The following is a 144,179-nucleotide window of genomic DNA, read 5'->3' on the forward strand; positions in this document are numbered from 1 at the left end:
TTTTGATTCTGAGCAGAAGATTTATTTATTGATAACATTGTGGTCTTTTCTAATGCCTCTCCCTCTTCATACTTAGGATTTTGACAAATAACCCCCTGCAACTTCTTGGTACATTTCTAAAGTATATTTTATACAGTATCTTGTGCTACTAACAAGCAAATATTTAGTGGGGGTAAAACACTTTCCAGCCAGACACTGAAACAAGAAAGCTTACTTGCATAAGTGCATTATGGCACTTTTTTTAACCATGTTTTCCCAAGACAGATATGGTTGACTGTAGCCAACAAATTAGTTTTTTTTCCAGCTTATCCCACAGACTATCCTGTGCCAGTATCCAAATGAATTAATCAAAAAGTAGCAAAAGCGTAGGACAAGTCCAAAAATGTTTTATTGCGGAGGTGGATAACACACACTACATGTTTCATGCTAGACCCTTTATCAAGTCTTGATAAAGAGCCTACCCTTAATATAATATTATATTTAGAATATTTTGCATGCAGCGATTTATATAAACAAGTGCATTGTGTGGCTCATCTTTGTTCAGCACAGCCCTATGAATACACACTAAGGGGCAGATTTATAAAAGGTCGAGGTGAATTTTAGAATTCGAAAAATTCGAATTTCAAGCTACTTTTGAAATTCGACTTCAAACATTTGCCATCTACAACCTGCCAAATTGCTGTTTTACCTATGGGGGACTTCCTAGAACCTATTTGGAGTTAATTGGTGGACTTTGAAAAATCTAAGTTTGTTTTGGGAAAAACTATGATTCTAATTCGGCCGAATATGGACCTATTCGATTAAAAACTGACCTATTCGGCCAAAAAGAAACTTTGACTTTATTTCGGTTGGTCTTTTTGAATTCAAATTTCGAAGTTTTTCAAATTTGAAATTCTACCCTTGATAAATATGCCCCTTAGTAGAGAAGTGTTCCTGTACAGTGGAATACATAAAGAAAAGCCACTTCATGGGTAGTTATATTGTTACTTTTGTTCATGGGCACCAAATGAGCAATTAGTCCTTGTGATGAAATCATTCCTATTTAAATATATATTGCTCATTCCTCTTCTGCCTGCACTCCCCAATTGTCACCCCCGCTGGGGGTAGGAGACTGGTGAGGGAAAATGTCAGGACAATCCGAAAATCAAATGAAACTTCGATTTGTACAACTTTATCTTTGTGTCTATGGCCATCTTTATCCTGCACTGGAAAAAAAGTGTGTGTTATTTTTCAGAAGCCTTTAATATATTTAACAGTGGCGGAACTACTGGGGGAGCAGGGGGTGCTAGCAGGCCAGAGCCCGCACCCCCTCAGGGCCCCCCTGGCAGCCCGTGCGCCACTGACAAATGCGGGCAGTACGGAGGGGGCGGAGCCCGGCTGCGGGTCACGCACCAGGGCCAGCCCACCTCCAGTTACGCTACTGATATTTAATATAACTCTATTATGTAGCCATGGCATTTCCTGTAGGGCTCACATTTGCATAGCAGATGACATGTTGAATATACATAACAAAGCTAGAATGGTGGCAAATTGAGATTAGACTACCACCAAGGACCGCAACCAAAAACCCCCCAAAATATACATGTTTATACTGACATTCCAGAAATGACAATTTAATCAAATGGATATAATGTAATGGGCATTTGTAAAGAACATTTACCTGTCGTTAAATGGCAGCATAAAGGGAAGCATTATAAAAAAGGGGAGCACTATAATGGTAATTTACTTCCCCCAGGGGTGCAGGAGTGCTGAGGGGCGCAAGAGCATAATCTTTGGTGCTCACTTATAGAGCACATGCATTTCAATTGTTGTTGGTTCCTGCACTGAGCTCTGGATTTTTAAAAAAAATTGGTTTAAATCCCAAAAAAGTTTCAGATAAAACTAAACTGTAAATCCTGAATATAAGGTAATACTAAACGTACCCCCTTCTATATTCTAGGATAATGATCCACAACCAGTGTGTCACTCTCACAAGTAACATTTTACTCTTCAATCCCTTGGATGCCCAGTGGCCACAAAGCAGGTGCTTATTTTTGAATTCCAGGCTTGTAGGCAAGTTTTGATTGCATAAAAAACAGATTTATTGTCAAAATAGCAATTCCTGTAGCCTGCTAGTCCACATAGAGACTACCAAATAGTCAATCCCAGCCCTTATGTGGCAACCCATGCTTGTGTTGCTCCCCGACTCTCTTTAAGATCAAACATGGGTATAAAAGGTTGGGGACCTCTGTTCTGGGAGGATTTTGTTCCAGGGCATCACATTATCCTTCATGAAACTTAGTGACTAATTAGTCATTTCCTATTAAACACTAGTAGGATTTTAAAGTGCACTGTGCACCAAAATCCCTAGAATAACACATTTTATCCCTGTGCATATTTTTTGAAAAATGTAAATGCTTAAGTAAACATCACTGTTCGGTGCTCATTGTTCGCTGTTTGCAGAAAATTGATTTTAAAGTGGCAATAAATTCCTTTTCCTCCCTAAATTGTTTAAATATTATTAGAGGCAATGTCATTCTTCTCGAAATATACAATGTGTTTGTTTTCAACAAGACAAATATTAAAATAGCTGAACTGACTCTTCTATACCTCTGGGGCTTGGCTTAGTGTCACATTTTAATTTGCATGTCTGTCCAGCAAACAGTATGATCCTGTACTTGCTTACTTTTCCATGATGTCAGGCTTCAGCTGAAGAGTTAGCTTTCTAAAAGAATTTTTACCATTTTGCATTTAGATGTTTTTCATACCAAACAAATTGATTTGATTAGTACTATTCATGCTGTACATTACTGTAATTCCCACATCCACTTAAATGACATTCTAAATTATTTTTCTCCATGGAAGATTGCTAGAGGCTAAGGCTACTTTTCGCACCTCACTGTAGTCAAAGTTAAAGTGGCCCATAAGATTTATTTGATCATGATTGTCACTGCCATTCCTGCTGCAGTTTTTTCTTAATAAAAGCACCAGCCAAGAGGAAAAAAGCAATTCACTGCATTCATTTTTTTTAATATACCTTACCTTTTCCTTTAACTGATAAAGGACCAAAGATCAGTATAGCAGACTATCCATAGTTGATACAAACGTGTCATTTAGAAATGTGTCAGTTGATTTACTTCCATAGAAATTGGGAGAATACAATTATCCTGGATACTTTGAAATCCCCAGGTCTCGGATAATGGATCTTTCTGTTATTTGGATCTTCATCCATTGTCTACTAGAAAATCTTTAAATTAACCCAATAATCTGGTTTTGCCTCCAGTAAGGATTAATAATATCTTAGTTTGGATCAATAATGCATCTCGTCTGCTTGTCTCCTAGATAATATGGTTCAAAAAGCACTATACGACAAGTCAACATGTACTCTGTGCTTCAAAGATGCTTCAAAGAGAAAATGGTAAGAACTTACTGAAATATCGGGCACAGAGAATAGTTATTTTTGTAAATTAGTCGATGGTTCTAAGCAGCGTATCACAGTGTTCGCTATTGGGTCCACATAACTTTAATCTATTGATTAATGATGTAGAGGAGGGTATTAAAAGTAATATATCTGTTGTGTTCACTGGTGACACTAAACTATGTAGAACCATTGAACCATTCCAGCATAGAACGCTCGATTAACTTTCATTGCACTGCAGTGAGGTGCTGTTAAAGTTTGGTGCGTCTGCTGAGCTCTAACACTTCATCGAACAGATCCTTCATAGAGAATGATCCAGGAGTATTTGTGTAGTAACTGTAGCAAGCAATGTCGGCAGTAAGGGTTTGTCCATTATTAATAGGGATATAGATGTACTGGAAGAGAGGTTCATTCTTCCCCTTTACAAAGCACTGGTAAGGCCACATGTAAAATGTGCAGTTAGCTTCTAAATATTGCACTTGGTTAGTCTTGCTGTCTGTCCATCTTTTGTCCATCTATTTGTCTTTCTGCCAGTCTATTTATAGCACATATTTGTGTAGATCAAGTGAAACTTTTCTTTGTTCAGATAATGGAAAATGTATTACTTGCAGGACGGATAATAGTGCTCAGTTCTCTCATTACAAAAGCCCCCTTTATCCTCTGTTTCTGGAGTTAAAGAAGTGACTGACCCTGTTCAACTAGATGATCTGGATTCTGCAAGACAATCCTTGTGCACAGTGAAAAGTAGGTAGTGCTTATAACTGTCACTGCCATTGTGCTTTATACATTGTGCTAAGATTTCAGGCGGTTAACGAAAAGCCGGTATTGACCGTACAACACTTCATGTGTATTATGTATAATATACATAATTCTCGAGAATAATGTAAAATGTGTATAATGCGTGTTCTGAGGATTTCTGGACCAAACCTAATTTTTTTTTACATAGCATCTCCCTTTTCTGAGCTGAGGTTGACATTAAAGGGTTTAAATTGCACATGGAGTAAGTTGTCATGACTCAGTCTGGTAGATTAAGGAAGATTTTGGGCTATGGGATATTAACATTTTTATTGCTTACTGCTTATCTCTTTCCATTTACTTTAGTGGGGTGGCAGGAAAAAACAAACAAACTGGCCTAATGGATATGAGGCATAATACAGACCCCCAACCCCCTTGCAACACTCTGTGGCACACACACACATTAAGTACAGAGCCAGCCACTCGAAGTCTAGTGTACAAAAAATGCGATGACTTCAGCAGATCGAGCACATAGTGTTTGGCTGTGGATGTGCAGGAAGAGATCTCCCTGCCTTTGAATTGCTGGGGATTTCTCTGCACAGCCTGAGAATGACTAGTGCAGTGATCCCCAACCAGTAGCTCGCGAGCAACATGTTGCTCCCCAACCCCTTGGATGTTGCTCCCAGTGGCTTCAAAGCAGGTGCTTATATTTGAATTCCTGGTTTGGGGCAAGTTATGTGTAACGACCACGTTGTCAGAAACCTTGTTCGGTGACTGTACCTTGCAGATGCAGGGGAGGTAAGAGAGGGTTGGACCAGGTGTACTACCAAACAGAGTCTCCTGTAGCTGCCAGTCGACATAGGGGCTACCTATAGCCAATCACATCCCTTATTTGGCACCTCCCAGAAACATTTTCCATGCTTGTGTTGCTCCCCAACTCTTTATACAATTGAATGTGGCTCACGGGTGAAAAAGGTTGGGGACCCCTGGACTAGTGCATCTAGCACTGCAGCAGATTTTAGGGATACTGTCGTGGGAAAAAAAAAAATTCAAAATGAATCAGTTAATAGTGCTACTCCAGCAGAATTCTGCACTGAAATCCATTTCTCAAAAGAGAAAACAGATTTTTTTATATTCAATTTTGAAATCTGACATGGGGCTAGACATATTGTCAATTTCCCAGCTGCCCCAAGTCATGTGACTTGTGCTCTGATAAACTTCAATCACTCTTTACTGCTGTACTGCAAGTTGGAGTGATATCACCCCCTCCCTCCCCCCCCCCCCCCAGCAGCCAAACAAAAGAACAATGGGAAGGTAACCAGATAGCAGCTCCCTAACACAAGATAACAGCTGCCTGGTAGATCTAAGAACAACACTCAATAGTAAAAACCCATGTCCCACGAGACACATTCAGTTACATTGAGAAGGAAAAACAGCAGCCTGCCAGAAAGCATTTCTCTCCTAAAGTGCAGGCACAAGTCACATGACCAGGGGCAGCTGGGAAATTGACAAAATGTCTAGCCCCATGTCAGATTTCAAAATTGAATATAAAAAAATCTGTTTGCTCTTTTGAGAAATGGATTTCAGTGCAGAATTCTGATGGAGTATCACTATTAACTGATGAGGTTTTGAAAAAAACATGTTTTCCCATGACAGTATCCCTTTAAGCAAAGTCAAGAATGTGACAGCTGGAAAGAGACAGAAGGAAACATGTGTACAGGTAAAGAGGCACAAGGAACCTGATGGCATCACTGACTACTCTTTATAAGGATATAGATTACAGGCTATTCATTGCTGTGTGTATTATATGCAGTAATACATAAGAGCCATGGATATCCTGTGAATTATTTCCTTAAGGTGCTTAGTGATGTCATCAGTTATAATCGGAGCATAGTGATGTTATTTCTCTCACATGACTCACTGAAAATGTTGTATTGATCAATAAAGTACCCTCAGTTGAAAAATATGAGGATATTAGAAGTAACCTCGGAGTTCCATGACATGTATAAATACACTTGGCCTTCAGCATATATGGTCATGGAACTTCTTACAGTATGTATATTATAATTTACATATTGTCCCAGGAAAGTACTTAATATATTGGTGATAACCCAGGGTGGTAACTGCAGGAGGTGGCCCTCAGGTGTATTTAAAAAAAAAAGGTGTAAAAACCCTCCAGCCTGCTGCTAAATTTAATCAGAAGTGACCAACAATAGAGTCATTTTGGAGGTCTGTGACCTGCATAAAAGTGCATGGCCTTCTATATGATGACAGACCTTCTCAGTGGATTGTGATATCTTTATATCAGCAGGGGGGTATATTATTTATTATATAATACACAAAAGCCATGAATATCTTGTAAATTATATCCTTTATATAGTGAATAAAGTTCCCCCTCTTGTAAAATATAAGGATATTATAAGTTAGCGAGGAGTTTCACGACCATATAAAAATACAAGGCCGAAGGCCGAGTGTTTTTATACAGGTCATGGAACTCCAAGGTGACTTCTAATATCCTCATATTTTGCAACAGGGGGTACTTTATTTATTATAATACACACGTTTTAGTGAGTCATGTGACAGAAATTACATTTTATAACTGATGACATCAGAACTCAGCGTTTATAAGGATATAATTTACAAGATATTCATGGCTTTTGTGTATTATATCCTTATAAACGGTGACTAGTGATGTCATCAGTTATGAACGGAGAGTAGTGATGGCATTTCTGTCATATTACTCACTGAAACTTGTGAATTATAATAAATAAAGTACCCCCTCTTGTAAATTATAAGGATATTAAAAGTTAACTCAGAGTTCCATGTCCTGTATAAAAACACTCAGCCTTCGGCCTTGTGTTTTTGTATGGTCACAAAACTCCTTGGTAACATAATATCCTTATAATTTACAAGAGGGGTACTTTATTCACTATATATTTTTTTGAGATTCTGTGAATTGATTAACATTGCTTAGCCAACTTTATTTCTTTTGCTTGACTAATATGGGAGTTCTAGCACTGTATATAGGACAGCGTCATTACTAAAACAAATAGACGATTTTCTTCCCAGCCCACTCTTGATATTCAGGTTTCTTGTTTAAGAGCCCACTTACTATGGTTGCGTCAGAGTTCACTTGTCACACAGTCACATAATACAATAGACCAGCATTTTTATGACTGTGTGTCGTGGCTCAGTTTATTCTGTGTACTCATACCTTTACTGCTGAGTAGCCTGCACACACTATTTTGATAGACTTCTGTGGAGAAGGAGGAAATATTAAGAATAAAGTAAAGAAAAAAACAGAACATAAAGAAATAAAATAAAGTGAAACAATTTCATGTTCGTTCTTTAATGAGTTAAATTAGAATAAAATGTGCACTCCTGATCTGAGATTTTGTGTATGTGATGTTACCTAAGTCACCTGAATGTTTGGTTTCATCTTTTATGGATGACTTATTCTAAAATACCAGTTCATTACATGGAAAGTTAACTGTCTAGCTTAGACAAATGCAGTTAAACAAACATGTCCATTTTAGTTTTTCTTAACAACTATGAAGAATTTCTGGTTCTTCTAGGTCTGCGGACCCAAGGAATACTTGTCAGGTCAAGTGTGCTGTGTAGAGGCTGAATGGATATCATTTCCTCTTTATTACATTGATCTTCTGCCCTACTGTGAAGTCGTTACTATTCTACTTGTTGTTTTAGGTTATCAAAACAGAATACTGATCATCTATTAAAGAGAGACGTAATTAAGGGTTAGGGCTATTCCACACGGGGAGATAGCCACGCGTTTGCGGTCGCGGCGACAAAGCGCCGCGCCAGTCGCCGCGACCGGCGCAGGCGACAGTTTTGTATGGGCGCCTATGTAAAAACGCCTGTGCTAACCACACGAGGCGATGCGCTTTTCAACAGTCGCCTGAAAAAGCCTGGTGAGAAAGGTCCCAGAGGGGACCGAAACGTCACGTTGGCTGTACTGCACATGAATAACCACATAAAAAACTTTTCACAGAAATCCCTGGAGTTGCTGGTCATTTGAAGCTTATATATATATATATATATATATATTATATATATATATATATATATATATATATATATATATATATATATATATTGAGAATGAATGGCTGCCCTGCCAATGATTCACATTCTGGATATCAGGTTTCTGGATAAGAGACCTCATCCCTGTACAAAAGCAAAGTGGAAGTTTGAGAAAGAACAACAAGTTTTCTAAGTACCATGATAACCAAAAGAATCATTTTTATCCCTAGGAATAATTTTTGGCGTAAATGAGGAAGGCATATTGGTGGCCAGTCAGTGTGGGAGCAACAAGTTACAGCGTTCTGATGAGAAGACGTAAGGCTTGGCTGCTCATGGAAGGTGCAAGATCTTGTGTATATGTGTGTATATCTATGGCACCTTCATATGATTGATTTGGTTAATTAATCTCATTAAAGGTGATTGGCCAAACAAAAAGCTGACCTGGCCAATACCTTGATTAGGTGTGTGTAGGGTTGCCACCTTTTCTGGAAAGAAATACTGACCTTCCTATATTCTTGCTGTTTTTTCCTATTAATAACATCGACATCAAGCATAATTTTTATCGGGCAAACCGGTAAAATACCGGCCAGGTGGCAACCCTAGGTGTGTGCCAGGTCATGGCACAGACCTCATTGTTTCTATACCTGCTTGCCCTGTTGTTGCCGCCTTGTCTTTAACATTAAATGCAATTCTTTGAAGGTATTTCCTTTAGTATAAAAAGTACAGGTATCGGATCCGTTATCCAGAAACATGTTATCCAGAAAGCTCCAAATTACGGAAAGGCCATCTATCATAGACTCCATTTTATCCAAATAGTAGATAGGCTGTACTTGATCGCAACTAAGATACAATTAATCCTTAATGGAGGCAAAACCAGCTTATTGGGTTTATTTAATGTTTACATGATTTTGTAGTAGACTTATGGTAGGAAGATCCAAATTACAGAAAGATCTGTTATCTGGAAAGCCCCAGGTCCCGAACATTCTGGATAACAGCTCCCATACCTACAGTGTAAATATGTATTTTTGTACTTGGTAATCAAGGTTAAGAAAAGTCACTTCTTAATCAGGTGGTAATCAGAAAAGATTTTTTTTTTTAAGATTTTTGAATGTTCTGAATGTGATTAGAACCTTCTGTAGTAGTAGACACAGGACTAGTGCACTGTGTGCTGAACATTCAGACTGCAGATGAAGCACTGGGAAGTCTAGTATGTGCCTTATGGGTCATAGAATCACTTTAATATACAATACCCAGAATCACTTTAATATGCATTACAGGGTTCTCTTGTCCTCCAAATGCCAATCAGACTGGTCCTTGGATCAGCATTGTTATCTGCATATTAACATAAAAAGCTTTGTATTCCACCACTGTGTAGTATGTGGGAATAGAAGTGCTTCAGAGAGGGAATTCCTCAACTTCACAATTTTCACTAATAAAATATATATATATAACAAAAACCCTTTCCGCACATTAACATTCCTTTGGTCATTGGAAACGTCTGTGGGTGAGAAAAGCCATCCATATACAGGCCAATTTTTGGTTCTATTTTATTTATTATAATACACAAGTTTCAGTGAGTCATGTGACAGAAATGACATCATTAAGCTCCGATTATAACCGATGACATCACTTAGCACCATTTCTGAGAATATAATTTACAAGACATTTATGGCTCTTGTGTGTTTATATATATATATATATATATATATATATATATATATATATATATATATATATATATATATATATATATATATACACACACACACACCAAGGTGAGTTGACAGCACTTCAAGGAAGTTTTGAGGCAAAGGTTTCAGCAAACAAAATGTAGGTTTATTGGTTCCAAAAAACCTACATTTTGTTTGCTGAAACCATTGGCTCAAAACTTCCTTGAAGTGCTGTCAACTCACCTTGTTATCTATTTATATTCGGACTGGCACCCAGGTTCTATTTATATACATATATATATATATCTATAGTGCACAAGTAAGATGGCTATATATATAAACCGCCTGTTTTAATCTTTTAAAATCTCATCAGTGCAAGATATTGGAACATGGCGTCAGAATGGGTAGGACTTTTGGAGTAGCGAAGGCTTTACACTGCATGTTTTGAAAGTGAAGGGCTTTTTGGCTCCTTTTAGCCCGTCTCACCCTAACCAGACTAGGTTCTCTGCTTATCAGTCTGTTGGTAATACATGATTTCCAGCATGATCACAACACTGTTAGCAGTGTGAGCTACACTGAAATCTAAACTACATACATTTATGTTAAAAATGTAATAACATTCACAATAAGGATTTACAAAGGAACAACAAGGGGCCCATTTACTTAGTTTGAGTGAAGGAATAGAATAAAAAAAACTTCGAATTTCTAAATTTTTTTTGGCTACTCCGACCATCGAATTGGCTACTTCGACCTTCGACTACGACTTCAACTTTGAATCGAACGATTCAAACTAAAAATCGCTCGACCATTCGATAGTCGAAGTACTGTCTCTTTAAAAAAAACTTCGACCCCCTACTTCACCACCTAAAACCTACCGAGGTGCCATGTTAGACTATGGGGAAGGTCCCCATAGGCTTTCTATCAATTTTTAGGTCGAAGAAAAATCGTTCGATCGCTGGATTAAAATCCTTCGAATAGAATGATTCGAAGGATTTAATCGTTCTATCCAACTATTTGCGCTAAATCCTTCGACTTCGATATTTGAAGTCGAAGGATTTACATTCGGCAGTCGAATATTGAGGGTTAACCCTCAATATTCGACCCTATGTAAATCTGCCCCTAAATCTTAATATTCATCTAGTGATAATATTATTTATAGTTTTATCACTAATTATATCCTATCTAAAGAAATCTAGAAGAATTACGTGTTGACTGTAGCCTTTTGCCAGTATATGGCTATAGAAATACACATTTGCTCAAAATTTATAAGGTTACATGATCCCATAAACCGTTTAATGTGCCGCTTCACCTCAGTTGCAACAAGAAACCATTTCACTTCTCCTGACATCGAGCCCCTGTGAAGATGGGGTATATATCTTTATAATACACAAAAGCCATGAATATCTTGTAAATTATATCCTTATAAACGGTGAGTTCTGATGTCATCAGTTATAAACGGTGAGTTCTGATGTCATTTCTGTCACATGACTCACTGAAACTTGTGTATTATAATAAATAAAGTACCCCCAGTTGCAAAATATGAGGATATTAGAAGTTACCTCGGAGTTCCATGACCTGTATAAAAACACTCGGCCTTCGGCCTCGTGTTTTTATATGGTCATGAAACTCCTCGGTAACTTATAATATCCTTATATTTTACAAAAGGGGGTACTTTATTCACTATATAAATGTGTAAACACTGGTTTATATAGATACAAATATCAAGTGTATGTGGGTAAAACTAAATTTATTTATGGGCCAGGTCCATACTACATTATATTCACTTTGGAAATATGGGGAGAATGTTGTAACAAGTACAAAGTTTCCTTAAGGTCTAATAAACTGTAGCAACCAGCATAGTATTTACTGGACTACTGTACTTATATTAATGAATGCAAACACCTTCCTGACTGCTATTTATTGGTAGACTTGGATAAAACTTTCCATTTGTTATTATATTACCCCCATATAAACTACTATCATGTTCCTTCAACAGCTACTGAATGACAGAAACTTAAAGGGGAACTATTGCGAAAATGAAAATTGGATATGTTTCCAACAATCAATTAAAAAATCTGCATTGTTTCTGAAATAATCAAGTTTATCTTCACTATTCCCAGGGCCGGATTTGACACGCGGATGCCCCTAGGCCGCACGGTCCTAGCACCCACCCGCACCACCTCCCCCCGAGCGGTCCTAGTGCCCGCACACACTACCAGCACTGGGGAGCTGCGTGTCTCCAGTGCTCCCAAGAAAGCGCCCGGAGTGGCATGCAGCCCTTAATGCTTTGCCGCCCTAGGCCTGGGCCTTTGTGGCCTCGCCACAAATCCAGGCCTGACTATTCCTCTCTCAGCATCTGTTTCTCTTCATTCTGTCTTCATGCAGCAATTGGGTGTCAGATGAAATATCCAATATATCTTATAGGGGGCTTCCTTTCCTAGCAGATGTATTAGAGCTCACTCAAATAACTGATTCCAGTACAGATATGGGACCTGTTATCCAGAATGGTCGGGACCTGGGGTGTTCTGGATAATGGATCTTTCCATAATTTGGATCTCATCACCTTAAGTCTACTAGAAAATCATGTAAACATGAAATAAACCCAATAAGCTGGTTTTGCTTCCAATAAGGATTAATTATATCGTAGCTGGAAGTACAAGGGAGTGTTTTATTATTACAGAGAAAAGGGAAATCATTTTTAAAAATGTGGATTCTTTGGATAAAATGGAGTCTATGGGAGACAACCTTTCTGTAATTCGGAGCTTTCTGGAAAATGGGTTTCTGGATAGCCGGTCCCATGTCTGTACAAACAAAATTTAACAATAACATGTAGAGAGACAGGATTTCTGGCGATTTTAATAGAGTGAGTTCTAATACATCTTCTAGACAAAAGGAGTCCCCCTAAAAGATAAATTGGATCATTCATCTGACACCCAACTCCTGAATGAAGACAGAATGAAGAGAAACAGATGCTGAGAGAGGAATAGTGAAGATAAACTTGATTATTTCAGAAACAGTACAGAATATTTAACTGATTCTATTTAGAAAGTTTTTTATTTCAATATGATTATTAAATGCTATTCAATATGATTATTATGCTATTAAATTTTCATTTGCTGAATTCCCCTTTAAAAAAACCCATATACTGTACACAGATATTTACACAAATTCTAATTCTACCTTGTTACAACACCTTACAAACACTGATAGATGGAGCTGTGTTCTTTATATGCCCTTTTGCCCACTTTTTCTTTAATCAGCTGTTGCAATGACTCATCTAATATCTATTTGATATTGCCCTCTATATTACACAGACTGCTTCCTCAAATGTGTATATGTGAATTTGCAGTGCAGCTAAAACCTGGCGCTAAGATGTTGTAAAGGACCTTCTAAGCCTGAGACATTATGACCCGCATAGAGCTTGTCCACTTGGGAGGTCTTAATTGCTGCAGTTTTTGTGCGGAATAAGAATAGCTGTCGGGGCTGCAGCTTTATAGGGCAAGTTTTCACCTGTGAATAAGGGCATGGTAATCCCTCACCAAGGCTCATGCCTTCCTAATCTTTACAGCCCGTCACATTATAAATATAAATGTGTAATAGGCAGAGATATGGCACACAGAAATGAAATATAATATTGGCTTATCAGGAGCAGACAGAGGCTGTAATAGCAATGTGATGTGCCCCTTACCTATACATAATGACTGGATCATAAAAAGGTTATAAAGTGGGAGAGGACCTTGCCTCCTGATTGTTATCTGCTAGTTATGTGCCACTTAGAACATCATGTACAGGACTGTTTGCTCAGCACACATGACTTTCTCTTTATCTCTATAGCGTTATGAGGTGAGCAACGTACTAGGAATGAAGGTGGGACCATTGAGCTGCTATGTCCAATGTGTAAGCAGCCAACTGAGCCGATCTGTGGAGCTGGAGCAAATCTCTCTGTGGTAAGCAAACTGAATGGAGTCTCAGCTGTATAAACAGCCTGGACTTTGTCATATAGTTATTAGTTAACCATGCTGAATATGGACTGACTAAGGCATGCAGGCTTGGCCAGAACTATAATGGAGTTAGACTTTAGACCTACAAGGGCCCAGCATGGCTGCTTACATGTGCCGCCACTCTCACTAGGGGTGTCCACATCGGCTTTGATTCCCATTTCATTTTTTTTAAAGGAAAACTATACCCCCAAAATGAATTCTTAAAGGAACAGTGTCTTTTATAAAAAATTTGTTTGCCCTTAACGAAAAAACAAACACTAACACACATTTCACTTTACATTCGCAAAGACTTCATTAAGAAATATCTTACCGATACTCCTCTTCTGAAAAGGCGACATGGCGACGATCCATCGGTGTGGCGCTCGATTTCTCCTCCCTGGCTATCTCCTATAGAAGGCAAGGAGGAGAAATCGAGCGCCGGCCGCAAGCGGAGTATCGGTAAGATATTTCTTAATAAAGTCTTTGCGTATGTAAAGTTAAATGTGTGTTGGTGGGTTTTTTTTCGTTAAGGGCAAACAAATTTTTTATAAAAAAAATGTCATGTTACTGTTCCTTTAAAGTGATACTAACACTAAAAAATTATTTTTCAAAATAATAATGTACATTAAAAACTACCTATTGCCCTAAGTAAATATTGCCCTTTTACATCTCTTGCCTTGAACCCCCTTTTCATGATGGTCTGTGTGCTGCGTCATGGATCACTTGACCAGAAATACCACAACTCTAACTGTAACAGGATGAAGTGTGGAAGCAAAAGACAGAATTCTGTCTGTTAATTGGCTCATGTGACCTAGCCTGTATGGTTTGTTTGTGTGCACCGTGAGTCCTAGGATCCCAGGGGGTGGCCCTTATTTATGATTACCCAATGGCACATACTACTAAAAAGTATATTGTTATGAAAATGGTTTATTTACATGAAACAGCTGTTTTATGCAATATATTTTTGATAGCGACCTACATTGTTCAGGGGGGGGGGGGTATAGTTTTCCTTTAATGTCTCTAAATAAAAAAAATGATATGTTTAATGCCTCCCTGGTATCTATATTGTACTGCATGGAGACACAGGGACTGAAGGGCTGAGAGACAGTGAAGCCTTTCAAAAATGACACTGCCATTTTTCTAAGGGAATGTGTGACTTACTATAAAGAATGCCATTCCAAGGAAATGCATATATATTAGGACCAATGAAAATCTGTCATATATTCCAATTCTTAAATTTTCGTCTGGTTTTCATTTTTTAATAGATCTTGCCTTCTACCTCTTTACTGCTTTCAAATGGGGGTCACTCACTGCAGGAGCCAAAAAATATGTATTATTATATTGAGCCCCTCTCCTAGTTATCTTCCAGTTGATATTTTAAACCACTGCCCGGTTGCTAAGATGAATTGGATCCTAGCAACTAGATAACCACTGAAGTTCCCAACTGGATAGCTGCTGCAAAAAAGCAAAATGATTCCACTCTCATAAAAAATTAAGACCAATTGCAAATTGTCTTTAAATATCAGTCTACACCAGGGGTGTCCAAAAAGTAGATTGGGATCTACCAGTAGACCTTTAGCTGGAGAATCAGTAGATCGCAAGACACTGTCAACAAACAGCTTGATTAAATTACCCTCCTATTTCATGTTTTTCATTAAGATCTTTTTTATGTTAAGATTACATAACAATAATTTGTTTCTTAAAAATAGCAATATACATTTTTTCATAAATGAATATGTAAGTAATATTTTCCATGGAACAGAATGATAACACAGCTTTTATGGATGTAGATCATAATGGGACAACATCACTAAGTAGACATCACTAAGTAGTATGGGCACTCCTGGTCTACACCATATTGAATGTTAAATTGTGTTGCTAGTTGCACTGGTTTCTGTGCTGCCATGTAGTAATTCTCTGTATTAATTACTAATCAGCCTTCTATTGTGACATTTATATTCTATGTGTACTGTATATTTTGAGTCTGTCCCTAAGCTCAGTAAGTGACAGCAGCACAGAGCATGTGCAGTGAATCAGCAGAAAAGAAGATGGGGAGCTACTGGGGCATCTTTGGAGACACAGATCTTCCCTGCTAAGGGCTGTAGTTGCCTTGGGCTGGTACAGAAACCCAAAACATAATGTACAACATTTCTAGCTACTTCTTTCGTTTTAGTTCTCCTTTAAGACTGAAAAGGAGAAAAAGCACGGGATACACAACAGATCACAAATAAGCTCTGTTGTATACAATAGGATTCTTCAGCTTCAACTTTTCCGTTATCTACTGTGTATCATGTGCTTGAATGGCTGCCCCCATGGCTACACAGCAGCTTATTTATATGAACTATAGTTGTGTTTCTGAAGGAAACACATCAGTTTTACCAGTGCAGGGCAACAGTACATTATATTATCATTCCTTTAAAACATGTTTGGTGTTACTGTTCCTTTAAAGACATTTGTATCACAGATGCTGAACCCGGGAGAGTCCAGTAAGTATGTGAGCATATTGTTTGGTCCATAGTGCACTCCCAAGGCGATATAATGAATGAATACTGTGCTTCCCCCACCCCCCAGAACCCTCTCAAACACTACTGCAAACAAATGAAGGAAAACAGCAGAAATTGCTTTTGTTTTGTTTTTTTATTATTCATATTAAAAATGCTGTAAAAATTATCATGTAAAAAAATTGAGCATGCTCATTTCTCTGTCCCTATTATCTACAATACAAAGGCTCGTCTCTGGGAAATCATTATACAAATGTACCATAGCTGCATCAGAAAAGAATACAGAAAAACTACATTACAAAAATAATTTAAGGAAGTTGGGGGGGGGGGTAAAGGGGAAATGTTTTAGCTTTGTTTATACTTGAGTGGAGAGGAAATACATTTCTATCTCTGTTGTAAATGTTCAGCTGCCCTTGGTAACTAGAAATATAGAAACTGCAGGTCTGCCCAGATCCACATTGGCACTGCCCTTGCTGATACAGTATGTGCAGCACTGCCAATACCTCTGGGCTAGTAGTTATACTGTCGGCTGCTGTAAGGGGCTAATGACACCTAGTCAAGCAATGGCAATGAACAAGTTAGCTCAGCTGATAACAGGCACAAGAAATGCAAAAGCCCCTTATGTAATAACAGGCACTAAGTTTGCCCAGGAGCAGTATCTTATAGCAACCAATCAGCAGGCAGCATTTACTTATCAGCTGTTTAAAAGCAAGCATCTTATTGGTTGCCATGGTTTACTGCTCCTGAGAAAACTTAGTGCCTACATAAGTGGGTAAATGTGATCAGCTTGTAGTCCCTCAGCCATTTGCCATGAGCATTGTGGGAGTTGCAGTTAGACGTGGCTGAGGAACCACAAGCTGGCAGCCTTATTGCACTACTGTTCCCACTCAATAGTGTCTTATTGCTATGGTGTGAAGCTCTGCAGCTTTGAGTTAGCCCTTACTATTGAAGCAGAGATGAATGAAACAGTAAGGGAGTATGGCTGCAGCTTGGCATACATCCAACAGGTTAATAGGATTACAAATGTGGCATCAATGAACCCTTATCCTGAGTGACTGATGCAAGCCCAGTTGTGAACACTTCATAATCCAGTACTAGCACTCTGGCTGCTGAACTACAACACCCTATGTGCACCAGCAGGGCCCAGAGCCGATGCTCAGAAGCCACAGGGCCACAGCTTGGCCTCCCTAATTCAACCGCTTGAGTGGCAGAGCAGGGGGGTGCAACTAACACTGGTCAATGCAGGCCACTGGCAGGTGAGAGGTGCACTTACATGTATTCATTATACACAGGGTGGGAAACATGCCCATGGGGCAGAAACTCCTCCTGACACCTGCCATGGGCAACATGCAGATTGAACAAGCTCTGGCACTGAAGGGGTTAAACTGGTGCCCACTTCTCTCCCTTTTCTCGCAGGGGCACTACCCACTGGCAATACCTGCAAATCTCTTCTTATTGCACTAAATATTTATATATATATATTTATATTAAAGATGTGATAAGTCTTTGGCTCAGTCTGTAAGGGGGGGCAGAGCAAGTGTCTCAGAGTTGTGGGGTCGGGCCCCTCTCGCTGTGAGAGATGCTGGTTGTGGGGTCGCGCCCCTCTAGCTGTGTGAGAGATGCTGCAGCAAAGTGTCACTTGCAGCCCTCCAGCTCCATCTGATGCCGATCTTCATGCCAAGCGTTGGACTGGAGCAGAGGCTGGAGGGCCGCAGGAGGGCCATGTCTGGAATGAGGTATAGGAGGTTATAAAGTCCAGGGTCGGGGGGTCGGGTTACCGGCAGTCGATGCCCGTCAGGCTGGGCAGGAAGGGGCCGGTGGCAGCGGGGGGCAGCTGCTTGAAGAAGTGCCTGAGGCTGCTCAAGTCCCTGGTGAGAAGTTCTATCTTTTTGTGCAGTTTCTCATTCTCGGAGGAGAGCTCGAGCAGCCTCTGTTGCATGTCAACGTTGCGCCTCTTGGCTTTGTCGCGGCTCTTCCTCACGGCGATGTTGTTGCGCTCCCGGCGCTGCCGGTACTCGGGGCTGTAGCGATCAGTGCACTTCTTGCCCGACCTGTCTTTGCCGCACGAGCCGGAGGAAGCGGCCGGGGAAGGACAGGCGGAGGTGCTGGGCTCCGGGGAGGTGGGAGGGGTGGGCTGCAGGCTCATGCTGGTCTGGGCACACGCTGCGATTTGGTTGGGTAGAGATGAGGACATGTCGCTGTCGCTCCACTCCGGCTCTTGCTTCAGCTGCACTTTGGCCGAGCCAGGAGGACAGTGAGGTGCCGCCAGCAGCCCGCTCATCAGGTAGTCTCCCTCCTGCCGCTCCCCCACCGCTTTGCTGGAGTTGAAGAGGTCGGCGAAGAGCTCGTCGTTGCACAGCTCCAGGTTGGGCACGGAGGCCATGGAGTCGATGTACGAGCTGAAGTCTATGGCGCTCTCGTCATCATACATGGCAGGGGCAGCGCTTAGTTCCACCAGGGTCCCGCCTGTGCCCACAGCAGCCTCGGGCTCCTCGCACATGCCTCTCGGCTTGTACGGGGCGGGGGAGCCGCTCAGCCGCTGCTCGTAGAAGTTGGTGGGCTCCATGTACCAGGCTGCATAGGGGGACAGACAGCGCGCCTCCAGGCTCATGGACAGCGAACTCATTGACTGCCTCTAAAGTGACTGTTGCTCTTCTAGCGCTGATGCGGGTCTGCTGCCTGTCAGGCGCTATCACTTGTTTCTTTCTGAGCTGTCACTGACTTAAAGTCCAGCGCCTGCTCTACTCCAATATATACCGTATCTCCCGCCCTCGCTGGCGTCACGGATGGGCGGGGCTTGGAATCCGTATCAGATACAGGTTAACCCTCTCCGCAGGAAGCGCTGCCAGCGGATTAGTTACCTGATGCTGGGGCTTCTCTGCCTCTTAGTAGACATTGCCACCAGTACAGCCGGGAAATGGCGGGGGCTCTGGTGCCAGAAAAGCTAGGGGGAGGGGGGAAAATAGTCCCTTTGCGCTTTATATCGAGTCCGGGGGCAGCGGGACAAATGGAAGTTGCCCAGGAGGGATGATATAGTCGGTGCAGCCAGGAGATGCCGGGCCGTGTCACTTTCTCTCTCACACACTGGCCAATAATCTGCACTGTACAGGGTTGTCAGGTCTAATTTTCAAAACCAGCCAAAAGGTCAGATACAAAACCAGCCCAAAACTAGCCAAGAGACACTTCAAAAGTAGAACAAAAATAGCACAATATCCTCACCGAAAAAAAGTCTAAAAATTAAATTAATATATGTGAAAATACGCTTTTTTCAAATTTTCACAGATTCGCATATTTTTCCATGAAGCAAAATGGGACAGATTCGCCCGTCACCAGGAGTATAACTACAGAGGGGGGCCCAGGAGGTATAGGGGCCCCATAAGGCCCTAATTCATATACATTTTTCATAAATATTGGTAAAACTGGTCAACCTTTAGACATTTTTGTGGCCGACAGATTTTTGCTCCAAAATTGTCTGAAGTTGAGGAAAGTCACTGGAAAATGTAAGAATGACGGGAGCCCAAAATCTGGTAATTTCAGACTACACAAGTCAGGCCCATTGCATCAATCTGGCTGGAAAACCACCAACCTGGCAACCCTGGTGCTGTTGCTGTGGAGCCTTACTTGTTGCTATGTGATTGCTATTCTAACCAATCAGAAGTCATATGAAAACACAGTACATTTAGTTTTCACAGTTCATCATACGTAAATGTTGTGTGTATCAGTGGGTATCCCTGAACCCCAATTCCAAGGCAGCCTCCATATAGTGCCTTTATTAGAGCAGGGCTTGATCAGACCTGGACTGGCAAACTGTGGGTTGTGGCAAATGCCAGAGGGGCTGCTATAAGATGTCACAGTCACTCACTAGTGGGTAGGGGGGACTGATTGGGCTGCCCAATTCTCTTCTGTCAATTCTCCAATATCCTAGCCAATCACCGAGCCTCGTTTCTTAGCCCAAGTGCATGAATGAGTTGCGCCAAGGCATAACAATTATCAAAGTGTGAGATCGGAGCTCATCCCGGAAACACTCGGTTTCTATTCATTCCTGTGGCATTTTTGTAGAAGTATATTTATCAAATGCTGAACTGTAACTGTCACCTGTTGATAAATACACTACTAATAATCCCACAGAAAGGAATAGAAAGTGGGTGAGTGCCCCAAGTCTGATTGCTGGCGGCTGATATACAGAGTTATGATCCAGTGACAAGGACACACATTGACCTTTCCCATGTGACTTGATCAGACTACAGGCACCTGACAGGCACACACACATTTTTCCACCCTGTCACTCACCTGAAAGAACCCAGTGACCTTTGCACAGGAGGGAAGGGCCGTGGCCTCACTAGTCACTAGCACATCCGGCTACAAGCAGTCACATTAGAGCTCACATACAAGGAAATGTCTCCATAAAGTGTCTGAGGGGTAATTGAGCAGAGAGAGAGCTGTAAGCAGATTTGCTTAGCAGGGAGCAGAGCCCTTCCAGCCTGTTTGGTGCCAGAATAATGGGAAGCCCAGGCTCCACTTCTCTCCCTGAGCTTCATAGTGTCTCCTAGTTAACTGTCTCTGTTTCTTTCTGCAGCATCAGTTCAAAGCGAGCCATTCCTCTCCTGTCTCTGCCTGTGAGACACCCATGGAAGTGCAGACACAGTTATGCTTTTGATGTCTGACACTAATCACCGGGCAAATTGCTGTTTTGTCATTGTCTCCAATAGTGATCAGATACTCCTGGATTCTGCTCCATTGATTCAGCTCCTCTGAACAGAATCCTCTGCAAACTGAATCCATTCCTATGTACATGCACTTGCCTCATGACTACTTACTGTATCGCTGCTATTTACTGCACATGTGCATCATCAAATGTAGTCCTGGAAAATGTCCTCTACAGAGCGACAGGCACCAGTCATTACTGATTGCAAGGCCCGTGGCCTATACAAACCCTGTGCCTCCAGCCCCATCAGTACATATCACACAGGGCCACATACTGTATATGAACACTGATAATGAGCAACAATGCCTAATGGGCTAATATGGTCATTTACTTGCATATTCTTGTTTGCCCTTTAGTAATGGTGGCATCTGTGTGGCATTTTTGAATTCTTTGCTTTTCATTAGCTGAACCTAATGAAAGAACCAAGTGCACAAAAGATGCCAATGTTGGTCTTGTGCTGCCATTCATTAAAGGTACTTGTGTCCAGACATGCTGTTCTGTATATTTGTGCCCATATTGGTCTAGTAGAAATCCCTCTCCTCCACATGGTGATAGTCCCAGGCTTGCCACAGTATATTGTGCCAGTAAATGCCCCTTAAAGGGGTGGTTCACCTTCAGGTTAATTTTAGCATGTTATAGAATGGATAATTCTAGGCAACGTTTCAATTGGTCCTCATTATTGATTTGTCATAGTTTATGAATTATTTGCCTTCTTCTCCTGACTCTTTCCAGCTTTCAAAAGGGGGTCACTGACCCTGTCTAAAAAAAATGCTCTGTAAAGCTACAAATGTATTGTTATTGCTACTTTTTATGACTCATCTTTCTGTTCTGACCCTCCCCTATTAACATTCCATATTCTCAATCAAATCTACATGGTTGCTAGGATATTCTGGACCCTAGCAACCAGATTGTTGACACTGCAAACTAGAGAACTGCTGAATAAAAACAAAAAAAACTCAAAAACTCAGAATATAACTCTCTACATCATACTAAAAGTTAACTCAAAGGTGAACAACCCCTTTAAAGTCTTCATGTAAGGATGCTCAGTGAGTCATTTTGCCTGTAGGCCATTAACTGCTGTGAAGTCACTAACACTTATTATCTTTGGCACCTTTGCATATACACTTTAAAGAAAACAGTAACACCAAAAAATGAAATAGTTTTAAAGTAATGAAAATATCATGTCTTGTTGCCCGGCACTGGTAAAACTGCTGTGTTTGCTTCAGAAACACCACCATGGTTCATATAAACAAGCTGCTGTGTAGCAATGGCGGAAATTGAAAAAAGGCTATATGGCACAGGTTAAATAGTGGATAACAGATAACAATATTATTGGGTCACTTTGTATGGTACATGTATTGTACAGGCACCTTATTGTGTTCTATCTAAATACAGTGTTACATGCCCCCTGTATTGGGAGATTACAGGAATTGAAGGGAATCAGATGGCACTCCCGCATGCAAAATGTGCTAAATAATAATAAATGATAATGCAACACACACTGTACAGCTCATATAACTCATATGGTGTTATTTATATCTCCCATACTGAGCACATGATGCACTTTGTATCCTTTAGATCATAAATCAGAAAGGGATGTAAATACCCCCCATTATATTAAGTAACTAATGGCTGACAAGGGCAGGCAGCCTTTAGTCTGTACCAATGTTCCCTCTAAGGGCAAGGGCACACAGGCAGATTTGGGGAGATTTAGTTGCCTGGCGACTAATCGCCTCTTCTGCGGGGCAACAATCTCCTCGAACTGCCTTGCTCCTGTTAAATGAAAAATCGCCTGCGACAATGCACTTCGGTGCTTCGATTTCCGAAGTCACTCGAAGTTTCCTCGTAAGGCAACTTCGGAAATCGAAGTGCTGCGAGTGCCATTGCGCTGGCGTTTTCTCATTATAGCAGGCGGAAGGCAGTTTGGGTAGATTGTCACCCAGAAGAAGAGACGATTAGTCGCCAGGTGACTAAATCTCCCTGAATCTGCCCGTGTGCCCCTGCCCTAAGGTGTGAACTCATGCGGGCGCACACAAAGTATGAGGTCAGTGCACACAACAAATTGTGGCGTGCACAAAGAATTTTGTCTAAAAACACAACATTTTGTATTAAGTCTGCCCTGAGCACAGAGTTTTTATATAAAAAAACTGTGCACATAGGTTAAAAATGTGCGCACAAAAGAATTTCTTTAGCACACAAAGCCGAGAAGGAATTAGAGGGAACATTGGTCTGTGGCAATGGCATGCTGTGGGCACATATTGTAAGATGCTGCATTGTGACTGAGACAAAATAATTCATACAAACAGACTATATTGCCAGAAATGAACATACAAATGGTGGCAAATCCCCTTATCTACTATAGATCCCCCCAGGGCCAAACCTACATAACACAATCAAAGAAATTCATTATACTGAGGGTCTGGGCCTGTCTCCTATTATCTTCCCAAATGTTCTTCATTTTAGGATCCAGCCTTCAAAAGATGGGGCATGTTTCACATTTGGGAAAGTCCGAGACGCCTTCCCATATGTCCCAGGAATGAATGGAAAGACCTTTTGGAAGACCCCATTTGCTATTCAGAGGTACAATATGTACAGCAGTTTATCTGTGTAAATTCCCAGAAAGTGGTATTTGGTTAATGGCTGGTGCCCAGGACAGGGAAATTCCCTGCTCTTAGAATTGCTTGACTCCTGCCTGTCACATTCCTCAGCATGAGAAGCAACAGCCTCAAGGTGCCACCGTGTGGCCAGGAAGCAAAGGTGCAGGAATGAGACTTCCCTACATGAGCTCACAGGAAAACTATGAAAATGCCATGAAAACAAAAATCTCACCAAAATAACCTGCAGCCTTCCAGAAAATGAGAGAGTCGACACTTCCCGAATACTGGATTCTACACCAGAAGCACAAGCATTTCAGAGCTCTGTCTCTCCTTATTTAGTCATAAGTGAATGGTAAAAATAGAACCCGGAACCAGTGAGAAAGGCAAAAGGAAGGAGTCGTTTCCCAATGCATCTATTTATAAAGGCAATAAATGGACAGATGTTATTATCCTCATAGCCTCATACTTGTAACATAACAGCACCCTGACACTTACACAACTTCATTAACCAATTATGTTCTGTTGCCTGTATAGGCCAAGAAGCCTCTCCTCATCATAAATTTTTTTTATATAACAATAGCTAGTGAAAACCATTACAAAATAGCAGATAGGGGCAGATTTAGGAAAGTCTTAGGCTAAAAAGGGACACTGAAGCGACTCCATGTTTGTTCCTTGTGAGGCAGATAATTTGATTCCAAGTGCACATATAACCCCCCTGAATACTGGACTCCTGCTAACAAATCACTAACAGCAAAGGGTGAACGGAGGGAGCTGCACACTGGCAATCTAAGTATCTACCTCACAGGGGCCAAATGTGTAGTAGCTTCAGTTTCCCAGTTTAGCTTAAGCCACAATATAAGTATGTTATACAATTTCTCTTGGAAGATTTGAATGTTCCCCCCATGGAGCTGGTGTCCCAACTGTGTAGTTCTAAGGGGTCTCAAACCCAGAATAATTTATTGGGTGTCCAGCCTACAGACTCTTTTCAGGGGAGAAATACAGGGTGGTTTTCTAGGGACAATTAGAAGCCTCACTGACAACCTAATGGAATTGATCAAAAATTATAAAAAAAAAATATAAAAAAATTACAAAATGTGTTTTTTAATGAAACCATGTACCCAGGTTGTTCATAGCAATCTGCATGATGTAAATCTAATGCATAAGAGTTTTGCTACTGTGTTTATACAATTCATGGTAGGGATTCACTGAACCCTGAATCCAATGTGTTTTAGCAGGATTTAGCCAAATCCAATTGCCTGGTCAACTGGAATCCAAACCCTTAAAACTATGTGACATTTGGTCACACGAAATTGCAAAACCAATTTTTTTATTTCTCTCTGCTACATTACTGAACTCATTACTGAATGTGTTTTTTAATGAAACCATGTACCCAGGTTATTCATAGCAATCTGCATGATGTAAATCTAATGCATAAGAGTTTTGCTACTGTGTTTATACAATTCATGGTAGGGATTCACTGAACCCTGAATCCAATGTGTTTTAGCAGGATTTAGCCAAATCCAATTGCCTGGTCAACTGGAATCCAAACCTTTAAAACTATGTGACATTTGGTCATACGAAATTGCAAAACCAATTTTTTTATTTCTCTCTGCTACATTACTGAACTCAGGGCTAACACTTTTATTCACAGGCTGCATACTGCCTCCTTGTGGCTAAGTGAAGCAACCACTGTGTATATTTTTATTTTTATACAGTGCACGTTCTATACGCAACACTGTACAACAGCACAACCAACTAATAAAACAAGCAGGGCTCAATTCAATAATAAATGCAAATAAAGGCAACATACAGTTATGTTAAAGACTCAAGGCTGAATGTCCCTGTCCCATAGAGCTTACAGTCTAATTGGGAGGGCAACTTTCAGAGACTGTACACTACACTATGAGGGGCCTATTTATCAAGCCTCAAATTTTTCTGGTTGAGTTTTTAACAGGAATATAATCTAAATGTTTAGAGGTTTATCATGCTCTGAAGTTGCTAAAAATCTGAATCTGAAAATACTCCAGCTAAAACCTGTCAAAATCATGTAGAAGTGGACCCACACCCAACCTGTTCTCGCTAAGGTTTCCACCTGGCAAGTAATTTACTGGCCGGTAAAAATTATGCTTAAAGCAGTCTTACAAGGTGCTGTGTGCACCCCAGGTTAGGGGTTATCTACTAAAGTCCGATTTTTTCTGGTTGGACTTTTAAAGGGGAGAAAAATCCTTGCATTTTTATGATTTATTAAACTGTGATGGTGTTAAAAGTCCAAATAATAAAAAAGTACTCCATCTCAAACCTGCCTCTCTGCCAAAAGCAAATTAAGTTAGAAACTTTGTTTCTTTTTCTGGCTGTTCAGTGCAGAGAAAAGAGGGACTTTCCAGTACAAATGAGGGACCTCAGGTTGAGCTGTCAAAAGAGGGACTGTCCCTCTGAAAAAGAGAAAGTTGGAAGGCATGCCCTAATGCATAGACAATTTTAATAAATATTGGTAAAACAGGAAGGACCTCTAAGCATTTTGGTGGCCAGCTGATTTTTGCCCGAAATTTGCCTGAAATTGAGGAAAGTCACCGGAAAATGCTCAAACATGACTGGAGACTGGGGTACAGAGCCCAAAATCTGTTAACTCCCTAGTCTCGACTTCTACACAAGTCAATCCTCATTGCATTCTGGGTATTGTAATCTTACATTAAACTTGGCAGTTGGCAAATTGTTAAATAAAAACTACATTACCCCACATGCATTGGGATGTGCAGGCTTGGCACATTAGGGCAAAAAAAACAAACTTTGGCTGGTTTCCAAGGTACAAACCAGCCAAAGGCCCAAACATTTGCCCAAATAAGTACATTGCATTGTTTGTACTTTCAAAACCATCCTGGGCTTTAAATTAGTGGCCCAATTTGGCTGGAAACCCTCCAACCCTGAGTTACCACTAAAAAGATAAACAAGAAAATCTATTCAACCAATGAAAATGCAGTTCCGCACAAATCACGTGGAAAGTAAAGCAAATCGGCGGCCTCTGCTGGTGTAAGAACAAAGTGATTATGGGAGTTGTAGTTTTTATATTTCTAAAATGAAGTCCCTTATTTATCACTCCGTTTTTTCCATTTAAGAAGAGAGGGGACAAGGTCTCGCTCATATCAGGAGGAAGTAGAAAGAAGTTAGTCTTTGAAAAACATTTAGGACATAATTACAGCCCTGGTCGTATTCAAGGATTGAGCTTGGACTTTACCATATAACAGGCGCCTCTTGTTAGCGTTTTAAAATTATAGATTAGAGCAAATCATAGAAACTGCACGTTTATCGAGGCGTTACATAACAAGCTGGATGCTCAATAAGCACGCCCCCTGTAAACCCAGTGTCTATGGCACAGACCACGTTGAAGATATTAAAAAAAACCCCGCGAAATAAGTCACGTGATCCAAGGATTGGCGCGAATTTTTCAGAGCGGAATCCGTAGCGGCAGTAATTGTCCTTCTCTGCCCCCACTACTGTCCAGACTTCTCAACTTCAAGTGGATATAAGTGGCCAGTCGCGAGTGTACCAGCAGGTGAGTAGCATTGCAGCAATTAATACGTTTATAAAAGTGGCTACGTGTAGCAGCAATTTCCTATGAGAATTTATATAGAAGGTTGCTGATCTCATCACGGGCCTGCCGGTCTCTGTGCATTGAAATAACGTTAGATTTAAGAGCAGGGTCCTATGAGCTCATTTCTATTCTTTATATTCGATGACGCCGTTTCGTTATATTATAGTAAATCTCCTATTTGTATTTTAATGTCAAGTAATGTGTGATTTATTGGTGTTCTATAAATACATGATGAAATGCCTTTTTAAAACGATATATATTGTTTTGGGAGCTCAACATAAATTTTGTGACAACTTAAGGGATTGTTTGCCTTTAAATTAACTCTTAGCATGCTGTAGCGAGTGAGACAATTTCCAATTGGTTAGCATTTTTATAGTTTTGAGTCATTTTAGCTTTTTATTCAGCAGTTCTCCAGTTTGCAGTTTTAGCAAGCAATCTGGTTGCTAGGGTCCAAATTGCCCTAGCAACCATGCAGTGATTTGAATAAGAGACTGGAGGTTTCAAGTAACAATAACCATACATTTGTAGACCTAAACAGCATTTATTTCTTTTAGATGAGGTCAGTGACTCTTATTTAAAAAAACTTGATAGTGAGAAGGCAAATAATTCAAAAACTATAAAAGAAAAAGTGAAGTTGGTGGAAAAGTTGCCTACAATTAGCGATTCTGTAACAAACTTACTACTAACTTAAAGGGGTTATTAACCTTCCAAGCACTTTTTTCAGTTAATTTGTTTTTAGATTGTTCACCATGAACAAAGACTTTTTTTCAGTTGCATTCCATCTTATTTTTTTTACAGTTTCCCAAAACTGAAGTTTATGTTCCTGTGTCTAGTGTTTCAGTCTGACAGCTCAGTGGATCCAGGAGAATCTGAACTGTTACAATTTGCTGCATTTAGTTGATACAATTTGCTGCATTTAGTTGATACAATTCATTTATACATTTCTCAGCAGAGTCTGTAGAATATTGGAAACTATTGTATCAATTCTAACAGATGCTTTTAATGAAACTCGGGGATTCTGTTCAGCATGGGCAAATATAACAAATGTATCAACTAAATTTAGAACAGTCGGCAACCCCCCTCCTCCCAGACAGGACTGGGATTCAAAATAGGCCCTGGGATTCCAAGTAAAAAGAGGCCCAACCAGCCCATTTAATAGTCACTTTCTATGACATCTTACAGCAGCCCATCTGGCATTTGCCAGAACCCACAGATTGCCAGTCCGGGCCTACTCCCAGAGCTGCACCTTGCACTGAATCTGGTACATTCTTCCACCTTTAGGTGTCAGTAGTTATAAAAGTAGATAATCCACGTTTGCACCTAGAAGTGCTACAGATGGATGTCCACTGACTATGGCATTAAGTTAATGAGGTACCACTAGGAGGCCTGTTTATCATACTGTGTAGAAAAAGTGGAGAAAAACCTCATTGGTAATATTGCCCATAGTAACCAATCAGCCATGAGATTTCAACAGTCAACTACAAGTTAGAAAACTAAAGTAAAAAACTGATTAATTAAAACATTAGATACAAATTTGGGCTGTGTATGATTTCCCACGAGTGATTGCTGTTAACTCGTGGGAAGGAAACGTGTTTTGTCACCCAAAGTAGCCAAGATTTAGGGTAGAAACAAATAAATACATTTTAATAAATAAGGCACAATATTTAGGACCTTATTTATCAAAGTCTGAATTTTTCTTTTTATTATAACCAAAAAAGTACGGCCAAGCTAGAATCCATGATTGGACCTTTATTTATTAATTAAAAATCACAATTTAATTGGATTCGGGCAAACATGAGAAAATTGAGCGAACATTCAAATCTTACAATTCTGTCCGAGTTTGTTCCCGACTCGCTCAATTTTTTCAGGCTTGTCCCCGAGAAGTCTTAATTTTTCTGAGTTTTGCCTGAAAAGTCAGAAATAGTCTGGTTTCACTTGATCGTATATAAGTCATTCATTGTTAGGCATAACATAAGAAAAGAACATGTTTACAACATGCATAATTGACGGTGACACAGGACATAGCACTTAAAGCTAAGTTCATATGAGCAAGACTCAAGAGCCGGGAGAAATACACTCTGTAGTACTCAGTTATCTGAACTTTATGGTATGGTAGCAATAGACTACTTAAAGGAAAGGCAGTATAATTCCTTTATTAACAAATTGAATTAAACTGATTATAGGCCTGTCTGCACATATGTAGTAGGCGTGTCATTTGAAGGTTTGTCAAGAGATAGTATAATGCCTTTTATTATGTTGTTGGCTATCACTCAGTATCCCTTTAATAAGGATAAATTAAGTCTTATGTAATTGCTGTCAATTAAGCAATATATTTGGTCTTAGATTTTGTGAAAGATTTTGATTCAGTTCCACACTTGCTTTCTTTCTAAACAAAGGTCTTCTTCATATATTTTTATTGAGCTGCACCTTTCAAAGTTTTGTTAACTTTTAGTATGATGTAGAGAGGGATAATCTGAGACAATTTGCAATTGGTTTTCATTTTTTATTATTTGTGGTTTTCTATTTATTTAGCTTTTTATTCAGCAGCTCTCCAGTTTGCAGTTTCAGCCATTTGGTTTCTTGGGTCCAAATTAGCCTAGCAACCATGCACTGATTTAAATAAGAGACTGGAATAGGAGAGGATCTAAATAGAAAGATGAGTAATAAAATGTGTAACCTTACAGAGCATTTATTTTTTAGATGGGGTCAGTGACCCCCATTTGAAAGCTGGAAAGAGCCAGAAGAACAAGACAAATCATTCATAAACTATAAAAAATAAATAATGAAGACCAAATGAAAAGTTTCTTAGAATTAGCCATTCTATAAAATACTAAAAGTGAACTTAAATGTTAACCACATTGTGGGTTAGTTAGTATGACACAATTCTGATGACAAACTTTCATCAATCCTTCCTTTTGGTAGGAGCCAATATGCGAAATATTTGTCATTGGAGTGATGCATGTTCTGCATTGTCTATCTATACTTGCTGTATTATTTTGTTCTATGAGCATGTTATATTTTTCTTTGTTACATAGAATGTCATCTCCAACATCCACACCAAGCCGTAGGAAGAGTAAACGTGGGCGAGGCAGTAACCCTCCAACTCGTAAGTGACTTATTGACCTATCTTTGCCTGATAGTAAAACTTGTGCACATTCAGCAACAAACCATTTGTCCCACATTATAAAGAGGGTTGAATGGGTTGTCCTACTTTCCATTATATCTGTTAAAGAAGACTATGCTTACCTGCAGCTTCACTGCTGTTCCTTTTAAGATTCCCTTAGTGAAGCTTCTGGGAATAAGGAGAAACATCTCCTTGTAATTCTTTAGCATAGCATGAATTGTATTGACTTTCTTTAGAATAGCATGAATTGTATTGACTCTCAATATGGTTCATGCTATGCAAAGGAGAAAGGAATAGACAGAGAATGAGCAGGAATGTTTATGGTCCCTCTTCTTGTTACATACCGTGGATCTCTGCAAGAATCACTGGAGGTGGGTAGTGAGGAGAGAATTTGTCCCACTCTGCCAGAAAATATGCGAAACTCAATAGGGAGGGTTTTTTCCTTTTTGATATCTTCAGCACACTATACATTTGAGTTGTAGGGACCCATAGTTTTAATATGTCCCTATGGCTTTAAATCCCTACATTTCCTTATCTCCCTAGTTGCTGGGCCGATACCCAAATATGTAGTTATCTAATTTACATATTTCTATAATTGGCTTACAGGCCTTATGACCGCCTTTTGCCATACTGTAACAGTGCCTGGTCAGGGGTCGATCTTTCTTTTTGGCTTCTGGCTGCTGACCCAGCTGGATCTGTTCCAGGGAGCCTGAGTAAACCAAGGCCCAATAAAGCCATTCTGCCCTAAAGGGACCAGTACCTCTAGTCAGGGAGCAGGGACCCTGTGAATGAGCCGAGTTAGAGACAGGTTAATTTCTTTAATATAACTCTAGGAGAAAAAGATAGAGAGGATAAATAACATGAACAGCCTGTGCTCTTCTAGATTTTAGCAGGGAGTAGCTCACCCCTAGGCTCTGAGTTTACCTATAGTGAAGAGACTGCAGTAGACTTTTAGATTTATTCTCCCTGATTATTCAACTGGACCACGCTTGGTTTTTTCATCCTAGAGGTGTATCTTAACTACCCTGACTACATCCACATGGTTCCACATTGTGCTGTCGTCATAACTTCCACTTAGCGAAGGTCCTGCCTGTCATGTTAGAGTCCAGTGTAGCCCATGCTCTATTACTATTGCTGGACATTGACCCTTTTGGCTTAAAATAGCCCATGGGTGGTAGTCTATGGGTGGTTTTTCGCAATACAACAAGCTCCAACTAAGAAGATTTTGATTAAAGTAGCACATTTTTGGCAATAGGAACTCGTTGATGAAAGGTTTACAAAAAAGTGGACATCAGTCTCAGCTGCATTCACAGACTGCCTTATGACAGGAGCAGGGGAAAGGAACTGATCCGATAAACTTTGGTGATATTATTCTTAGCAGGCTCACTCATTCTATTACTTATATTGTCTTTTGGGATTTGGAGTCCCGTTTGTGTTGCGCATACAGTTATAGTACGCAAGGTGTAAGCTCTGATTTCAACTGTATGTATACATGTCTCTATGTAATGCTACAATTCTAAATAGAAAACAAAAGCTGGCTCTCGCACACCCAAAGTAAGATGCGATGTCTGGTGCTCAATGGTAGAGTTCAATGAGCAACGTTTCGGGGTCACGCCCCTATGTCAAGCCTTGATTTGCTGGCGGATATTACATCGCTAGGCAAAAGATAGTGTTAACACCTGCTCTACAGTTTCCTCCATTACACACACTGCGCATGTTCGCAAAAGGCATTTATTCGCAAGCATTAAAAGGAAGTCATTGAGGTCTTTAATCAATCAAAAAGGATGCAGACAAGGTCGCTAACATTTTTAGCTCTAATGAAATTAATTTCCATTAGTGTTTTATTTGCCCTTGGGCTGTATTTGTGTGAAAAATTAAAATACATCCTGCAAATTTCCAGCTATTTCTGTGGCTTTTTCTGTGTTGTTAAATGTATGCCCAATGTTATGCAGCTCGTGGAGAGGAAGTGCAGTCTCCTCCGTCACAGAAAAGACGGACAGAAGATTCCACATCAATTGGTGAGCTTCTGCCCATGCCAACCTCACCTTCAGGAGACATTCAGAGTCCCTTGTTTTCTAGCCCTGCACCATCAAGGCATTCAGGTATGCTGAATATATTTCCTTAATTACCAAAGGCTTTAAATGCCCTGCTTTCTATTAAAGATGTCCATATAATAAAAAAAGTGGTTTACTACTATTGGATGTGCCCAAATAACATTAAAGGGTATTTACTAATGATGATCACTTAGACTGTGGATTAAAAAACCCTGCACTATTCCAGAAGAGTGTGTGTGTGTGTGTGTGTGTGTGTGTGTGTGTGTGTGTGTGTGTGTGTGTGTGTGTGTGTGTGTGTGTGTGTGTGTGTGTGTGTGTGTGTGTGTGTGTGTGTGTGTGTGTGTGTGTGTGTGTGTGTGTGTGTATATATATATATAAATATATATAAATTTTTTTTTTTTATTTTCTTTTTTTAAATGCATCTAGTTTTCCTATGCTGCTTTGTTGGCAGTTAATGGTTGTCTACCAAGGCACCTTTTACATACAATAGACTGGGTGCTACTGCTCTCAATAAAAAGTACCGCCTCCAAAAGTCAACACATTTCTAGCATTATAATATTTCTTGATTGTATGGCTAAGGTAGCTCCCTGTTTCACTAGACTCTTTGGACAAGATTTAATTGGGTGCTCTGATGAGCAGTAACCTTGGTTAAGATGTTTAAAAAAAGCGTGAGCCCATTTAAGATAACATACATTCTAACTTTATTTTCCATAACTATTTTGTTTACAGCCCATCAAAGTGAGCTTGATCTAAGCTCTCCTCTGACTTATGGCACCCCTAGCTCAAGGGTTGAGAGTACCCCAAGAAGTGGTATCAGAGGGACTCCTGCTCGTCAGAGACCTGACCTGGGATCAGCACGCAAAGTTAAGCAGGTGGATTTACATTCAGACCAGGTAAGTATCCTAAGCACCATGACAGGATGTTTACAAAATGAGTATTCTTTCAACTATATTATTATTATTTCAATAATAATAATAATAATAATTATGCTTTTCAAGCCTGCTGCAGAGGAGCTAGTTACGAGTGAGCAATCTTTGGGACAGAAGTTGGTGATCTGGGGAACTGATGTCAATGTTGCCATATGCAAAGAAAAGTTTCAGGTAAATATATCTGCTTGACCAGTCATAACACTTGTTCTTTTTTTTTTAAAATACTGGATAAGTATGTTGTATTTTGAGTTTTATGAGCGTTAAGTCTAATTCAATGGCATCATTTTAATTGCACTTTCTAACCTGTTCTGTACCTCTTCCCATTATGTAGCGTTTTGTTCAGCGATTCATTGATCCTTTGGCCAAAGAAGAGGAAAATGTAGGGCTGGATCTGAATGAGCCTATCTATATGCAACGACTTGAAGAGGTATGTGTTTCTAAAAGGAGGTGATTTTTTTTTTTTTTTCTATGAAACCTAAGCAATCTAAAGAATATTTTATTTCTGTCCATTTAGATAAATGTGGTAGGCGAGCCATTTCTAAACATTGACTGTGACCATCTCAGAAGCTTTGACCAGGATCTTTACAGACAACTAGTGTGCTACCCACAGGTAACCTACTGTAATTATTACTTTGTTCCTGAAAGAAGAGTATGTTCTAGTAGACATGATATCCAGCCTGCTATAAAGTTGCAATTTGTAAAAATTCAGGAGAAACCTTTTAATTCATGTGTGTTTATTTTCACTTAGGAAGTTATACCAACATTTGATATGGCTGCTAATGAGATCTTCTTTGAGCGGTACCCTGACTCCATTTTGGAGCACCAGATTCAAGTTCGACCCTATAATGCATTGAAAACAAGAAATATGAGAAGCCTAAATCCTGAAGGTAAGTTTAATAGACTCAATGTTATAGTTATGTTTAGTGTTTTTTTTTTTTTAATTGTCTGGCAACTGGATTTAGGAAATTGAACATAAAACACAGTCAAAACTCAAAACCAGACAAAAATTTACACTGCAGCTTCCTGTTAAAGGAAAACTATACCCCCCAAAATGAACACTTAAGCAACAGATAGTTCATATCATATTAAGTGGCATATTAAAGAATCTCACCAAACTGGAATATATATATTTAGGTAAATATTGCCCTTTTACATCTCTTGCCTTGAGCCACCATTTCGTGATGGTCTCTGTGCTGCCTCAGAGATCACCTGACCAGAAATAGTTCAACTCTAACTGTAACAGGAAGAAGTGTGGAAGCAAAAGACACAACTCTGTCTGTTAATTGGCTCATGTGACCTAACATGTATAGTTTGTTGGTATGTTTGTGAGTACAGTGAATCCTACAATCCCAGGGGGCGGCCCTTATTTTTTAAAATGGCAATTTTCTATTTATGATTACCCAATGGCACATACTACTAGAAAAGTATATTATAATGAAAATGGTTTATTTACATGAAGAAGGATTTCATGTTTTATGCAATATCTTTTTATAGAGACCTACATTGTTTGGGGGGTATAGTTTTCCTTTAAGTGAGTGAGAAACAAATAACAGAATCCTTGACTGGGCAACCTTTTTTTTTTTAAACATTTTTCCTTGTCCGTCTAACTACTTGCACAAATCTATTCTACAGTTAAGCTATTGTTTATTTTTTCAGATATTGATCAACTTATCACAATTAGTGGCATGGTTATCAGAACTTCTCAAATCATCCCTGAGATGCAGGAATCATTTTTTAAATGTCAAGTGTGTGCCTTCACTACTCGGGTGGAGATTGATCGTGGGCGCATTGCAGAGCCATCTGTCTGCAAACACTGCAACACCACACACAGCATGGCTCTTATTCACAATCGCTCTATGTTTTCAGACAAGCAAATGGTGAGTTTTATGTCTCAACATTTGCTAACCACATATTATATAAAGATGGCATTTGTGTCTTGCATATCCCAGTATGGATAAGAATTTTAAGTCTTCTTATTTGATTTATGACTCTGAAGTGTCTCTAGTTCTCTAGTGCCATAGTTCTCTATTTTGAGTGATGCTAAGTAACTGCTTATGAAGTAGATTCTCATGAAATACTCCTCCTAGATTAAACTGCAAGAGTCTCCAGAAGATATGCCTGCTGGTCAGACACCTCATACAACCATTCTCTATGCTCATAATGACTTGGTAGATAAGGTACAGCCTGGTGATAGAGTGAATGTCACAGGTAAGTTCATGTGCACAGTTTTAATTAAAAAAAACAAAAAAGTCCTACCACAGAACATTTTCTCACATTTTTTTTTAACAATTTTTTGTAAGAAAAGTTAAAAATCTATAGTTTTAATAGTGAATGTTATCCGTTCTTTACAGAATATTTAAAGTAGACATTTTTTGTCTACTCTTATTTTAGTTTCAAAAATATTTATTACCCCAAATAAGTGGCAACTCTAATGCCACTGTAGGTAATTTCTCTGCCAACAGATACTGCCAAATCTGTCCCGTGTGTTTAGTCGCTGATAGAATTGGTATCTGCCTGTCACTGCACACAGCTAGGAGACGGGCAGATGCAGTTACTAGCCTAAATCTCTTAACTGGGTCTTTCCTTAAAAACATAATGAAAGGAAATACTTTCCATGTACAATAATGTTATTCATTTTAAGTTATTTTAACAATCAATTTAAAGTTATTTTTAACAATTATTTATAATTTCACTGAACTAAATTTTTTTACTAGCTATGCCCTGCAGTTTTGCTTCTGACTTGGGAAGCAGTGTAGCAGCTGGTTATCTGACCTTGAGAAGAAGTGACTTCAGCTAATATTTTTTCAAGTCTGCACTAGTGATGAGTGAAATTTTTAACAAAGTGTCACTGCGAAAAATGCCGCCCATAGACTTTGTTGTGCATCAAAATAACTTGTTGCTCATAGACTTCAATGCACTTCAGCGAATTTTCGCTGTTTGAATTTTCAGTGAAGCGAAACGGGTCAGATTCTCCCATCCCTAATCAGCACTAGAGAAAGGGACAGACAAACAGATGCCTTTTTAAATCCATTTTAACTTGTATAGCACGTGTATTGCTTGTAATGATTTCATTTTCATTTGTTATGCAAAAAAGTTTTTGTGTGGAGATCCCATTTTAATTGCACCACCCACCTCTTCCATTCTTTTGGGGCCCATTTCCAAGCCATGTAGATCTAAATCTCTCTGATCTGTAAATTGCTTATAGGGTAAAATAGCATAATTTTTTTCACTTGCCCAGGCGCAGACAAATTGAACGGATTTTGCATGCGTAGAGGCTGATTTATCTGCAGACTGCGAATCCACCCAAACTGCCTAGAGAAAGATACTGACTAGAAAACCGTTTGTTGCACACAACTTTTTAATTGCAGGAGGAATACCCAGTTTAACTTCAGTGTTTCATTTCTCCAGGTATTTATAGAGCTGTCCCAATTCGAGTTAACCCTAGAGTTCGAAATGTAAAGTCGGTTTACAAAACTCACATTGATGTAATTCATTACCGAAAAACGGATTCAAAGCGGTTGCATGGTATTGATGAGGACACTGAACAGAAGATGTTCACTGAAGAAAGGGTTGCAGTGTTAAAGGAACTGGCAGCAAAGCCAGACATCTACGAGAGGCTTGCTGCAGCTCTTGCACCAAGTATATATGAGCATGAAGATATAAAAAAGGTATAGCTTCTGTTTTCTGGTTGGGATATCATGACATACAGCATACAATCTGCTTTCATTTAAAGGGGGGGGGGTTATGTTAAAATAAGATTTATTATTTTTAAATATTTGAAATTATGAATTCCTAATTACCTTCTTAAGACACAGATGTGGGAAGTGTATGCTGTATTTAGTGTAAAGGTATAGGGATGTGGGTGGCAGCATCTGTGGTTTTAGGGGCTTCAGCATGACTTGATATACCAGGGGTTTGTATGTAGAAACCCTCAAGTCCATGTGTGAGAATCCTTGTATAATTGGTAACTAGGAGTAAGAAACCTTGAATAATAAGTAAGATTTCACCTACTTAATTACATGAATACAAATTTGTTTTTAGGGAATTTTACTTCAGTTGTTTGGTGGGACACGGAAGGACTTTAGCCATACTGGAAGAGGCAAATTCCGTGCTGAAGTAAACATACTTTTGTGTGGTGATCCAGGAACCAGTAAATCTCAGCTTCTCCAATACGTATATAATCTGGTACCTAGAGGCCAGTACACCTCTGGAAAGGGATCCAGCGCAGTTGGATTAACCGCATATGTGATGAAGGACCCAGAAACGAGGCAGTTGGTACTGCAGACTGGCGCCTTGGTTCTTAGTGACAATGGCATTTGCTGCATTGATGAATTTGACAAAATGAACGAGAGCACTAGATCTGTCCTACATGAAGTAATGGAACAGCAAACCCTCTCCATTGCAAAGGTAATGCTTTACAAACATGCCAATCTTTCTGAAATTTATAACAATAGGATTCTGGAATTAAAAACCTATTATTCTTACATCCAACTCTCTTACCACAGATTTTAAGTTTTGAGCCAAGTGCAATTGTTTGGGGACACGAATGACTGCAGTATTCCGTAAATTACTACTGTAAACGGAGTATGATTATAAGACCGGGCTTGTGGTGTTTTAAGCAATAGTGTTGCATTGGCTTTAAAATCTACACTTGCATTTTGTAAATGTGCTATTGGTTTTCTTGGCAGTGCTGTGAAAACAATGGCTGGGTGATAGCAGTAGAGACTGTATTCAGTACATAGTATCCTAAAGGTGGAGCTGTGGAACAAAACCAGACTTTAATTTCCTAGAATATCTAAGAACAATTTAGTCTGCTACTTTCCCATATTATATCTGTACTAATTTTACAGTATGCATTTAACGTTAATGGTTTCTTGCAGGCTGGAATAATCTGTCAACTAAATGCACGTACCTCCGTTTTGGCTGCTGCAAACCCAGTGGAGTCACAATGGAACCCCAAGAAAACCACTATAGAAAATATACAGCTTCCACATACACTCTTATCAAGGTGTGTTTTATTCTGAAGCGTGTCTTAACAGAAATTGTTTTATGCCTACCAACACTTTTTTTCAGTTCTTTTTGGATAAATCCACAAGAAATATATTTTTCACTTTCTGTTTTTGACCATTTTGCCGATTTTCTTTTTTTTTAGGCAAGTTTTATTGAATAAAAAGTGTCAGCACATACAATTGTCATTTTGTCTTTACAATACTTTATTGCAATGTCAGGTTCTGTATTTTATACATAGTATGAACACAATTGTTGCAATTTACAGTAATTTATTCACTAAACAGCTCCAACCATTGTCCCAAAAAAATTTTTAAACTTTTTATTAGATCCTCTAGATTTATATATTAAATGTTTCCAATGTGCATAGGTGAACAACTTCAGACAACCATTGTGCATGTGTGGGTGGCATTGACTCTTTTCACTTTCTAGTTATTCAGTTCTTCCCAAGAAATAAACATTCCTTGGCTAGCATATTTTGATACTGAGTGTATTGTTCTTTGAACCTTGTTTACAGCAAACACATATTTTGCTGATATTTAAAGTGACATTTTAATTTTTTATCTAAAGCAGCTCTAGGAAGGGGGTCACCAACTCTTCAAACTGTTCTAGGTGGTATATTAGCTGATAAATCTATTTTGGCCCTGCTGAGCCAAATCTCAGATTCATTAAAAGCAGCTATTATTGATACATCAATTTGAAAACTGTAAAAAAGTTAATAACCCCTTTTATCCACTGTTATATCTATATTATTTAACGTGTATGTAATATTAATTTGATGCTTCTTTTAGGTTTGATCTAATATTTTTGATGCTGGATCCACAAGATGAAACATATGACCGCCGCTTAGCCCACCACCTTGTGGCTTTGTACTACCAGAGTGAGGAGCAATTGAAAGAAGAGCACTTAGACATGGCAGCATTAAAGGATTATATTGCATATGCTCGCACCTACGTGAATCCAAGACTTGGTGAAGAAGCAAGCCAGGCTCTAATAGAGGTATGATTGACTTGTAAGAATGTACTCACACTATCTGCAGACAGACTTTAGCAAGTGCAGTGTACCAATCTAGTATAAAAACTAAATAAAGAGGAGATGAAACAAATGCTGTTAATATAGCCAGTTATTAAAGGGAAGATAGCCTTTACGCATTTTTAAATCAACCTCATCATATAGGCCAGGCATGTCCAAAGTGCGGCCCAAGGGCCAATTGCGGCCCTTTATCAAATTGACACTGGCCCTCAGCCTCCATCATGAAATTAATAATAATGCGGCCCGCCAGCATAGTTCGATCAGGAATCACATAGATGTAGCAGAAATATTTGGGCACATTAGTGAAATGATCTGCCACTTGGTCTATACTGCTGCCTGTGTGCTGAAGGTGTTAGCAATAGACACGTACTGGCAAGTAGTGACGCGCCACTCTCGCATACGACTTTACTGTACTGGCACGTAACTGCTTCTATTTCACCTTCAGTGCTAAAGTAGTATGCGAGAGCGGCGCGTCACTACGTTCCAGTACGTGTCTATTACTAACACCTTCAGCACACAGGCAGCAGTATAGACCAAGTGGCAGATCATTTCACTAATGTGCCCAAATATTACGGCTACGCGATTCCTTGTTTAAATGAGTTAAATGGTGTTAATGGTTCAAAGAATGGTCAATGGTCAGCCCCCAAACATTTTCACTTCACCAAATCTGGCCCTCGTTGCAAAAAGCCCCTGATATAGGCTATGAGAAAAAACATGTATCATACATGATTTAAATTTGGACTAAAAATCATTGTTGCCTTTAAACATAACTCCCCCATGGATCCTTACTGGTTTGTGTTGAAAATGAGTGGGCATATTCTAATAGTTCAACCCGGAAATTGTTGATCAAAATTGCATGTGATACCAGAGTATCTTTTAATGATTCGCCTAACAGTGCATGAACAAATCTTTAAAGGGGTTGTTCACCTTCCAAACACTTTTTTCCAATTCAGTTGTTTTTAGATTGTTCCCCAGAAAAATATTTTTTTGAATAACTTTCCATTATTTATTTTTTGCAGTTTTTCTAAAATCTACGTTTAAAGTTGGATATTCCGGTCACTGGTGTTTGAGTCTGGCAGCTCAGTAATTCTGGTGCAGACGATACACTGTTACAATTTTCCAACATTGAGTTGATACATTTCTCAGCAGCATCTCTGGAGTATTAGCAACTATTGTATCAATTCTGCTGCTGAATGAAACCCAGCGATTCTACTCAGCAGGGACAAAGATAAAAAATGTATCAACTAAATGTATACATTTATAACAGTTTACAGGTTTGGCGACCCCCCCTCCCCAGGCCTGCTTCAGAAGGTGAAAAAAAGACACTTGACACTTCAATATTAGAAAAACGGTCACACATAGAAAATAGAAAGTCATTGGGAAAAAGTCATTATTTCTGGTGATCTATCTGACAACAACTAGTTGTTTGAAGGTGAACCACCCCTTTAAGTAAGCTTCAAGGGGGTGCGTCTCCCTGCCTCCACCCACCAAGGAGCAAATTATTTTTATAGCATTTTTAATTGGTTTTTGTTCCCCTCTTTCAATTTTGTAGGCCTATGTAGACATGAGGAAAATCGGCAGTGGTCGTGGAATGGTTTCTGCCTATCCCAGACAACTCGAGTCTCTAATACGCTTATCAGAAGCGCATGCAAAAGTACGCTTTTCTAGCAAGGTGGAAACAATTGATGTTGAAGAGGCAAAACGTCTTCATCGTGAGGCTTTGAAACAGTCTGCCACTGATCCCAGAACTGGCATTGTTGATATATCTATTCTCACAACAGGTATATTTAATGGAAAAAAACATTTGTACCTTCCTCACAATGTATTAAGCTTGTGTACATTTATTGTAAAGATGACTGTAGCAACCTTCAGATACAGTAGCCCTGTAACAGTAATGAGGTGGGCTTTGGAAAGATCCCTTAGTACCCTGTCTTTAAGCTAAGTAAGCACTCCTCCAGAGGCCTTGCATTGGTTTGTTATCCTTGTTCTGTTTATGGTAAATTTAGGATTTCAGGAAAAAACTGTTTTATCAGCAGTGAGACTGGTCAAAACACATACTTTTACCCATCAAATCAGCTTACTTAGTGCTCACTTCAGGCTAACTTTTATTTTGCATTGCACTCAACTGCATAGTACATGGATTCTGTAGTTCTGTATTTGCCAGTTGATCTCAACTATAACTCTAAAAGTACATGCTAGGTTGCCATTTACTTTTTATTTTGCCTTGCCATATGGTTGTTTAGAGGCCATTTCAAACTACAGCAATGGTTCCCAAGCTGTGGATCTGCCGCTTGGTTGTTCCAAAGCCGTGCTTGAAGGTCATGTAGGGTGATATTTGTTGATGGTGCCTATTTGTTTTAAAGGAACAGTTCAGTGTAAAAATAAAAACTTGGTAAGGCTGTGCAAAATAAAAAATGTTTCTAATATAGTAAGCCAGAAATGTCGTATAAAGGCTGGAGTGACTGGATGTCGAACAGAACACTACTACCTGCTTTTCAGCTCTCTAACTCTTGAGTTAGTCAGCGACTTTAAGGGGGGGGGGGTCACATGGGACATAACTGTTTAGTGAGTTTGCAATTGATCCTTAGCATTCAGCTCAGATTCAAAACCAAACCGTTATGACCCATGTGACCCTCCCTCCAGTCACTGATTGGTTACTGCCTGATAACTAATCAGTGGAAACCAAGAGAGCTGAAAAGCAGGAAGTAGTGTTTTATTATGTTACACATCCAGCCACTCCAGTCTTTATACATTACATTTTTGGCTAACTATTAGAAACATTTTTTTATTTTGCACAGCCTATCTATATACCCAGTTTTTATATAGATTCCTTTAAGGATGTCACTGGTGCTCAAACCACACTTTGGGTGTGATTTTATGAATGTTTGAATTAAAAAAATGTTTTATTTTTTGCACAAAAACTCCAAAATTCTAAATATTTTATTCAAAAATGTTGGTATGTATTAAGTACAAAAAAATTTTTATGTAAAACTTCAGCATCTAAACACTTTCGAGTTCACTTAGACGTCAATGGAAGTTGTCCTAGGCAAAATGCAAGCCATTTTTTTAATCGAGATTTTCAAGTTTTTCTGAGCCTGTAAACTCAAATAGTTTTTTGAGCTTGTAAGCTCACAAATTCAGTGTTAACAAGTTTTTTTGTATACAATTGTATGCATACAATGGATTTTTTTTTTATAATCAAATTTTTTTTAATAAATATGCAAACATTTGAGGTTTTTTTATTTTTCATTTTTTTTTTTTTTTTTACAATTGTTAGTATGCGAAGTAGAAAAAAACCTCTAAAACCTCAAATTCTATTTTTAATCAATATAAATAAATAAACCCACAAGTATTTAAAGTTGTGTTAGTGCATAAGTAGACCATAAAATATATAGATTAAATAGAAGCTTGTCTTTGCTTTCCTTGTCCTTTTAAAGTAGGGTATTTTAAAGGCAATCCCCTGTAAAATAAAACCTCCTCAATTGCCTAAAAATGTTTAAATTCCAAACGACAATTTGCTTTTGTGAACAATGAATACATTATAATGTAAAATAAATTGTGCAAGTGTTTGGGCATGCAGTGTGTCTCTCATGTATTGGCCTTTTTAGCTAGGTCTTTGCAACTTAAAAGTTTTGTTTTCATCCTGGCAATTAGGAATGAGTGCAACTGCTCGAAAACGTAAAGAAGAATTGGCCCAGGTTTTAAAGAAGCTTATCCAGTCCAAGGGCAAAACTCCAGCTTTCAAATACCAGCAGCTTTTTGAGGATCTACGTGGGCAGTCTGATGCAGTAAGTGTGTTTTGATTTTTAAAGACCCTAGTTTTTAGATTAGTGTGAATAAATGTCTGTGCATATCTCCCTTGGCTTTGAATTTGCTTTGTGCCGATAGATACACTGGAGGTTACTTTGGCATACTGTGGTGCTTTATTGCCTTTATATGAACTAATTTAATTTGTTTATTTCAGGCCATTACAAAAGACATGTTTGATGAAGCTTTGCATGCACTTGCAGATGAAGACTACTTAACAGTGACTGGAAAGACTGTAAGGTTGCTGTAAAAAGATACTGTATCTTCTGCATACATCTGTATAGTATCAACTTATGAAAGCGGCTTTAATTGTAGTGTTTACATTTTGTAACGTCTTATTTTTTGCTTTCTGGTAAATGTTTTATTGAAACTTAAAGTGCTTTGCCTCAAGTGCTCCTATGTAACTGTTTTAGGCTACTATGCAGAGTGCGAAGGGAAAATATTCTGTATGATGGACAGAAAAAAAAAACATTCCAGCAAATATGTGTAATTATGGTAATTTCACCAAAATAATCTGATGTACATTAAACTATCAGGCTACAACAGTGTTGACTATTGCATCTGTCACATAAAAAATAAATTGGTTCATAACTATGTTTTCAGCCTTTAGTAAAAGGAAATAAACATGGAAAGGTTCTATTACAATTCTTAGGCAAGTGGAAAACTCCACTGGCATAAACACAGAGAAAATGCATTATTGTGACTTAGGCCACTGGTGTAAACATGAAGAAAATGTCTGTCGACATCAGCCTGTCAGTGCACACAGGGTGGATTTCAGCATGAAAATACATTTCTATTTTTGGAATCAGATTGTGTTTTTCTACCTTTTGGACACCCCTGCTCTTCATCATACTAAAATTAATTTTATAGGTGAACAACCAATTTAATGAAAACAGAGGCCCCCCTATATGGAGCTTTTTCTCACTACTTCTGTAAAGTGCAGTAAAGCAGCAGGGTTTCTTCTCAGAGGAAACTGCTGCAAAGGCGTTCTAAGTGGTACTGTTTGAGAAGTGTGGTTTCTGCAGGGGTGTTGGAATTCTTATCTGCTGTAGACCATAAAAATGACAATATTTGCAAAAAGGCACCAACCTGTTTGGGAGACCCCTGACAGTCATATATAGATTATTTTATGTTGGGAAATGTTAGTAGAAAAACTTTTCATAATTTAAATTTGGGGGACTGTTCTTTCTGGGGATTACTTTCTGTTAGGGGTGCTATGACACTGGATGCATAGCATTCCAAAGTGTTCGCCAAAATAATGATGTATAGTTTTTCTAGGTGAACTAAAAGCGCACAAAATGTTCAAAACGTTTTAGTGGGAACATGGGAAAAATGGAAGGGTTAAATATAGCATTATCTTTCCGTGCTTTCCATATATTGGAAATGGATTTGGGTACCATCTTAATCATTTTAAGCTCACACCAAATGCTAAAGCAGCACTCTACGATTAAAAGTATAAAAAAAGCAATCTTTATTTCCATATTTAATTTACAAGTAACAGCGTCTGAGGTCTAACGCGTTTTGTGTTTGCACACTTCCTCAGATCTTAATCATTTTGTACTACTGTGACAACAGGCTTGTACATCTAAAGACCTCATTAACCAGGGAGATGGTCCTGCTTTTGCTTCTGTACAAGCCTACACTTAATATAAGTAACTTAATACATAACCGTCGGATTTGCTCCATATAGTCATATGAGCATTAGTAAGGTTGGGCACCTACACTGGGTGATCAGACCTGGACTGGAGCTGGTGTTTAAGTTCATCCTGCTGCTGTGTAACTGGTTTGAGGTAAGGGCTCTTACAGAGAAGCTTTTTTATTTTTCCAAAACACATTCTATTCTTATAAAGCAGGCTGTACTCACAGGGACAGATGTAAACACCGAATGCAGGTGAAACACAACATGATGCATTTCAACACTTACATGTACCTGTGTGATTAGGTGCCATTACGGAAGAGTCTGCTGCATTTTGTTCTGCACTCCCTGTGGCTGAGCGGATTAAATCTCAACACAAGGGAGTGCAGTGCAAAACACCATGTGCAGGCCCAGTAGATTTTCCGCTATAGGGTAAACAATCCAAATCCGTACAGGCCTTGCATTTTGCACAGAGGCATTATTGCACTAAATATAAAAATAAAATAAAAGGGAAGAAGGAGTTTTGACACTTCAGTTTCCTCAAGTATTACTGCTATTTGAACCAATAATTCAACTCAGTGCAATGCTACCCCTCGCCTTCCGTCTTCAGTTAAAAGTACAGCAGTTGGTCATGTTACTGCAAGGATGTGGGTATGGTTTTTGCATCACTAGGTCTCCCCTCTGCCCATTCTTCATCTTACCTCTAAGATTCACGAATGGCTGGTATATAACGGTCTAGCATTTTCTTACTCTTCCGTTTAGGCACTATTTAGTCAGCACAAAAGGATCATGGTGTTAGCACAGAGTGCAAAGGGAACACTGGACTGGATGGGAGGTATATCAGTTTAATGATATATCATTTCAGTTAGTAATAGCATGCTAAGGCATAGATGCACTAGTTGCTATAGTACTGTGGCTGCAAGCTAAAGTGAAATAGCCCAAATTATCTCTTTATGGCTGAATGCAAATTTGCACTGCTATGGGAAACTTGCTGGAGCTGCCATACCACCAAACACTGTCTATGCAAATAAAAGGGGAAGTCAACCTGTTTCTTAAAACAGTGCAGTATGGGGCCCCCAAATAGCCCGCAGGTCACCTGAACCCCATGGTGGAGAGCCCTGCTAACCCAACAGCATGATGCCCCAATGAAAAAACACTGCCCTTGTATGTAAAGTAACTCCAATGATCTGCCCAGGAAACGCCTCATCTTCCCAAAAGAATGCCCCCAAAATCTGCCCAATCTCCATCCTCTAACTGCAAGCCCCGCCCATACACAGCCCACTAAGTGTACCTTGGCAGCTTTTGAGGCAAGCTTGTATTGCAATTGGGACTTTGCTGGAACTGCCATACACCCAAGCAAAGTCTTTGAAAAATGGAAAGACTGGGAAAATCAACCCAATCAAGCTGCCCCCTCCGATATCTGCCTGAGCCTTGCACCCACCATGCAAACCCCACCTACATACAGGCGACCAATACGGCACCTTGGCAGCTTTTATGGCCCTGCATTTATTGCTATTGGAACTTTACTGGAGCTGCCGTGCCACCTAATGCCATCTGTGAAGAATAAAAAGGGAAAATCAACCTGTTGCTTAAAACAAAGCAATATGGGAACCTCCTGAATTTTAGCACACGGACCACCTTGATTCCATGGTGGACAGTCCTACTGACCAACTGTGTGATGCCCCAATAAAAGAACATTGCCCTTGTATGCAAAGTAACTCCAATGATCCACCCAGAAAAAAACCCTCATCTTCCCAAAATCCAATTGATCCTCTCCCTCACCCTGCAAGCCCTGCCCGTAAACAGCCTACCAATATAGCATCTTGGCAACTTTGACGGCATTGCATTTATCGCATGTTCGCTGGAGCCGCCATACAACCAAATACAGTCTGTGCAAACAAAAAGGAAATATGAATACTGGCAAGAGTGCTGGCTTCAGAGTGCCCTCAGGGGAAATCCGGCCCTGCTTAACTTGCATCAAAATGTTGTGCTGATGTACCACAAAACTTTTTTTCCTCTATGAATGTAATTAATTGTGAAATAAAGAGGATTAAAATACTAACCAGATGTATATTTTGCCATGGTTCTTCCTGTAAATGGTCAATTCCAATTAGTCTGCCCCTTATACAGTCCTGCACCAATCACTTATTGTTTTATGTTGTGTATGTGACCAGGGCCGCCATCAGGGGGGCACAGGGGGTACTGCTGTACCGGGCCTGAAGGAGGGCCCTGCTGTGCTTCACTTTTCGAAATAGCCGGGCCCCCTTGACGGCGCCGTAGCCGTGCCCCTCTCCTGAAGTCCCGAACAGCCGAAATGCCGAAGTGACGAACAGCTGAAGTCCTGAAGCCGCGAAAAGACCAGAAGTCACGAAAACAGACGAAATTTAAGTCCTGAAGCGGCGAAAAGACCCGAAATCACTAACGGAGCCTGAAGCCACAAGTTCAATTCTACTAAACACTAATGTGTGTTTTTTTTAATCCCCTGGCCACCAATGTATTATTTTAATAATCTATAGTCCCCTGCCACCAATGTTTTTTTTTTAAATATTCTCTGGGGCCCCAATTTTTTTTTAACTTGTAAGGGGGTCCTGGCACCAATGTTTTTTTTTTTAAAAAAAACTTTTATGGGGGGCCCTGGCGCCACAGTTTTTTTTAACTTGTAAGGGGACCCTGACCATCAATAGCTTTTTATAAATTCTGTGTGTGGGGGGGGGGTTGTTACTTTTTTTAACGCTGATGTCTTTGTGAACTTTTAACTGTGGCGTGGAGTGGGCTAGATCTGGGGTGGGGCTTGGGGTGGGCAGGCCCATTTCTAATGGCAGCCCTGTATGTGACTGACAGAGAGGCCTAACACATGCCCTCTATAATGTAATCCTTAACTGCAATGCTTAACTCTTGTTTTTAACACAGTAAATGTTGTATCTAAAATCAAAATGCACTCCTGTGCTTATGTCCTTTCAGTACTTGCAGAAAAAGTTACTTTAACACATATTCCTGATTTTACATAATTTTTTCCTGGTCCCCTCAAAAAATGTAAAATGGGGGTTCTACTGTAATTGTCCTAGACCAGTGGCTCTTCCTAGGCAGCGCCGATTCTTACCTAAGGGCCCCCTGAGGCGCCTCCTGCAATGCCGCCCCCCCCTTGCCGACTTACCTGCGATCTCTCGCATTAGTAAAGCTGAAATTCCGTTTTAAAAAACGGAAATTTGGCTCTTAAAGGTACCAGGAGCAGCTTTTTGCCGCCCCTGGAAATCTCTCCGGCGTTGCCTCATTGGCGGTGAGCCCCTGTTCCTAGGTTTTGTTGGAGTTGGCACAGACCCCAGCAACCAGGTAACAATTTTTCATATTTTATTTAAGGTAAATTGACCTGATAGGGTTGCCACTAGGGTTGCCACCGTTTTTGGAGAAAAAATACCGGCCTTCCTATATATTTATCTTTTTGTTTCCGCTATTACTAACATTGGGATCAACTATCATTTTTACCGGGCAGGTTGGTAAAATACCGGCCAGGTGGCGACCCTACTTGGCTACGCTAGTAAAATACCGGCAGGGTGGCCACCCTAGTTGCCACCTTTACACAGGGCCAGATTTACATAGCGGGCAACCACAATAATAAAACCGTAGCCTGACAGAACAAGAGTTTTTGGCTGCCAGGGTCATTGTTTGAAAGTCAGAAGAATTCAAAAACTAAAACAAATAGCTAATGGAAATTAACTTGAAGGTAAACCACCTCCTTAATGTCAATTTCAATTTGTGGATATGTTTTCCAAAAGTTATTAAGAACTTCAAATGCTGAGTAATAAATATGAATTTACATGCAACACAAAATAGACTGGAGAATGCGGGCATCGATCCCGCTACCTCTCGCATGCTAAGCGAGCGCTCTACCATTTGAGCTAATTCCCCTTGTGAAACTACGATCCCTTCCAATAAAATGTGTGACAGCACGTAGACAACAGCCAATCATCAAGTTCGATTGAATGGGAGGCGGAAGTGACGCGCGGCGGGTTTGAGGTTGGTGGCTGTTCTGCCTTTGTACGCGCTGACGTCTAGTGGTGCGTGGGCTCCGGTTCTGGGCGGCGGAGAAGATGGCGGTGTGCGCAGGTCTGTGTGTGCTGGGCCGGGAAGCTATAAAGTCCGACGGTGCTGGTTTGTGAGCGGACTGAGATTAAAGTTGTACTAGAGGCGCATCCCCGCCATGTGCTTTTAGGGTTAACATGACAAAAGAGAACTCTGTCTTTAGCGGGTTCTCATTGCGTTCGCTGCCTCGGGTTTCCCCAGGTTGTGCGAATGGGACTTGGTTAGGCCGGGCTTGTCTTCCTTCACGTGCGCTATTGCTGGCAGCGTCCCTACTTGGGGGGCAGGGCGAGCTCAAGTGCCGGGTATCTGACTTATCTCTGTGTGATGTGCTGCACTTTCCCCGCGTTATTGCGCTATTAGTGATGTAACTGGGTTCAAGCCCAGTGCCAGTTGTTTATTAAAGGAGAAGGAAACCCCCTGGGTGCAAAACCCCTCCCCAGTGTCCCTCCCCCTCCCCCCTGGCCAACATGTCCCCCTGGGCAAAAGCCCCCAACTTGTTACTCACCCCTCTGCGTAGGTCCTGTCCACGGAGTTCACAGTCGCCATCTTCTCCCACGTGCGTCTTCTTCCTGCTTTGACCGGCGTTTTGGCGCATGCGCAGTAGGAGCATTTCGCCGGTAAGGATCTACTGCACATGCGCCAAAAGTCACAAAGTTTTCCGATTTCACTTGCACATGCGCAGTAGATCTGTACCGGTAAATGTTCCTACTGCGCATGCGCCAGTCAAAGCAGGAAGAAGACGCGCGTGGGAGAAGATGGCGACTGTGAACTCCGTGGATAGGACCTGCGCAGAGGGGTGAGTAACAAGTTGGGGGCATTTGCCCAGGGGGACAGGTAGGCCAGGGGGGAGGAGGGAGGGGTTTTGCGCCCAGGGGTTTTCCTTCTCCTTTAAGTAATATTATGTCCTATAGTTTAGTATTTTGCCTCATGCACTCTGGCATTGTATTCCTGATTTCCCTGTGTACTACCTATTACCTTGTCTGAAGGATGTGTCACAGAGTAACCCACTATACTGCTCCCCACCCTGTATGTTGTCTCTCCCTCTCACCCTGTTATGTGCCTTCTGCACCCCTCCCCCACCCCCAAAATAACCTGCTTCAGTGTCACTTAAAGCATCTCCTGATCATCTGCCCCCTCTGAATGCGACAATGGTTTGTGCAGACCAACCATTAAAGGGCATGTAAATGCAAAAAAATAAAATCCCATTTTTACTTTCTTTATTGAAAAAGAAACCAATATACTTTAATTAAAAAATGTGTACCGTTTTTATAAGAAACCTGACTGTATGCAGTGAAATTCTCCCTTCATTAACTGCTGTGTATAGGAATTGTCAGACGGTTCCTAACTGCTGAGCAGGGAAACAATCATACTTATGAACAGCAGGGGGAGCCCCCGCCTTACTTCCCAGCCATGCAGAACTCAAGCAGCTTTGTTTATAATAATCCCTAAGCAGCCCAGACCACACTGAGCATGTGCACAGTCTTGGTCTTGCAAATATGTTTAACAAAGTGACACGATGGTGACCCCCTGTAGCCAACTTTGAAAGCATAAATTATTTTTTTGATTAGGCTTATGGTGCAGTAAGTTCATGTTTATATTTAGTATACAAAATACAGCATTTCTAGCCTTATTCTATTTTAGACTTTACATGTCCTTTAAACAGTGGGCTGTAAATGTTCCTGCTTCTCTGTCCTCTGTATCACTCATCAGTCCCTCAGGCCATCTCTTACCCTGGTGCTTTTTACTACACTTCTTGTCTCTGCAGGATCCTGCCCTCCTGTTGCTATGCAGCATACATGTATGTTTTTTCCCTGCATCTTTGTTTTCCAAATTTAGCTTTGCTCTGCATCTTTCTTACCTTTAGGCTTGTGACACACAGGCAGATTCGGGGAGATTTAGTCGCCTGGCGACTAATCGCCTCTTCTTCTGGGCGACAATCTCCCCGAACTGCCTTCGCATGTCTTCTCATCCGCTGTAATGAAAGTTGCCTGCGCTAAAGCACACGCGGCGCTTCGTTTTCCGAATTTTCCCTGTGAGGCGACTTTAGAAAACGGAGCGCTGCGTGTGTTTTAGCGCAGGCAACTTTAAATTAAATAAGATGGGAAGACATGCGAAGGCAGTTCGGGGAGATTGTCTCCCAGAAGAAGAGGCAATTAAATCTCCCCGAATCTACTCATGTGTGTCAAGCCTAATTGTCAGCAACATCCAGCCCACCTATTTATTTTATTTATCTGGCAGCATTTGATCTTGCCAAAGATGCAGGGTTCTACAGCTGCTGCAATTTGAATGTGCTAAGCTTTGAACCTAAATTCTGTATGTTTTCCTCCCTCTGCTACTGCTGGCTGCCAAAGTTCCTAGTCTGGCAGTCACAATCCCAACTCTCTTTGCTTTCACTTTTGGTTTTATTATGTGTGAATAGTGCTTTACTTAGCATGGTTTCATTTGTGTACATGAGGGGTACCTGTCATATTTTAGTTAATTTAGAATATATCCATAAACAGCATTGTGTGTGTATATATATATATATATCTTTATAGATTGATTTCATCATAGAGAACACAGAGCACTCATGGGACTTAATTTATGTGCAAAACTATAAGGGTCAGGGCACACGCTCAGATTCAGGGAGATTAGTCGCCCGGCGACAAATCTCCTCTTCTTCTGGGTCGTTAAACTCCCCAAACTGCCTCCCACTGGCTAGAATGTAAATCGCCTGTGGGCAAAACTTTTAATAGCGTTTTGGTCCTGCACAGAAGACCTTTATTTATCAAGATATCACAAACAATTTCCCAAAGTTTGATTGGTTTGGGAAACTGTTTGTGATGTCTTGATAAATAAAGGTCCTCTGTGCAGCACCAAAACATTGACTTGCACCATCCTGGCAGGATGGCACTCAGAGCTCTCTCTCTCGCTCGCTCTCTCTCTCCCTCTCTCTCTCTCTCTCTCCCTCTCTCTCTCAATCTCTCCCTCTCCTACTCATAGTTCTATAGTTGCCAGATCTAAGGTGGGTAGACCTCTTGAGCAGGTGCCTGGAGCATATCCATGAACATCCCTGTCTAGCCCTGGGACTGGCTCATGCCAAGTTAGTTCATGAGCATGCAATCATTTTTGAACAGTCTAGGTTGTGGACGCATGGTTTAGAAGATAAACTGAGCTTGTTAAAATTCTAAATATACTTGCAGTTATTAGTGGGGAGTTTCAGAAAGCCGTCTACATGAGATATTTTATGATCTATTACAGTAATCTTTGGTAGAAAGCATTTTATTTGCATCAGGTGTAGTACTTTCAGGTGTGACTTGCTGATGCTTACAATTCTGAATTGTAGCTTAAAGCAATAGTTTGTACGGATTCTTCCCTTATTTGTGATAAGCTGTATTCTAATTTTAAATGTGAAACCTGTATTTGATAAATAAATATTTAATATGACATTTTAAAATATATTCAGAAGCAGTTTCTTTATTGTTTACGCTTCTCGCTTCTAATAACCTACATATTATTGCACTCTAACAGGTATTAAGGTGCCTCGTAACTTCCGATTATTGGAAGAGCTTGAAGAAGGGCAGAAAGGTGTGGGTGACGGCACAGTCAGCTGGGGCCTTGAAGATGATGAAGATATGACACTCACTCGGTGGACAGGAATGATAATTGGACCCCCTAGGGTGCGTTCTGTAATCTTGGTGTCTTGTACCAGGCAATCTTGTTTGCAACTATTTCTGGATAAAATCTATGAACATAAAATGTTTGTGTTGGAGCCTCTAGATGAAAATATACACTAGCTTAATAGCATTGACAATATATCAAAACTTAGGTTCCAAAACTTTAAATGCTGTTCAAATTTAGGGCTATGTCAAATGTGCTGTTTTCATATCAGGTTATTAGGAAGGCCCCACAAAGCATTAAAACACAGAAGAAGCATTGGTATAGAAAACGCTTGTTGTACCAGAACAAATAATCTGACGAAGGGGCACGCCGCCGAAACGTAACGTTGTAATTAACACGCAGGGCTTTACCCGCATGCATTGAGCTCTGAGTGCCGGTTTTCTTTTGTTAAACTTACTCCATTAAGGGTTGCCGATCCCTTGCAACTGTGCACCAGGCCAGCTTGTGCTTGAGAGGCCAGGGTGTGCTGGTGGGTTTTGGAACCAGAACAAATAATCACACACACACTTATTTACTTTTTTGGTTACAAAATCCGTTCGTGCGCAGTTACGAAAAAATTGCCTAGCATTTCCTTTATGAATGCCTGAGCAGGCCCCTTAGTGTAACAGCCGTTAGAGGAAGTTCATCTTAACTTTTTGTATGTTATAGAATGGCCATTTCTTAGCAACTTTTCAATTCATAATTTTTTGTCTTTATTTTCAATTATTTGCCTTCTGCTTCTGAGTTTTTCCAGCTTTCAAGTGGGGGTTACTGACTCCATTTAAAATAAATACTCTAAGGCTACACATTTATTGTTATTGCTGTTTTTTATTTCTAGTATTAATAAACAGGTGCTTTCCTGTTATTATCCTGGTCTCTTATTCAAATCAGTACATGGTTACTAGAGTAATTTGGACCCTAGTAAGGAGATTGCTGAAATAGCAGACTACAGAGCTGCTTAATAAAAAAAAGCCAAATAACTCAACAACTGCAAATAATAAAAAATGAAAATCAATTGCAAATTGTCTCAGAATATCACTCTCTAACATCATATTAAAAGTTAACTCAAAGGTTAAAAACCTTTTAAAATTAACTTTTAATATGGTAGAATTTAATATGTGTAGAATGATAGTTTGAGACAATTTGTAATTATTCTTTATTTTTTATTCTTGTGGTTTCTTTAATTATTTAGCTTTTTGTTCAGCACCTCAACAATTTGGAATTTAAGCAGCTGATTTCAATGAAAGACTTTAATATGAATGTGAGGAATAAGAGAGGGCCTGAATAGAAAGACAATAAACAATAACAGTGATATTGTAGCCACATAGAGCTGTAGTTGATTGGCTGCTGAGGTCAGTGACCCTAGTTTTAAAGCTGGAAAGAGTTAAAAGAATGAAAGAATTTAAAACTACAAAAATGAAGACTAATTGAAAAGTTACAAAGAATTGGTGTCCATAACATACTAAAAGTTGACTTGAAGGTGAACCACCCCTTTAAGGTGTTTTCTTCAAATATTTGCTCAGTGATGGCTGGAGTCTTGCCACACACTCCTGTTTCCATTCACTATTGAAAAGGCTGTGGTCTCAGACTTAGCTACAAAAAGTTACTTTGTACATCACATTATTAATGCAGACACTTAAAGGAGAAGGAAAGGTATTTAACTTGGGGTGCCAAAAGTTAGGCACCCCCAAGTGATCACATGTGCTTACTTGAAACCGATGCATGGTTCATGGATTCTTCCAGTGAGCACCACGGAGGGATCGTTTTCCTACAAAATAGCCAAATTTTTAGGTAAAGTTCGGCTTTTCACGCTACTGCGCATGGACAGCCACGAGAAGAAAGAAGACACAGGAAGAGGATCACTCCGTGGTGGTCGCTGGAGAAAACCCCGGGCTGGTAAGTATATGCGATCACTTGGGGTTGCCTAACTTTCCTTCTCCTTTAAGGAATGCAAATAAGTGGTTAAATAAAGCATATAATGACAACAATATATAATTACAAAGTCATTAAAACATAATTTTGTACATACCAAACACAGTATTCCAAAAAAACAGCAGCACTCAGGCTTGCAGGACAGATACATTTGTGGGAGAATACACCAACATTTTGAACACTAAGCCCTTTGTCAAGGGTGTGGTCTCGGAATTAAAGGAACAGTAACATCAAAAAATGAAAGTGTTGCCCTGCACTGGTAAAACTGCTGTGATTGCTTCAAAAACACTACTATTGTTAATATAAATAAGCTGCTGTATAGCCATTCAAAGGAGAAAAGGCTCAGGTTACACAGCAGATGTAGAACATAATTGTGTTATTTGTTAACCACTATTTAACCTGTGCCATATAGGCTTTTTTTCAATTTCCTCCATTGCTGCACAGCAGCTTGTTTTTATTAACTATAGTAGTGTTTCTTGAGTAAACAGATCAGTTTTGCCAGTGCAGGGCAACAGTACATTATATTTTCATTACTTTAAAACATTTACATTTTTTGGTGTTACTGTTCTTTTAACCATGGAACTTGGAGCTGACATATGCCGTTGATTTGCAGAGCGGCAGCTAGGTTAAATCAGTCCTAGTAAAGTTTGTTATACATATTGAAAGAAAGCTCAAAATCTTGAAATTCCCAGTTACAGTGAGAGTGAATATTGAAATACTCCCAGTTTGTTTACGTTAATACATTTAATATTTTGGTGCCCTCCACTGAAATTAAATTTACATGTGCTGTAACAGATAAAATCCTTTTGCATTATAATCATGAGTAAACAGTATACATGTTTACAGCAAACACAAAAAATATTTGTGCAATATTTACATAATGGATTTTAATTTTCTGTTGTAATATTTTTTGGTTTTCAGACAAATTATGAAAATAGAATTTACAGCTTAAGATTAGAATGTGGACCTAAATATCCAGAAGCCCCACCGACAGTTAGGTTTGTAACAAAGATGAATATGAACGGAATAAATAATTCCAATGGCACGGTAAGCTGGGTTCTCATTGGTTATTTTTTTAACATTTGTGTTTTTGTCTCACACATATATCTTTATAAGCATCTAGCATTTGAGTGTTTTTTTTACTGGAACATCAATCAACAGTTAAAAATTTTGGTTAATATTTAAATAAGCTGAACAGGATGCATGTCTGCAGAGGGTGGGGAATGTGTGGAGAGAACTGTTTTATGTGCTACTAGCTTTCTAGTATATGGCTGTTCAGTTACTAAGGCCAAGTTTTTTTTACTTTTCTGTCTCTTTTTCTTCCTACTTACTGCCCCACTAGAGTTAAAGGAACAGTGTAAAAATAAAAACTGAATCGATAGGCTGTGCAAAATAAAAAATAATGTTTCTAATATAGTTAGTTAGCTAAAAATTTAATGTATAAAGGCTAGAGTGACTGGATGTGTAGCATAACAGAACAGAATACAACTTTTCGGCTCTTAAAGGGGTTGTTCGCCTTCAAAACTTTTTTCAGTTCAGATAGTTCACCAGAAATAAATACTTTTTCCGATTACTTTACACTTTCTATATGTGACCGTTTTTCTAATATTTAAGTGTAAGTCTAATCTTTCATCTTTCTAAAGCAGCTCTGTAAGGGGGGTCGTCGACCCTGTAAACTGTTCTAAATTGATACATTTAGTTGATACATTTCTTATCGTTGTCCCTGCTGAACAGAATCCCTGAGTTTCTTTAGAGGCAGCTCTTAGAATTGATATAATAGTTGCTAATACTCCAGAGATGCTGCTGAGAAATGTATCAACTAAATGTTGCAAAATTAGAACAGTTTAGCATCTGCACCTGAATTACTGAGCTGCCAGACTCAAGGTACATTCAACTTAGATTTTGGAAAAACTGTAAAAAATGGCGAGTAATTGAAAAAGTCTTTATTTCTAGAGAACAATCTGAAAACAACTGAAATGAAAAATGTGTATGGAGGTTAGTCAGCGACTTGAAGGGGGCCCACATGGGACATAACTGTTGAGTGAGTTTGCAATTGATCCTCAGCATGCAGCTCAGATTCAAAAGCAAACTGTTATGACCCATGTAGCCCCCCTTCAAGTCACCGATTGGCTACTGCCTGGTAACCAATCAGTGTAAACCAAGAGAGCTGCAAAGCAGGAAGTAGTTTTCTGTTCTGTTAAGTTAGACATCCAGTCACTCCAGCCTTTATATATTACATTTTTGGCTAGCTAACTATATTAGAAACATTTTTTTATTTTGCACAGCCTATCTATTTACCCAGTTTTTATTTTTACACTGAACAATTCATTTAAGGGATACCAGGTGGGTTGAAGTAGCTCTTGATGTAAGTGGATTTCTGCATATGGGACTTTGGCCTAGGTTAAGCACACAATTGCTACTACAGGATGCATTGCTATCTCTATGATCCTGAAAGTGACTCAAAACCCATCAGTTAATAGTGCTACTCCAGCAGACTTCTGCACTGAAATCCAATTCTCAAAAGATTTTTTTTTAAGAATTTTAAATTCAATTTTGAAATCTGACATGGGGCTAGCTGCCCCAGGCATGTGACTTGTGCCTGCACTTTAGGATTGAACTACTTTCTGACAGGCTGTTATTTCTCCTAGTTAATGTAACTGAATCAGTCTTAGTGGGACTTGGCTTTTACTATTGAGTGTTGTTTTTAGATCTACCAGGGAGCTGTTATCTTGTGTTAGGGAGCTGCTATCTGGTTACCTTGCTATTGTTCTTTTGTAAGGCTGCTAGTGGAGGGAGGGGTGATATCACTCCAACTTGCAGTACAGCAGTAAAGAGTGAGTAAAGTTTATCAGAGCACAAGTCACGTTACTTGGGGTAGCTGGGAAATGGACAATATGTCTAGCCCTATGTTAGATTTCAAAATTGCTCTTCAGTGCAGAATTCTTCTGGAGCAGCACTATTAACTGATGCATTTTGAAAAAAAACATGTTTTCCCATGACAGAATCCCTTTAAGTATTTTTGGTACAATAAATGTCTGTATTGTATTGTAAGGTTATATATGATATGATTACTGATGCATTTGTCTCCTGTTCTAAATTTTGTGCTACTAATCCAATATTTACTTGTTCCTTTTGTTCTTCCTCCATGTAGGTGGATTATCGAAGCATACCTGTTTTAGCTAAGTGGCAAAACTCCTTTAGCATTAAAGTCTTGCTTCAAGAACTTAGACGCCTCATGATGTCCAAAGAAAATATGAAGCTTCCACAGCCACCAGAAGGACAAACCTACAACAATTAATTCATATGGAATGATTTCTGTACTTCCCCTGTTGCCCCCACCACATATTATGGATGGGCCTGCAATGTCAGTTGTTGCATGCCTTTCCACCTGAGAGGGATGACCCTTTTGGCCCTAGCAAACCTATTCTGGGCACAATTTGCACATGATTCATATGCCTGAATGTGTCTCACAGTTTTAAAGACTCCCAGTTATGGATATTGTATGCAACACAAGTAGATGATTTATTCTCATGTTGCAGCCTTTACCCCTTTCATTCAAGAATATGTTTAAATTTTATTTGGGGTTAAAGGTTGTTTTAAAAACAAAAAAACAAACAAAAGGAATTTATTTCTTCCATTATAATGTTAATTGCAGATCACAGCACTGATTGTTGAAATAATCACATCTCGGTTGTTTCTAAAGAGCAGCAGTTCATGTTCTGGTATTAACTGAAAGCAACCTGTTCTTGTGTATATGTCTATATAAATATATACACACAAGTAAATAATCTCTGTGCTGCAGCAGAGCCCCAGATAATATCTGAAAGTGGTAATGTTAGTTTCCTTTTACTTTTTTTTTCTGCCCTTTTAACCCTTTAGCTTTATCCCTTTGCCACGTCTATTGCCTTTTAGTTGACTCTGAATGTTTCACTGACCAAAGATGATGCAATGATGTCAGTCGTGCAGCGTCTACAAAAAATACAGTTTCTCATTTAGGATATTGTGGCTCTTTCAGGCTGCCTTCCCTTAAATTAGTCTTTCACTTGCAGTTTGGGAGGTGTATCTTTTATTTTAATATCAAATTCCTATTTTCTATTTATTTTTTAACTGGTACTCTTATTTGTGTTTGTAGGTTTTTGCTTTGCAGAACATGAAATCTATTAAAACTTAAGAGGCAGAATTCACCCAACCGAATTGCTTGGAGTCAGCGTGGTTTATTACAGCCATTCCAGAGTGAATTTGTGATTGAAGGTTTCAGTTTCATTATTAGGACTTATTTTAGTGAGCTGAAGTTTAGATTATTCTTTAAGGCATTTTCTTTTTAAATGATTGTTAGATACATTGTCTTGTTCCCATCCAGATGAACCTAACATGAACTGCTCCTCTCTCATTGCATTTAAGGAGTAATAATTTGTCACAAAAAAATCACAATGGAACTGTTAAAAAAAAAAAAAAGGTTCAAAGCAGTGTAGGACCTCGCACACCCTGCAAAATGAAAGAGACGCCTGGTGCACAAGGGTAGAGGCTCGGCCACCTCACAATAAGGTACAACACGAAAAAATCCGATGGCACACAGGACTGCAGGAAATCTTCCAAATTTTATTTCAAAGCGGAGTGCAAATGCAACGTTTCGGGGGAATAAAACCCCTTTGTCAAGCATGATTGACAAAAGGGTTTTATTCCCTGAAACGTTACATATGCATATTTTTTAAATAAAATTTGGAAGATTTCCTGCAGTCCTGTGTGCCATCGGATTTTTTCGTTTTGTACTGTTAAAAAAAAGCCTCGAGTTGCCTCAGACTATCATAGAGCCTCACAAGGTAAAGCATAAAGTGAAGTTGTTCGGTTATCTGTTTATTAAGCTCTAAACTCATATTTTGATAAATCTTCCCCTTATTGTGTGTTTCACTCACTAATCAAAGATCTGCAAATGTAACAGAATCTGCACACAGATGCTAGCTGGTGAAACGGAAATGCTTACATCCACAAATTTAGTGGATTCTAATTGCAGTTTTTGTTTCACCAAGAGGCACAGCAGTTAGTTTTATTTATGAAATGGGGTTTTGATTTCTGTAAAGCAGCTCCTGTTTGTTACATGTAACGAGCAGCAAACCTTTGTTTACAGTTTTTGTTCCAATAAATGACATTCAAGTTTCAGTGCCACAGAAGTATAACAAGAGGAAACGATTATATGAATAATGTGATTCTGAGACTGCAGCTAGTCTTACAATGTAAATAAAATGTGGAAAGCATTCGATTAGGCTGTTGTGTTTTTGTTGAACTGATGACATTTATTTAAAATTTCTGAATAGCAACTTTGCGTTCAATAAATCACTGAACACTTGTTCAGTTGTCAACAAGCAACAAAATGATACTTTCAGTTATTTAAAAAGCATCTGTTGTGGAACGACAATGGTGAACTGAAGAGATAATATAAAGACCAGTGTAACATTTTTTTTTACGTATTGTAAAATGTATGTTTCTTTAACCGCCTTTACTATGTTACTGACACATTATTCTCATGCTGCAAACCTATGCATTTTTTGTCTTTCTCTTTTGTTATAACCAGGATATTGCAAGATATTAGCGGGGTCAATTAAAAAGTAACAGTGGATTTATTTTCAACAAACTACTAAGGGGCAGATTTATAAAAGTTCGAATTTTGAAGTTATGTGAAATTTTTTCAATAAATTCAAATGTACTCGAATGGGAGGTAATTTATGAAAAAAACTCCAACATTGAATCGAATTTTGAAAAAAAAAAACTTGAACGTCAGAAAGGTAATTAACACCTTCAAATGAATTCACGGACCTCTGCCATTGACTTCTACATGAACTCGGCAGGTTTTAGGTGGAGAATAGTCGGATTTTAACGGTTTCCAGGATCAAGGTGTGATAAATCTCTCATTTGAATTCGAGTTGGTGGTTTTAAATTCGAATTTTTGACTTTTGACCAAAAAAAAAAAAAAAACAAATGGAAAATTTGAATTTACCATTTGAACCTTAGTAAATCTGCCCCTAAGTCTTCTTATGGTTTGCGCAAAGAGCAGGCTAGCAAACATGCCAGAATTGTTATTTTCACTTTTTTGAATGAAGGTTCTGACCATTTGCAGCTTCATCTCCAAAATTGGAGCACTTTAAAAACATTGTAATGACCGCCAACCCACGACCCTTTAGCAGGCTCTTGGTATAAATCCCCCAGAAGCTCCCTATATTTTTTGCTGATTCAAAGCTTACCCAAACTTAGGGGCTGTCTTACAATTGGTGTATACTGTATGTATATAATATGAATTTCATATTACAAAGCCGTTAATTGAGAATAAAAAAAAGTGCATGCTTCATCAGAACTAATTAAAAATCACCCCTTTACTATTGTCTTTAATTTTAGCCTTATTTGCAGATAAGGTGTAGGTGAGCTCTCTAAACTTATTTTGTTAAAGGGATTCTGTCATGATTTTTATGGTGTAGATTTTATTTCTAAATTACACTGTTTACACTGCATATAATTAACTCTAACCTATAAAATGTCATTCCTGAACCAGCAAGTGTATTTTTTTAAATTTATAATATTGCTGTGTAGGCAGCCATCTCAGGTCATTTTGCCTGGTCATGTGCTTTCAGAAAGAGCCAGCACTTTAGGATGGAACTGCTTTCTGGCAGGCTGTTGTTTTTTCTACTCAATGTAACTGAATGTGCCATTTTACCCAGGCATGAGTGAGCTGCAAATAAATCCAGAGTGGGTGCAGGGACATATTTAGAAATGTATTCTACATACTGCACATATGTCATTTCTATCCAAGACAGAAAGTCTGACCATACTAAATATTAGCCTCTATAGTAGCTTTTAGCACTGTGACTGTTAGCATAAAACAATTCAGGTGGAGTGAATGTTGTGCAAGTACACAACTGCACTGGTCTATAAACTTAGTTCTCAAGGAGTCCAGATTTAGAGAAGATAGATCCCTGGCAATGTAGGGAGACGGGGAAGGCAACCAAAAACAAAAGTATTTTCTGCTACAAACCCGCTTATCAAATCCGCTTATTTGCTTTGTGGGAAAAAAAAAATCAGATTTTCACGATTTTTCACATTTTTTTATCGGATTTTTCACGATTGTTTTGGATTTTTTTTCGGATTTTTCCCGGAAAACTTCGGGGTATTGCACAAAACCCAGAGCACATCATTGGGACTTCTCCAATTGACTTAAATGCAACCTCGACAGGTCTGAGATGCCAGATTTTGTGATTCAAACTTCCATCCACGGGGTTTAATAAACTCCAAAAAAAATCGTGAGTCAGATTTTATATCAAATATTTTCGTGATTTTTGTATTCAGAGTTTAGTAAATAACCTCCTTAGTCTAAGGCCACATCTGTTTACATATATTATGTAAAGTACATTTTCTGACCAGAAAGTCCTTTCTGAGTTTCAATCACTTTGGATGCAGAGTATAGCGATATGGTCCATTGTACAAAATAGGGATGCACCGAATCCACTATTTTGGATTCGGCTGAACCCCCGAATCCTTTGTTATAGATTCGGGCAAATACCGAACCAAATCCGAAGTGCAGTTGGCGAGTTTTTCTCTGGTTTAAATAGGGTTATTTGGGCATATTTTGCTGAGCCAGGTAGATGTGTCCCCCTTAAATAATAATGTAATTCTTTATACAGTGTTCACATATTCTACAGGGTTTTACGGAGATACACAATCCACAACAAACCATGTCCCAGTACGTCTAAGATCCCTATCACATTCTTACACTATGGTCAATTTTATCAGGATCCATTGAAAGACAAACTGTTGCAATAATAGAAAAAAACCATTAAACTCTAGTGGTTGCATAATAATTATTTTTCATACAGCTTTTTAGACATAAACTGTATTACCTATAGAATTATCAAAGTAACCCATAAACAGAATTGCAATAATTTCACATTTACAGTGTGCAGTACCGCAGCATTGCACCTCAGGTACAGGTTAAATAGCTAGCGGTATGTGCAGCTGTTATCACTAAAATATTTGGCTACAATGAATATGAATATATTTGTGCATACAATACATAAGGTGCTATAGACATGGCACTAGCAGTTGCTACTTGTATCTACCATGTGAAGTCTTTGAGTAAGGAGTGGCACATATTTGGTCCAGCTATGGCTGTATTCATGTCTCTTACTAGCATGCCATTCATTAATGCAGCAGGGCACTCTACTCACCACTTAAGGTAGTTATTAAGAAGACGATTCCTTTGTGCAGTAGAGTTGAGCTCTGTATCTTGGTACACCCTTTGCAAGTGCAGAGTGACCAGCACATTAAACCTGGTGCAAGTACCATAGATACTCGAGTATAAGCCGAGGTACCTAATTTTACCTAGGGAAACTGTATTGACTCGAGTATAAGCCTATACTATATACTTGATATATAAGTGAAACAGAAAGTTATCAAAGATCGGTGCGCTCACGATTGAAAAAGTTAATTGCCGGTATCTAAATAAAAGATATATAAAGTAGCGTGCTTCTTTCCAGGGGTTAATGAAACATCGGATCTACTTACAAAATAGATCCTTGAATGTCGGCTTATCAAAGCAGTTGGTATCTAATGGTGCAGGCGAGAACCAGTTTTCTTAAATGTCTGAAAAGAAGCTATAATAGTGTAATATTGCTGGAGCTCTATATCAGAGCTCAATGCAGGATAAGGAACACCAAGATGGAGGCCGGGGGATTTCTCTTTTGCTTAACGGGACCGGCACGGAGGTGAGAGAATCCGGTCACTTGCCTGTGAAACACGCTGAAGTGGAGACGCCGCTGCCTTGTCCCTGTCGAGACGGAGAAGCAGCATTTCCAGGAGGACAATTCACGAGCTCCGGCAATATTACACTATTAGAGCTTTTTTTCCAGACATTTAAGAAAACAGAACAAAAGAATCCTATTGAGTTTATTTAATGTTTAAAGGATTTTTAGACTTAAGGTATTGAAATCCAAACTTCAGAAAGATCCATTATCTGGAATTTGGAAAACCCAATGTCGCCAGCATTCTTAACACCTGTACTGCGCAATCCATTATTACCTATAGCCATAAGGCTTTTGGATTGAATCCCATTTTGTGGTTCAAAATTTAGCCAAAGCCACGTCACTTCCGAACATGGTTATACATACAGTTGTGTTCAAATAATAGCAGTTTGACCTCACTAACCTCATCAATCACTGTTTTTGGTAGAAATTATATTTCTACATGGCAAACAATTTACTAGTAGGTGTAGTAGAGTAACAGAAAACCAACAGAACACTAAGAGGAAATGCCCTTGAAATGTTTTCAACAAGACAACGACCCCAAACACAACAGAAATTGAGCAACATCTTGGTTCCAGACCAATAAAACATTATTGATATTATGGAGTGACCAGCCCAATCCCTGGACCTTAATCCAATAGAAAACTTGTGGGGTGACATCAAAATGCAGTTTGTGAGGCAAACCGAAGAAATGCAGAAGAATTGTGGAATGTAACAGGCGCCAGAAGTTGGTGGACTCCATGCAACACAGATGTGCAGCAGTTCTCAGAAACACTGCTTATAAATTATTGTTTTATCAGTTAATTCCAAGAAAACATTATCTTAAAGAAAAATTAAGTGTTTCACTCAATCACCCTAACTGTTCGTCAGGCTTGGCCTTACAGGTTTAACTCGGAGAGCATTTAGCCCAAATTCCACCCTAATTAGGTGTCAGACTGGTCTGCAATCCACTACTCTGGGCTCCTTTGTAGAAGCAGTACCATTGTTTCAGGGCCTCTATTATAGATCATTCTGTGCTTGCATCAACATTTTTTATATGGTTTATATTTAAACTGAGGCATATAGTTGTAGGATTAGTGAAAGGGACATATTAATAAACCTTATCTGAAATGTAGCAAACATAACCACAATATCACCTATGGTATGCTATGAAAAATATTGCATTTTTATAAAGATTTATACAGATTTTTGCCTTATAAATTGAAAAAATTTAATGGCCGATCATTTAAATAGCTCCCTTGGCTTTACAGTTCTAAGAATGGAAAAGGACAAGCATGTTGTTGTAAATTCTTGTTAGTATTTCTTTGTGAATTGCAGAGCTGTCAGTTTCTCTGTGATCTAGACTACCTGGGGAGCAAGTTTTTGACAAAAAGCAATAGAAATTATCTTCACGTACAAGTGCAAAACAGTGATTTTAAGGTTTATATTCTTTTTATTTGCAGGAAGATCAGCATGTCTGCATTTCTAACCAAATTAAGGAAAAATGCATATCATTTGGGATTTAAGAGTTTTACTATCAATAGTATTTCTGCAAACAATAAAAAATGTCGTATACATTTCTCCTATATACACTTAAATACATTGCTCTTCCAAAGGATACTTTATTGGAGAATTTCAGGGTTTTTCATGGTGACCTTACCTATGGAATTGCAATAACTATACAAAAATCATGTTCTAGGGTCATCATACTACTAAAACGAGATGCAATATTTCATTAATGACAATTAGAGACTAGTTTTTACAAAAAAAATAATTTGCCATAATTGTTATAATAACTAGTTTCTAATACCAAGACGAAAATGTTTAATACAAATTCAACATTTTAATAATAACTTAAATGGCTATTACTGCCAAAATAATTTGCTTTCAGACACACACACACACACACTTTTGAGACTGAAGATCCAACAAAACATTTGTTGTGTGATGCAAATAATTTGGCTGAATCTGTATTTTTCAAAAGTACTGTAATTCTAAAAGGAATGCTGAATTCTGAGCATCCCTTTTTTATTTTTAAAACTCCTTTCATGCTTTATATTAAGCCAATGCTAAATACAAATAAATAATGAAAAGTCTTTCCTGTTTTTAAAGTGGACCTGTCACCCAGACACAAAAAGCTATATAATAAAAGTCCTTTGCAAATTAAACATGACATTTTTTTTATTAAAGCATTCATAGCTGTTTTAAGATCATTTAAAACTCTCAGCTGTCAATCAAATATTGTCTGCCCCTCCTCTATGCCTTAGGCATAGAGGTGGGGCAGACAATAACTTTCACTTTCCATTCAGCACTTCCTAGATGTCAATGCTCTCCCTACATTCCCCCGTTCTCTTTACCGTTTAATTGTGTAGCCAGGGCATGGGGATGGACATCGGGTTCCCCCATTCTGGTGCACAAACACGACTTTAAGATGATGCAAGGCTTGTCTTAATAACAGTGTCCACAAAATGGCTCCTGCCTGCTTGATATAATTATGAATCCCCAGACTGAAGGAAACAAGATTCAAATAATTTATATAGTGTAATTAAAGTTCATTTTGCTTGACTAATGTGATAAAATAGGATTTTGAATATTTTTTTTGGGTGAAGGGTCCCCTCTTTTTTAGCCTTAAATGAAAGGGAATCTATTGATCATATAATCTTCTTTAGGTCTGTCTTTTTCTATTCCTTCCAGAGAGAATTCTGCTTACTTTTTTCCTGCTCACATTTACTCCAGTTCTAATTTTATAAAGTCACTAGAGGTTGTTCACTATTCCCCTGGACAAAAGTGAAAGAACACTGAGGGACATGAACGCAAAAGGCAATTCAGGATTAGAGGAAAGTAGGTATTGTTTGAGTACCACTATACAAAATGTAAGGCACAGATTCATATTAACTTTGTAATTTAAATTCTGGAACACTGTGTCCCAGTTCTTGATATTTTATTTATGAAACTCAGGTGTTAGCTAAGGCAAGCAGGGGTCATGGCCTTTATAGGATAACATTGAAGTTGTTATGCATGGATTCTTGGATGCCCACATACAATAAATGGCTCTGTTTATCTCTCAAAAGTAGTTATCCCAAATTTAATTATTGATACAGCAAGATTCTCCAATGAAAACTGTCCCTTCCCGCGCAACTTCCATCATGTTTCTAAAAAAGTGAGATTAATGGTCAGTTATTCCTGCCACCATAATTAAATGGCAGAAGGGTGGATAAAATATAGAAGAAATATTTTGAATCTCTTCATAGATAAACACATGAAAAATAACTGAGAGCTAGGTGTACATAGAAGAGGCAGAATTCTTATTTGGGTATCCTCTTGTATTTTGTGGGTTGCATTCCCTGTAGGGCTAAGGAGTGTTATTGTAGTTGTAGTGTTATTTTAAGAATCCATCTCTGATGTCGCTGGCCTAGAACTCGCAGCATACTTTAACTATAAATAATATGTTGCAATGGAAGCTTTCCTACAATACTAATAACTGTCTCTGTCATCATTCCTCAGATCAGACTGGGATCGCTGGTTCATGATGGGACTTATAGGAGTATTTGTTGGAATTTTTGGATTCTAAATGCACCAAATAATTGTTTTCCTCTTTGAAATTAAATGGGAGCTTGTAGACAAATATATTCAAGTAAGTGACTGCATATCATTGTTTCATTAACTGCATGAGAACATAGAAAACAGACTTAAGAAGAAATAAATGAACAAAACAGAACTGATGCACCTTGTTGTGACTTAGTGCAATAACTCAGAACTACAGCAGCCCTACAACAGGGAGGATCCATGCCTTCAGATAGATAGATATTTTGGTTTATAAAAGGTAATTTATTAATGCAATGCAGTATGCAAAGTGCAATATTCAGATGGAAATCATGAGTTTGTTTTTAACCACAATGCAGTCCCCTAATTGTGGCCACACAGGGAGTTGCAGGAGTCATAATGAAATACAATTGAGTGTGCCTGTGTTCGCAAATTGGGTGCAAGTTGAAATGAACCTTCAAATCTATTTTACCGTAACTGCATTTTCAGCTAGTCTCGTAAATGACCCATCTAATGTTGCAAAAATCTGCTATTAAGATAAGGAGCCTCTAGAGCATGTTTCATGGCTCATTAGAAAATAGTTCATCTGCATGTTGTGTAGAAGCCAAGGCAGTTGTTAGCATGCACCAGAATCAATGGCTCATTAATCAATGCATTAATTGTTAATTTAACAATAACCTTAGAGAGAAAGGTTGAAGATCAGTCATCTAGAACATGTAATACTAATCCCCCCAATAAAGGTCATGTACTTGCATAACTAATATAAAACATTGAAATACAGTGTAATGTATATTGTCTTGTAAAACACACAATTACTGCAAATAAAGAAAAGGGAAAGAAAAATTAAGAGATATTCATAGTGCATAATGTGCTGGGTTAACATATTTTGACTCAATGGCTTTATTGTTTTTCTGTCATTTTGAAAAATTATTACAGACGATTTAATGCAGTTTTTTTTACTGTTCCTTATGTTGTGTTATATCAACATAAATAGTTTAGCTGAATCTAAAGTTTCAGCGTGCTTGCCCATGCTTTGTGATTTTCTTACCAAAATGGGCAGAGAAATGCAGATACACAGAAAAATTATTTGTCAACCATGCTAGCTCTAGCCTTGTCATTTCCATTCCATAAACTGCTCTGACTGTCTGCTATATGATGAGGATCATTTACTTTGTGTATTGTTTCACCTCGTGCCTTGCACTTTGTCTCTGCAAAAATGGCTTGAATTTTGCCACAACTCCTATTGACATCTGCATCGGACGTGGATGATTATAGTAGGAACTAGCTTTGCAATGATGCTGGTTTCATTTGGGCTTGTGGTGGTAAGTAAAACCTTATATAAATATCTCTCCAAGCTATCAGCAAGAAGCCTCAGCAAAGTCCCATTGTTGAAAAAAGACGTGCTACAATTTGCCAAAGAACACATTGTCTGTGGGGCAACATTTTGTGGACTGATGAAAGCAAAATTGTTCTTTTTGGGTCTAGGGGCCACAGACAGTTTGTCAGACTGAAACACTGAATTCAAGCCAAAGTACAGTGTGAAGACAGCGAAGTATGGTGGCACAAGCATCATGATATGGGGATGTTTCTCATACTATGTTGTTGGGCCTATTTATCACATACCAGGGATCATGGATCAGTTTCAATACATAAAAATACTTGAAGAGGTCATGTTGCCTTATGCTGAAGATTAGATGCCCTTGAAATAGGTGTTTCAACAAGACAACAACCCCAAACACACCAGTAAATGAGCAACATCTTGGTTCCAGACCAACGAGATTGATGTTATAGAGTGGCCAGCCCAATCCCCGGACCTTAACCAATAGAAAACCTGTGGGGTGACATCAAAAATGCTGCTTCTGAGGCAAAACCAAGTAATGCAGAAGAATTGTGGAATGTAACAGGTGCCAGAATATTTCCATTTATACAGTGGATGTTTGAGTTTGTAAAGAAGAATGCAGACACTGCTATTTTTTTGAACAGCCTAATATTCCCTTTTCTTCACACACGAAATTCAATACATTTTTCTTGATGTTTTGATTTGGAATAGAATGTGCAGTGTTCCCAATGCATTTTTGTGTATGGAAATAAAAGCTATTATAAGGATTCACTTTTTTTTAGAACACACTGCTATTATTCTGAACCCAGTAATCCCCACTGTTGGCCCTAGGCACTTGTCTCTTCTGCCTACCCCTATTTTCAGCCCTGATAAAATTTAGAATCAGTTCTTAGTAATGTTAACAGTTATTTACTAAGTTGTGTATTTTAAAAAATAATTATGACCTATATGAAAGTGTATTTACAGTATATATATATAATGAATAAGCAAATGCCATGCTAATATGAGATATGGTCATAGCTAACAGGCTGTTGTTCCTTATGGATTTCTAACACTTGTGTATTACATCTTGTTTTTCTGTTCTTTTGCCTATCAGGATCATCCAGTGTTCTTCCCGAAGTCATAGGCTATTTGAATGGGGCGTCAATCAGGCATATTTTTAACATAAGAACTTGCTTTAGATCCTTCTTTTCTTGTGCATTAACAGTGTCAGCAGGAATGATCTGTGGACCAGAAGCACCAATGATCCATGTAGGGTAAGAAACAACTTTATTAGATGTGGTTGTCTCTCCTGTATACAACAGCTGTCTACACTCTTTATAAAGGTTTAGAATCTGCCTCACCACTGAATTGGGCTGTTATAGTAAATGCAACTTAAAAAATGTCCTAAAGAGAAAATGAATGCCCTTTTTTGACATGAATTCATTCAGCTAGGTTTATGTAGAAAAGGTGCATAAACACTATCTGAACTTTTAGAAATGAATATAAATGTATTTTTTTCCCACATAAACCAACCTGATTCTACAGAATAAAAGAAAACCATAATAACAGTACAAATACATTCTCAGCATCCCTTTGTTATACAGACAGCAACCAGACATAAATCTGTATGCAGGGTCATCATCAGAAATTTGGAAGCCCCATACTAACCTCTCAAAGCCCCAACATTGGTTTCCTGGGAGCCTGGACATAAGGCCCTGACATTTAAAAAAAACACATCCACGATACATGCAAACCTCACCCACTTTAGCACAAGACCCAACTCACACTTTTAGATCTCTAGGGGACCCCTGTGCCATGGGGCTTCTGATTGCAGTTTTCACTGTACCTCCCTGATAGTGTGGCCTTGACTGTATGTAAAAGGAGAATAGAGGGGTACTAACACCATCCTTGCTGTCACCTTTTCCCAGAAAATACGGTACATACCTTCCCACTGCATACAAGAAATGTTCTGCAGGTCTAAAAAAAAGATGCATTAGACAAGAACCTTGTTTATTTCTCCCTAAAATCAGCTCTGACATGAGAAGAGAGAAATAAAAATCAACTCTTTTCGTATAAATAAATGTTTGTACAAGGAATGAAAGTAGCAAATTATTATTTCTTTGCAAAGACTGGTTGTCTGTATCAAGCACTAAATCTTATTAAACATGAAAAAATCACTTCTCTTGAGGGAAATATATGATTGTAATATAGCAGTGAACATTAGAAATAATTGTAGCAATGATTATCACCTGACAAACCAATTGCTATTGCAGTGCAGCCATTGGATGTGGCCGGAGCCAGTTTAAATCTGACACTCTTTGAATAAATCTTCCTTTCTTCACAAGATTTAGACACTCAGCGGAAAAGTAAGTGTGGCATATATATTTGCTGACTGCTGTGGGCTAATGGAATCCATTCATCAATATTAGGCACATTTCACTGTTTACCTTTGATACATTCTAATGCAACATTATGATCTACACGTAATATTGATATTTTTTTACTTAGAACAGTATGTGAATTACTCTAGTTCGGAAGTAACACCGAAGTGCAGTGCATCCCATAAGCTTTAATGAGCAGAATGCTCTTTTTTATGTTGTTTTTTATAAGCTGCCAACACTTTTTTTTCATATTCACAGGTTGGTAGCAAAATAAATGGTCATTGCCAAACATTGCATATCCTTTATCCCTGTCCCAATTAGATCTGAAATGTGTTCCTCCCTGTCTGAATTTTTGGTTTAAAGGAATACTGTCATGGCGAAAAACATTTTTTTCAAAATGAATCAGTTAATAGTGTTGCTCCAGCAGAAATCTGCACTGAAATCCATTTCTCAAAAGAGCAAACAGATTTTTTTATATTCAATTTTGAAATCTGACATGGGGCTAGACATTTTGTCAATTTCCCAGCTGCCCCTGGTCATGTGATTTGCCGCTGGGTTCCAGGTTCCGAGAAGTAGCCTCTTTCTGGGACGTTAAGTTGGCATGGCAAACTTCTTCTGCTGCTTGGTGGCCACCTTTACTACAGAAGTCCTCTCTTCTTCATTTATTGGCTTTGTACATGAAGGATATTTTGGATTTTTCAAAGCTGAACAGAGGATAATATTTTGGGTGTGTTTTATTGGATTCATTTGGATTCATTTCCACATATTGACAATTGAATATCAGTTATTACAGTAGCAACAGATTTTTTCCATAGCATGTTACGAACAGCTGTTTCTATATGTCAAGAAAACACTTGGCACAGAATGCAATTAGAGAAATGTGAGGTTAAAGGAGAAGGAAAGGCTTGGTGCACTTGGGGGTGCCAAATGTTAGGCACCCCCAAGTGATTGTATTGACTTACTTGAAACCCCGGGCCGGTGCGTCTAACAGCAGAAAACTGCACCGGCCTGGTGAGCACCATGGAGCGAGTGCACCAAGCCTTTCCTTCTCCTTTAAAAAGTAAATTAGAAGAAACATATATACAGAAAGGAATACTCATAACGGGACTTCATCTGCTATCTGTTTGTAAGGGTCTCAGTTACCCCTTGAAGTAGGCAGCGGTGTGGAAGTCAAATTGTAAGATTAATAGTAACAATAACAAGTAGCACAATATAGATGATATAGATAAAGATGATATAACTATAGATATAGCTGATATAGATAGATAGATATATAGATGATATAGATATAGATGATATAGAAGGGATTATATATATATATATTGAGATGTAGATGATATAAATAAATTAGAGATATAGATGATGTAAATATAGATATAGATGATATAGGTATAGATGATACAGATATAGATAGAAATGTAGATGATATACCTGTAGATATAGATAGAGATATAGATGATATAGATAGAGAGATAGAGATATTTAATTCATCTCAGAATGCTTACCTTATATTTTACATGTTCTGTTACTATAATCCCTAACATGCTGCTTTAATTCATGTTATTGCAGTCAGTTATTAAACCAGTTATGCTTGTTAGTGCTACGGTAATTCACATCCTTTCTGTGTTCTGTAAAACGTGGTCTGATTTGTCTGTTCAATTGTTTGCAGGTAAAAGATCTGTTGAATATAAGTGTTTTAGCCATTATTCCCACCATTATCCTAGGAATCATTGGGGGTATGTTGGGCGCTCTCTTTGCTTTCCTCAATGTAAGAATCAATAAACAGCGTATGAAGATCTTCAGCTCAGTTCCGCACAAATTCCTCAGGCAGCTGATCAAGCTCCAGGACGCATTACTGATCCTGGTAAGTTTAATGCAATGTCAGTGGACCCCATCGACTGAACTTAATTGCATTCATTGATCCTTACTTGTAGGTGAAAGAACAGGTCAGTGCACCAGGGCCCCAGCAGCAGTTCTGCTTTACTGTGAGATATATTTCATGTAAGTTTGTGTTTTTCTGCCTAAACAATGGCAATATTATTTTAATAGCATTTCTGTAAAAAATAGTACCACACATTGCATCTTAAAGCTGAATATTTTCTCACTGACATCCATTCATGTATTGGTTATTGCTATCTTTATGGCACATACAAGCAACTATGAGATAAACATATAAGGGTTATTTATCATGCAAGGGCAAGGAGCAAGCCATCATGTTTTTGCACTTTGCACTTAGCCGTATGGGTGAGCACACTAATGTGCAAGAACCTGCACTTCCTTGTAGGCATTCCCTCTCCCACCTCCTAACTTGTGCATTATTTAAACAATATGGGGGTTATTTACTAAAAAAACACATTTTTCTAGTCAGGGTTTTAAAGGGGAAAGCACAATTTTTTGTGGTAAAAAAAAGTAGAATTTTTCGAGATTTATTATACCCGAGGCTGCTAAAAGTCCAAATCTGAAAATACTCCATATCAAATCTGCCAAAGTCATGTAGGCGTTAATGGAAGATGTCCCTTTCACAATTGGAAGTTATCATGATCTGCTCTAGTTTTTGTTCTATAATCAGAATAATTTGTGGATTTCCATTGATAATCCGAGTTTTTGAACATCAAATCCAAAAAATTTTCAAATTATTCTATTGATAAATAAGGTAAAATTGTGGGTGGGAGTTTGGTCTAATTTGTTTTAAAAAAAATAATGAGAACATTTTGAGCTTTAGTAAATGACCCCCTCTATGCAAAGGAATCCTATACCTCATTCTATAGCAGTGCTCCCTTGTACATACAGAGTCCATGAAGTTTTTTATAGTCCAGCAAGGGAATTCCCTTGCTGGACTATAAAAAACTTAATGGACTCTGTATGTATTTTTACACCATTGTTTCACATGGCTTGAGAAAGAGCCTTTTTTGGCTCGAAACATCGCTGTTTTATATGTGCACATTCATGGTGATGTAATTGTTTTACTATTTGATACAAACTTTTGAGCATTATATATATATATATATATATATATATATATATATATATATATATATATATATATATATATATATTGAACAAGTTTTATTAAGCCTCAATGTTTCGACCCACAGGGATCTTCGTCAGGAGCAAAAACAAACAGCACCCACATACCTCCAAAGTTAATAAAGCCTTGAAATGGAGCCCCAAACTGTTGCTAGGCAACCATACAGGTGTCAGTGAAAATGCTCAAATCTATTAGCAAGCGATATAATTTAAAAGGCACATAAGGAAGGGTATAGCAGCAAGGTGAAAGGGAACGTTGTGCTCACCACTAATTTTTAAAACCATTAGGCGGGGGTGCAATGAGGCTGTCACCACAAAATACATATAGACACATACAAGAGGCCCTCTGCACTCAACCCATTATCAATATATTTAATACATTGAGACTTTTGTGCATACAGGGTGGGAGTTACAACATGGAGCTGGTCACTGCTCCTGTATAAACTTTAACAAACAAGGAAACGTTGTGCTCACCACTGCAGTGACCAGCTCCATGTTATAACTCCCACCCTTCCCAGCTATAGTCAGGTGATCCCACTAGTGTCTAATAAAAGGGCAGCCAAGTTTGGGAGTTTTACTTTGAAAGCAGCAAGTAAGTTGCAGATGAAACTTAGTCCCTGTGTAAAATGTATATTGAAACTATAGAATTCTTAATGAATCAGATGAAAATTGAGCATAGGACTGGCCAGATATGGGATGACTTTGACGTAGTTGTCCAGCTTAAATATATTGCAATATATGGACAAACAATCCCTGTTTAGTTTAAAGGGTAAGGCATTTTTCAGTAGCAGTATGCACAAAATGTCTCAATGTCTTAAATATATTGTTAATGGGTTGAGAGCAGAGGACTCTTGTAGTTGACTATATGTATTTTGTGGTCACACCCTCATTGCACCCCTGCCTAATGGTTTTAAAAATAAGTGGTGAGCACAATGTTCTCTTGTTTCTTATAGTTATACAGGAGCAGTGACCAGCTCCATGTTGTAGCTCCCACCCTTCCCAGCTATAGTCAGGTGATCCCACTGGTGTCTAATAAAAGGGCAGCCAAGTTTGGGAGTTTTACAAGTAAGTTGCAGGTAAAACTTAGTCCCTTTGTAATATGTATAATGAAGCAATAGAATTCTTAATGAATCAGATGCAATTTGAGTGTAGGACTGGCCAGATATGGGATGACTTTGACGTAGTTGGCCAGCTTAAATATATTGCAATATATGGACAAACAATCCACGTTTTTTTTAAAGGGTAAGGCATTTTTCAGTAGCAGTATGCACAAAATGTCTCTGTCTTAAATATATTGATAATGGGTTGAATGCAGAGGACTTCTTGTATTTGTCTAAATATAATATATAAATCTGATTGGTTTGTTTTCTTACATTTACTGTTGTCCATGTTTTGCTTTATAGATAACAAGAATATCAGATATAAAGCACAAACAGAGTTCTGAAAAAAAGGCAGTGTTGGGTGAGAACTAGGACATGGCAAGGTTTTATTTTTAATACTGCATTTCTACTGTCACTTTGGCTGGTTTCTCTAGAAGCATCAACCTACCAACTATTAGCCTCTCTGGTGAGGGTGCTAACTCTGCTGGTAGGTGTAGGTAGGCTAGAGTTGTAGGGCAATCCATCCACTGCTCTATTGCTCTAGGGGGTGTGACTGTACCAGGAACCTTCCTCCAGTGCTGAAAATAATACTCGACAGATATATTGCTGTCATTAGCATATGCATTTACAAATTGTATAAACTTTATATTGGGAAGTTGCTTATAATTAAATTTTGCTTGATTATGCAAAAGAAAAACATTGTTTGAGCCTAGTTCCTGTTACTATTTTGTAATAGATTTGCTGATTTTGCAGGAAAGTGCTTGCTGAATAGAAAGCTCCTGTGAGGCATATGAAATAGGAAAAATCACTGTAAGTACTATTAATAATTTAAAACAATTTGTCCTTTATTGATTATGCACCGTAATGTCTAATATACATCTCTCTAGAGTGGTTTGTTAAAAAATCTTGTCGGAAACCTCGTCATGCATTTTTATTAATGACCATTAGGTGGCTCACATGCACCAATGTGAATCTGCAGGCACAATAGCAATGTCTGCCACTGGGAAGAAATCAGGTACATGAAGAAGATACAGTAGATAGGTGGAATGGTCTAGCAGCAAAAGTACATAAAGAATTCCAGTGTAATTGCAGATGCATGCAAAATAGAATGCCCCAGGTGCCTATGTGCCATGTGCTTTGCACCTTTAATATTATTTTGCAATGAAGTGGTGTTTTCATAGAAGACAAAATCTACAATAGTGTCTAATGACAAGTACTTTTGTGGAAAACATTTGCATGCATACAATTATGTTTGCATTTCTGCACTTGCCGCTTGTTCTCCCAGTAGTAAACAAACCCTTATTTGTAGGTCAAATACACATGAAATACTTTGCAGAGCTGAACTAATTAATGATTGTTTGACTTCCTTATGACTCCAGCCTATCTCTATAGGAGTCTAGCATGTCAGGACTTTGTTACAGCTATGGGATCCATTATCCAGAAACCTACTATGCGGAAAGTTTATGGGATAGTCATCTCCTATAGCAGGGATTCAACATTCAGAAGTAAAATGAGTTGGGGAGCATGAACAATGTTCTTGGGGTGCCAAATAAGTGCTGTAATTGCCCATTTAGTAGCCCCTATGTGGATTGTCAGCCTACATTGAGGTTCTGTTTGGCAGTGCACCTGTTTTTTAATGCAGCCAAATAACTTGCATCATTTTTCTCAATAATAAAACAGTAGCTAGTACTTGATCCTGACTTAGATATAAGTAATCCTTATCGGTGGCAAAACAATATCATGGGTTCATTTATTGTTTAACTGACTTTTTAATAAGCGTAATGAATGGTGATCCAAATTATGGAAAGACCCCTTATCTGGAAAACCCCAGATCCCTATCACTGATAACAGGTCCCATAACTAATCATTTAGGCCAAGGTGCTGTATTATTTATAACAAATCAAAGAATAACAGAGCCATAAGACTCCACTTTAAGACAGCATCCATGCTTTGCCACAAGGCTGTGCTACAGTACACAGGACTTGTGTTTCCGATGCTTCTTAACAAACTAATCGCAGCAGCATTAGAACAGAGCAAAGGAATTGGCTGCAGTTATTATACAGGAAACTGTAACTCCAGTCATTAAGTAACGGGTAACTGAACAGTTACATAAGGGGGTTCTCCTTTCCTTAAATGTGAAATAAATCACAAAGGGAATATAAGGGCCACTGAGCTGTTTCTAACACGCTCAGTAAGGAGAAGTGATGAATGGATTTCATACCTGGCAAGATTTAAGCAATCCAGATGAACAGCAAGAAAAAGGAATGATACAATACTAAACTGCTTTATTATCTGTACAGATACAGTATCTCTGCTGCGTCAGTAAATGTGGGCTACAGAGAAGCACAGCCAATTAAAGTTTCTGCTCAAAATCGCCTGTACCTTTTATAAGCGTTTCACATCATGTAGGCTCAGGGTTCACGTCAACTCCTTGCTGTTTGCAGTGAGTCTATATTTTCTTACATCCTAAATCCTAAAAAGCATTCTATATCCGACATTGTCTACTCAAGATGTTGCTGAATTTCAGTTCCCAGAATACCAAATAGTCAAAGACTGTTGAAGGTGGGGGGTGTCAGAACTTGTACTTCAATAACACCCAGGGGGCTGCAATTGCTATTCAACATGATAGACCCAATGACACTATCTGTCAAATGTTTGACATAACCCTGTTAGACTGTAGGCTTATTGAGGCAAAGTTTCTTCCATTTAATGTTTTGCATTTTTTTCATTGACTTTATTTTATTCTTTGTAACGGCACAATTTTAGCACATACATTCAACACTACACAGTCAGTCACTTTACCCACTTTTTTTTTTTAAAGCCCATTACCAAGATGTGTAAAAATACCAAACACAGTCAGCATTGTATTCCTAGTGAAAGCGGAATGTCTCTGCACTCCAATATAGAGACCTGTGGAAATACAAGATCTCTGCAGCCTTTTCTGCCCTTTGCACACTGTTTTTAAAGGGGACCTGTCACCTGAAAAAAATACTCTAAATCCTATTTTATCACATAAATTAAGCAAAATAAACTTTAATTACACTGTAAAAATTATTTGTATCTTGTTTCCTTCAGTCTGGGAATCCATATTTATAGCAAGCAGGCAGGAGCCATTTTGTGGACACTGTTATTAAGACAAGCCTTGCATCATCTCAGAATCTTGTTTGTGCACCAGAATGGGGGACCCGATGTCCATCCCCATGCCCTGGCTACACAATTAAATGGTAAAGAGAGGGGGGGAATGTGGGGAGAGCAGTGACATCTAGGAAGTGCTGAATGGAAAGTGAAAGTAATTGTGTGCCCCGCCTCTATGCCTAAGGCATAGAGGCGGGGCAGGAAATATTTGACAGCTGAGATTTTGAAATGAGTTTACAACAGCTATGAACGCTTTAGTAAAAAAAATGTTTTATTATACAGCTTTTTATGTCTGGATGACAGGTCCACTTTAAGTAAATAACCCCTATATACTGTATATACAGGTTTTCAGCTATTTCATAAAAGCCGCTAGCAAAGCAGTGTGTTTTATAAATAGGTAGTTAATAAAAACTAAAATAGCTGTGAAACAGAAAAAAAGAATGTTATTTGCAAGTACTAATAAAAGCACACTGTGACATTTTCCTTACAGTTTTTAAGGTTAATGGATGCTTTATGCTCTGTATACTGTGGCAGCACTAACCTAATTTGCTGGCACTTAGCTATGTAATGTTTTATTACAGAACCTCATTCTCCCCAGTTTTGGCTCTGGGAAGAAGCTGGAGTGCTACAGAATTGATATTTAAGTGCAGTCTTAGATCACGTCAAGAATTAGAAAGGTCCCTAATCTCTGCCTGCAGTGGTATTTGATATATCCCTTGAATATCATTGTAAGCAAATGACAATATAAGTTCCCCACATTTTGTTCTATTTGATGTACAGCAGGGATTCTTTGTTGATGAACTGCAAGACCACCGTGGTAGAAACACTTGCACTGAATTCTTTCTCCACACAAACACACACAGAGCATTTTTATTATCACTTTGAAAACTGATTTACAGTGTTACTGTGTTACAATTTTATTTCGAAAGCCTTTGGATAAGTAAGCTTCCAGCATTTAGATTCCCAGAAAAACGCTTATAACTTGCATTGCTGCTATTTTAAATCCAAATATAAAGGGAAAAGACAAAACTGTAAAGCCCAAATTACAGAGAAATTTTCTGCTGCACGTTTTTATGTTCTTTTTATTGAAATATACAAAATTGCTTTTTATGGAGCCTTCTTTTGCAATGGCATGTTCCCAGCCAAATAGAAAAAAATATTTATTTTGTAAATCAAACTTAAACGGAAGAATAAAGCTGGTGTACATCTTTAATTAATTCCTATAAACCTCCCTAAATGCACAAGCTGTTAATGAAATGCTTCTAGCAGATGCTTTAGCAAAACAATTTTTCACAAATTACATTTTTTGTTCAAGTTTCTTGCCATTTTCAGTCAACACAATGAAGTGGTTAATAATAACTGCCACAATTATCCAAACACAGCTATAAGGTACTACCATTTCTTGACTGGAAAAGTATAATGGCTACAAGAATAGAAAAGCTTTATTATAAGTATCATCAGTGTCAGAGTGGAAATTTGTCTTGAGCATTTGAATTTGGAGCTGACATATGCTTGCTCTAAAAGGAGAACTAGACCCTAAAAAATAAATATGTCCAGAAATGCCATATTTTATATATTGAACATATTGAATCACTCTAAAGTTTCAGCATCTCTATAGTAGTAATGATCCAGGCCTTCAAAGATGTCACAGGAGTTTTCTCCGTCATGGCAAACCTTAACAGAGTGAATATAGCTCATAAGCAAATAATTCTGCTGTAAGCTTTACTGCAATAAATAATGATGTTAGCAAACTGATTAACGTGTTTCTGCATTTTATTGAACAGCTTAATAAATAAGGCCATACCATCATTTTGAGTATTGTTTTGGCAAATTGCTGCAGATATCCACTAAAACAAACATAAGCAAAATAAGTAATGAATGTTTCCTCTATTTCCCAGCAAAGTATTGAGCAAATTTACCCAGAAATTGACACTATTCTGACAGTGATGCCAAAACGTACATATTGTAAGGCTCATTTTCTAAGCCCCCGGGCACAAGTGCAAGAGCACTGAGGGGCACAAGTGTGGTTGATACAGATATAAATTTCAGTCCACAGAGGATCTCAGAGACCTGTAACTATTCTATTGAAACAATTTGTTTGTACTTTGCACACTGTGTGGGGCATTGTGAATGTACCCTCATGTGTCTGGAGCCCAAATGAAATGAAAGTCATACAAGTATGTCTATGAAGTCATTGGACAAATATATGCCCAGCCTTATACTAATAGTAAAAATGTGCCAAAGAACAGTTAACAACAGCAACCAATCAGCAGATAGCTTTAATAAGTATGCTACACATTCTAAAATGCAAGCAAATATATGATTGGGTACTATCAGTAACAGCACTGATGCAAGGTTTGAGCTTGCAGAATACGTAGTTACAGAAAACTCTCATGAAGAAAGCACTACTAAGAATTCTTATCACAAATCGATTACGGTAATGCTATAAATCACTATTTATATTAGAAAGGCATTTTTCATCAAGATCAGATTGCTTTTTTGTCTTGCCTTTAATAATAAAAAATATACAACCATTTTTGGCATGGATTCATTCAGTTGGGCTTATGTAAAACATTTCATGGACAAACAGGATCAACAACCGCAGGTGCTGTGCTGCAAGGTTTTATTTATCACAATATGTTTCTAGCTGAAGTGGCTCTTTTTCAACTGTTTTTCCTCAATTCTAAAGACTTTCCATTTGCATTTGCTTCTAATTGGGACAGAAGCTGTGGCACAGGAGTTCTATTGTGTAATTGGTACAAACTACTTACTTTTTCTATCTATCTATCTATCTATCTATCTATCTATCTATCTATCTATCTATCATCTATCTATCTATCTATCTATCTATCTATCTATCTATCTATCTATCTAATTATCACAGTATTCCTGTTTCCCATTGAGAAGCTTGTATGGTTGATTGGTAGTTGCAGCATATTTATGCCTAACATTTGTGCAATGTGAAACACTCACAGTTGGGAGTTTCCAAAAAACATAATGCCAAACACTGACCACCGGGTTTTTGCTTCTGTCGATAAAAAGTAAAATATATATCATTGCCTTCACTTTAAATATCTATCTATCTATCTATCTATCTATCTATCTATCTATCTATCTATCTATCTATCTATCTATCATCTATCTATCTATCTATCTATCTATCTATCTATCTATCTATCTATCTATCTATCTATCTATCTATCTATCTATCATCTATCTATCTATCTATCTATCATCTATCTATCATCTATCTATCTATCTATCTATCTATCTATCTATCTATCTATCTATCTATCTATCTATCTATCTATCTATCTATCTATCTATCTATCTATCTATCTATCTATCTATCTTATCTTTTTTTTTAGATTGAGTGGATGTCATGTTGAGAGTATGTCTCTGACTCACAGGAACCATTCCCTCTTCCCCATAAATGGTTGATTGGGCCATGTTTCTCTTTTTTTTTTTAAATTTGTGACTTTCAAAAATCACTGCTATAGGAGCCATTACCGAGTTTATGAAAATTGATTGCATACTTTGCACCATATCACTTTCCCAAGATAAACAGCTGTTTCACTGGGCATGTCAATCCTTTCACTTGAGCATTGACAGTTTACATGCATTTTGTAGAAATATGGACAACTTATGTCAGTAAATGTCAAGCAAATGTCTTTTACAAGACAACAACCATAATTAGCCATCACCATATTAGGGTCAGAATTAGAAAAAATAGGTGCAGTTTAATGCTGATATCTATGGCTCCGTGATGCCCAAACAATTGTGGAACTTCATGCACTGATTTTTCAAAATATAGCTACTGGTGACATTCTAGCTTTGCTTGCTTGTGGTAGTGTTTATTTCACATACATTTATGCACTATATGGGAGCAATGTGTCAGCCCAGAACCAGAAGAGTAAATATAGTCACATCTGTTAAAAAGATTCCACAACATTGCTTTATTATGTAAATAATTATTCAAAATGTATGTCTGCTTAATATATTAAATTACATTTGGCAGTCTGAGGTCTCACAATCTTATTCATGTACTAAAATGTGCAATAAAATAAATACAGTATTTACTCTGTGCAGATCAGTGTGTGTGGCTACGTTTCTCCACAATGAGATAAATGTTTCACACTTCATCTAAATTTAGGACTCACCCAATTGAAATCATACCATACCTTTTTATTTGTGTAACTAGTCATTACAAAGCTGATTCTCATCAGGGGTTTTCAACATCTAAACAAAGACAAAAAAGCAATTAGGGGCAGATGTTTCTGGTAGCCAAATAGGGGCAGATGTCTCTGGTTGCCATCCCCTCCCTTCGTAAAAAATACTGCTAAAATCTTGGATACTTTCCTTGTTTTTTATTTCCCAAGAGAGAATGCCAAAAGAAGCTTTCAATTATTTAGAAGTGCAGTTCAGAAACATTTATTTGAAAAAAATGAGTGAAAATAAATTTCTCTTCTGACTTTGTCATTATGTCACATCATGAGCTGAGTTCAGTCTCAGTTAGATTAGCAAATGCACTCGCACACCCTAGCCTTGGATAGAAGATAGTCCCTGGTGCACAGCAATGGCAGAATCGGCGTCCCACCTTGAATTGACGATGCAAAAGGAAATTCACTGGCACACAGGTAGTACTAGCAGGGTAAACCCTTGCTGTTTTATTCGATGAATAGCAGCATGCAACGTTTCGGGGTTCTTTTTGCTTTATCGTTCACATACCCTCCAATGTATGTCTCTAATATACTCCTTTACCAGATATTGTGTGCCTCCAACTTACCCACTAACTAGAACTCAAGTCTCTTTTCCTTCAGCTTTCAACAACACCTACTCATTTAAAAAGCGAGTTCTATTCTGCCTTTGTTGGTTGAACATTATAAGTTGTGCCCATATACCCATGATAGCACAGACAGAAAATACAGAGGTCACCAAATCTCTCTTTTTTAAAGTTGCAATACTGCTAGGCGAAGAATGAGAATGAGGAACCAGTAAGTGAAGGTTTCCTTCTTAATAGTCCCAATTCTAGTAATACAACTAATGATGCATGGTTCACACATGAGGAAATTCAACAGAGACTAGAACATGTTAAGATTAACAAAAGTCCAGGGCCAGATGGTATTCATCCCAGTGTACTTAGCAAGCTTAGCTCTGTGCTTGCCAATCCTCTTTACTTAATTTTTCAGGATTCATTGAGATCTGGCATAGTGCCGAGAGACTGGCGAATTGCTAATGTGGTGCCTCTATTCAAAAAAGGATCCCCTTCTCAGCCTCAAAACTATAGGCCAGTTAGTCTGACGTCAGTGGTCGGAAAGCTTTTCGAAGGGTTAATAAAGGATAAGATATTGGACTTCATAGCAAATCAAAATACCATGAGTTTGTGCCAGCATGGTTTTATGCGTAATAGATCTTGCCAAACTAACTTAATTTCTTTTTATGAGACGGTAAGTAGAGACCTCGATTCTGGGATGGCAGTGAATGTGATTTACTTAGACTTTGCTAAAGCATTTGATACAGTGCCACACAAAAGGTTACTGGTTAAATTAAGGAATGTTGGCCTGGAACATAGTATTTGTACCTGGATAGAGAACTGGCTAAAAGATAGACTATAAAGAGTGGTGGTAAATGGAACATTTTCTAATTGGACCAGTGTTGTTAGTGGAGTACCGCAGGGCTCTGTACTAGGTCCCTTGCTTTTCAACTTGTTTATTAATGACCTGGAGGAGGGCATTGAAAGTACTGTTTCTATTTTTGCAGATGATACTAAATTGTGCAGAACTATAGGTTCCATGCAGGATGCTGACACTTTGCAGAGTGATTTGTCTAAATTGGAAAACTGGGCAGCAAACTGGAAAATGAGGTTCAATGTTGAAAAATGCAAGTTATACACTAAATGGCAGTGTGTTGGGAGTTTCCTTAAATGAGAAGGATCTAGGGGTTTTTGTAGATAACACGTTGTCTAATTCTGGGCAGTGTCATTCTGTGGCTACTAAAGCAAATAAAGTTCTGTCTTGCATAAAAAAGGGCATCAACTCAAAGGATGAAAACAAAATTATGTCTCTTTATAGGTCCCTGGTAAGGCCTCATCTGGAGTATGCAGTATAGTTTTGGACTCCAGTCCTTAAGAGGGATATAAATGAGCTGGAGAGAGTGCAGAGACTAAGTGCAACTAAATTGGTTAGAGGGATGGAAGACTTAAATTATGAGGGTAGACTGTCAAGGTTGGCGTTGTTTTTTCTGGAAAAAAGGCGCTTGCGAGGGGACATGATTACACTTTAAAAGTACATTAGAGGACATTATAGACAAATAGCAGGGGACCTTTTTACCCATAAAGTGGATCACCGTACCAGAGGCCACCCCTTCAGACTAGAGGAAAAGAACTTTCATTTGAAGCAACGTAGGGGGTTCTTCACAGTAAGGACAGTGAGGTTGTGGAATGCACTGCCGGGTGATGTTGTGATGGCTGATTCAGTTAATGCCTTTAAGAATGGCTTGGATGATTTTTTGGACAGACATAATATCAAAGGCTATTGTGATACTAAGCTCTATAGTTAGTATAGGTATGGGTATATAGAATTTAATTAAAAGTAGGGAGGTGTGTGTGTATGGTTGCTGGGTTTTCATTTGGAGGGTTGAATTTGATGGACTTTGTCTTTTTTCAACCCAATTTAACTATGTAACTATGTAACTATATAGGCACATGCAAAGCAGTAGCAACCATTAGGTTTGTGCGTAGCCTTGGAGTAATGCCCAGATCAGGCTGAAAAAAAGAGAACGGAAAAACAATGCAGAATAACAGGTACAGAAGTGTGAATGTAGGGGACAGGCATTCCTTATTGAAGCAATTATTGTCTTGAAATTTTGGTTACATAACTATGATGATACTCAAGTGAACCTTACACAGGGAGAACTTGGATCATGAAGCTGTCAAACAGCAACCATGTATAAAGACTTCAGCCCATAGTTCATGTCATTTATGTTAGAAATAGTTTGTGCAAGAACCCTACAATGGATAATACATTTATCAACTTTCTATTTTACCAGATTTCAAACTCCAACATCCAAATACATCTGGTGATAGAAGTTGCAATACCTTCACCAATTTACCACTTCAGATCTGAAAACTGTAATAAAAATAGCTGGAAAATAGACATTTGTCTAACAAGCACACATAAAACATTTGCACAGAATTAAAATTTTTATAGAAGGGCAAAATAAAAATCACATGTTGGGAATACGCCATTTTATTATGGAGTCTACATATTAAACTGTCTTTGTAAATAATAATCCTTATTGTATTCTGTTCAATAACAAAGTCAACAAAGGTACTACCGGTACTTGGCCTTGTTCCCGTTTGGGTCTTGTTTACGGTCCCATCTACTCTTTTGTATTTTAGATCTCAGCCACTCTGTTTGCTAGGCAAAAAAGAAAAAAATGAATAGTTGCTGAATTTCTCTACCTGTAGATACAGAAAGAAAACATTATTAAATATTTGAAATGTGTGTATTTGATCAGCATTATTTATGATATCACTTTTCTGATAAGAACAGTGTAATCGTGTAACTTGGAATTGTAATAATATAGACTATTCATTTTATCAAAGTCTAAAAAGGTAAGAACTAAACACAAACTTTAATGTTGTATTACTGTTCCCATTGCTTTACTCTTGTCCCGTTTCAGAGGTGTTAATGTGCTTCAGTGTGTAGAGAAGCCAGTGGAACATTGATTGGTTTATTTTGCTATTTTGCAGTTATAATTCTGGATATAAAAATACAACATTAATTGTACTTTGCAGTTTTGCCAATTCATGGTGTTCCTTAAATAAAACCTGAAGTGTATTAGTTGGAGAAACAGCACAGGCCTAAGTAATGCTTTGTAAGCAAATCTGTAAATTAGTTAGATTATTATAGCAGCACAAAGATTGGCTGTTTATATAGCATTTCATACTGGAACAATTTGTGAACTCAAAAATTGCTCATCTGATGCAAGCCTTCATTTCCTGATTACTAAAATGACCCACAGCCTATCTGTTTTGTGTCTTCTAGGGTGAATCTGGAATTGTTCCACCTTCAGGAAAATTTATTTCTATTGGCTGAGCTGCTCAGTACCACAAGAAACAATGGCTTCCCTGTGGTTTTCAGTCCAGCACCTGGCCAAGAAGAGGTTTTCTTGGGAACAATTGGTAAAGTCACCTTTTAGGACAGGTGTTATACTGTATAATACTTGCAGTTGCATTGTGATAATAAATTATCATTGCCATTTTTAAAGACATAAATACACATCTTGTACTTACATTAGACAGTTGCCAGAAAAGGATATATAGTTTGTCCAGGAAAAATGAAACACCATTTTAGCTTACACTGGGGAGGAACAAAGGTACCTGCACAGCAATAAGGGTTGATTGTGGATAGGCCGGAGTCACTGATACACATTATCATTGGTTGTGTGTAAAATGACTTGCAAGCACCCTAGTAATCTAAAGCACTAGGAGGATAGAGATGTACATCTATGGGACTTGAAAACTTTCCTTGTGTCTACTCTAATGTATTATCAAGGTTGAATGATAAAAGTTGGCGTTTAGCAATTACACCTACTCATATGCCTTAGCTTGGGGCAGAGATCATTAGCCAGTGTAGCTTCATGCCTTTAACTATCCTGACACCTTGATCCATTGCTTTTGCAGAATGAAAGGCTAATACCTGCAGTCATTATATGTACCTTTATCTTTTTTTGCAGCATATGTCCTACACTAGAAGAGCCAAAATTCTAGTTGGGAAACCAGAAGTGGCTTTTTGCTGGCACAAGTAAAGTGCCTCTTGGCAGAAACAGCACTGGTTTTATGTGTTGGCGCTTAAAACAAAATTATAGAGTTAACCAGAAAGTGAAGTTGAATATGTAAAATCTTTTTAACCCAAATTAGTTTTCTGTACTCTGTGTTAATTTACTGGGGTTTCATTTTTGAACCTTCATTAATCTTTATTAGATTTGAAATACACCAGAGCAGTTACTGAAAAGTGGAAAAGGGGGAATTGGGTTGATGCCACTTCTTCTTCACCAAGGTTTACTTTTTGTTTTAGCCTTTCACATTAAAATTTTGAAGAAAGTATATCTAACGAGATTTTTTTTTCTGTCTGTAGTAGAGGTTCTTGCGAGGTGATATCATATCTCCTTTAGTACTTCAGCAGCCCTCTTTATACACAAAAAATTTATATAAGTACATGCGCTCGCCCTTTCGATTTCCTTAGATTAGACAAAAGTTCATGACGTGGGAATATATACGTTAATAACCACCATAGTATACACAATGGCACTTTTTGGGGGTTTGATGGCACTTGCAGCAGTGGGGGCCCCCTGGCAGCAGCCCCAGTAGGTCCCGGATACCCCAGTCTGACACCGCCTATATGTACAGTAGATGTTCAGAAAACAGAACCCATGTTATGTACTACATGCTAATGTGTCTGCAGGCTTTAGAATGTACAAAAGCCATATCATGTCTAGTGATATAATATCTCCTTTAGTATTGAGAACTTCAGCAGCCCTCTTTATACACAAAAAATGTATAAAAGAACATGCGTTTGCCCTTTCGATTTCCTTAGATAAGATAAAAGTACATGACGTGGGAATATACACGTTGATAACCACCATCGTATACACAATAAGTTATTTATTTTCTTTTCAACAGAAAATATATAGTACATGAAATAGAGCACAGTGTATTATGTTGTATTTAACCCTAGCTTATATACATTCCATGATGTTGGCAGCTCATCTTGTGCTCTTTGCTGATCTGCCCAACTATGTTTACACTATACTATATGCAGCTACTATCTCCAGCAATGTGCATGCCTATATGTAGGGTTGGACTGGGCTGACCCAGGTCTTCTACTTCTGGCTGGCAATTGCAGGCTGTAAACTGTAGGCCCTTACAGAATAGCAATGGCAAGGAGAAAGCAGTTAGGTACATAAAATGGAAGGGGACAGGCGGTGGTGGCACTTTTTGGGGGGTTGGTGGCACTTGCAGCGGTGGGGGGCCCCATGGTGGCAGCCCCAGTAGGCCCCGGACACCCCAGTCTGACACCGCCTATGTGTACAGAACCCATGTTATGTGTTACATGCTAATTTACCTGCAGGCTTTAGAATGTACAAAAGCCATAGCATTTTATGTATACTAGTCTGTCTGGTGTGGGGTTATAATGACCATAGTCTGCTGACTGTAGCATATGCTGCATACATATATTTGTTGTAATACACGGTATCACACATAGTGAAGGTGAACTATTTAGGTGCTCTCTGAATTGGTTCCATTTCCTTGTGGTCACTTGCGTTATATATATCTGTGTCACTGTTTATTTACAGCACAGGCATTCAGTGTGGATCATATGCCATTATGCACCGTGGAGATACTATTATGTATTAGAGTTTCATTGCTACTGGCAAGATATACAGTGTGCTGTCTTTAATTGCACTTTTTTTAGTTTTATTGTCATGTTGGCAGTACTTGTGTATGTGCTGATGGACTTATCTATTCTTAGGGCAAAGTCCACATTGCTACACAAAACCTCAAACACTCCTTAAACTTCCTTTTTATCATTTTTTTCCCTTTAAATATCAGAACATGCATGCATTTCTCTTCTTGAGGCAATACAAAAGAACTAGTCAGATCTTGTTATGGAGCGGATTGCTCATCTAACAGGGAACGGGAACTAAAATATTAGTATAATAAGGCTCTTTACTACGATTCCTTCTGTGTTTTACATGTAAGTGTTTGCAGCTGCTGTTTCTATACATTTTTCATACATATTTCTCCACAACTAATCCAGCTTGCCACAACACAAATGATGCCAAATTCTTACAAGACAAGCTGCACATAACACATCCTGTGTGTGAATAAATGTGTCATCGAAGCTTGAGCATGCAGAAGCTAAACGTGGCTCTGGGTGGTAGGAATCAAACCATCTGCTTGAAGTGACATGACATCCTATTGCTTAAGGCTTATGTAGATATACAGCATTATGCCCAAGAAATGCACTTAGTAACATTGCATTAGTGTCGTAATGGCCTTATGTTAGATCACTTACTGTAAACTTTCTGTGCCGGGGACTCCGTTCTGTTAACATTACAGTTATGGCTTCATACACATATCACTATTTATATATGTTTATTCTTCTGGAAACATACATTGGAGATAAACAGTAGATATGTACATACCATCAAACAAAGCAATATCAATTAAAATGCCTGGGAAAGAGTATACCCTATACTTATCCCCCTGTAATATAAACTGTCCGCACTTAGAATATTTAGGCGGAATGTAATAAAAGTCGGTAACAGAAAACGTATTGACAATGTGTTAAAAAAATGGCCTTTGCACAAATTTTATATTGCTTTTGTAACAGTGTATGTAATAAAATTTACTTACTGAAAAAGTTATGTTTGTCCAATAGATTAAATACACAATGTGCAATGAAAACTGTTTTTATTCCTATTTGTGCAAATTGTTTTTCTCTTTTTTTACATTTCCCCCTTGAAGTCGAATAAGAGCAGTACAGGCATTCTGTATATTGTGCAGTATAATTGCAGTGGCCTTGTGTTGCTGATGCCACAAAAATGTGCAAAGTATAACATTTAGGGGCAGATTTACTAAGCTCGAGTGAATAATTCGAACGGAAAAATATTCGAATTTCGAAGTATTTTTTTGGCTACTTCGACCATCGAATTGGTCAAATTTAGATTGAATTCGATTGAATCGAATGATTCGAACGATTCGAAGTAAAAATATTCGACCATTCGATAATCAAAGTACTGTCTCTTTAAAAAATACTTCAACTTCATACTTTGCCACTTTAAACCTACCGAGGTGCAATGTTAGCCTATGGGGACCTTCCCCAGCACTTCTCTAAATTTTTTTTGGTGGCGTAAAAATCCTTCGATCGATAGCTTAAAATCGTTTGAATCATGCGATGCGAACAATTTCATTGTTCATTATTCGATCAAAGCTTTCTGTGTTGGATCGAAGCTTTTGCGCTAAAATCCTTTGAATTCGATGGAATTTACTTCGAGGGTCGAATTCGAGGGGTTTTAAACCCTCGAAATTTGACCCCTGATAAATCTGCCCCTTATTGTCTGTTTTCAAATGAATAGAAATTTGTCGCTGTGAACTTGAGTGGGTGTGGTCAAATGGAGGGTGGTCAAAAATTAGGCATGGCCTAAATAAAAATATCTGTGGCATGCTTTGAGTGCTGAACTTTTATTTGTTTCCTCGATTTCATTTTGAAAATCTGGTTACCTTATATTCAGGAGTATTGATCAATGAAGGGCACTCGATTTAGCAACAGTATCAAAAAGTTTTAGTTAATGCCAGGTGCAATAGGCCCAAAAATGCCCCCATAAATGGCAAAACAATTGACCAAATCTTATACAAATATACTTTGTATACTTAGAAAACTTTAGACTTAGAAAAATTTTCAACTTTTTTTTGAGGAACTCCTATCTACTCTATTGCACTTTGCCTGGTCTGAGGTGGCAAAGGCAAGTCTGGCGATAGAGGTAACAGTCAGTAAAATCAAAAACGTAGTGAATTTGCGTAATAACGCTCTTTCACCAGAGTGAAAATTCGCCTGGCATTAGAGTGCGAAGTTGCGCCAGAGTCTATCTCCTTGGCGAAATTACGCCAGCAACCGTTAGTTAATCGGCGAAGTGCCAGCGTTAGCCACTTCGCCCTTTAGTAAATTTCCCCCATAGCATGAAATGCAGCTCTAAATGGAATACAGTTTATACTGTGTATCCAAACATTTTCGTAGTCCCCATTTGAATTTACTGTAACTGGTTATTGCTGGTTGCTGAAGCACTTTCTGAACATTGTATTTATTTATTTTTCTTGGGTATTTTGGTACATGACTTGTAATGTGTGATCTATTGCATTCTGATTTCTGAAATGGTGTGCTATACACAGAGACTAATGCACTGTCTGTTACTTTTAGACTAAACATGAAACAGAAGCACCTAATGCATAAAGCCCACTTACAGTCATTTATAAGCAGTTTTATTTCACAGTATAATAATATACAGTGTTATACTCTAGGAATTACAGAAACAATAAAAAAAAACTATGTGTAAATAAATTTTAACAACTTCCTATAAATAAGGAGTAAAGATTTATACAGTGAGAAATAAAATTCAAATATCTCTAAAGAAATATGTATAAAACATATGAAAGGGAAATGAATGGATAGAAGTATCATCTTAAATTAATACAAAAAAGATCTGTGTACTGCACTGTTAATATCGAATTTATTCTATAAGCCAATTTACCTCTTTATTTCCTTCTTGAAATGAAAGTAGCCCAGTCTTACAACATATATTATTTCTGTTGCCATCAATTGTATTTGCTCTACTTTTGAGGATCAGAGGAGAGCATGATTTGCTTACAAATTTTGCTGTACTTAAGCAACAAAATGTGACTAATTACATTAGATATTTTGTAGGAAGTAGTTTTACCTTTGATTAGAATAAGTTTGAGTGTTATAACATATGCAACACACACACAATGTACAGATATAGGATTCATTATCCAGAAACCCATTATTCAGAAAGCTCCAAATTACAGGAAGACTGTGTCCCATTTGAATTAAATTAATCAAATCATATTTCCATTTTCCTGTAATAACAAAACAGTATCTTGTACTCAGGGCAGCCATCAGGGGGGGACAGGGGGGAGAGTTGTAGGGGGCCCCGGGGGGCCCCGACCACCCCACACTTACTTGATTAGCCGGGCCCCCCATCTTTCTGAGAGCTGCTGATTTCTGGAAGGCATGGACGTTTAAGGGGCCCTGGCCACCAATTTTCTTATAATGTGGGGGGGGGGGCCTGACCACCAATTTTTTTTCTCATGTGGGGTCCTAGCCACCAATATTTTTTAATGGGGGGGCCCTGGCCACAAATGTTTTTTTTATGGGGGGCCCTGACCACCAATATCTTTTTATTTTTTATTAACATGTGGGAACCCTAGCCACCAATATATTTTTTGATTTTTTACTGTGTGGTGGGGAGGGCGGACCTGTTGGTGGGGCTTGCGGTGGGCGCAGCCCAGGGGGCCCAGGAAATTTTGTTGTACGGGGCCCTGTGATTTCTGATGGCGGTTCTGCTTGTACTTGATCCCAACTGAGATATAATTAATCCGTATTGGTCGGGAAACAATCTTATTTGATTTATTTAATGTTTAAATTATTTTTTTTTCAGCAGACTTAAAGTATAATGTTCCAAATTATGAATAGGCCCCTTACCTGGAAAACCACAGGTTCCGAGCATTTGGGAAAACAAGTCCCATACCTGTATCACAAACACTACACAAGAGACAAACATGCTAGTTGAACGTAAGTAAGCCTGAATAAGGGAGCACCACCCCTAAATCAAAGAGAAACAGACAGGTGTGCAGGGTTATATGGATAAATAGTAGCACAAAAGAGAAAAAGATTAACCCTTAAAGTTGCACCACCCCATCTTATATCCGAGGACTCAAGGAACAATAAAACTTAACTTTTAATAAATAAATTAAAACCGTAAGTCCAGAGGAGCGTTTAAAATAAGGTTAGGGACAGGGAGGCAAAGAACCCGAATTCAAATGGGCAAAAAAAGTACACAGCATACAGTGGGTGTTTGGGATGTCAAAGAGTAACCCACGAGCCTACAAATGTAAATACTGGTAAGTCACATACAATCATTTAACAGCCATAAGTCTGGGTAAACCTTGTATGATGGCTTTTAGGCCTTAAAATATCCACCACCCCTTCACCCTCAAGCACACCCTCCCATAGCCAAAGAGAGAGAAGCCAGTGTATTATGGCTGTATGTCGATTAACCCTGAATTAAATCAGGTAAATTAAATACATAAACTGCCAACCCTGGCATGCGAGTGCTGGTAGGCAGCAGAGTTCAGTTAATAAACCATAGACTGAGATAGGGATTAACACAAAGCGCAATCAGGTCTGGTGCACCACCCCTTCACCCTCAAGCGCCCCCTCCCCTTTTCCAAAGTAAACAACCAAAGTAGCCGTATTCAATTAGTTTTAGATTTAAATGGAGGTAAAGATTCTATCCCAGCCACAAAATCACCGCCGAGAACCCACCCCTTCACCCACAGAGCTTCCCACCCGTTTCTGCTGTGAAGCGGTAGCCCAAAGATAAACAACCAAAGTAGCCGTATTCAATTAGTTTTAGATTTAAATGGAGGTTAAGACTCTATCCCAGCCACAAAATCACAGTCGAGAACCCACCCCTTCACCCACAGAGCTTCCCACCCGTTTCTGCTGTGAAGCGGTAGCCCAAAGATTCTTTGTAGATTCAGCCCCCCTGCCTAACAATTCTAAAATGCGCCTGACGAGCGTTTCACCTGCATATCACAGGCTTTGTTAAATGATTGTATGTGACTTACCAGTATTTACATTTGTAGGCTCGTGGGTTACTCTTTGACATCCCAAACACCCACTGTATGCTGTGTACTTTTTTGCCCATTTGAATTCGGGTTCTTTGCCTCCCTGTCCCTAACCTTATTTTAAACGCTCCTCTGGACTTACGGTTTTAATTTATTTATTAAAAGTTAAGTTTTATTGTTCCTTGAGTCCTCGGATTTAAAGATGGGGTGGTGCAACTTTAAGGGTTAATCTTTTTCTCTTTTGTGCATGCTAGTTGAACCAGGGCACTCATTTGTACATTCTCTAATTTTGACCTGAATGTATGTGTTTGTGTGAGTGTATTAAGGAAATTAGAGTGTCAGCTCAACTGGTGCAGGAGAATGAAAGGTAAATCTCTGCTAAACAATGTGTAATATATCTATGCTTCATAAACAAAGGTTAGTGATGAATAAAATTACTGCATTGATGGAAAACTAGCAAGCTAAGCTAGTTATTAAAAAATACAAATAATTTATCATGTTAAGTTCACTTTAGAGGAAAAAATATACAGGTTTAAATATGTAAATATGCACATGAATTTGCCCTTAAACGAAAACTATACCCTCAAAATGAATATTTAAGCAACAGATAGTTTATATCAAATTAAGTGGCATATTAAAGAATTTTACCAAACTGGAATATATATTTAAGTAAATATTGCCCTTTTACCTCTCTTGCTTTGAACCACCATTTCGTGATGGTCTCTGTGCTGCCTTAGAGATCACCTGACCAGAAATACTTCAACTCTAACTGTAACAGGAAGAAGTGTGGAAGCAAAAGACTCTGTCTGCTGATTGGCCCATGTGACCTAACATGTTTGGTTTGTTTGTGTGCACCGTGAATCCTAGGATCCCAGGGGGCGGCCCTTATTTTTTTAAAATGGCAATGGCCAGTGAGCACCACAGAGCAATCCTCTTTCTGCTTCTTCTTTTAGATTGCGCATGCACATGAGCAGTTGAACGAAAAGCTGAACTTTAATGAAAAAGCTGGCTATTTCATTCTACTGTGCATGCATCTGCCCCAGGAAATTTGAAGATTGAAGAAGCAGGAAGAAGATCGCTCCGTGGTGCTCGCTGGAAGAACCCTGGGTTGTTGCAGTTTTCTGCTGGAAGCAGCACTGGCCTGGAGTGTCAGGTAAAGTAAATACAATCACTTGGAGGTGCCTTACTTTTGGAACCCCCAAGTATAAATTACCTTCCTTCTCCTTTAAACAGCAAAGGACAAGGATATAATTACATATTAAAACTTACTCTTACTCTTAAAGTTGATTGCGCAACTGGAGAAATCCTGGCTCTCTAGTGTGATTAAACACTTTTGCAGCAGCTAGCCATGCTTTCTCTCAGTAATTCAGCGTTTGATTACATATTAAAACTTGTCATATCTGTGTAGTCAATGATATGATATCAGTTGTTCATTAACTACAAAATGTTTTCCTTTAATTGCATGATTCATATGTGTAGTACCTTTCATCTTTTCATCATTGTGCGATGAGGTTATGTAAAAACAGGTGCAAAGTTTGCAACAGGTCTAGACACCTACAGCAACCAAGTATTAACATTTACTGGTCACCTGCTTTAAAGGAATTATCTTATTGGTTGCTATGCATGTGCAAACTTTGTGCCTGTTAGTACATTCCCTCAATGCAGTGTGATAACAAACCGGCTGCTATCAGTTATCTTAACTTGAAAATCCTGAGCTTCTGTTGCAGGAGATGACAAATGCAACAATATTATTTTTTTATGACCACAAGGGAAACATATTGATGGTGCCTACCATTTATCTGCACTGTATGAAAGCAAATATGCAGTGAAGAGATTTTCTATAAAACTAACACGCCATGTATTTCTTCTTCACTATTTATTATTTATAACATTCTTTACAAAAAACAGAAACTTCCACAAGAAACCAGTAGAAATAATGCTTCTGGGATTTCAGAACCCTAAGGTTTTCTGCTATTCCCTCTGGTTGCCTTAGTCTCCATCTACAGGTATGGGACCTGTTATCCAGGTATCAGGACCTGGGGTTTTCTGGATAACGCATCTTTTCCTTTGGGTTTTTATGCCTTTAGTCTACTAGAAACTCATTTAAACATTAAATAAACCCAATAGGCTGGTTTTGCTTCCAATAAGGATTAATTATATCTTAGCTGGGATCAAGTACAAGCTACTGTTTTATTATTAAAGAGAAAAAATAAATCATTTTTAAAGATTTTGATTATTTGGATAAAATGGAGTCTATGGGAGACAGCCATTCCGTAATGGATTTTGGGTTTCCGGATAAGGGATCCTATACCTGTACTAGCATGTAGGATAGAAAATAGAGTGCATATTAGGTATTAAATGACCCAATCAAGGCTAAATTAAAACCTTATAATAAAAAAACAAATTTGAAAAAACATTTCTTCTAATTTTGATTTTATCAATTAAGTGGCTAGAAATGTAATGTCATAATAAATATCCTGAATTATCTTAGACATGGCAGAGTTTGTTCTCTACACTCCTAAGAATAATTTTTAAGGCTATCATATTGCCTACATAAAATTAGAAAACATTCTATTTTATGATGACTCGTCTCTCTTGGTAATACATTCTCTTGCTCCTTGAACTTCAAAGAAGAAAGGAATAATTACAGAGATAAGGGCCAGTTAAAATGATGTTGCTTTTTTATTTAATTTCTACATTGTTCCACAAGATGTTCTTTTTATACATTCTTATCTATATTGTGTTTAACCAAGGTTTGCCATAAATGAGTCCATTCAACCAGCACAATTAAATTAGTGTAATCGAGTAAAACAAAGATGTTGATTAAAACACTTATTTAAATTAGAGAGATTAAACAATGCTCCCATTGTTTACATTTGGAAGGCTGTTGGAATCAAATTACAATAGCCTTTCAAATAATTACAAAAAAATATATATTTTAAATCTAAACATATTCATGTATTCTAGGTTATGTGACAGTAGCAGGTTATTCTATTTTCTTCAATGAAACATGTGAAGTCTATTTTGACTGCAGGGCAGCTTTAAAGCACCGGTGACACCAGGTAATGGCAATGCCCTGAAGGCATTTAGAGATCATGTTCACAGCAGACTTGGAAACATTGACCTTACTTCTTGTCTTTCCTGCAATTTGCTGCTTTTTGTGAAATGTTTTCTGAGACAAAACTAAGCTAAACATTTTAGGGGTGATGTATCAATGCCCCAGGCATTGCAAGTGCTAGAGCACTAAGGAGAGCAGTATCATGCATGGACCCGGGAGGGGGTGATTGGGCCATCTGGCCATGGGCACGAGGGTTGCCACCTTTTCCAGAAAAAAATACCAGCCTTCCTATATATTTATCTTTTTCCCCTATTAATAACATTGGGATCAACCATCATTTTTACCTGCAAAGCCAGTAAAATACCGGCCAGGTGGCAACCCTAATCAGTACCCATCTATAAATTCAGGAATGCTCCACAAGCCTTCCCTCGCGAATACAACGCTTGCAAGCAGCGCATTAGTAAAGTGCAAGTCCTTGTGCTACATTATGGAGTTTAAGAATCTGTGCTAGTGGGTGCAAATAGCAGGGGATAGGGTACAAAGTACAAAAAACATGCTTGCGGTTCCAATCAGATATTTTTCTAGACTCTTGTTAACCAGTTTTCTACATTAAATCTTCATTCCCAATCTATAAACGTATCCATCCACCAGCCCCTCCTTTCCATGATTAAATGTGTAATATCCTTTCAGGAATATTTCTTCTGCATACAGTGCCTTTTTTTCTCCTGCTAACTATATTGTCTTCACTGAAAGCATTGTCTTGTGGTTCTCTACTACATTCATGTAATAATCGTTGCATGAAAATGGACCAAACAACATCCCTTACCCTCTTTCTTCTGCTTCTCCTAATAAGCTACTTCTTTACGAAGTAATACATTGTAATAAGATCAGATAACTGAGTTATAAGAATGCCTTTACGTTATCATATTATCATATTATACATTACACATACGTTGTACTTTAAAAATTAGATATTGCAAATTGTGGGCAAGATAATATATAACCTACTGGCTAGTTGTGTATACTATACAATGTGCAGATAGAGTGGAAAGTGACAGAACTCCCAGGATTTAAGGGTAAGCCTATATAACACTGATGAAATTTGGACATATTCGGACATATAAAAGATATGGAATAACCATTTCGAATTATACAATTTTATCCTGTCTTGCTTGCATAAACCCACTAATTATGCTTTGCATTTGCTTTCATGTCACTACAAAACATCTATAAAACATACATTACTTTATGCCTCTTTACTGAAACTTGCTTTTTGTATATTTTTCACAGAATAGTAGTTTATATAGTGAATAAAGTACCCCCTCTTGTAAAATATAAGGATATTATAAGTTACCAAGGAGTTTCATGACCATATAAAAACACGAGGCCGAAGGCCGAGTATTTTTATACAGGTCATGGAACTCCGAGGTAACTTCTAATATCCTCATATTTTACAACTGGGGGTACTTTATTTATTATAATACACAAATTTCAGTGAGTCATGTGACAGAAATGACATCAGAACTCACCGTTTATAACTGATGACATCAGAACTCACTGTTTATAAGGATATAATTTACAGGATATTCATGGCTTTTGTGTATTATAATTGCATATATGACTTTTTTTTTGTCCAGAACATTTCTTATAATAGATATTTGACATATTGTTACTTTACAAATTAAACTTTAAAATCACAAAGCCTTTTATTAAGAAATAACTTACTGTTTTTTTGTGGCGCTCAATTTCTCCTCCCTGGCTATCTCCTATAAGGAAGGCAGGGAAGAGAAATCGAGTGCCGCACGATGGATCGCCCAATCCCTTTCTGAAAAGCGGAGTTTCAGTAAGTTATTTCTTAATAAAGACTTTGCAATTTTAAAGTTTCATTTGTTTTGATGTTACTGGTCCTTTAACTATTAAAAATAAAACGCACTGTTCTAGTGATATCTTTTGTAAGTACCTTAAAAAGAAGTGTTTTCCTTTTACAATATCTGATCAAAATGGTGAATCATTTACTTTTCTACATAAAATTAAATTCCCCACTTAAAAAATTATTTTGCAATTATTGGCGAATCCCCGCCAGCAAATAAATTTGCGAAACCGCTGCGAAAATGGATAAAAAAAAACGGACGCCAGCGAATTTGCCCATCACTAATTGTTATTCTTAAAGGAAAACTTGGACCCCAATGTATTTAAACATGAAACAAACCCAATAGGATTTTTTTTTGGCCATCATAAGGATTCTTACAGCTTAGTTATCATCAATGGAGTCTATGGGAGATGGTCTTCTTGTAATTCAGAGCTTTCTGAATAACAGGTTTCTGGATAAGGGACTGTTGAATGACCTTCATTGGTTGATCACAGAAGATATACAGGATCTAGACAGAAGCCATGATATCTGAGGGCTGTGAGTAAAGTACATGTGGATTACATTACAGTTTCAGTACTTAAAGAACCATAAACATGAGATATTTAGAATGCAAAGAAAATAATATTGAAAACAATAAAACGAGGCACTTTGATTTGATTCACTGTAATAACAATAACAGTGTTAGGCTTAGAAGTCATTCCCAGTATTCTCCCAGAGGAATACAATATCTAAAGACTATTCTTGGGAATCCTTTGGCATTTCTTTTATGTGGAACACTACAGGGCCTGAATGATGAAACCCATGTAAGAATGTTTTTTTTTTTTTTATAAAGATTGCTTTTTTTTATGAAGAGAACATACGGAATTCTATATATTTTTGTAGATTTGTATTTGTCTTTATTTTATCTGTACATTAGGATTTTACCATTTATCATTTAAATGACTGCAGTTTGTGTTCCTATAATTATTTGTACAGATGTACAAAGATTGAAGCTAGTTAATATTGAAATTTTTCAAATGAATTCCACTTGATCACATGGCATGGCACGCAACCATCACTCCTTGGGTGATATTAACACATACTGTAGATGCAATAAAAGGAAAATTCTACCTTAGTTGAACTTAGGGACTTCACTTTTTTAGTCACCAGCACGTTGGGGAAAAAAGGGATTTTTTTTTCAAAACGCATCAGTTAATAGTGCAGCTCCAGCAGAATTCTGCACTGAAATCTGTTGAACAAAAGAGCAAAAAGATTTTTTTATATTTAATTTTGAAATCTGACATGGGGCTAGACATATTGTCAGTTTTCCAGGTGCCTCCAGTCATGTGCTCTGATAAACTTCAGTCACTCTTTGCTGCTGTACTGCAAGTTGGAGTGACATCACCCCTCCCTTCAGCAGTCTAACAACAGAACAATGGGAATTTAACCAGATAATGGCTTCCTAACACAAGATAACCGCTGCCTGTTAGATCAGCACTCAATAGTAAAATCCAGGTCCCACTGCAGCACATTCAGTAGGAGAAATAACAGCCTTCCAGAAAGTAGTTCTGTCCTAAAGTGCTGGCTCTTTCTGAAAGCACATGACCAGGCAAAATGACCTGAGATGGCGCCTACACACCAATATTACAACTAAAACATTGAGTGGGACAATATAATTTGTTACAGCTAGGGAGGAATGCCATATATCCAAGCTGTGCCAAGGTTGATCGGTATCCTTAGACAAGGGTCCCAGGAGAAGTATTGTGGTCATCAGTTCTCATTTGCTTCCTCTTGTTTATGCAGGAAGTGGCCAACAATACCGGTAGTCCCATTTGGGTGTTTTCCTGTGGACAAGCATTCAGTGTGGGGGTATATAGATTTTATATAGTAATATATATATAGTAAGTAAGGTTGAAAAAAGACACATGTCCATCAAGTTCAATTATTTTTTTTTTTATTTTTTTATTAACTACCTATCTGCCAGTTGATCCAGAGGAAGATTAAAAAAAAACCCATCTGAAGCCTCTCCAATTTGCCTCAGAGGGGGAAAAATTCCTTCCTGACTCAAAAATGGCAATCGGACTAGTCCCTGGATCAACTTGGACTATGAGCTATTTCCCATAACCCTGTATTCACTCCCTTGCTAAATAGCCATCCAACCCCTTCTTAAAGCTATCTAATGTATCAGCCTGTACAACTGATTCAGGGAGAGAATTCCACATCTTCACAGCTCTCACTGTAAAAAAAACCCCCTTCCGAATATTTAGACTGAACCTCTTTTCTTCTAATCGGAATGGGTGACCTCGTGTCAGCTGGAAAGACCTACTGGTAAATAAAGCATTGGAGAGATTATTATATGATCCCCTTATATATTTATAAATAGTCATCATATCACCCCTTAAGCGCCTCTTCTCCAGCGTGAACATCCCCAATTTGGTCAGTCTTTCCTCATAGCTTACTCTTATGTTTATTAGGGATTGCTAATGAAAACCTGACCTTTTCCTTACTCCAAGGAGGTATGTTGGGGGTTATAGGAGTTGGTTGGAAGGTAAGCCTGCCATATTGACATTGCACAGTTATGTGAATTGCTGTGTATTCTGTCTACATTATTGGGGCAGTTTTAAATTATACATGAGCGCCATTACACATGTTTACTTTTATTTCAGCCACAAGATAAATACATGTTTTCATTTCCATTTCATCAGTATTTTGCTGACAACGTAAAGTGAGCAGATTGAAGGCTTGATGTACGATGTATATGAGCAAGTCGTACAGAAAGTAAAAGCACGTACTACTTGTTTTGCACAACCATACATGATACTCAGCAGCTGTTACAAGGCGCAATAATGGAGAGCGCGGCTGAAGAAAACATTTTCATGATGATCCATGGGAACACTAAATGCAAACCACATTGTTTAAATAACACATGCTTTCATTGCAGTAAAGAGGGATGTCACACAACACAAAGTAAATTGAAGGCTTTTCCGTTTAGAAAACATGACAAAGTTGAAGTCTTGAAGCTGTATTATACAATTTTCTAAAAACAATTGATATCAAGCGCTGTGTATATATATATATATATATATATATATATATATATATATATATATATATATATATATATATATATATATATATATATATATATATATATATTGTGTTTTATGCCAGTTTATTAAAGTGATGTTTCCTCTGGTCACATAGGCAAACAAAATTCTTGATATATCTGGGATATTAAGTTCTACTCTGCTGCAATGTTTGATGCTCCAATTAAACTAGGCATCTGCAGCCAAGCCAGAAAATATACCCCAACCTGCCCTGCTCAGAGACAATCCAATGTAAGGTGGTTGCATAAAGTATATCAGTCCATTTTGCCATTGTACAGAAGACAGCATTGTGCTCATTATATCCAACACTGCATTTGTAGATTAACTATGATCTTGTAATTTACCAAAAGCATGATCTTTGTGCATCACTTTACATTTTGTATATAAACTATATGATATATATAAAGTACAGGTATGGGACCTGTTATCCAGAATGCTCGGGACCTAGGGCTTTCTGGATAATGGGTCTTTCTGTAATTTAGATATTCATACCTTAAGTCTACTAGAAAATCATGTAAACATTAGATAAACTCAATAGGCTGGTCCTGCTTCCAATAAGGATTAATTATATCTTAATTTGGATCTTGTTCAAGGTACTGTTTTATTATTACAGAGAAAAGGGAAATATTTTTAAAAAATGTGGATTATTTGGAAAAAATGTAGTCTATGGGACACAACCTTTCTGTAATTCGGAGCTTTCTGTATAACAGGTTTCCAGATAACGGATCCCATACCTGTACAACATGTATTTTTTTATACAACAGGTACTGCATGACTTTTCGCTACTGTTTATAGTGTTATGGCATAGCATTTTTTCCCTGTAAGTAGTCACAAGCCAGATGCGGTTTTTTAAAAACTCCATGTTGATTTTGTAATATAAAACTGCAAGGTAGCGGTTAACAAAATAAAAGAAGACCTTGATTAAAAACGATGCACCCGCTTAGGATAATTTCCTGGAAAGCTAATAGCCATAAATGGGCCAAGAAGGAATGCGTTTAAAGTTGACTTCATTTTAATAAAAGGCATGGGTCAGACCTATATTTGTTTGCACTAAAAGGTAGTTCTACTCTGGTGGTCCAGAAAAAAAAGGCGTTTTGTACCAGTTAACTGTATAGCTATATGTTCTCTTCAGCAACATCACTTCCCTCATCAAAGGTATTCTACGTTCTGAGAGCTGGGAGTGGAAAGCTTATGGACTAGTACTAAACAGGTGCATTTCAGTAAATTACATATAACAACTTGAATGTTTTACATTTATTTAAAGAGGTAATTACTAGTGTCTGTTTTGGCACATATAAAAACAAAGGATGGCAAGCACATTTGCTTAATTAAGTGCAGGTCTGCTAGCAGTAAATTTATGCATAGATTCTTTTAATGAACTATAACTCCTGGCTCCCTACAACAGCCAAAACTGTACAAGCTATAGTCGAGATAGACGCTGGAGCAAACAAGCACTTTGCATATAGAAGGCTTAAATTAAAAGAGTTTATTATTTATTACTGTGGGTGACCAGTCAGTGCTTTTGACTATTCTTGTCCTATATATAAACAATTCACTCATTGGGGCAAATTCACTAAAGGGTGAATTTTCACCTGTAAAGGCTCCGCCACACTTCGCACCTCTTCATCAGGCGTTAATTTGCAGCACATGCGCTAATTCACTAAAATGCAAAGTTGCATCTCGGCAGCTGAACGCTGGCGAAGTTTCACTAGCGTTAATTTGTCAACGTGAGCATTTAATAGCGAACTGTCAATAGCATTCATTCCTGCCTAGCAAAACTTCGTTAGTAAACTTACACTTAGGTCAATTTGAATAGGGTGGGTAAATATATGTTGTATAAACGAAGCAAAATAAAGACAAAGGAGATTCTCTAATGCACTACCCATGAGCCTACCCTAAAACAAATGTGGCATGTCTTTCAAATGGTAAAAAAAAGGTTAACCAAAAAATTTCAATAGTTACAACTTTTAAAGACAAGCCCACTTTAAAATGTGAACTTTTTTTATGACTTATTGACATAAGATTGAGGCGGATGTTGGTTCATCTTTTCAGTTCGCCAGGTCTATGCTGGCGAAGGAAACTCTAGTGGAAGAGGTAATGTTCTGTAAAATTCACATTTTTGCAGAATACCGATCATTTGCCTGAGCAAAATGTGCGAAAGGGTGCAAAACTGCGCTAGCGACTGTCTCTTTCAGTTTGCGAAATGTCCTCTACGCCTGTTAGTAAATTGGTGATGTCCCTGTAGATGGTATATCTGGCGAATTTTCGCTAACGATGGCCACTTTGCTTCTTTAGTAAATCTGCCCCATCATCTTTATCGGTGGCTGATAAGCTGTCTGCCTTTTCATGCTGTATAACAGCTATAATAAAGTTGTATCCAGTATTTACCACAGCTCTGTCTGTATTTATTCATTCTGCCTAACCATTGATATTGAAAAAAATCCTCTACTAAGACTTTGTAGTCTTATGATTCCTCTAAAATTATTATTATAAGTTAATAGAAAAGGCACAATACAGTTTATAAGGTCCAGGTTATTTATACACATGCGCCCAAATAGTCATTGTTGAAAGCAAGCTTACTACAATGTCACCCTCATAGAATATATAATCAATAACATATAATCCACTATATTCTAACAAGATCTCAACAGGAAGCATTTTCTGTTTAGGTATAATTCTATTTTTTTGGCTATATTGTATAATGTAGAACCATTTACTCCCTCTAATTAATGTCCCAGACATGATCTATTTGCTGCCTATTTACCACACATTGTGATCGATGAACACAGGAATAGTAATTATGTAATTATGTGCATTTTTCATCAGTGTGCAACTCGTCCGCTTATAGCCAAGGCAGCTTAGTAATGTGATCCATGACTTAAGGGCTTTCATCCTTGTTAAATCCAAACAGAGGAAGCTAATGTGACCAATGGGAAGCTAATGCTAATCACTGACCTTGCACTTGACTCTGCCACAATGATGTGCTAGACATATTTTATGTGCCATATTAGAGATGATGAAGTGACGAGCAGAATTCTGATGATGTGTTAACACCTCCATGGAACATTGTCATTACTATGCAAAACACAGGCATTTCTGGATTTCTCCCCAAAGTTAAACATATCCTTCCTTCTGTGTTACAGTGCCACAGTCTGACATTTTCGCCATAAATATTCCATTTACTTTTTCTATTTGTATTTGCTTTATGGAGAAGCCAGAATGACCTTTTGTTTCCAGAATCACTTTCCATAATTCTCAATGGAAATTGCTTATAGCTGTACAATTCATTTGAAGCAAAGAACAGAAACATGAAGGGAAATACATGCTACTGCTTTTCCAAGAATCCATATAAGGTTTCTTGTAAGGCAATAGTTTGTTTCTTATGTCTTTACTTGGTATTTAAAAAATAGAAAATGGTGGTGTGTTGCCCTGTTCCTGGAATTAAATGAAAAAGCATAGTCTTAAGGAATAATAATAGTAAGGTCTCATCAAAAAGACCCCCAGTCCAAGGGTAACCAAAATTAAAAAATTACAATAATTGTAATTAAAAAATTACAATATAGATTAGAGGAGACCCAATAGTAGCAATGCAGTAGCCAAAATACTGTAATTATAAAAGTAACATTTATTAGGACATGTAAAGCCTAATTTGTTTTGTGTAGTGATGGGTAAAAAAATTCGGCTGTCGCAAATCTCCGCGTTTCGCCGGCGTCAAAAAATTTGGTTGATTGTCCGAAAACTCGCTTGTGTCAAAATTGCTGCAGGTGTAGATTTTTTAGAGCATCACAAATGTCTCCTGAATGTCTCCCGTTTTTTTTTCACAAACGGGAGACATTCGCCCATCACTGGTTTTGTGGCAAATGGGCACTTACTAAAATCACTACTAAGACTTAGGGGGTTATTTACTAAGCTCCGAATAACCAAAATTCCTCGAAATCTGAATTTTTTTTTATAAAATCTAACTTTTAAAAAAATCACAAATTTTTCCGAATTTATTAAACCCCGAGGGCTAAAAAGCCTGAATATAAAAACACGGCATCTCAAACCTGTTGAGGTTGCATAAAAGTCAATGTTAACAGTCCCATTGATTTTTGGTTGTGTCGGGGTTTCGGGCAATTTCACAATGTTTTCAGAGCTTTCGGGTGAAAACTCAGAAAAAATTCAGAGATTTTGGGAAAAATTCACGAAAAAATCGTGAAAATCTGAGCTTTTCCCACAAAGCAAATTTTCAGGAAAATGTAATAAATAAGCGTTAAAAACCCGAGCGGGTTAGATCGGAGTTTGTAGCAGCCAATATTGAGATAAATTCGGACCTAGATAAATAACCCCTTTAGAATTAGATTGGGACGATAATTAGAAGTACACATGGTTTTTATTCAACAAAAACTTACCTCCGAGCCAGGAATTAGAAAAAACACACCAGGATTTAGGCCAATGGGAGCAACATCCAAGGGGTTGGTGAGCAATTTGTTACTTGCGAGTCACTTGTTGGAAGGTCCTAATTAGTTACAACTCACATCAACTTTATATACTGTATGTGTTGTATTTTTCTTTACATGATACAAATCCTGCAAGTTTGCTAGGTCCTAATATGTTTTCGCTTTTGAGCACCATTAAATAAAAAAATAATATAGTATGGGGAAGACCTAAGGGCTCATTTACAAGGAGAGTATTTTGTCCTAATGCAATTTGCTAATTACTTATTTTTTTAAGCACATCTAGAATGCATTCACAAAGGGGCATATAGAAGGAAAGTGAGGTAGGAGGCATGTAGACGCTCCCCATTGTTTCAATACAAAGCAAGCAGGGAAACGTGGTAGATGCAAGGTGCTTTATTTATAACGGGGGAACAGTTTTGCACCCCTTATATTTCCAGCACTTTCATCTGTAGCCCTATTATTTTTGCTGAACCTTCAGCTTAAGGGAGCAGACCATTGCAAACAAAATGAGCAGGCACTTCCAAAGATCACTCCTGCAAGCAGCCTATGATTAAGTATCAGTGTGATATGAAACGCGTAAGGCTGAAACCTTGTATACCGGAATAAACCTCCAAGTCTGCTAGGAGGAGTGATCTTTGGAAGTGCCTGCTCATTTTGTTTGCTATTATTTTTGTTTTTCTTGTTTTCTGAGTTTCACAAAAATTCTGACGGGCTCATTCTGCTTGTGAATCAAGAATGTTTAATGTACGGTGTTAAGTTTTTAATTCGAACAGAAAAATATCTTCACTTGTTACCCAACGTATACTTTAAAAATGTTTTTATTAAGATTAAGGCAAAATCAATTATTTACAATTTTCAGCCAAATGCCACAACCTGCAAAGAGCTTGCACATCTCTACACATTCCCCTCTATTATCACATTCCTGACTAGCAGTAACATGCACCGATTAATCACTTCTTATTAACAGCAAAATATTAAAACATTATGTAAAGTGAAATACATTTTACATTTTAATTACATTTTAATAAAAATAGTTGTGCCCTATGACATTTTGGGTATAGTGCAATGGTTGGCTTATTAGTGCTGAAAGCAGATCTCTCCCCTAGAGGTATGGCTCCTGCATGACAACAAGTAATGCTGTATTTCTATTTTTCACATGTGATATACTGTAAAAGTCATAAATACAGCCAGACTGATTGAAAGAAGAATGAAGTAGGTCTACAAGTTGTATTTTCATTGTAGAAATGGCACACTGAGAGCGTGATTATGTTCCAGACACATTCTCATTTTATTTTGTTGTTAAATCTTTTATGCAGACTGGAGTTATATTCTGTTATGCTGCTTTCCAACAGCAGAGTATTTCAAACAACTGAAAGCATTCAGTGCTCATCTGTTCTTAAATACAAAGAGGTATGTAATTGCAAATCTTGTAATTTCATTTTACATGTGTGTACTGTATTAATATACACATAAATATATTGATTTAGTTTACAGTAAAAACAGAAACAATAGTAACAACATTTACAAAACTTTCGAAATTAGAATGTTTATGCAAATACTCAAAAAGACTGTATACACCGCTTTTCAACATTAACTGAATGAATAGGGCTTGTGCTGAACATACTTTGTAGCTACAGTTTTGTTTATATTAAGAAACATTTATGGTTTCTGCTATTTATTTTCTGGCCCTAATGAAGAATATAAAACACGTCTCACTTTAGCATTTCTTGTCACTTCTGGTCCCAAAACTTAAAAGAAGCTGAATGCATTACCAGTCAACTTAGAAGCCCCTAATGATGAGCTGCTCAAAGGCTGCTGCTTAGATAAGAGAGAGGTTTGTTTGTAGATAGGGAGCTCTGGACAAAGTGCCCTGTTTGTAAAGAAAAGGAGAGGTAAGTCAATGAACATAGCCCAAATTTCAAATGAGTGTTTTTAATAGCAAAACAGTAAAATATAGATTTCTTAAAATTAAAAAAAAAAGCAGAATGTAATTTCAACACAGGTCCTAATTAATGTGCTCATTTATAGCAAAGGTGTGTATAGCTGTATACCGCCCCTTTGGTACTGAAAAACTTTAAAGCTTGAAAGCCTTAAATACATTTGTTTGAAAAAGTCTGGAAAAATATAAGCTGGGCTTATGTAAAAAAGGTGCATTAAGACTATCCGAATTGCCAATAATACTGTAAATCTAAAAATGCATATTTATTAAGTAAAATAAATATATATATATATATGTGTGTGTGTGTGTGTGAAAGAAAGCTATAACAACACGCACACCGGTTCTTTTTCTTTCAAGATTTATTAAGCATATTACATGCAAGTTAAAAGCATCAACATTTCGGTCCATGGTCTTGGACCATTGTCAGGATGCATATACTCGTTTAAGACCAAGACCGTGGACGGAAACGTTGATGCTTTTAACTTGCATGTAATATGCTTAATATATCTTGAAAGAAAAAGAACCGGTGTGCGTGTTGTTATAGCTTTCTTCTACAACTCAACTTTGACACAGCACCCGGAAGCAGACAGTCTAAGTTCAGCGAGTTTGGACCCCGACGGCAGAGTATATATATATATATATATATATATATATACAGTATATACAGTATATAAATGGTGATTCTGGTACTTGAAGTTCCTCTTTTCATAGTGGTTCCTCGTTCTCCTAAAAAAACAAGCAAAAAAAAAAGTCCCAGAATTTACCACTTCACCATGAAACAAGTGTAGGAGATCAGACAAATCTTTCCCCTGTTTTTCTGTTTGTGACATCATCCAGCCCAGTTACAGGCTGGAGAGCCATCTGATTGGCTGGGCGCCCCAGTGCATCCTTGGGATAGGGGGAATACCTGACTTTAAGAGCCAGATGTACAGGGTTATAGACACAGCTTATAAAGGGATACATGCTGCAGCAGAGATCCAGATCTGTGGAGTGTGACAGTGCTGATTGAAAGGATTTTCCAGGAAGAAGGAAAAGGAAAGGGCTGTGTTTTGCTCTGCTTGAGAAAGTTTTTGAGCATTAGGGAGAGTCAGTTTCTATCTCCTTCCTGTGAATACTTTAGCTACTGTGTGTTTCCCCAGGGTGAGGACAGGTCTTGCTTGTGTACCTGCCACGTGGGAGCAGCTACTACTTTCAAAGGGAAAGGTAGGCAGTGCTACCTGGGGACATAAGAGCTCTTGGGGAAGGGACATTGAACTGACCGGATTTATTCTACATTTATCCACCCAGTGTGGACTGTGGCATTTAGAGACTGTGCCAGGGGTTGATAGTCCACACAGGTTCCCCAGAGTAAAGTGATAGTGTGATTTGCATTTACAGTTACTAAATACAGTTTATATAAAGTTTATATTTGTTTTATTGCAAACTGTGTGTGTTTTATTTTTCCTAGTGGAAATCCCTTGAGGTGTGCTCCTCAGTGTGGAGGTGGAGGCACTGCGCTGTAAATCCCAGTTCCCAGTACTTTTCATATGCAAAAGGGACTGAGGGCCCTGGATTACCAAGGTTAATTGCTATTTCAAGAGACAGCATCCAAATTAGGGTTATACAAGGAAAGGGGGGGTATATAACGCTGCCAGCCAATGGGGTGTGTGGAAATGGCCTCTGTAAGTCAAAGGCAGGTTATCATGGTTTCCTCTCATTCTGAGAAGCCAAGTATGCCTGTGCCATCTGCATGTTTCTTCATAAATGTATGCAGGTGAAGTTAAAGGGGTATATTTTTACACTGTCACACTACTGAAGGTGCTCAGGTACCAGTGTAGTAACTAAATATGTCTTTCAATATATTAGAAGTACTTCAAGAATACTGAAGAGTCCTTTAGTAATCAGTGAGGTACTAATTATGTCAAACTATGAAAACAATGGTGACCTAAGCCATCATGAAACTACAAGGTTCTCAGACTGACAACACACTTTATATGATTCAATTACCTTTGCAAGGTCTTAAGTATTAGTTATAATTAATAGTTACCCTTCTGTGTAATGAAACTTACTGAGCAACATGGTCTGAAATTATTAAAACAGCAATTACACCAACAAACCCTAGATCAGCGCAGTTGAAATGATTGTGACCATCAGCCAAATTTAAATGGGCCACTTTTTAAAATCTTGTGAGAATATATAGAGATGTACATGGTATGGGATGTTTATCTTTCTGTAATTTGGATCTCCAAAAAAATATAAAAAAAATTAATACAAAACATAATTTAAACATTAAGTAAACCCAATTAGATTGTTTTGCCTCCATTACAAATCAATTATATCTTATTTGGGATCAATTAGAAGCTTCAGTTTCATTTTAACTGAGAAAAAGGATTTTTTTTTTTTTTTAAAAAAACCCTGTAATTATATGATTAAAATGGAGTCTATGGGTAATGGCCTTTCTGTAAATTCAGAATATTCTGGATTACCAGTTTCCAGATAACGGATCCCATACCTGTAGAACCAAAGTGCATTTTTTTAATAGATTTTTTTCCTGCAGTTTATTAGTAACAGGAAAGCACTATATCTGGTATTAAGGTGAATACCAGGACTTTCTGCAGGATTGCATGCCAAACTGAATCTGAACCTTGAAATACGTTAAAGCAATGGACAACTGATTGTTGTTCACAGATGATACAACTTTTTTGGTATTGGCGTTTTTTGGATTTTCCTTCAAATCCTTTGTTTGAGGATTTGGTATTTAGCTGAATGCAAAAATGGTGGATTTAGTGCACCCTATTTTGTATTGAACATCTTTACTCATTAAAAGCACACCTGGGATAATAATTGAGCCTTGTTTTACCCATTAAATGGGAATTTTGTGTTTGTGCCTCCAGGTGACTGTGAAGAAGCTGCCTGATGAGGGTCAGATAAACCGGCTGCTCAACAAATACTCTGCAGACCCTCAGTATCAGCAACGCTTCGTCAATCTGGTAAGGACAGAGCCAAATCCAAAAACAAACATCTCTTCTATGAACAATGAGTTTGTTATATTTAAATAATTTGTTTATGATGGCTCTGTCAGGCGCACTGATTTACATAAACATTGCCAATCTTGAGACTTTACATTTTCAACAAAAGTAGCAAAGTACAAACAGCATTCCTGACTTTTAATTCATGCTTTATAAACATAACAGATGTTGATAATATGAGCCAGAAAGAAAATACAACCAAAGAGCTCATAAAAGAGACTTTTTCCTATTAAAATGGTTTCCAGATTGACGCAATGATACCAGGTTAATAGCACATATAGAAATTCCATGTTGATTTTGTCCGATATGGTTCTCTGAAGTTAATAGGGAGGGCATGTGTAGGGATTCCTCTGTTATTGGCACAATAACTATTTTACCCTTGAAAAAAACCTGCCTGGATTTCAAGGGACATAGAGCTAAAATGAAGCAAAGTTTCATGGTACAACAAACAAAGGACATATTTAGCGGCACATTTAACAAGGGTCGAATTTGGAATTCATGTGAGTTTTTTAAAACTCCCATAAACTCGAAATTAAATCTATCGAAATGTATTAATAAAATCGAATTTTCTCAGCTTCGGTGAATTGAATCAACCCAAAAACTCAAATCGAATTTTCATTCGAATTAGAATAACTCGAACTGAATTAAAAATTCTCTGAAAAAAACTTGAACGTCAGGAAGGCTGCAAACATCACCAAATTGATCCCTGGACCTCTCCCGTTGACTTATACAGCAATTTGGCACGTTTAAGGTGGCGAATAGTCAAATTCATGTTAAAAGGGCAAGAGTATGATAAATCTCGAAATTTGAATTCGAATTGAAACTCAAATCGAGTTTGGATAATTCACAATTCGAATTTGACCAAAAAAATAGAAAATTTGAATTCGAATTTTCACTTGGACCTTTAATAAATCTGCCACTTAATGTTTTCAAATGATTTTACCTTTTATTTTTACAGACAGGTGAATGCTGTGCATGCTACAAAAGGAAAATGTTTCATTGCAATGAACTGTTCAGCCAAATACATTTTACAGGGTGTTCCACCTGTAGCTTTTTTAATATATTTTAGGGATAATTTAGAAGGATAAAGCTGATGATATCAAGGAAGCAAAGTGGGGGTTGGATAACTACACAGATAATGTAATTGTGTCCTGCCATGACAAGACTTATACTGTATATCGAATCTAATACCGAATATCTAAATCTAATATCATTTAACAACAAGCCTGATTATATTTAATATTGAAGCTGAATGTATTTACTTGTATAATACATATAAATCGCTGACTTTTCAAGTAGAATAGATTTTTTTTCCTTAAGAAACAAAAAAGTTATATTTATTAAGTACATATTTGTGTTATTATAACAGTCTGCATTGCTTGGTATGTCTCCCATTGTTTATTTGCTATAAATAGTTTATTTACACTCCTAACCAGAGACATATTCTGTGCGCATAATGGAATTGTAATCAGTTCTAGCAGCTCCAATAATATTCAAGAAAACAGTAGGGATGTCGCGGACTGTTCGCCTGCGAACTAATTCGCGCGAACATCGACTGTTCGCGTCCGCCGAATGTTCGCGAACGTCGCGCGACGTTCGCCAATTTGGGTTCGCCTTAGCTGGCGCTTATTTTTGACCTCTCACCCCAGACCAGCAGATACATGGCAGCCAATCAGGAAGCTCTCCCTCCTGGACCACCCCTACACCCCCTGGACCACTCTCCTTCCTGCAGCGTTTTTTCATTCTGCCTGTGTGTGCTTGGAAGAGCTAGTGTAGGGAGAGAGCTGGTTAGTGATTTGAGGAACAGTTGATAGTAACTTTGCTGGCTAGTAATCTACTTGATAACTGCTCTGTATTGTAGGGACAGAACTCTGCAGGGATTTGAGGGACATTTTAGGTTAGGTAGCTTTGCTGGCTAGTAATCTACCTTCTACTGCAGTGCTCTGTATGTAGCTGCTGTGGGCAGCTGTCCTGCTGCTGATCTCTCATCTGCTGACTGCTGCCTGTAACCCAATAGTCCTTGTAAGGACTGCTTTTATTTTCTTTTTTGTTTTTTTACTTTGCTACTATAAGAGCCCAGTGCTATTAGTCTAGCTGTGTTGGGGAGTGGGACTGGTGTGCTGCTCCTCCTAGTAGTTCATCACTACCAGCACCAACCAGAGTCAAAATTGTTACAAAGTATCTTATTTGCACCTGTTAGCTGTTCTGAGCTCTTTGCCAAAAGCTAATTAAGTTAGCTGTTCAGTTCAGAGAAAAGAGGGACTTTCCAGTACAAAAGAGGGACAGGGGGTTGAGTGGTCAAAAGAGGGACAGTTGGGAGGTATGCAAGTGCCACCTAGCTGTGTGAGCTTTTTCACATTCTGTCTAAATAACAATAATAATTCTGTGTCCGTAAACATCACCTGAGTGATACAGCAGCAATAATATATTGTAATATATAATATCCGTATCCACTACTGTATACGTTGCCCTTGCAGGCATTGTTTGCCCAGTCTTTAACCAAGTGCCACCTCGCTGTGTGAGCTTTTTCACATTCCGTGTCCAGAAACATCACCTGAGTGACGTAGTGTGATTTCTGCCCTTTACAGCACAAAACGCAGCGCTGTGTCAACAATGTATTTTTCAGATACATTTTTGCCCTTGATCCCCCTCTGGCATGCCACTGTCCAGGTCGTTGCACCCTTTAAACAACTTTAAAATCATTTTTCTGGCCAGAAATGTCTTTTCTAGCTTTTAAAATTCGCCTTCCAATTGAAGTCTATGGGGTTCGCGACGTTCGCGAACCGTTCGCATTTTTGACGCAAGTTCGCGAATATGTTCGCGAATATTTTTTCCGCCGTTCGCTACATCCCTAGAAAACAGTAAAAAAGTAGAAAAATAGTTTTTCTATTTGGTATGTGGTGTAAAGAATCCTTTTCTTGCATTTTAATCAGTTTTGTTTGTGGGCCTAGTTGCCTCCACTTTGGTATAACACAATATTTTCCTATTTTGCCTGTCACAGACCTTGCTCTTCCTTTCTTGTTTGCATTTTCTATAAAATGCCTCACCGTGCCAGATGCTACCACGTTCAACTAGAGGAAAAGAACTTTCATTTGAAGCAACGTAGGGGGTTCTTCACAGTCAGGACAGTGAGGTTGTGGAATGCACTGCCGGGTGATGTTGTGATGGCTGATTCAGTTAATGCCTTTAAGAATGGCTTGGATGAATTCTTGGACAGACATAATATCCAAGGTTATAGTGGCAATTAATGTAGATATTGGTATATACAGTTTCAGTGGGTGTGAGTGTGTATGTGCACTGGGTTTCATTGAAGGGGCTTTAAATGCAACTTAACTGTGTAACTATTAAGTAGCACAGATATTTGGGACCCCAAAGGGCTCATGTAATTAGACCCTGGCTGTACTCTGCACCTCGCGTCAGCTAGCGAATTGGCGTCTGCGCCTGTTAGTAAATTGGTGATGTCCCTGCGGGTGGGAATGCTGGCAAAAAGTCACTAGCGTTAGCCACTTCCCTCTTTAGTAAATCAACCCCATGCTCCGAAATGGCAGATTGTGCCTTTTTTTGCACTTTGCAGATTTCCCTACAGGTAGTAAAGAATCCTTCAAATTAAACCCTGCAAAAATCATGCCATTTAAAGGGCAACTACACCACTGAAAGAAAACGTTATTGTAAATAACTTAGTTAAAACATTATAAGATTACAGGAGGGTCATCTCTACTAGAGTCCTTTTTAAGAAAATAATCATGATTTTAGAAAATGTGTTGCTCTTTCTTTGTAATGACAACATTTTGTATTTGGTTAATAAAATCTTGTACTTGATCCAACGCCATTCCTCAAGCCATCTTCTCTCTCCTGCTCTGCACTTAAAACTTAAGCGATGGAGAGGGTTAAAAGGGGTCTGCATTGCTAGCACAGAGAGTACTAAACAGAAATCTGGGGCAAGATGGGGCAAGATTCTCACCTCATGACTTGATGGTAAGTAAGCTGCATGCCTCCATATTGGTGGCAGAACAATCCTGTTTGGCTTATTTCATGTTTCAATATTTTGCAGTTTTGGTAATCAAAATTACAGAAAGATCCCTTATCCAGAAAACCACAAGTTTTTCTGATAATAGATCCTAAACGTGTTATACCTGTTAATATGTAATTGCAACCGAAAGCAATTTTATTTATCTCTTCCTGCTCATATAGTTTTTAATGATTGCACATTGCTTCCTCGTATGATTTCTTCATAATGCAGAAAATATACTGACTGCAAGAAAGAACAAAAAAATCTTTGAACCAATTGCCAAAATAAGACAAAATTAAAATAAATTCCTTCCAAATCACAAGCAGGCAATCAGACTTTACCCTGAATCAATCAGCTTTTTATTATCATCTGTACAGTTCACTTGATGATTCTTTGTAATGCCATTGAATCTATTTGTAGAGATAATCTCATTGCTTCAAAGGCATGTCTATTAGAATGAAAAGTAACTGATTTGTCAAGTCTCCTCGTAACTCATCCTCTAATGTTGTCATTTTTCTATCAGCATTCTATGAACTCTTTTGAACTGCCCTTATGTTTATAGCCATGTAACATGTTCCAAGTATTAGTAGTGGGGGGGGGGGGGGTGTCATGGACAAAAGGAAAAGACAAGTATTATAGAATCAAGGAATTTTTCCAATCTTCGTCACCATGATCTCTAACAAATTCATTTTCCAGTATTTGCCTTGATCTTATTTAAAACAATTGCTCTTGAACCTCATAGGAAACTGTGCCCATACATTACACCAGTGGTCCCCAACCAGTAGCTCGTGAGCAACATGTTGCTCTCCAACCCCTTGGATGTTGCTCCCAGTGGCCTCAAAGAAGGTGCTTATTTTTGAATTCCAGGCTTGGAGGAAACTTTGGTTGTATAAAAACTAGGTTCACTGCTATACAGAGTCTCAATGTCGGTTGACAATCCACATAGGGGCTACTAAATGGCCAATCACAGCACTTATTTGGCACCCCAAGAACATTTTTCATGGTAGTGTTGCTCCCCAACTCCTTTTACTTCTGAATGTTGCTCACGGGTTCAAAAGGTTGGGGATCCCTGCATTACACTAACCAGAATGTTTTTATTGCAGGAGCCATATATTAACAAGTCAGCAGTTTCCGTGCAAGCCCATTTCTCGCTACAGCGCATGTATGTTGTGTTTCGGACACTAGGGCTTCACCATCTCATTGTTGTTGATTTTCAGAAAAGGGATCATTACCAGAAAGGATCTGGTCTCTTTAAGACCTGGAAAAGAAGCTGATTTAACTGGACAGGGGAAAGCAAGATTCTGATGAAGAACTCTTACACTAAACTCAAATACAATTCAAGAAATGGAAATATCTCACTATTTCAACAGAAACACACAATATTGCCAAAAGGATGTGGACCCCCCTCTTCCAATAGTTGTAATTTGTTATGTAAGCCACAGCCATCACTCCTAACACAAGTGCCACTACATCATATAATAATATTCTTGATGGTTCTGTGCTTCCTATTTTGTGGCTATAGTTTGGAGAAGGCTCCATGGCAGTCACTAAGGACAGAGTTGCCTTGCACCACCAGAGTTGAGATGCAGCAAGCAGCAATGCCCTAAATGTAATGCTTTCTGTAGGAGCATTAAGAAGTGCATTTTCACACCTGTATTGTGTCAAGGTATTAAAGAAATAGTAACACCAAGCACCAAAAAAAAAAAAAAAAGTAATGAAAATACAATTTACTGTTGTGCTGCACTGTTAAAACGGACGTGTTAACTTCAAAAATGCTACAATAGTTTCTATAAACAAGCTGCTGTGTAGTCATGGGGGTACAGGATACACAGCAGATAAGCTCTGTAGTATACAATGGGACTCTTCAAAACTTATCTTTTATCCATTGTGTATCCTGTGCTTGAATGGCTGCCTCCATGGCTACACAGAGGCTTGTTTATATAAACTATAGTTGTGTTTCTGAAGCAAACTCACCAGTTTTACTGGTGCAGGGCAACAGTACATTTAATTGGCATTCCTTTAAGACACTTTCAGTCTTTGGTGTTAGAGTTTCTTTAATAAATGAGGCCTGTAAGGTCTGACAGGACTTATTTATTATTGCCTCAGATGCAACAGCACTATTAGGTACAAAATTGTATCCCATTGGGCTCATGTGGTTAGAACCTCACTCATAAGTCTGTGCAGCCTGCATCCGTGGCACTTGTCTGTTTGTCATTGCAGGGCTCTCCTGAGCCTTTCAGCTTCTGTTACTTCTTAACCTGTGTGCATCTAAATGATGTGCAAGGTAAGGGGTATTCCAGGGACACCCATGTGCTGATCACCACTGTCACTTCAGAAACAACACAAGCAGCGCTGCTTTCAAGTGCAGGTTTTACTTTCCATTAAAGGAGAACAATGTGCTGGATCCTTTTGTTCTGTTGTGGTCAGTTAGCACCCTCTAAACTATATATTTTTGTTTTTAATTTTTCATTGTTCTAAATGCTCTCTTTTTTTTTGAAGGTTTTCAACATACATAAAGATCCCAGACTGCATTGAGTAAGGCTTTTAATTCTGAGTTTCTATCATTGTTTATATCATTGTTTATGTCGTGTTTTAGAGATGGCATTGTATAATATATTATTTTTGATGTTCTATTCACATATATTGAGGACATAATGGAATATGTACTTATATGCTTCATAAGGATGGTCACATGAATTAATATGCCCGTTGCTTAATATGAATTGAAATGAATTTATTGCCTCTCTGCACTGGTTTCACACTTTTGGTTTTTGTATGAATGGGGGCGGGTCCTGGTAAAGTACACGCTCACTGAGGTGGGGATAAATAGTTTGTATATTGTACCATCAGGAGAGATTAAGCCCGAAACGTTGTCTGTTCTCTGATCTAATAAACACATCTTTTCACTTTTGCAACAAAGAGGTGCTGCAGCAGTATTTTTTCCACTGGACCTCAAGCCACAACCCTTAAATGCAAAAACTAGAGCACTATGAACTTGGTTTGTTTGATACATTGTTTGTATATTATTTGACTATTACCCAATATGTAAGTGAGACCTTTAGTCAGAAATAATTAGACCAATTGTGTCTCATGTTGCTGAAAGGGATGATAAGCAGCATCATGCTGTTCAGGTTTAGCAAGGATTGGTAATGCAGGGGATTATTTACTAAACTCTGAATTTATCTCAAAATAAAAAAAAACTCAAAATAATCAATTTGGGGGAAAATTGGATACTTTGTACCTAAATGCTCAGTAGTAGTGATGGGCGAATTTATTCGCCAGGCACAAATTTGCGCTATTCGCCGCCAGCTAATAAATTCGCGAAACGCCCGCGAGAATTTGCTTTCAAAAATTCACCGGCATCAAAAAATAATTGTCAGCGTTATCGAAAAAAAAGGACACCAGCATAAAAAACGCCCGCCGGCGTCAAAAACGAGACGCCAGTGCTGTTTCGCGAATTTTTCGCCATTTCGCTGGAAATTAGTGAATTTTTCGGCAAAGGGAAACGGTGCAAATTCGCCCATCACTACTCAGTAGATGGCGCTGTTTTAATAGTTTTAAAAAGAAGTCCAAGTGACATACGGGGGAATGTAATTAAATTCGCAAAGAGCAAAACAATTTGCACCAATAAGACTAAAAATTTTAATTGCGCACTCTTAAGAAGTGTTGGAAGGTGTCATAATCTTTAGGAGCACACATAACGACTTTTTCAGTAAGACGTTTTATTACATTGACTGCGCATTGGTGCAAACTATAAAATTCGCAAACGGTCTTCCGCTGTCGGAAGTAGTCGCAAAACAGTTTCCGGGTTTGCAAAAGCTATATTAAATTCAGACAAAGCTAATTTTGTTTGCGCAAAGGCATAACTTTTCACATTGCGAATAGTTTTTCCCTTAGCGACTTTTATTACATTCCCCAGTATATGTGTTAGCTTGAAAAAGAGCCGGGGAATGCCTTGAAACGTTGCTGAATTTGGTCCGAGCCATTTGAAAATAAAGGCTTTTTATTTTCACTAAAAAGGTGCTGTTCATTATGTGATTAGTTCGGGGGAAAAAACCCAATAAAATCGAGCATAAACCTGAATCTTCAGATTTTTTCAGCCTTTCTCCCTGAATTTCTCGATTTTTGGGGTTTTTGCCGAAAACCCAGAATTTTTCGGATTTTTGGGCTAAACTCAGTGCATTCACAATAATATCACAATTATCCAAATTGAGATTAGTGCCTCTCCCATTGACTTATACAAGAACTCGACAGGTCATATTCAAGTACTTAACAGTACATGTAAAGAACACTAAAAAGAAATACATGACTATGATAATAAAGTGCCTACTGGTATAAGAGCAGGAGTGAGTAGCTGGATTGTGCATTAGACTTTAGGGCCTCTGGGCTTAATAATTAAAAATAGTAATTCAAATAATGGTAGACCCTGTTCATATTTTCCCATTGATTTGTGTGGTTTGCAGAAACTGTTGTATTGTCACTTGTTCCTTTTGCAGCTATAGTAGATTTACAACCCAATTTACATTTTATGTGTACCTTTCATTGTATCTTGACATTGTCTTAGTTATTGTACAAGCTTAAGAATTCTGCAAGCTCCTGTCTTTGGAAAGTTTGTCAAGACTGATCACAGGTGAGTGGCTAGTAGTTAGGAGCCTTGGTGCTGTATAACACGAGTACAGTGGGTATTGGAGGTTTTGATAGGCCGGAAACATGTTATGTAGAAGAATATTTTAATAATGAAAATTATGGCAATATAACAGATGAACAAAAGATAAAAAATAATATAAGTTCTTACACCAGGCCAGTGGTCAAGGGCAGGCAACAATAAAGGCAAGTCCGAGAAACAGGCTGAGGTCAGGGGCAGGCTGATGGCAGAGGGTAGTCCAGTAAACAAGCCGAGGTCAATTACCAGGAGATCCAACAGAGTGCAGGTAATGAGAAACTGGAGCAGAGAACACAGGCACACAGGAACAGGGAACCGGACGGGGACTTAGGAACAAAGCAGGAATCAGGAACAAAAGCAGGAAATCTCTGGTCTGTAGAAACAGGCTGTGACGCTTAATGATCAAGCACCTGGGCATGGTTTGCAACAGGCTTATAAAGCCCCTTAATTGGCAAGCTATACAGACCTGTGTTTGATGAAGGAGGAGGAGGAGGAGGAGGAGGAGGAGGAGGAGGAGTTGAGCAAACACATAAGGAAACCAGAGTGTCTATCATCAATTCCGTAGAGTCCATTCTCAAAGGTCTCCAGTGGCTTAGTGAGGTAATGCAGGAACTTAAAAGTAGGTAGTCCAGAGTTCCATTACAGGTAGTTCCTGACAAAGTTCCATTTATTGCCGAGAGCAGAAATATAGTCATCTATAGCGATGATAATGTTGTGTGTAAATACAAAGTGGTTCTGAAATACAAGCATTTGAAATGCTGCCCGTTGCTTATTAAAAGAAAACATACTCAAGGTATTTATCACCCTAATAGGTATTCATGGGTTATTATTGCTAGTATTAGTATGATATAGAATGGCTAATTCTAAGCAACTTTTTTTAAACAATTGGCCTTCATTTTTTCTTTTTTAGTGTTTGAATTACTTGTCTTCTTCTTGAATATTCAACTTTAAAATAGGGGTCACTGTCTCCATCATTGCTACTCAGCTTGGTATTCAGGCCCTGAGAGCTGCTAAATAAAAAGATAAATAATTGAAACAACAGAAATAATTACAAATATGAAAATCTAGAATATACTAAAATTAACTTAAAGGTGAACAATCCCTTTAAAGATTTTGTTCCATACTTCCGTTGATTATGCTGTTAAAGGAATTGTTCAGTATAAGGATAAAAACTGGGTAAATAGATAGGCTGTGCAAAATAAATAGTTAGCCAAAAATGTCATCTATAAAGGCTGTAGTGAGTGGATGTGTAACATAATAGTGAGAACACTACTTCCTACTTTGCGGCTCTCTTGGTTTCCACTGATTGGTTACCAGGCAGTAACCAATCAGTGACTAGAGGGGGGTCACATGGGTCATAACTGTATGCTTTTTAATTTGAGCTGAGGATCAATTGCAAACTCACTCAACAGTTATGTCCCATGTGGCCACTGACTAACTCAGTGTTAGAGAGCTGAAAAGTAGGAGGTTCTGTTCTGTTATGTTAGACATCTAGTCACTCCAGCCTTTATACATTACATTTTTGACTAACTAACTTTATTAGAAACATTTTTTTATTTTTCACAGCCTATCTATTTACCCAGTTTTTATTTTTACACTGAACTGTTCCTTTAAATGCTTATATCTATAGCCAATTAAGACACTAACATGGGAATGTAATAAAAGTCGCAAAGAGCAAAACAATACGCACCAATAAGACTAAAAATCCACATCTCGCAATGTAATATTGTTCCTTAAACTGTTATTGCATTGCGAATTTTAATTGCGCATTGCGAATTTTAATAAGAAGTGCTTGAAGGTGTCGTAATCTTTTTGGAGCAAACATAACGACTTTTTCAGTAAGAAGTTTTATTACATTGACTGCGCATTGGCGCAAACTATAAAATTCGCAAACAGTCGGAAGTGGTCGCTAAACAGTTTCCGGGCTCGCAAAAGCTATATTAAATTCGCACAAAGCAAACTTTGTTCGCGCAAAGGCATAACTTTTCGCATTGCGAATAGTTTTTCCGTTAGCGATTTTTATTACATTCCCCCGTAACTGTAGACTGTGTATGTGACCAGGTGTGGAATATAGAGGCTTATTTATTGAAGGTCGAATTTTAGTGGTTTTAGAGGTTTTTGAAACCACAACTAAACTCACTTTCTCTAAAACTACGAATGTCATGGAATTTATTAGAAGATTGAAATAAAAAAATGCGCAAATGAAAAAAGCACCAAACAATTCTCTAAAAAATGTAATCGGACAATTTTTCGGACATTCATACTAAGGGGCTGCGACTTGCAACTGCTTTGTCTGCAACCTCCTAACCACCATTGAACAGGAAGTGCTGTTGCTACAAACCTGAAAAAGGTTTAAAAATGTCCAAATGAGTCAAATTTAGATAATATAATATAAGATAGGAAATACAGATAAAACACCTAACCCAACCTTCATACCTGCATACAAAACTCCTATCCACAATCCACAAGGTGCCTACTATTCAAATTCAGAAACCATGAAGATGTTTAGAAACTCCCATGTGGTTTTAGTAGCTGAATGCTTAAGCCTCAATCATTCTTGAATTAGCCCCTATGTGAATCTTTCTGCCAGGCTTATTACAGATTACAAAGCCCATGCATTTAAAACATAGTGCCATACTTTGTTTTTGGATGCATATACTAAGCACATGGACATTTCTGCACCAGAGTGCCTCCCAGTCCTTGCTGTTGTTGTTGATGAAAGCAGCATTGCAGAAAAGCAAACTATGAGATTTGTTCCTTTACTTTGGGTATCCCCAGGGGTGAGGCGAGTTGAGGCTGTCGCCTCAGGCGGCAGCGCCCCACTAGGTACCAGGGGTGGAAAAAATGCTGCTCCTGGTACTTTAAGACCGAATTTTCGGGGAAGGGGGGCAGCAGCAATGGCGGCGGAGGGGCCAGGATCGCCCCTGGGTATCCCCAGCTCCTTACTCCTCTGATGTATGATTGTGAGAACATGCTATTTCTACAGAGCCTGAATTTTTTTTTAGTCATGGCACCATAAAATATTTGTATTACCATTTCAATAAACTCAGGCATTCATAACTTTTTTTGCTATATCCCAGTGTAAGAAATATTTGGATACAGGCATTATACAGTGCATTGTATTTTAAAGTCACTTTGAATGAATAAGTAGAACAAACCATAGGGCAAGTTGCAAGTGAAGTGTGGGAAGTGCACACAATTTTTATCCAAAATGCTGTGCCTACTGATGCAACCCCTGATGCAACCCAGTTTTTCCAACAGAAGGAGAATAGATCACAAGCTTTATTCCCCAAAGAGAACAGTTGTGTTCACTAAGGATAGAAGAACTGTTGTTCGTGCTGTCTCTGGATCTTTCCCTAAAAAATCCACTGCCACTCTGTAATTTTAATCCTTATCCTTTCTTCATACTTTATTACAGGTATGGGATCTCTTATTCAGAAATCTGATATCTAGACATCACAAAATTACAGTAGTTTGTACAGGAATGTGACCTGTTATCCAGAATGCTCGGTTGGGACCTGGGGCTTTCCAGATAATGGATCTTTCCATAATTTGGATCTTCATACCTTAAGTCTACTACAAGATCATGTAAACGTTAAATTATCTCAATAAGCTGGTTCTGCTTCCAATAACAAATAATTATATCTTAGTTTGGATCAAGTGCAAGGTACCGTTTTATTATTCGATTATAATGGATTCTATAGCAGGCGGCATTTACGTAATTCAGAGCTTTCTGCATAATGGTTTTTCCAGATAACGGATACCATACCTGTACTTGATTGTAGTTTCATAAATTCATATTGGAGGCAAAAAAAACCCTGTTGGGTTTATTTATGTTTAAATATTTTTACCAGACTTGGTATGGTGATCCAAATTAAAGAAAGACCCCAGATCCAAGGCAATCTGTGTAGATATGGTGAAAAACCATATCCTAACCAGTTTGCTACCCAAAGAATAAAATGTATACAGTTGTTTGGCACGTAGAAATAAATTATTAAAATCAAGTAAATTGATCACCATCAGCTCCATAGCTTGTTATGGATAATAGTGCTAGCACCTGCAACATAGTTTGCTCAATATACATGAAATAATAAATTCAACCTGAAATGTTGTTTGCCGCGTATACATGAAATAATAACTGCATGTCTGACATGCTTCACCCACACACAGAACAAAATAGCAAATAATTATGTTATGGCTGTGTAGCTTCTTTGAAATTCATTTTTTAGCCTTTTGTCTGAAAGCTTCATTCGCACTCAATCTAGTTTATATTTTACCCTCTGGCAGAGAATAGTTGAAGCTGATGGCTTGAGAGGCATGTCATGCTATTATATTTTAGCTCCTCTAGTGCCTACTGTCTCTGTACAGATAATGATGTTTCATAAAAACAAGCGCTGGGATTGAGAGAAAAAAAATGATTTCAGAGATGCTGCCCAGCAATCATGGATAGTTTATACTTCCTATAGCAGAGAATTCTGGGGCCCGCTGGGGCTGCAACCTCGAGCCCCCCCCCAGCATCTGGCTCCATCCTATCCTCCACCTGCTCTGCACAACATACCTTTACCTCATTCCCTCTTAACTTGCATCTGTGAACAGGTGGGGGAGGATTGCCAAGTACACTAGGAGCAGGTCTGGGGTCAACAGAGCCCACCAAATTCTTTCCTGGTGTCCAGCCAGCCCTGTACAACAATGGTAATAACTGTTATATTGTACTATTTAACTTATGAATAGTTAATGGTGGGGATGGGTGAAAACTGTTGTTTCTCAAAGACAAAAAAGACAAAAAAAGATGATTAGCTGTGTCTGGACCATCTGCGGTTTGATGCACCTAATAAACAAACCACTTGCACAGATTTGGATGCCCAATACATCCACCCCAAAGTAAATTGTGCAATGTGCCTTGAAAGGTAATAAACAACTCCCAACATGTATCACCTTGCCTTACAAAGGAAAATCAGAACTGATCAAAAAGAAGTCTGACAAGGGCAGCAATATGGACTGCCTATCTGCCATTTAGGCACTGTAAAGCATGTTTAATTAAAGTGACCTAGAAATCTTCTGAGATACTAGATGCTGCCAAAATAAACTGCTCAATGGACTGTTCTAAGTGCCTCCTAAACCTTTCCTACTGTCTCTGCTCTACTGTCTCTGCTCTACTGTCTCTGCTCTACTGTCTCTGCTCTACTTTCTCTGCTCTACTTTCTTTCTACTTATGTTCATCTATCTGTTCCATGTTACATCAGTGTGAATCTATTCCCATCATCATTTTTTTATAGAATCTAAAGCATATTTGGATTATGTTTTGGTGTTATTTCTCCTTTCCTTTCTTCCCATAATAAACTTTGTATGCAGTTTGTATTTACTTGCTCAGAGTACTTCACTTCTGAGGTTCCAAACTTATTTATTTTTTCTGATTGCTCAGTAACTCTCCCTTCCTTCAGTTACCTGTGCTTTTTTATTTATTTGTGTAACAAACAGCTATACATGCATGTTCTGTTAATTTCCAAGATACAACATATTTTCTTTTGTGTCTTATGTGTCTCATGTATCATCTGCGGGTGGATTTTTAAATCTTTCTTTTGCATATTCTTTTTTGAGGAACTGTTTTGTGGAGGGCATATCATGAACAATCTGACAACCTTCTATGATTCTTCTGTGTTTGAAACCTTATGCTTCCCTAAATCGATAATCTTCTCACTTTGTTTAATCCATGGGATCATTTTCCGTTCTTGCCATCCATAACCAATCCTCTGTGACAGATAATAAAGTTCTCTTTTGAATGCTTTTTTTTTTATTTGCTTCTGGGGTACCTTGAGGCTTTTGTATTGCAAGCACTGCAGATAATGGTTCACTCCATTCTGAATCCTATACCAGTCTGATCTAAATAACAATTGACTATTTTTGAATGACCCTTTGCTGTGTTATCAAAGCAGAACTAATAACCTCCCCACAAAAGCTATACCTACTTTTATCACCAATGGGGACAGTGTTCTCATAATCTATGTTGAACACTGTATTATGGACTGGAATTTGTTTACCTATGAAACCAAGCAGGTATATTCCACTTATTGGATTTGACTGGAAGCTGCATAATAAACAAGACATAGATATCAAGCCTTTAACCAATGTGAATTCCAAGCTTCCAATAGGTACATGCCCAAATAATCCCCTCCAGCCACATATCATAACTGGAAGACATTTTGTGTAATAGCATTTATGGTGTAAAGGACATTTTTGTGAAACCTGTCTTCTCTTACCATCCATATGACTACCTGCTGATTGGCTGCCTGAATCATGGGATTTTTTAATAGCATCATCCAGCATTTGTGTTGTAGTAAGATGGTCAGGCTTGGGAGCTATGAAAAGTAGAAGGACCAGGTAACTGCAAATCGAACTGATCTGTTGTAGGTGTTATTAATGATAATCTGCATCTGGGGGTCTGAAGAATGTAACATGAGTATTTCTGGGGACTGTACATTGTAACATGGACACTTATTGGGTGAAAATGCAGTGTAAAATGACATTTTTTGCCAGTTTGTGATGTGACAAGGACACCTGTTTAGAGAAAGCGTAGCATAGTAATTGCATTGGTACTAAAATGAGTGTACAAAATAACATGAATACTGGGAACTGTACTATATAATAATTTACAACGTTTAACATAAACTGAACTGGGGCTGTGCAGGGTAAAACAATCCATTTCTGAATATGAAATATTAAACACTGGGTGCAGCATTGGGACAAAGGTTATACATTTAAAACATGTAAAAACAAAGTAAGCCTATACAACAAGCAATTATTTGGGGGTACATATATTGTACAATCAAAAGTAGCTTTGTGGCCTTGATATTATTTTTTTTGATGGTAGTCCATGCAGCCTACATGTTCCAAAGATTATAGGCTAAGGGATTTTAGGCTGAGTGGCCCCACAGAGAATCAGCATATGAGTCAAGACTTACAAGGAATTTTGTGTTTTACGAAAGTAATGGCAGATGAAATGCCAACCGAAGGACAGGCAGAGAGGTACATTTCTGCAGGACACTAGATGTCACTATTGTTTAACACTGCTCTTCATAAAACTATTTGAGAATGAAACAGATCTTTGGAAGCTTCTCTTTGGAAGGATAATTGTATACAGAATTAAAGAACTGTTCTTTTCAGCAATATTGAGCAATGTAAACTGCAACATTGAACTTTAGTTTCTAGGAAGAGGATTCCTTTCATGAGCAGCAGAACATAATGTAAAAGATATCAATTTTATAATTTGCAGGTAATTGTGATCTCTGCTGTTATGTTTACTTACAAAGAATTAACATTTTTTCTAAACTGTTTATGCCAGTTTCTGCTCAGTAATCTGCATTTAGGTTTCTGATTTGCTTGAAACTTCCATTTTATTATGGAGTAGACAGTGCAATTGAAAATGCCATTCAATAGCTGTATTTTGTTATTTTATTATGGACAAGGTGATGGAAGCTACTCATTTATGACCTGTTTTCATTTTAACCCATCCACAATTCCTCACTATCCTCAAATCTTTTCTAATAACTGTAATTGTGCAATCAATAATGGTTTTTCAAATTTTGAAATAATACAGTTTCATTTGTAGCAAGTGTTATTATCTATTATAGATACTCTGCAGGATTTATAATGACTGTACATACTCAATAGGGATGTAGCGAACGGCGGAAAAAATGTTCGCGAACATATTCGCGAACTTGCGTCAAAAATGCGAACGGTTCACGAACGTCGCGAACCCCATAGACTTCAATTGGAAGGCGAATTTTAAAAGCTAGAAAAGACATTTCTGGCCAGAAAAATGATTTTAAAGTTGTTTAAAGGGTGCAACGACCTGGACAGTAGCATGCCAGAGGGGGATCAAGGGCAAAAATGTATCTGAAAAATACATTGTTGACACAGCGCTGCGTTTTGTGCTGTAAAGGGCAGAAATCACACTACGTCACTCAGGTGATGTTTCTGGACACGGAATGTGAAAAAGCTCACACAGCGAGGTGGCACTTGGTTAAAGACTGGGCAAACAATGCCTGCAAGGGCAACGTATACAGTAGTGGATACGGAATATATTATTGCTGCTGTATCACTCAGGTGATGTTTACGGACACAGAATTATTATTGTTATTTAGACAGAATGTGAAAAAGCTCACACAGCTAGGTGGCACTTGCATACCTCCCAACTGTCCCTCTTTTGACCACTCAACCCCCTGTCCCTCTTTTCTCTGAACTGAACAGCTAACTTAATTAGCTTTTGGCAAAGAGCTCAGAACAGCTAACAGGTGCAAATAAGATACTTTGTAAAAATTTTGACTCTGGTTGGTGCTGGTAGTGGTGAACTACTAGGAGGAGCAGCACACCAGTCCCACTCCCCAACACAGCTAGACTAATAGCACTGGGCTCTTATAGTAGCAAAGTAAAAAAACAAAAAAGAAAATAAAAGCAGTCCTTACAAGGACTATTGGGTTACAGGCAGCAGTCAGCAGATGAGATCAGAAGAGATCAGTGCCCACAGCAGCTACATACAGAGCACTGCAGTAGAAGGTAGATTACTAGCCAGCAAAGCTACCTAACCTAAAATGTCCCTCAAAATCCCTGCAGAGTTCTGTCCCTACAATACAGAGCAGTATCAAGTAGATTACTAGCCAGCAAAGTTACTATCAACTGTTCCTCAAATCACTAACCAGCTCTCTCCCTACACTAGCTCTTCCAAGCACACACAGGCAGAATGAAAAAACGCTGCAGGGCTTCAGTTTATATATGGAAGGAGAGTGGTCCAGGGGGTGTAGGGGTGGTCCAGGAGGGAGAGCTTCCTGATTGGCTGCCATGTATCTGCTGGTCTGGGGTGAGAGGTCAAAAATAAGCGCCAGCTAAGGCGAACCCAAATTGGCGAACGTCGCGCGACGTTCGCGAACATTCGGCGGACGCGAACAGTCGATGTTCGCGCGAATTAGTTCGCAGGCGAACAGTCCGCGACATCCCTAATACTCAAGGTCAACTGCCAATCAGTTAACATATCAGAGGTGTTCCATGTAAAAACCTTCTTGTGAGGTACAATCAATACTCTCATTTCATTTATGCTATTGTCTTTTAGCCCATTGCCCCAGTAAATATAATTCATGATTTAGGATAGGGCTACACGGGAGGCCAAAAACTGCCTCTGGCTGATTCCTGCTCTACCACGGGCAAAAGCCTCCTCTCTCTTCCGCATTGAATCAGCTCAGCACAAACAGACTTGGGGGGGGTTGGAGAAGAACCATGAGTCTCTGCATTTTGAGCTGATATCCGACAAAGTCTCTTTGCGATGAGTCGATTCGATACATAAGAGAGAGGAGGCTACTGCCTGTGGTAGGGCATAAATCAGCAAAAGGATTTCAGCTAGTGGTTTTCGGTCCACGTGTGGCTCTAGCCTTGGACTTGACCTTTGAGATTACTTGAGAAATGCTTAATGTAATCTATGCATACAGTATTTTCCCCTGATCCTTGTTCTGGTGTTGGTCAGAGAAATACTGTCTGCAAATCTGTGCCTGTACCTAATAATAGAAAAATGGCAGAACAAAGCTAATGGAGGTGTTCACTCTTTAATATTAAAGAATACAATTTGTCAGCTAGCAAATGCACATGCCTGAACTCCATCTACCTTACGGGCATAAATAGAAGATAATTTACTCCTTTGTAAGTGCTAAGAGATATGTTTTAAAACAAAACTACAACCGATCAAATGATCAGTGATCAGGCTATTAATGCTTATGTTTTGGGACTCGAAATCAGCCCAGGGCTCGATCAAAGATTGTCACTCTAGGGCTCACTTATGAAGAGGGCAAATCAACAAATCAGCAAATCACTTTGCACCCTGCCTCATGCCCATACGCACAGGTCTTTCCCATACGCACAGGTCTTTCCCATATACACAGGTATTTTGAATGGATGTCAAAGACCTTTAACTGTTTCCTTGTCCTTCTTTCTTTTCTTTAAATGGATGTCTGCAATTCAGAAAATACAAATATGTACGTATTTTGCTATCTGTTCTGTATTGATTAATATTTTAATCAAAATCTTTGTAATGAAACATTTTCTTGGCACTTTGCACTTTAATTTTTATATTAATTTAATAAAAATTTCTCACTATTTCCTTAAAACCACTCAAATCAAAGTCCCGCACACTTTTTTTTACCTTATTTATCAATACATTTTCTTGAAAAAATTTGGTGTGGAAAAAGACTTGATAAAATCATGAAAAAATCCAAATCTTACGATGATTTTTCCAGACTTTTCTCTGAAAACTATGACTTTTTCTGATTTGTAGCTAAAAACTGTGACTTTTTCATGTTTGGCCCCCCGAAAACTGAATTTTTTTTCAGATTATTAACCAAACCCAGCACAGATTAGGATATCTGACAATTGTAAACAGGACATCTGCCGTTGAGTTCTACATGAACTCAGCAAGTCTTTCAGGGGTTAATAAATCACAAAAATTAAAGTTTTTTTTTTTACAAAAAAATTGTGTTTTCCCTTAAAAAGTCCGACCAGAAAAAATCTAACTTTAAAGGGAACCTGCCATCGGAAAACATGTTTTTTTCAAAATGCACCAGTTAATAGTGCTACTCCAGAAGAATTCTGCACTGAAATCCATTCTCAAAAGAGCAAACTGATTTTTTTATATTCAATTTTGAAATCTGATATGGGGCTAGACATTTTGTCAATTTCCCAGCTGCCCCTGGTCATGTGACTTGTGCCTGCACTTTAGGAGAGAAATGCTTTCTGGCAGGCTGCTGTTTTTCCTTCTCAATGTAACTGAATGTGTCTCAGTGGGACATGGGTTTTTACTATTGAGTGTTGTTCTTAGATCTACCAGGCAGCTGTTATCTTGTGTTAGGGAGCTGCTATCTGGTTACCTTCCCATTGTTCTGTTGTTAAGGTGGCCATACATGGATAGATCCGCTCGTTTGGCGATGTCGCCAAACGAGCGGATCTCCCTCCGATATGCCCACCTTGAGGTGGGCAATATCGGGCTGATCCGATCGTGGGCCCTAGGGCCCAATGATCGGATCCTAGCGTTCGCAAACGGGCGGTCGGATCGCGGGACCGCATCAACGAACAGATGCGGCCGCGATCCGACGGAATTTTTAATCCCATCCGATTGAGATCTGGCCGACTTTCGGCCAGATCTCGATCGGGGAAGCCCGTCGGGGGGCCCCCATACACGGGCCAATAAGCTGCCGACTCGGTCTGTCGGCAGCTTTTATCGCCCCGTGTATGGCCACCTTTAGGCTGCTGGGGGGGAAAGGGAGGGTGATATCACTCCAACTTGCAGTACAGCAGTAAAGAGTGATTGAAGTTTATCAGAGCACAAGTCACATGACTTGGGGCAGCTGGGAAATTGACAATATGTCTAGCCCCATGTCAGATCTCAAAATTGAATACAAAAAAATCTGTTTGCCTATCGGTCCCAGCCGGGAGAAGTAAGGACCAAGGAGGAAGCTGGGTCAAAGTTCAAGTACGCGGTAACAAAGGGGTTAAATAGGAGAAAAGTCAATGTCCAGGCAAGATTTCAGGAGGCAGGCTGCGCAGGTTCACAATCAGAGTTTCAGGCAGGGGTCAAGATCAGGAGACAATAATAACAGCACCCAGGAATACCAGCAAAGGGAACCTATAATTGGGCAGGGTTACAGCGTCCGAGGTACCCTTTTATTCAAGCGTCGGCAGTGACATCATCACGCCTGCATCATTGCGCCGGCGCCGCACCCTTGTGGACCGGATGGGCGCCGCCATCTTGGATCCTGCGCCGCTGTCGGGAGAAGACGCAGTTGTACTGACAGATTCACAGCTCTTTCTCCATATACCAAACGAGTAGTGCTACAAAGGGAACTATAGAAAACTATTATTCTTGCAATATTATTTTTTCCATCAATTTAAGATCATTTTCTCTGAGCATTTGGAGACTTGGTACTGGCCAAACACTCCCAGCTATAGCTTTTTAAAAATATTTCACTATGAAGGATGAGTCTCTCTGTTTCTGTTCTAGCTGACTGTGATTTCTATTTTTCACCCAGCTTATAAATCTTGACTGTCATTTTCCAAAAGAAAGAACTTGGGAATGGAAAAATATAATTCATCTTTGCTCAGTCTTTTTAATCCCAGTGAGTAGCATTCCAGTGTATGTGTTGTCTCAGAACGGTCAACTTGCCTTTCTAAAAACTGAATGCCTTTGATGATTCCTGTTCAGATTTTTTCATGCTTCTGTTTCAAAAGTAGTTTAAGTTTTAGTATTGTATGGGATAGTGTCTGGTTTCACTCTCTTTAACTTTGATAGGACTTGCCTTTGTTCTTTCCTAGGTAATATGCAGTATTGGTTCTTGCTTCGGGTTGGACGATTGGTATTGTTGTTTTTGAGAAATTTTTAGTGATGGGCGAATTTGCGCCGTTTCGCTTCGCCGGAAAATTTGCGAAACGGCAAAAAATTCACGAAACGGCGGCGCCCGTTTTTGACGCCGGCGCCCGTTTTTTTTACGCCGGCGCCCGTTTTTGGCAAATTTTTTCGGGCGAATTTTCACGGGCGTTTCGTGAATTTATTCACGGGCGTTTCGCGAATTTATTCACTGGCAGCGAATCGTGCAAATTCGCCGCGAATTCGCACCTGGCGAATAAATTCGCCCATCACTAGAAATTTTTAAATTCTTATTTGTAAATTAAAATCAAATTTAATCTTTGATTAAATAGTAATTTAATCTTGATTATAAGGAAATATATTAAAGAAATATAATATAAGGAAATATACTTACCTATGAACACGCTCTGAATACACTACACGGCCAAAATGATGTGGACAACTGCCAAACCAAGGGTTTTAATATAAAGTTAATCCTTGGTTTGCTGCTGTAACAGCCTTTACTCTTCTGGGAAGGCTTTCCACAAGATGTTTGAACATTGTTGGTGGGATTTGTTTCCATTCATCCATGAGCATTAGTGAGACTGGGTACTAATGTTGGGGATCAGGCCTGGCTCTTAGTTCACACTCCAGTTCATCCTACAGGTGTTCAGTGTTGGGAACAGGGCTCTGTGTAGACCAGCCAACAATTTCTACTCTAATCACAGCAAACTCATTCTTTACAGTCTTTTCTTTGTGCATGTGGGTCATTGATAGGCGGATACAAGAAAGGGCCATCCAAAAACTTTTCCCATTAAGTAGGAAGAACAGAATAATAATGGCACTTGATTGATATGACTTAAATAACCAATTCCAATAATTAGAGGGACTGTCTACATATGTAGTTATAGGTGATTTTGACCTGTTTCGCTTAGTGGAAAATTTGCAAAAAGTGAAAGATTCACCAAATGCCTTGAAGTCTAAGGACGACAAATTTTTTTGAAACAATTTTTTTCACCCAGAAGTGTATAGAAGTCTTTTATGCGGTGTAACCAAATTCGCAAAAAAAAATTAGCAAATCACAATATGTGTCTTAAATAGTGTGATATAGGGATTGGACATTTAACATATGTGCAGGTATATGATGACCTGGTAGGATAAAATCACCATGGCTTTATAAACGTTATAACAGTGGCATAACTAGACCCCTAAGGGCCCTGGTACATAAATTTACAACTTACGTGACATCGACCCCCCCCCGTGCATTGGACTGGTACACAGTCCCTCATAGACTCCATTATAATAAAATAATTCAAACTTTTTTAATAATAAAACAGAAAGTTAAGACAGAATTGATTCAGTGATTCAGATAATTAAAGTAGGCTTAAGGTATAAAAATCCAAATTACAGAAAGATCCATTATCTGGAAACCCTCAGGTTCTGAGCATTCTGGATAACAGGTCCCATACTTGTACTCAAAGGATATAAGCACATAAATACATTTTTTACTGTGTTAATGACAAGGGTTAATCAGTGCAGCATTAAAGTGATTGTTCACCTTTACATAAACTATAATATGGAGCACAGAGGGATTTTCTTAGAAACTTTGCAATTGGTTTTTTAATTTTTTTTTATTTGCATTTTGCGTTATTTAGCTTTTTATTCTCCAGTTTGCCGTTTCAGCAGTCTGGTTGCTAGTGACCAAATTACCATAGCAACTATGAATGGAATGAAATATTGGAATATGAATTGCAGAGAGCCTGAATTAAAAAAACAAAACAAGTACCAATGACAATAAATGTATAGCCTTACAAGTCATTGTTGTTTAGATGGGGTGGGTGATCCCCATTTGAAAGCTGGAAAGACTCAAATGATAGAAATAAATATATATTAAAAGAAAAAAATGAAGACCAATTAAAAAAAGTTGGTCAGAATTTACCATTCTATAACATACTAAAAGTTAACCTGAAGGTGAACCAACCCTTTAATGTTACACGATGGGGGCATGTGCAAGGCCTCTCTGCCAGTTAAATTACATGCACAACCTAGAGAAATAGGTGAATTGGTGCATGACTTTAGGCAAAGATTAATTGGAATGAAATGTTTACAGACAGAACCATGGCAAATATCTTAGACCTTTTAAGTTCACTAACAACATCAACCCAGAACTTATATCAAGATGGCACGTGGCAGATTCATAGCTAGTAACAAAAACAGTCCTTACAAGCACTTACCAAAACCTGTATGAAAATTGGCGCCGCAATTGCGCGCCTCCGGTTAGATCTTACTCTGCTATCCTTATCTTGTCCTTCTGTCTCCATTTTGCCCAGCTCACCCTAACCAATATACAACTGCTAGTTGGGTGGCCCTTTTTGTGCCTTAGTCAAACCCCTAAAATACATGTTTGCTTAAGGCACACCTCTCTATGGCCAGCTTCATACCATGAAATGTTTTAGGCAGTGGCAGAACTTGAATTCACTTGAATCTTTTCTGATAGCTCCAACCAGATGTCCTAAGCCAGGTCCATTTCGCACAGATAAATTGAGACTGTTCATCAGACAAGACCCCTACCTGGCACCGAGTAGTAGGCTGTCAGCATAGGCTAGTAGAAAGCGAAAACCTGTATGAAAATTGGTGCCAAAGCGCCAACCGCAGGTGACGTCACGCGCAGGATGCCTCGCGCCACCGGAGGAGACTTCACGCGCAGGATGCCTCGCGCCACCGGAGGAGCACGCCAAGGACAACCTGGACAAAACTCTGAGCTCTCTGTTGGTGTGCTGGGTTACGGTCCCTGGTACCACTGCACCCTTTGCACCCCCGGTAGTTCCACCACTGCGTTATAAATTTGTTTTCCTGACAGATCACGTTCCTAAATAAAAAACAATTCCTGTATGGTAAGAATCAAAGTCCTGATCAAACCATTACGGGGTGCACAGTCAAATATTCTGCATACAGTTCTGTATTGGAATAAATAATTCCTGGACCAGCACTCCCTTAGTGATGTGGTGTTTATTATTTAAACACACATATTACAGAAATCTGACGTTTTGGTCCTCATCAGGACCTTTTTTCAAATCCTTCAAGGATTGCATATACTGGATCCATGTTTATGATTTCCTTGAAATTAGTGCTAATAGAGCTAGTTGCACCGCCTTGAAATAATTAAAAATAGGAAGTGGTCTACTTAAATTTATACATATATAAATGATATATATATATATATATATATATATATATATATATATATATATATATATATATATATATATATATATATATATATATATATATATATATATATATATATAAAACAGGAAGGTCATTTATCACGGGGGCACACTTACTAAATTGTGTTTTTTTGGTGAAAATTCACCAAAATGACAATTCACAGTGAATTTGCCAATTTACTTAAACGAGTAAGACAATTTGCTACCGAAAAACCTCAGCACTTGAGAACATTTGCACAGTTTTGGCAGGTGAATTTCCACCTGGTGAAAATCTGGTAATTTATCAAAGTGTGAACGTTACCCTTTTCACACGTAATTCACCAGGTTCAGGATGCCGAACTCCCATTATAAAGATGGAGTAGCCACTCTGAGATCGTAATCAACATCGCTCTTTCCAAGCTACTTTTCTCCATGGTGCAAATTCTCTAGGGAAATGTACTGGCGACTTTTTTTCAGGAGAAAATATAACATTTCTCCTGAAAAAGTGAATTTACAATTTTTAGTAAATATTGTGAATATACACCTGGCAAAGTGAAGCAAACTTTGGTGAAGTTAGGTGCAGAGAAAATTCACACTTTAGTAAATGTGCCCCATAGATGCCATTTTATTTTTATTTTTAAGTAATACAAATATAAAAAATGATTTCCTTTTTTTCTGTAATACAAATAATGTACCTTGTTCTTTCTTCCAACTAAGATTTAATTAATCCTTATTGTAGGGAAAACAAAAGGATTTTAAGCAGACTTAAGGTCTAGTGTTCCAAATTGTGGAAAGACCCTTTATCTGGAGGAAAACCTCAGGGGGCAGATTTACTAAAGTGGCTAGCGACTTTTCGTCAGCGTTGCCACCCGCAGGGATATCGCCTATTCACTAACAGGCACAGTCGTCGATTCGCTAGCGAATGGGACTGTTGCTAACGGTCATTCGCATTTTATCACAAGGCGACTTTTTGATCTGGCGAATGGACGTTACTCCACAAATTCACTAAAATGCGGATTTTACTGAACGTTAACTCTTTCGCAACTCTTCACCACCTCAGACCAGGTGAAGTGCTAAAAAGAAGCTACATCGTCCTCAATCTTCTGCCACTTACATCATATCCTGTGAGCCGAATATGCATTAAAGTTCAAAAAACGCTGGCGACTTTTACTTTTTTCCAGTGGGATTGGCTGCAAAAGTCCTAACTTACTTTTTTGGGTAAGCAGTTTTCTCCACACATTTTATTACCTATGGAACATTCATTTTATAGTGGGCTCATGTGTAGGGCATTGTATTAATTCTCTTGTCTTTATTAAGGTTCCCTGGACATGTGTAAACGAGTAATTTAAAACATTTGCAGCAACATTTATAATAAAGACCTCCATACGACTTTAAATTACCCGCCCTATGCAAATTGACCTAAGCGCAAGATCACTAGCAAAGTTTCGCTAGGCACAAATGAATGTTAGCGCATCTTCGCTATGAAATGCTCGCAAGTAACACTAGCAAAAAGTCACCAGCATTCGATGCCCGGGAAGAAACTTTGCATCCTAGTGAATTAGCGTATTCGTATCGTATTTGCGCCTGACAAAGTGGTGCGATGGGTGCGAAGCTGACGCTGGCGAAAATTAGCCCGTTAGGGAATCTGCCCAGGACTTCATTATCCGCACTGCAGACATCTCAAAGCTTCAAGTTTCAACCCCACTGCATTGTATCATTTTTGGAATCCAACACCAATAATCATTTTAAAAGTTATTTTCATGAGTAGAATGATCTATTTAGTTGCGCCGGATTTATGAATCATAACTAGAACTGACACAAAACTGGGAATAAACAATACCAGATCCATGATTTATACTAACCCGCTGTTAAAAATGAAATGAAGCCGCATTTGCAGGCAGTTTCTAAATAGTAATGAATTCCTCTGGAGACAATTTCTAACAAGCCTTGACTCATTCTTGTGTAGCAAGACTCTCAGTTCTGCAGAACGCCCAGCTGTTTCAGCGTAAGGTTTGCTGCCTACAGCAAAAAAGATTCTGCCATTAGACAGTCAAAAATGGCAAATTCAGAGTTTAAGTACTGGGAAAGTTGAGGGGAAGAGAAGAAATATGCTCCCCGGGTGGTCCAATAATTGCTTAACTTAACTGTTAACTTGCATTTCACAGTTTTATATTTTTCCTATGAATAATTGACCTTGGTGTGCCTGGGGCATTGTACAGCTGAATAATGTATTGAAAGATTATTATGAAAGGAAAGGCTTATCTGGTATATGCTCAGTGAATGAGTACATATAGATGCAGTGTTGTTTATTAGCAGAAACCTTAAAGCGTTCTACACCCTGAGCGTTGATAAAACTGGGTTTCTGGCTGCACTGAATCTGTATGGTCAATGTCCCATGTGTGAGATTCAGGGGCAGATGTATCAAGGGTCGAATATCGAGGGTTAATTAACCCTCGATATTCAAATGCCGAATTAAAATCCTTCAACTTCGATTATCGAAGGGTTTTGCGCAAATCGTTCGATCGAACGATCGAAGGATTTTAATCCATTGATCGAAGGATTATCCTTCGATCAGAAAATTGTTAGCCAAGCCTATGGGGACCTTCCCCATAGGCTAACATTGGCCTCGGTAGGTTTTTAGGTGGCGAACTAGGGGGTCAAAGACATTTTTAAAGAGACAGTACTTCGATTATCGAATGGTCGAATATTCAAACAATTTTTAGTTCGAATTCGATTCGAAGTCGAAGGTCGTGGTCGAAGTAGTCAATTCGATGGTCGAATTAGCCAAAAAAAACATTCGAAATTCAAACTATTTTTCCTCTATTCCTTCACTCGAACTTAGTGAATGGGCCCCTCAGTGTCGGACTGGGACACCAGGGGCCCACCCAAAAACCTTAGACCAGGGGCCCACTTTCAGTATTAATATTCTTCATCTCCTCAATCAACCTCTATTCTCCTAGTCTGTTTTCTTTACATACTATAATCTATTATTCCATCTATTTAGCCTCTTTGTTCTCATATAATAGGGAATGGTCTTGTAATAGGCCAAAAGTTTAGCAGTATGAGGGTCCACTGACACCTGGGCCCACCGGGACTTTTCCTGGTATCACGGTGGGCCAGTCTGACACTTGTGAGATTCCCAGAACTAATGACTTGCCCATTAAAGTGAAAACATCTTTAGGATCTCAGGCAACAGCAGCCTATTCAATCAGATCTTTCAATATTGTTAATGAGCTGAAATCATTGAATATATTGATTTTTAAATCATTAGTTCCAAGGTCCAAACTTCATATTTAGTGTCTTTGCCATTGCGCATCAATGGTCTTTTCTATCTTCTTTAAAGATAATTAGAATAAAAAAAAAAAATGAAACAAGATTGCTCATGTCAATGATCTGGAAAAGCGTTGCTACTTTATTGCAGTTGAAAGGGAAATGTGATCCCTAGAGCACTACAGTATTCTCTGACCAAATCGGAAGTTTCCCATTCATGTGAACATAAGGTGACAGCTGCAGTTTAGGTTGATTCTCTACCCGCTGAACTACATCGGCCTCATATGCTCCCAGCTTTAGTTCTCACACACGTAATACAAAAGTTTGTTTATTGCAAAAGATTTGATTTTATGCTGTTTAAAAAGAAATTTTTGCTTTTAAAGGCCAACACATTTTTCACTTTTGTTGGTTTTAGATAGATCTCCAGAAAGAATCACTTTTTTGTTTTTAATTAACTTTTATTTATGACCATTTTTCTAAGAGCAATTGAACAATCCCCTTCAAAAATCGTCCATATATTTTTTTTTTAATCTGGGGGTTATTTATTAAGCTCCGAATTCCGGTCAGACTTTTACAAGGGAAAATACCATTTTTTGTGAGAAAAACAATAGAACTTTTTGCAATTTATTAAAGTCAGATGGTGTTAAAAGTCTGATAAAAAAAAGTACTCCAGACCTGCTGAGAACAGGTAAAAGTCAATGACAGATGTCCCGTTTCTAGCGCAAAATCCGGAAAAAACAAACAATTCTGTTTTTTTCACGATTTTATCGTGACTTTTTCCGCAAAAAAAATTTATTGATAAATTTATTGATAAATAGGGGTAGTTTTCAGAATAGAGTAGTTTTCAGAAGATAGTGAGAATTTTTGGGATTTTGATAAATAATATAAATATAAATTGTATAAGTAGCAGTAGTAGGAGACTGCAAGCTCTAAAGCAGAAATATGCCTACTTTGCTTTTCCTTAACTTTACCTAAATCTTCTCATGGAAACATTAAATGTTTGTGGGATAAGGGATTTCATGCACAGCTATTTCCAGGGCTGGTATAATACTGTCTCAATAAATCAGCAAGATACAAATTATGGGTTGTAATAAAAACACAGTAAAAACCATGTTGGATAAAACATCATTCAGTGAGTGAGCTTTGGGTTCCAAACCTTTGTCAGGTTAATGATTTGGTTACAGGAGTCAGCCATACTGTATGTTATGTTAATGTAGCCATAAAGACGTTTGTATTCAGACAATGTACTTTCTATAAAACTAGTTTAATATCTAGTGTTAAAGATAAATTCTACTGTAACTTGACCCTACTGTGTGTGAATGGAATAGGGACCTTTGATTGTTGTTAGCTCCACTGGGGCAGGAACTGATATCTAATCTTTATAAAGCATTGCATAAATATATGGGTGCTATATAAATAACAGATAATGAAAATATATTATTTATAAAAAATACATTGGTTTAGATATACACATATACACAGTTCTGCTGGCATGAGAACTTTGCCTTTTTTAAACACAGTGGGGTCACCTTCCTCTAGAGCCATGGAAATATTGCATGCCTCACAAAGCTTATCACACGAGAGTGGGGGGTGAAGGGGGTGGGTTGGGTGCAGTGTGCGCCGAGCCCCTCCAAAGATTTTTTTTGGTGGGAGAGGGGAAGGCCCAGTGTCACACCCTCATGCCACTGTAAGCATAATAAAAGTTACCTTAAAGGTGAACCACCCCTTTAAGATCACAACTTAAAGGGATTCTGTCATCATTTTTATGGTGTAGTTTTTTATTCCTAAATTACACGGTTTACACTGCAAATAATTCACTCTACCATATAACATTTTATTTCTAATCCAACAAGTTTTTTTTTAGTTGTAATATTGGTGTGTAGGCGCCATCTCAGGTCATTTTGACTGGTCATGTGCTTTCAGAAAGAGCCAGTGCTGCACTATGGATCTGCTTTGGGACCTTTTTACCCATAAAGTGGATCACCGTACCAGAGGCCACTCCTTTAGACTAGAAGAAAAGAACTTTCATTTGAAGCAACGTAGGGGGTTCTTCACAGTCAGGACAGTGAGGTTGTGGAATGCACTGCCGGGTGATGTTGTGATGGCTAATTCAGTTAATGACTATAAGAATGGCTTGGATGATTTTTTGGACAGACATAATATCAAAGGCTATTGGGATACTAAGCTCTATAGTTAGTATAGGTATGGGTATATAGAATTTAATTAAAAGCAGAGAGGGGTGTATGTATGGATGCTGGGTTTTCATTTGGAGGGGTTGAACTTGATGGACTTTGTCTTTTTTCAACCCAATTTAACTATGTAACTATGCTTTCTGACAGGCTGTTGATTCTCCTACTCAATGAAACTGGAGTCGCAGCGGGACATGGATTTTTATTATTGGGTTCTGTTCTTATCTCGTTACCTTCCCGTTGTTCTGCTGATGGGCTGCTGGGGAGGGGGTTAGGTAGGGGGATGATATCACTCCAACTTGCAGTAAAGAGTGACTGACCTTTATCAGATCAAAAGTCAAATGACTGGGGGACCTGGGAAACTGACAATATGTCTAGCCCCATAAAAAATCCATGTGCTCTTTTGAAAAATGGATTTCAGTGCAGAAGTCTGATGCAGCAGTGCTATTAACTGATGCATTTTGAAAAAAAAAAACATGTTTTACCATGACAGTATCTTTTTAATGCTGTTATAGGTGCTGATCACCTAAGGAAAACCTGGGCCTCAAACTTGCACAGAATTTGAAACATAGATGCTAAACTAAAGATTATACTCTGGAATATTGTGGAAACCGCTGGGTTATAAACACTGTGATTTGATCTAATCTTCTACTATATCCTTGGACCAATTACTAGGTGTCCTGAGAATGTACTACGGTATGTATTACTTATCAACTCGTGCTTGATGCAGTCAGTGGAGTTTTAATTGCAGTTTTCTAGTTGCATGTTATTATGCAAGTACATCATTGTATACAATGCATCTGCCGTGCCACACTTGCCTATAAATTAATGAATAATTTCAATGGATTTATTCCCAAAAGGGCAATGCTGTAAAACGTGAAATGTAAATGTTACATGTAGTCACAATTATACAGCTGCTTAGTTGAAAAGTAAAGATGTATCATAAACACTGACAAACCATTAGGGAGATATGGGTTGCCATATGCTGTATTTTTCAGCATTTCATCTTCAGTTGTCTGGCTACAGTACTGATACCAAGGCCTCGCCGCCTCTAGAACTGTATACATTAAATTTGTAGTCATTTTGATTTTAATTTCAATAAGTTTTTATTGGGGTTTTTTCAAGTTAAATTACAGCTTTTGATAAAAACCTAATATATACTTTAAGTAAAAGTTTTTACATTAACACATAATGACATTAATAATCACATTAATTATTAACATTTGTATAGAATTGGTCACAAACAATATGTTTATACAGTATTCTAGTAATAAACTTTTATTTCAAAACATTGTTATAACAAACCTTATTGTTTGACTAAATACCTCTATTAATAGTAAGTCAAGGAAATTTTTTTAGAAAAGCTATAATTTTTTAAGGTGATAAAGTATTATAAGTATATACAGGTATCTGTATCACACCCCAATGGTGGGGGAAATATACTTTTATTGTGACAAAACAACTACAACTACAAATAACAGTGTCCTTTTTGAATCAGTTGCTGAGAATTAAGAATAATTCACTCTTTTCACTCTTTAAATTATGCAGAGTCAATCCACAAAACAGTATCTCTGTGAGAGGATATATGGCCTAAGATCAAAGTTAAGATAACTTAGTGTCTGGATAGACAGAAGACCATAGACATGCCCTTACCAGAAAGGATTGAAGGTTTCCTGATTTTATTGCCCAAGTCTTTTCAGCTTGGAGGTTAAGTTCTACTCTCTTTAGGATATCATCAAGTTTAGGAACAATTTTTGACTTCCAGTTTTCTGCGATATAGGATCTAGTCACTACAAATATATGATTAAATATCAATCTTTCCTTGGGAGGCATGTCCATAGTCTTAAGATGTAAAAGGGCCATGTGAGGGGGAATATGGATGAGATTTACTGGGAGCTTTTTTAAAAAAACTTTCACTTCTTTCCATAACCCTTGGATTTTAGGACATTCCCAAAAGATGTGTTCTAGAGATCCTGTTTGGTTACAGTCTCTCCAACAAAGTGGAGCAACCTTGGCATCAAACTTGGCGATTTATTCTGGAGTTAAGTACCATCTCCATATCATTTTGAGTAGATTTTCGTGATGAGACACGCAGTGGGAGGATTTTTTCAGTGAGTTTACTGCCAATTCCCAGTCTTCTTGGTCTAAATCTAATTGAAAGTACTCTTGCAACTTTGTTAATTGCCACTTAGGAATCCCTTCTTTAGTAGATATTAATGTTTTATAAAACAAGGATGTACCTTTTTGAAACCTTTTTTCTGGAAGTAAAAGCTTACCTATATGAGGGGGTAGGGATATTGAGGTTGGAGCATGAGTTTGAAGAAATTTTTGAATTTTATGATATTTATAATCTTCTGATTTAGGGATATTATACTGCTGAATTAGTTCCTTAAAGGATTTTAGTCCTGCATCTTGAAACAATTTGTCAACTGTATCCAATCCCAGCTCAATCCAGTTGTCTAAGGACAGTTTTTTAATTACATTCGTTATATTAATCGGGAACAGATTGGTTAGTAGCTAATGGATTTTTTGAGTTTGATTTAACTAGATCTCTCCATACTTTTAAGGTATTTGCAATTATTGTATTAGTTATTGATTTATGGGTTTTCCATGTTTATTTAGTTTCTAGGAGATTTTTATATGAGCTAAAAGGTGTTTGAGACTGTTCCAAATCTACCCATTGTTTGGTGATGTCTTCTGTCCAAATTGCCCTGGACTGTTCTAGAACTGTTGCTCTGAAATATAGTTCGATATCAGGAACTCCAAATCCTAGATCAGATGTATGTAATGTTAATATTTTGTTGGAGAATCGGGGGGGTTTATTAATTAGGATGAATTTATTAATTAATTTTTGTAGGGAGGTAAAGAATTTTTTGGGGACTTTTATTGGGAGATTTCTAAAAAGATACAATAATTGAGGGAGTATCATCATCTTGAAGGCTGCGGTCCTACCTAACCAAGAAAATTCGAGCTTAGAAAGGGCTTCCAATTGAGTTTTTAACCTGGCAATCCATGGCTCATAATTTTCCTTGTATATTTGGGAGATAGAGGGGGTAATATAGATTCCTAAGTATTTTATTGATTTATCAGACCAAGAATAAGGGGATGAATTTTTAATTGACTGAATTGTGTCTGGATCTAAATTGCAGGGTAAAATCACTGTTTTACTTTTATTAAGTTTATAATAAGAAATTTGGGAGAAATTATTTAATTCTATTTCTAAATTTGGTAACGATATTAAGGGATCTTGTAGATACAATAGTATATCGTCCGCGTAGAGGCCTAGTTTTGTCTCTGAATCGCCAACTTTTATACCATGAATCAATTGGTTGTTCCTAATTTTTTGCGCTAACGGCTCTAAGGTTAGAATAAAAATTAATGGTGATAGTGGGCAACCCTGACGTGTACCATTAGTTATGTTGAATGGGGAAGACAATGAACCAGAGGATAATACCACTGCAGATGGCTGAGAATATAATGCCATAATGGCCTTGTGCAGGTAGCCAATACAACCAAATTTCTCCAACACCTTTGATAGATATCTCCAGCTGACCCTGTCAAACGCCTTCTCCGCGTCCAAAGAGACAAACAGAGAAGGCGTCCGACAAATTTGAATCCTATGCAAGAGAGCCAACACCTTCCTTGTACCATCGTTGGTAACTCTACCTTTCACAAACCCAACCTGATCAGAGTGTATTAATTAGGGAATTAGAGGGGCTAATCTTTTGGCGATAATTTTAGCATAAATTTTTAAATCAGTATTTAATAAAGATATGGGCCTATAACTGGCTGGATCACTAGGATCTTTGCCTTCTTTGGGAATCGTAGTAATTACTGCTGATAAGGATTCTTTAGGGAAAATACCTATAGTTGCTACCTCATTAAACATGTCTGTCAATGGCTTGGAAA

The 144,179-nt window shown here is 38.2% G+C and overlaps 3 protein-coding genes, 1 non-coding gene and 1 pseudogene across 6 annotated transcripts; 3 read left to right on the forward strand and 2 right to left on the reverse strand.

Moving 5' to 3' along the window:
* Window positions 1-16,445: 16,445 nt before the first annotated feature.
* Window positions 16,446-19,035, reverse strand: cebpd.S (CCAAT enhancer binding protein delta S homeolog). The gene is given in 1 exon segment (NM_001089609.1): window positions 16,446-19,035. A coding segment is annotated over 1 exon segment (837 nt). The 5' UTR covers window positions 18,936-19,035; the 3' UTR covers window positions 16,446-18,098.
* Window positions 19,036-26,745: 7,710 nt separating this feature from the next.
* On the forward strand, window positions 26,746-43,711 carry mcm4.S (minichromosome maintenance complex component 4 S homeolog). 2 transcript variants are annotated; one of them, NM_001085600.2, is given in 19 exon segments: window positions 27,198-27,380; window positions 30,251-30,282; window positions 30,284-30,321; window positions 32,292-32,420; window positions 32,423-32,441; window positions 33,123-33,286; window positions 33,392-33,493; window positions 33,654-33,749; window positions 33,837-33,932; window positions 34,071-34,209; window positions 34,979-35,199; window positions 35,410-35,530; window positions 36,731-36,990; window positions 37,364-37,729; window positions 38,203-38,330; window positions 39,121-39,328; window positions 40,914-41,142; window positions 43,016-43,149; window positions 43,326-43,711. In NM_001085600.2, coding segments are annotated over 18 exon segments (2,574 nt in total). In that variant the 5' UTR covers window positions 27,198-27,380; window position 30,251; the 3' UTR covers window positions 43,419-43,711.
* A 4,926-nt stretch (window positions 43,712-48,637) lies between these two features.
* On the reverse strand, window positions 48,638-48,710 carry trnaa-agc. The gene has a single exon. It is a non-coding gene; the product is annotated as a tRNA-Ala (tRNA).
* A 162-nt stretch (window positions 48,711-48,872) lies between these two features.
* Window positions 48,873-58,649, forward strand: ube2v2.S (ubiquitin conjugating enzyme E2 V2 S homeolog). Of its 2 annotated transcripts, none has more exon segments than NM_001086928.1 (4): window positions 48,873-48,908; window positions 52,395-52,543; window positions 55,377-55,502; window positions 57,607-58,649. In NM_001086928.1, coding segments are annotated over 4 exon segments (438 nt in total). In that variant the 5' UTR covers window positions 48,873-48,892; the 3' UTR covers window positions 57,754-58,649.
* A 4,506-nt stretch (window positions 58,650-63,155) lies between these two features.
* LOC108719727 lies at window positions 63,156-70,654 on the forward strand (annotated as a pseudogene).
* Window positions 70,655-144,179: the final 73,525 nt, after the last annotated feature.

This window comes from Xenopus laevis, chromosome 6S (assembly GCF_017654675.1).
Source record: "Xenopus laevis strain J_2021 chromosome 6S, Xenopus_laevis_v10.1, whole genome shotgun sequence".
In the NCBI taxonomy this organism is placed as follows: Eukaryota; Metazoa; Chordata; class Amphibia; order Anura; family Pipidae; genus Xenopus; species Xenopus laevis.

Coding starts and splice junctions, on each gene's coding strand:
- mcm4.S (XM_018268549.2), top strand. CDS start 30,252: ATGTCATCTCCAACATCCACACCAAGCCGTAGGAAGAGTAAACGTGGG. Junction 33,287..33,391: donor TGGATTTACATTCAGACCAG/GTAAGTATCCTA, acceptor ATGCTTTTCAAG/CCTGCTGCAGAGGAGCTAGT. Junction 43,150..43,325: donor TACGTGGGCAGTCTGATGCA/GTAAGTGTGTTT, acceptor TGTTTATTTCAG/GCCATTACAAAAGACATGTT.
- ube2v2.S (XM_018268582.2), top strand. CDS start 52,499: ATGACACTCACTCGGTGGACAGGAATGATAATTGGACCCCCTAGG. Junction 52,544..55,376: donor TGATAATTGGACCCCCTAGG/GTGCGTTCTGTA, acceptor TTTGGTTTTCAG/ACAAATTATGAAAATAGAAT. Junction 55,503..57,606: donor TAAATAATTCCAATGGCACG/GTAAGCTGGGTT, acceptor TCCTCCATGTAG/GTGGATTATCGAAGCATACC.